Genomic DNA, 101016 nt, shown 5'->3' with positions numbered 1-101016 from the left:
AGGAAAGATTGTTCGTAAGTATTTAATTGTGAATTTTATAATATGATTGTACTAAGCTTACGCAAATGTAAATAATGATATTTAGTATTTTCATGATATCCAAAATAGTCACGCATAATGATAATTCGTAAAGAAGCACTTGGATAAATATTGACGGTTATAAAATTAAAAGCAGTATATATCTCATTATTTATGTTTGCCTTACAGTTATAGGATGGTGCAACATGGACTCGGAATGCCACCCAAATTGCGAATATGATAGACAGACGTTTGGTTATGTCACGCCACAATGTGTGAATCATCATTGTTACTGCAAACTTTACTAATAAAGATGATGAAATAAATACATAACTTACGCTTGTCACAAATTCCTGATCCTTTTCCAGATACATCTGTAGCACGAATTATTCTCTTTCACATGATACACATCTCTTGCAAACACTTCTATTGGATTTGCGAGTATACGCGCGAAAACGTACATCAAAATTGACATTTATATACACTAATACACTCGAAGAAGTAAAAAATAAAGCAAGTAAAGTAAAACAGTAAGTTATATACACATCGGATACAGATTTAATCATTATATTCACGGTTACATGTCACTAAATTCTCTGCAATATATTCGTGAACTAATTATATGGTCTTTACGGTCATCTTCCTTCATCCATCGCTGCAGTAGCACACTGTACACTGACTAAAAATTCCCTATAGCGTCAACGGTCAACTCGAGATCATCAATAATAGGTATATTCTTTGTGCAACAAAACGGACAAATTCTGAACTTGTAGGGCTGTACCGACTTAATCGCGTGGAAAGTGGCGCCACGGAGGCATTTTCACCGCGTAGAAAGTGGCGCCATTAATCTTCCTTTATGCACGACTACGCGAGTGGCAAATTCATACTAACTGATGCAGGTTGGCTCTCGTTTGTCTCGTTTCGCTGTTATTTGAAGAATATCAAATACAATCAACAAAAAAGTAAGCATTTTGCTATATTACAATTATTGTGAATACCTTTTTAGTACATTTTGACAATTTGTATATTAACAACAAGTATCGAATTTTTTATTAGGAAGATTGCAGAGCGTAACGTTATAGGCAGTTTATCTCCAGTAAATGTTGATAATCTTTGGACAATCAACAACTTCAGTAATCATCTTAATGCAGAAACAAATGAGTTCCTTAGATCTCCTTATTTTCATGTGGATAAGTATAAATGGAATATTCTATTATATATGAATGATGTTGGTATTGGACCACAAGATTTCATAACTGTTCTCATTAATGTTAAAATGGAGAGACCTTTCGAATTAAGAAGTCAAATTAAATTTTCCCTGATTAATTCACGAGATGAAGAAATTAACATTAAGAATTCAAGGCGTACTCTTTTATATGGTTTAAGTGAAACAGTTGTACTGAGAAAAGGTATCCTCGTGAATCCTTCTAATTTAGTTTATTATTAGATGACAAATTAGTTATACGCTGTAATTTGACTTTTTTGGATCAAACTGTGAATTTAGCCTCTGACAAGAGAACTTGGAGTCTTGGAATGATATTCGAGAATAAGAACTTATACATGCTCACAAAGCCATTTTAGCTGCTAACAGTCCAGTGTTTTATGCCATGTTTCAACATGACACAACAGAAAATCGAGAAAATGTAATTAAAATAGCAGACTGCGATTTTAATGTATTAACAAAATTAATTCGATTCATTTATACAGGAACGATAAGGAATCTTGAAAATATAGCACAAGATCTTTTAGTTACAGCAGATAAGTTTAACATGAATGAATTGAAACTTTTGTGTGAAAATTATCTTTCTCACAATAAGAATGTTGAAAACTGTGTTGGATTATATATTTATGCTAGACTGCACAACTTTAATGATTTAGAAAAGGAAGTGAGAAAATACATCCATAAAAATATAAAAGATGCTATTTATTCAACAGAGTTTATTTCCATGAAACAAGAATATCCAAACCTACTGTTAGATTTACTATGTTACTCAGTTGAAATGGATGATTAACTAAGATATTTTCTAAGAATAAACGTTTTTTAAAGCAAATATTGCATGTGATTAAAGTTTATATTTTCTCATCTAAAATAAAACAATCTTTTTACTAGTTATTTTATTTTTTATTCATTAGGTCTTGAAGTTTATTTTAAACTGTATTTTTTTGTAATAAAAGCTGTTCAAATAAATAAAGTTTCTTTATAAAAAATGTACAGATCTCTGAATGTATTCGTGTACTATAATTATGTACGTAAGTTTAATAACAGTTTCTTAAAATTTAATAAATCAAAAATTGTACAGTAAATTTTGTTTTGTTTCAACACAATAATTTATCTATAATCTAAAAAATATTTCTAAGATGATTTCAAAAATCGAAATAGACACCATGTTTACTTATGAATAATTTATACAATAAGTAAAATATATACAATTTAATCATTAAAAATTAATATTAGACATCATTATTAAAAAATTATGTAAGGCCAGCTAGCCTCTTTTCTAATAATTCAACGTCTAATTTGTGCTTGCAAAGATACTGTCCTTCTAAAAATAATACTGGTATTTCATACTGATACAATTTTTTCAAATGTTCGTTTCCAGGAGCTGTGATATTTACTATTTCTAATTGATATTGTCCATTGAACTTCAGTTTGAGCTCATCTTTAACAATGTCACACAATGGACATACATCCTTGGTATATAAAGTCAGTTTTGGTGGAGATGAATGCACATGAGACCTGGATGAGATGATTATAATAACTGGCAATGGTTCGTGAAGATAATAATATGTCTGATTCTTTTAACTATATACAAATTTTATTTTCAAATATAAAACGTGTAACATGTGAGTATAAAAATAACATTCAATATAATTAAAAAATATTAAAAACTTCAGTAGATATTATATATCACGAGTAAATGCATTGTTAAAATCATCTTGCTAACAAATCTCTGCCCAAACTTAGTGAATTTTGTCAACAGTTGAAAAATTAGCAGCTTTGATATAACTTACAGCTTTTCAATTAAAATCGATGATGCACCACCACCACCGTTACAGATAGATGCGACTCCCTTCTCTCCTGCTTTCAAAGCATGTACCAAATGGACAATAATTCGGGCTCCAGACATTCTATATAAAATATTATACAATGAACAATTTGATATAAAAGTTTAATTCAATAACAGAAACAGATTCCAATTTGATAAAATCATGAAAGTTTAGAAGAAAAGGTACTTAAGTATTTTATTTACCCAATAGGATGTCCTAATGAAACAGCTCCTCCATGAACATTTACTTTAGCTGGATCAATGTCCAGTAATTTTTGGTTGGCAACGACAACGACACTGAAAGCTTCGTTAATTTCCCACAAAGCAATGTCATTTTTGTTCAATCCTGCATTTTGCAACAACTGAAATCATTAGTTTGGAACTTTAGTATGACATAATAATTTTAGAAAACATTCTGAATAATATTCTTTATATTAGCCATGCTTACAGTGGGAATGGCTAAGGCAGGGGCAATTGGAAAATCAATTGGTTCCGTAGCAGCATCTTGGAAACCAACAACTCTTGCCAAAGGTTTAAGATTAAGCTTTTGTGCATTATCTGCAGTGGTGAGAATAAGAGCAGCAGATCCATCATTCAATGTCGATGCGTTTCCTGCTGTGACAGTTCCGTTTTCTCTCTAAGATGTTAAAAATTATTCTTATTATTTCTAGTCCAATGATGCAAAGTTAGATATCTTATTTCAAGTGTACTGTCTCACTTTCATACCTGGAATACCGTTAATAATTTTCCAAATTTCTCAAAGTTTACCCTCTTGTATTCTTCATCTGCACTGAATACTACATCTGGTTTACCCTTCTTTTGTGGTACATTAACGGGTACTAACTCGTCCTTGAACGCATTTTGTTCATAAGCTGCAGCACTTCGTTTGTAACTATTGATGGCAAATTCGTCTTGTTGCTCACGAGATATTCCTAGTTTTTTGGCTGTATTTTCAGCACAGTTGCCCATGTGGAACTTATTATATACATCTGTTAGTCCATCAAACACAATACCATCCTAAAATATGATTTTTTTGATTAGGAATAGCATTAAATTGTGCATATCTAACTATACTTTGTAATAGCACTTTAAATAGCTACAAAAAATAATATAATGCACCTCTAGTTTGACACCTCCATAAGTAGTTTCTCCACGCTTCAAGTAAAATGGAACATTGGACATAGATTCCATGCCACCAGCAAGAACAATATCTTGATGTCCACACTGTAGTGCTTGGGAAGCTAGCATGACACTCTTCATTCCACTTGCGCATACCTTATTTACAGTTGTACATATAGTAGATTTTGGCAGACCTAAGTAGTATGTGAATATATTAATTATATTGCAACACTATAATTATATTATCAGATTATAATTCTGATTGTCCTAATAGAATATGAGTTTATGGTATACCTGCAAATAACGTTGCTTGCCTGGCTGGTGCTTGTCCAAGGTAAGCTTGGCACACATTGCCCATGTAAACTTCTTTGACTTGCTCCTTAGCGATGCCAGCTCTTTCAATTGCAGCCTGTAAATTAATTCATAAATATTATTTTAAAAACTCATACGAAATTTACTCTTCATTGTGAAATAAAGTAGTACCTGTATGGCTACAGCTCCTAGTTTGGTGGCAGACATAGATGAAAGGGATCCAAGGAAGGATCCCATTGGAGTCCTTGCAGCACTAACAATAACAACATCGTTCAATTTTACTTTGGAACTGTAAAATCTCTTTTGAAGCAGAGATACCTGAAACATACATGAAATGTAAGCTTGTGGACAATTTATTTTTGAAGTTACATCTGACAAACAGATATGGTGAGGTAACCACCTGTTGATTTAAAATTTTAAGTTTGTAATATTTCAGAAATACTGAATTGAAATTTTGACTACGGTTTTAATGAAAGTTGTCTGGTGATAAAGTCCTTGAATTCAAGTGGAATATATGAATACATTTAAAAAAATTAACTTAGGTATTTGTATAACTGGACTGTGCTCTATTGATCGTAAGCACTAAATAATATCAAGTGTTTAATGTTTCAACACAGATATCAAATCCAAAAAAGCCTATTCATTTCAAGACCACTAAATTTTATAAGAAGAAAAAACTACTTTGAAAATAATCTCCAAATGTGTGTTATGATTTAGGTTATGTAAGCAAAAAAGCTGATCCGAAAATGGAAGATTAACATTATCGTATTTATTTTAAATCTCTCAAGTAATAAAGAAGCTTAAAAATTCTTCTCCGCAACTTACTCGACTTAGAGAAGACATTTTACTTGATCCACCTCAGCACAGCCTCCTTCCAAACAGCAAAGTCCCACACGAACTGAAGAAACAGGCGCTATCCGCAAATCACGAGCATCGGCCGATTCTTTTCTCATTTACATATGATACGTATATATAGGTATTCGCGCGTCATGGAAATGGGAGTGACTGCTTGGAGGCTTGTTTATCAGAAAAAGAAGTTATACTAATCAGGAATTTCGACTCGTGTACAATCTTTCCCTCTCCCGCGGCGATAACCTTTAGCACAGCAGAAAGAATAAAAAACATCAGCCGCGCGGTTTCTCGTGCTATAAAGTGGCGGCGCTGCTGATCCGAGAGACCTAACTTTAACTGGCAGACAGTCGCCTGTTGCGCGCGTAAATTTTCGCACGAGCCATTGTTGTTGTTGCACGTTTTTAGGAGGAGACGCTTTTACAGCTCACTTTGTTTACAATAAGGTAGTGTTTGACGAACGGCTTCATCGGAAAGCTGTAGGAGTTGTATTGATTTTCGTCGGGCAGATCTTGATATATCGGTGTCGAGAAGATGGTTCGAACAAAGGCCGATGCTGCTGTGAGAGGTAAATCTTTGATTGTTCGCGATCGAGAATATTGTGAGTTTTCTGACGTTGTCTGATAGGTACAGAGGAAATCAGAACACAAGCTTTTCGTTATTGCCTATCGAATTTAAATTTATCCTCTACTTTTTATTATATTTTGAATCACAATAACATGTCTTTCATTATTTATTCGCTGATTACAACTTACATAATTTCATTTCTTTTTGTACAGTTGCTGCTGGAGGTAAAGCACCGAAGAAAACTGCCAATCGCGCGCCACAAAGTCCAGCGCCGAGTTCTGACAAAGGTAAAAAGATAGATTCATTGTTTTTTATTTCAATTTTACATTTGCTAATGGAATATTATATTTCCATTATCCGATAGGAGGTAAAGACAATCTTCCTGGTAATCGATACTGTCCTCGAGAGACACCAGCTTGGCAGAAGAAGATAACGTTCTTTTATAATAAAAATGATGATGAAATGAATGAATCTAGTTCGTCACAAGCTAACGATGCAGATGAAAAACAAAATAGTAGTGGAGAAGAAATGAAAAAGAATAAGCCACTTGATGATTCTAATGAAATGGATGTAAAGGAATCAGACAGGTCTCCCAGTAAAACAAAAGTCATCAAAACAGAAGATTGCGATGATGATAATGTAAGATTTGGAATGTTCTTATATTTCATGTTTGATTCAAAAATATTTATATTTGTTAATTTTCAATTACAGGAAACTGAGGAGGATGAATGTATGGAAATGGATGAATAAGAGAAATGCTGTGCATTAATATGTTCAAGTTGTATTGTTACCGTATCATTTTTTACAAATCACAGACTGGTTCTAGTATATAAATATTGTTAACTAAATACTATTATAAGAGACAATTAGAACTTAAGTTTGTAGAGAAGAATGAAATTTTAGAATCCAGTAACTTAAATTTTATCAATAAAATAATAAGCTAATTTTTAACAGCATTTAAGTGTATATTATCTCTAAGTTTAGTCATTACAATATCAAATGTGTTACACTTTTTTACTAATATGTAACTTTTTGTAAAAGCTTCATGTAGTATAAGAGAACTGTGATTTACATTGAAATATAAATATAGTTTTTTCTTATACAAATGTTTATTTCAATGGTTTTTCATCCAAAAAAGATATGATTCAAAAAAACAATATTTAGCATTATAAATTACATTATTTCCACTTGCATTAAGTGTTTGTTTTATCAACACGCGTCCTTAACTAACTCTATTCATCTCCGCTACTACCTTCCAGGGTACCTAAGTATATAGCACTTCTTCCATCGATACAATTTGCTCAGCGCTGCTGGTGCACATAGAGACACACTCACCATGACAGCAGCCCACGCTACAGTAAGTGCATACACATCGGCGGTGAATGCACGACATATAAGCCGGGGCTCGGAGAAAGAAAGACCATCAGCGCGCAACTATAGTAAAAGCCGGTCCGAGAGAGAGAGAGAGAGGGAGAGAGCGTCGGCCGCCCGCCGCCGTTTTCTCGTTCTCCGTTGCTGCTGCTGCTGCTACGGCAGTCAGTGTTCCCGAGGCTCGGCTCGCACGCGCCGGCTTCTTCTTCTTATACTCCCGGTGCAGTGCGCGGTTTTTTCTCTCGCGCGCGGTGGTGCTTTTCTGGGCATGCACGTATCTACCATACATATATAGATATACATATATATATATATAGGCATATGCAGAGATCGACGAAACTAGAAGGAGAGAGCGCGCGCCGGGCATGTGGTACCGGTGATCGAGTGCTGTAACTGCGGCGGCGGCGAGGTAGTTTCGAAAGTGCGCTGCTGGAACGATACCTCTCGGGTGCAGTGTCTGTGTGTTTGTGAGTGTGGATTTTATACCTGCGTGGGTATCTGTATAGACGAGTCACTTTGGCTGCAGCTCGGAGGAGGAGAGAGATGCTCGAGACTGCTGCTGCTGTTGCTGGCCGGTAATCGCGAGGTTAGTTAGATTTTGCTGTTTTCGGCGAAACTGAATTTCCGGAGGTGTGCGTTTAAGTAGGTATAGTGGAGACGGGGGAGAGAGCATTGTGTTTTGATTAGAGGTTATTGACGTCGCCCGTTGAGATGCATGCGTTGTATGCGAGGTCTGTGTCGTCGATCGAAGAGTAATTGCGATAGAGACTCGTAGTAAGCGTATATACGTGTGTGTACTTGTACGCGAGTGGAAATGTTTAGATTTTGAATGACTCGGAGGGATCTGATTGAGACTTTGCAGACCTGCGGGTGTAAGTATACGTAAATATATAGTTATAGGCGGATTGGAATAGTGAGAGTCTACGCTGTTTTGCAACGTAACTTGCGAAAACATCCGTTGGCTGAAATATAAATATTGCTGTATTGATGATTACGGGTATTATCGGTGTTGGTAATCATAGATTTTCGCTTTATTTAGAAATAAGGGGCCTCGTTCGATGGTTTAATAACCTGTCGGTGTTTTATCAGTGAAATAGTGAATTACAGATCGTTGCCACGGTTACGCGACGGAGAGCCGCGCGACGATTTATAGGGAGAAAAAAAGAAACAAATGAATTTGGATCAACTATAGTCATTAAAGCGTTCAGTAACGAGCTCGAGCGTTCGTCGTTCGAACGTCGCATTGTAAATACAGTATATAATTCTCTACCCAGAGCTCATTACTATACGTAATTGCCGTCTAATTTGATAGCGCCTCTGCTTAATCGATCGTAAATATGCGTGTTTAATTGAAAGGCGTAGGGGGAAAAAAGGATAGCGATCAACCTGCTGACCGACTTGGGCGTGTGAAATTTTCAATGATAAACAAGGAAACGCTGCTCAGAGAGAAATGAGAATACGCGATGATGCGAAAGCTGTCGATTTATCGCGTTAATGTGCCCTGATGACTAAGAGAGAGAATGAGAGCCGGAATCGTTATAGACATTTTTCCGTTTATTCTTTCAACAATACACACGTGCCTGTATTAGATCCAAAGTTTTTCAATTAAAATGATCACCCTCGATCGCCCACACCGGAGCAGCATCAAAGAACTTACTCACTCGACGCCCTCGAACGAGACCTGCCTCACGAGTGCAGCCCTTCTCTATGGCAACTATATACATATGCATACCACTCTGGCACAGGGGGGTGACGTCAACGGCCATTTTCGCTGGTGGTGTGTATACACCCGGGGGACCGGCAAATCGCACCTACTGCTGTATACACACACACACACACACAATCGTATACCTGCGTTTATATCATTGAACCTCTCAGGGGGGCGTAAACGGCAGGTGTGTCACGCGGCGGCGGCGGAAGGTTTTATTGCGCGCACCCCTCGATGACCTGCGAATCGTGCGTGTATAAGCCCGGGCTTTGGAAATTTTTGCTGGTCGATTTCCTGGAGACACATTACTATACACTGTATGTGTGTATTATTTCCAGAAGATCGAGAGGCATCGGCCCCTTCCGCCTTTTGTAGGACTTCGTTAAAAATAGAGCATATCTCGCGGCTGCTTCTAAATTTCGATTTTATTATGAGAGACAGAGAGAGAGAGAGAGAGAGAGAGAGAGAGAGAGAGAGAGAGCTGAATACTCGTTAAGACGCAACGAGAGAGATCTTTTCTTTCTCTCTCTCTCTCTCTCTCTCTCTCTCTCTCTCTCTCTCTCTCTCTTTCGCTCTTTGACCCAAACTTTCCGAGCTATAAGCTGCTCTCTATTGTCGTATCGTCTATTTCGAGAGATAGAAGCTATTGCGCAAAGGCGACATTACTCGGTGCTGCTGCTGCAGCGCTTTTTCGGGAAGTAAAAACAAACAAAACGGGGATACCTACATATATATCTTTGTATGTGTGCGCGTGAAACGCTGCTTTGGGATGATAACGGATTCTATACGGTCGAGCCGTTCGTGTTGCCTTGTATAATGCGAGAGATATGTGCATCGCATAGTTATATGCTTATGTGTGTTTAGCTTGATGGGAATTCGACGAGAAGAAAGAGAGTGTGTACAGCGTAATGACGGAGTTATGAGCTGCGTTTAATGATACATGCGTTTGTGTGTATCATTTATCAAGCTGGTGAAGCGTTTTTTTCTTTTATTTTACTTGACAAGCGATGCGTAATTCCGATATCAATGCGGCTGTGATAGAAATGTTGACGTGGAACGCATGCGATCGGAAGTGTCGTTATCGCTGTGTGAATATTATATGTTTGTAACGCGTTAGTAAATGCATTACAAATCTTCACAACAATAATACAAGCTTATCGTCGCACCACCAATCGATCAAACCCTCAAAACCGAAAATCCTCTGTAGAAAACGTTTCTCTACAGTACCATGTACCACAGCTTTCACGACTCATCATCGACCTGTAACTAACGCCGCATCAGAACACAGAGCCTCGCGATAACGAGCGCAACTCCTGCATATAGCACGCGGCACAATGACGACGTCGACGTAATGCCTACGAAATTACGAAACTCGCTCGTCTAGCCGAAAATATATTGTACACTCGCTCGCGCGAGAGACTCGTCATCGCCCCTCGACGCACTGAGTCACCCCGCGTGTGCAAGCAAAGTGTGCGTCCTTTCGCCGCAGAGAAAAAAAAAGAACGCGAGCGTCGTTTTCGCGCGCTATATGCGTGTACTATGCTTGTATATGTATAATGGAGAGGAGAGAGAAAGGCGCGTTGTGATTCACCCGGAAGTTGTAGTACTGTGTGTGCGGGTTAGTCGTAGGGAAAACTCTACTTTTTGTGCGGAGCTCGAGCTAGGTGCGCTGAAAAAAATGCGAAACGTTTATTGCTGACGATTCGAACGATTTCGTTCGCTTCTAAGATCCTCCTGAATGAGAATAATACTTACAAAGTGTATACACAAAAGAAAATCAATTTTCTCCGTGCATATGACGAAATATTGCATGCGAAGCGAGTTGCGCAGCAAATAGTTCTGCTGCCTTATCCAAAGGTGCGCATAATACCACGACGATATTAAAATGAAATAACGCTTAGATCCTTGTAACATAAAAATATTCCAAGAAGATCGCCAAACAAAGAGCCGCGCACAACAATACCAATCCTGTCTCTGTTTGCGAACTTTTTTTCTCTGTACGCTTACTTACATATTTCGAAACATTCCACACGCTGCTTTATTAGAAAACTTCGCGCAATACTAGAATATATCTAACACGTACGTTCTTAAGCTCCCTCGAAAAAATTTAGCGGCTGCACAGCTTCTCTCCTATCCCAAAAGTTCACGCAATTAAGTTTCTCTCTCTGCTCTCGATTCTTTCGTGTCTTTTTTTACGATCGTGCAGCAGCTCGAAATGCAGTGCGATCGGTTTTTTCATTCTCTCTGTACACGCGAATGAGCCGGGGTTTTCTCATCGTAAAAATTCGAGATTTCACGAGTGTATGATCGCGGGTTTGGAGTATATAGGAGAGAGAGAAACTTTTATTTTTTGCGCTTGGAAGGAACGGTTTTACACCGACTGCGAAGGGGGTATTTAATTGTGTTTGCTTCTGGAGAGAAAGAGGAACGTTAGATTCGCTGTTAGGAATGTGGGTACAGTTCGTCTTTTATATACGGAGCAGAAGTTGGATATTTTTTAAGAAGACGTTTATCGAGGATATATCGGAGAGGGTACGTCGGCCAGAACCTGTTTTTTCTCTCCGGTCGCCCTCTTGGTGTAGCTTTCTCGAAAATTCGGGTGATTTTTAATGAACGTTACATCCTCGTGGCTTAATATTCCAAGTTATTCATCCGCGTATACATCAGCTTCCTCCAATTTTACAATCAACTCCTCCACCTAAATTATAATCATACCCGAATCGAAAGCACCTCATCTAATTTCCTCTCTCTCTCTCTCTCTCTCTCTCTCTCTCTCTCTCTCTCTCTCCCTCTCTCCGACTCGAGACACGCAAAATGTATCCCAACGACCTTGGACTGGTCAGCAGCAGCAGAATATAAGAGAGAAAGAGGCAGCCTCCCGCGGCCATTTTTAAATTGACGAGAACCACCGCCGCCGTACACGCGAAATAAAGAACACCATTCAGTTGCTAGGCAGACTGCTATATACAGCGCACACCTTTCGCGGCTTATTATACCTGTATATACGCACTCAGATGTCACGAGAGAGTAGGGAGAGAGAGAGAGAGAGAGAGAGAGAGAGAGAGAGAGAGAGAGAGAGAGAGAGAGAGAGCGAGGAGGCATACACCGGTATACGGGGAGAGACCCTCCGATGAACACAACAACTCGCAAGTGGATCTCAGACCTTCGCCGCTGCTGCTTTTCGACTCTTGCACACGAGGAGGGAGAGCCAGACACGCACAATATATACTCGGGCTCTGCATGTGTGAGGGTTTACTGCCGACGCTTGTACCTGCGCCCACGCGCTTCTCTCTCTCTCTCTCTCTCTCTCTCTCTCTCTCTCTCTCTCTCAGCTTGATATTTAAATTTTTTCTTCTTTTTATACATTCTATTAACCGTACGATCGTTATTGTTGATCAAACGCGGAGAAATTTCATTCGCACTAGAAATATTCTTCAAACGAATCTAGAGCCCGTAGCTCGCCTACTATCAAAAGCTGATCTCAAAAGGCACGTGCGCGATGAGTTCTGGCGCCTACTGCGTTTATACACTCGCTATTTCGAGATCGGAGTCAGGAGAAAAACGAACGCAGTAGAGCATCTCACCTCTGCAGCTGATGCTGCGCTCGAATAATCCAGCTATTTATGAGACCAATGTAATCTGCATCGAGCGATGCTGCCGCCTGCTGTTTACGTAGAGACGTTGAAAATGCCGCCGGAAAATTCGAGAGAGGGAGTTAGGGTCGGGAGTGTAATGGTGTGGAGTTTGGACGAGTGATTTAGTGCGTTGGGGATACCGTCGTTGCTGCATCGTTCCAGTCATTTCTTTCTAGTCCGAAGATATTTGTTTATTCTCTAAAAATTACTGGTGTGAAGCAATGCCTCCAAATAATTGCATCAATATTTTCGATGTCACATAATAATTTGCAAAAGTTATTCACTCTTACTTTCCATACATCTTTCACCTCGAAAATAAAGCTGCTCTAGTATACAAACAAACAAAAAACAAAAGTTTACGTCTATCGACTGTATAACGCGAGAGGCATGTTATGCCGTCCACCTCCGCAGCGGCCGTCGTCGCGTTAGCTTTGCGTAATATAAGTTGATACGATTATGCATGTTACGCCTCGCGCTGTGTATTCGTGCCTTTTGTAATGAAATAAGACGCTGTGCTGCAATTAAAATGTCGCGATCGTCCGATTTGTTTCATTGTTTTTCTATGGTATAATGCTCATACCTTTGCTTTTAGTGAGGAAAAGCATCGCGTTGTGAGTATAGAAAGGTATTTGGGATTTCAGAGAGGAGAAATGGTTCGCGTTGGTTTCAAAAATAAAAACTCGATGATTTATCGATAGAAAAGTCTATTTATATACACTTTATAAATATTTTCGATTAACTTATACAAGCTCGATACACTGTGTAATTTTTTTTTCTAAACAGCCGTTGAATAATCAATCGCTGCACCAACACCTTTCATGAAAATTCCAAACCGACCAACCAATTTGATTCACTCAAAACCACCGCACTACATTCGCCATCAAAATTTCCAACACACTCACCGCGCGCCAATATCCCGTTTTAAAAATTCACATTAGTCACACGTGAAAAGCCCCTAAAAATACTTCCTTACAATTCCACGCATCATCGCGAACACAAGGCGTTCACCTCACAATTTTTTGCTTAAAAACTGAGTAATACAGGTACAGAGCACCTGGTCGCACGACGACTTGCGCTCTGATTCACGGCCGAGCAATGCGTACATGTGTGCGAAGAGAGGTCCGGTTACCGGTTTACCCGCTGAGCCATGCCCTGCTCTCTGTGTGTATCTCCTTACTTATAGGCCTGTGCATGCGCGAAGCGTTTTCTGAAAATTCCTCGAGTGGTGAGGTATATTCTTATGAGCACACGTTGCGGCTGCTTCGGATTATGACCGGGACAGCGGAAATAATAACAGATCGCGAGGAGGATGGTTATGGTTGCTGTGCGTGGCTGCCGAGTTGTATTACAGGTGACTTCTTGTTGTCGGTATGGATCGTTGGAGTTTATTGCTTTGATGGTGAATTGAGATTGTATGGGTGGTTGAGAATTCAAATTGCGAAGAGTTTGTGTGATTTTTTTTTTTCGAGGAAAAATCGTTATTGTGCGATTTAGAGTTTTGCATAAAAATATAAGAGGTACAGGTGCGCGTGTGTGTCGGCGAGTATTGTTTTATAACAAAGGAACGTAAAGTCGAAGCTTTCACTTTTCTCGAGAAAAAACAGTGCATTCTTGTAGCGTATATGGTACTCTGGGTATATTTTGATTATACGGTTGTAAAATGTTTAAAACTTTGCTATAAAATAGTGTGTGCTTAACAATCAGTAACTTATACACAGCGTGAGAATAGAAAAATTAGAAAAAAATTCAAGGACTCGTTAAACTTGATCTTAAACGAAAAGAATAATCTTTGTCCAACTCAGCAGCCATTAAAAAAACGTTACGTCCTAGACAAATTCAAGCAAACAAAACTTTTCATTCTTTTAAACCAACTATACTGTCGCTTACATAATAAATCTTCCACACAGCTTCTTATTACGTGCCGATAATTAAACAATTCGAGCATTTGTCACTTCTAGCCATTATGACAAAACTAAACGCCAGTGACACACCCACAATGCCGAATAGAAACTAACAATAGATTCGGCTCTTATAGATTGCCGATTTCCTTACCGATAGCGAACAAAGTTTCAAAAGTTCCGACACTGACAGTCATCGAACTGACAATCCTTTCGTCCATTTTTCCCTTACATCCCACCCGCTATTTCAGCGTCTGTATTGAAATTACAAGCATTCAGAGCTTGGAAGACTCTTTTAGATGCAAATCATCGAGTGTCTACCACACCTCCAAGGCTCCAGGGTATTATTTACTGTATAATAATGTGACTTATATCGCGGCTTTGAGATCGTCGCGGCGAGCCTCGAGTTTTATTATTTTACGAGGACTGTGTTACCTCGAGGTTTCGGGAGTGCTTTATAGTTTTTTTTATTTGTGGGAAGCACAGTAGAGGCTTGTTGAGTTCCTAAATAAGAATATCTTATCTCATTAGCGTGAGCTCTGTATACAAATGAGATTAAAAATATTCGTCATTTTTATTAAGGCAGTTCTTTTTATTTGACAAAAAGTAATTTACTTTGATTAATATGTTCAGCGTTCTTTTCGCATGGATGTTTGGAACGATAATTCAAACCATAGAGATCAATTAAAAGGATGAGTCAGAGTGTATCATACAGTGTATTAAAAGGTATTGTCCCTCATGATTTAATCAAGCGTAATACTTGGAATAGAGGCTGAAGAGAAATACTACTTGGTTCATTCGTGCAGCAGTTGTAACGTTCCTCTTAATAAACAATATTTGCACATATGACTGCAAGATATAGAAAAAACTAGGAAGTTTCCTTCTCTCAGCTTATACATTCAACAAATTGCATAACAAACGATAAGCGCACATAAAGTTATCATTTTTTGCAAGCTCACAGACACGCGAGCAAAATCTCAACTTATCTAGCATAAAGAGCTCGCGTGACCTAGATACATGAACTGTCGATCATCAATATCGTCACCACCCATATCTTCCACAGCGACGATTAAGACGTTTTCCAACCTACGAATAGTCGCCCGTATACAATACACCCCGTGTCCTGACGAAAACAAATATTTTTCTTATCGCTCGTTTCGTCTGGGGAAATAAAGTTCTATTATCTTTGCACGAGAGGCTGTATACAGTGTAACGTCATACGGACAATAATCCCTAACTGTATACTATACGAGGCATTTTCCTCCTGTCGCCCGGGCTCTCGGCGGATTATAAAAAGAATATGTATATTGCCGCGGGTTCGTTATTAAATTTCCCGCTAAACCGTGGCACACTCAGCCTTCCGTTTTCTTTCTTGTTTATGATCCTTTCAGACTCGCTCTCTTTACGACCACAGCTGCTTTTATATGCTAAACGTCGCCGCTGTCCTAAGTATACCTACGGCGACCCTGTTTTAACATTTTTCCAGCCGGTTTATGTTCTGGTGTGAGCTCGGGACACGTTGTGCTTCTATTTGTGGTCATTCTAATTTCAGAAAATTAAAAATGCTGTTAGAGGGTGAAATTCATTTTATTCGTGTGTTTCTCTTTTCTAACCAATGTTGGTATATAATGGAATTCAAATTTATTTTCATAAATCATTTAGTCTTTCTAATTCTCGTAACATCACACTATGCCCAAATGAATGAAAACAAATAAGGCAACCGATCCGATCGGCAAAAAACTGGAAAACCCTGACCAAATCGCTTACAGACGCAGTGTCAGACAGATGGGAAGAAAAAACGGAGCGAGAGCTTCGCGGTAACACAAAGAAGCTCCCCGGAACGAGGTATAATTTTATTATCTCCACATCGTCGTGCGGCCGTCGTTGAATTTCAACTCGAGCCGAGTTCAACGGTCTTCATTGCGAAGGACGCGCGTCGACGTTTCCTCTATAACGCGCTTATCGGTCTTTAGCCGCGGCTTTTCCGGAAAAGAATTTCGGTTGAGGCTTTGTTCACCACTTCGACGCACGTGACAGGTGACGTGGATGTGGTTGAAACGTCGGATCAGGGTTTACCTTTTTTATTTGGTAGGCGACATTGATTTTTTGGGATGACTGCGTTATTTGATTGTGTGAGGTTTAAGGTTACTGGATTACGAATTTTATGAATCTTTTGATAGTGATTATCATAAAGTTTATAATGGTTCAGTTATGCGATCTTTTGCGCGTTGCTTAGAGCGTGTAATGCTCCGCATTAAAATCTGCGAACGTATTGTACAGAGTAGAAGTTAACAATTTTGTAATGTAATTCGCGGTACTTCAAAATTACGCCGGTTTCAAAATTACACCGTCATTACTTGGAAAGTCGAGAAATGGGCCAATTTCTCTCTAATTATCCGCAAGAAACGCGCAGGGTAATACCATTGACAAGCTGCACCGACAATTTGTGTACATCTATTTTTACTGTTAATACTAATAGTCATCGTCGAGCGTAGGACACTACGAAATTTGTAACGTGACTAGCATGCTACCAGTAGTCAAGACTAATGCAAAGTAAAATCAGAAAATATAAAACAATTTCGCACGACGATGCTTCCCACAGATATAATGTCCGAAGATACTCGAGTAATGCTAATAACGTCAGGAGCTGAGTAATTAATCATTCGATAATCTAATTACCATATACTAACCAATTTAATATTCGTCAGTGATTAAATTCACTTAATTTCCCCCAAAATATTCTATTTTCAATTATTCGATCACAATTACTATCTTCAATCTCTCACCTCCAAAGCACATACCGCCCGTCGACCAGTACACCTCCCTTTTTTCTCTTCCAACGCCACATCCTCCTTCAAAAAAGACACTCGTTCGCTACATAGAAAAAAAGATAGAGCACGAGCGAGGAATATATAGATAAGTGCCTCGAGGCTCGTAGAGCGCGCGCAACTACACGAGAATTGAGCAAGTCGTGTATATCCACACGCAACACAGAGTGCGCGCGAGCGAGCAAGAGAGAGAACGAAGAGTCGAGGTTCAACGAACCATCATTACGTCGCTCTCCGCGTGCCTTACTCGTCTCTCTCTCTCTCTCTCTCTCTCTCTCTCTCTCTCTCTCTCTCTCTCTCTCTCTCTCGATACGTTTTTATCGGCGTCTCTCATCGTCACTACTTTTTTCCGTTTCATTGTATTCGCGGCTTTTTATTTTCCATCTCTCCGATGTCGCTGAGATTCACTCCGCTGAGGCATGGGATTTATCACGCGAAGAGTTGAATTGTATTATGGTCTCTCGAATATAGCGTCATTGATGCACTTTCATTAGCCGCCGGTGCGCGTATTGTTTCTGTGCGTGCACCGGATGCCGATGCGATTTCGAGCTCTGCGTTAATTAAGCTCGATTTCGAGTGGTTCCGCGTTGCTATACTGCTGCTGGAGCGAGAGAGCTTGCTTTCCGGTGGGAATTAGTGAGCTGAGGCGCCTGTGGTTGACTCGACGGAAGGTTGTTATAGTTCTATAGTTTTCGTTTTTAATTTGCAGAGAGAAATCGCAATAATACTAATACACATGACGCAACAAGTGCACAAAATTGAAGTAAACATTGTATCAAATACGACGACGATAAGGATCAGTATTCATCACTGAAGATTATATTACGTCGACTAAGCAGTACATTCCAAGAGCAAAGGTTGCAGGCGCCTGTGGCACGCATTCTTCGGTTTTGGATTACCAACGGCGCTTATATCTTGGCCTCGGACACAGCCCCTTCTCCGTCCACACACATATGCAGTACACGTTAGGTGCACTTACATGCAATGACGGCAACGCCCAGCGTCTTTGACACTCGAACTTTGCGAATGAGACACCGACAGCCTTTCTCTTTTTATATATAAATATAAAATAATACACAGTACAGTAGTCGCGGTATACCAAGTAGCATCGTTGTTTGTGATAATACAATGCATACTTACGAGTTTGTCCGGATTTGCTTATCGGAATATTTTTTCGATTATGTTTACTAATCCGCGGAGCGGAATATTTTAATATTACTTTTATACAGTACGTCGAGGCTAGAAGAGATCTAATCAGCGCAATTATATCTGTCGCCTCGATGTTCCTATGAGACGCAATAATTATTTTGTTTTATCTCACTCCGCTTCTCATCTTCCCGATCGTCCCGAGCACACAAAGAGCCGCATCAAAATTCTCATCGACTCGCGCGTGTACATTGGCGCGTTTCTTGCATCTCAATCGGAAAAATAAGTCGTGTCAGCGTGTATAGCTGTGCGAATTGATAGGACTTGAAGTAGAAGTAGCGTAAAAGATCTGGTGATGACGACGAGCCTCCTGTATGCTGGGATGTATTTTCGTCTATTTTTAGAAGCTAACGAATTCGGGTCTCGAGGAAAGGATATGCCTTATCGGCTGGCGTGGCGTATGTACAGTTTTATCACGTAGAGAGAAGTATAAGTATTGTATGATTGGGACGTTAATTTTGCAGCTGTTGAGCTCTGGAGTTGATGGCACTGCATCGGGTTGTTGTTGGAACAACTGTATTCTTCGTTATACACAGACGTACGTGCGAGAGTCGCTCATGCGATCAAAACGTAAAATCTTATTTTTATTTTCGTTAGGTTTTACACGTTTGTATGTTTACACGTTTATCACTCGATCAATACGATATTTCCTCTTATTTATATATTCGATACGATTTTCAAGAACTTCTTATCAGGCTTAATTAAAATAATCTCGTTTCTTTCGTTTAATGAACACGTCAGCCTTGCGGTTCGAAACTTAATTTTTTCACAACAACATGTCAACAATGCCTCGATTCATCGTTTAAAAAAAAAAGGATCCTCTATGTATCCCATCGCGGAATAACAAAGCACAGTATTATCTCTCTCAAAACCGTCACCATGACTTCAACTTGACAGCGACTCTCCCCCATTGGGACCGGTGCGTGGGAGGGACTCTTTTATCATCGGTCCGCTAATCGATTCTAAACGTACACTTGACGCTCTCGCAGAGCAGTGACAAGTCGGTCTCCCTCGCAGACGTTTCTTCTCGAGCGTTGTATTCAGTTTTGCGCTCTGATATCGTTGCTTTAAAATATGTGCTTCTTTTAGTGTGAAATGTAGTTCAAGGACTCGTCAGAGTGTTGTGTCGTTTGTATGGATACCTGTTGCATTCGTTATGACATCGGTTTTGCGTGATATCCTGACGATGTTTCGTCGCAGAAGTGAGTTTTGTTATTGATATTTTGGTGTGCGATGCTGTTGGTAATTTTTTTAATGGAGGTGAGGAAAGGAAAGTTGCGATCTGGACTTTCCAGATATCGAGTAATTACTGCGAATGTTTTTAGAAATCAATGGACTGAAAGATGTGACAGATAATTTTTTATTGAAACATCGTTAATTTTCTGAATAAAGCAAGCATATGAATTTCGTATAGACGATAAAACTAGCGGTATTAAGTCGATTTGTTGCTATTAGTTATTTGACCAAAACATCGTACGGGTTTTGACAATTTAATTAAATCAGGCCTACTGTACATACACAATAAATTTCGAATCGTTTAATAATTCAGGTACTCGATCTATTTGAAAAACATTGCGTGACAAGTGATAAATTCGTTTTGACGTTCGACTTTGATACAGTTGAACAACTTCAAAATTACGATTACAAACAAATTTATCAAAAATAAAAAACACACGATATGGTATATATAGCTCAATAAACATTACGAAAAAGGAAAAGAAAGTTCTCCAGCGCACTATTTCGAAAAACTATAACAAGCCGCGCACAGACTAGGGTAGTAACCTATCATTAACTCGGGCATATCCACATACATATCCCTCCACCAAAACGTTACGTAGTCAATCATCATCAACTGGCCATTATGCAATTCGAGCATAGCATACACTCGAGCAAACATCTTTCTTCGCTTCGTGCTTTACCGATCGATCGCAGTGCCATTTCATCTTCTCAGTCACGGATCGACGAACATTTTCTTGCAGAGAGCGTCGTCGTGTTCGTCAAGGCCTTGGCGTCGACGAAGATCACGGCTCCCGGAAGAAAAAATCGATTTAATCGATATGGAGATCGCTTTTGTCGTCGCTATTATCGCCGCGCTTTACGACCAGTTTACAATAGGCGAGACGTAACGACAATTTTATTTTCACATGGCAGACGTTAAAGCCGTAATCTGTAGTTTGGTTATGTACTCTTTTATTTTCGCATAGATTGGTGACTCTTTTTTTTTGACGAATCGTGAGTGTACTGTGTAGGGCGAGATTTTAATGGGTTAGCTTTTATGAGGTGATGTAAAATTTGAAATGTACATCGCTCGGGGTTTTTATTGTTGGCGTGAACCGTGAAAAGTATTCTGTGAACTAGGAAAAATTAACTGGAGCTTCGGAATTATGAGTAATAAAATATTCATTGCGCGTAAAAGTGCTGATAATATAAATATCTTCATCAGCTTATCGATAAAGCTTCAAAATCTCAAGCCTTTACTTCAATACGATAATCAAAGCTCACCCAAACAACTCCGCAATACAGAGCCGCAGTGAATACCAAATATCACGCGACATCTGGTCTGAACATTGATACACAGGTATGCACTCAACGCTGCAACGCATCGATGAGCCACGACCGCAGCCTATCGTTTCTTATATACAGTACACACGCATATATATAGTACACGCAGGCCGCATCGACAATCACCGGCCGCATTTACGTAGCTCATAAAGCAGAACCCGTTCGCTGCAGCCAAAACCCCGTAACCGTTAAAACGAGCGCGAAATCTCCGCGGCGCCTTTTACGGTGCAGTTGCACTTGTGTGTGTAGCGATATATAGATATACGCGTGTGCATGTGCTCTGGTAACGTTGGTCGATCTATCGTGCAAACACGCCTCGTGTTCCGATTGTCACGTTGTGCGAATTGACGAGCCCGAGGGTATGATGGGTGGTCTGTATGTATGTGCAGCTGAGATATTTTCCAGATGAGAAATCGAAGTGGAATGGATGGGTAGAGAGAGAAAAGCAGTGTTGGGAGAGGCTGTGGAAGAGGAAAGTATAGTCGAAGGGAAGTGAGAAGGGTTATCGTTATTGTTGGCTCACGATTCGAAAATTGTTGCTGGAATGGTGAGAAAGTGTGTGGAGCCATAGCTGCTTTTGAGATTTTCTCATGATGTTTTTCGGTAATATATATCGATAATTTTGTTATTTATTTATTTACACATATCAATTCTCGGAATAAATTTTTTTCTTCTGATTGTCACATCTTCGCATCAGTACACCCAGAATCATTATTAGGATCGTTATATAGAAATACTCCAGAACAATAAAATTTTTTCGATACCCCACATCATCCCAGCAGCACAGATGATAGAGCGAAAGAGCCGCGCTTGGCATGAAACTAGCGGTAATACACAGCGGAGAGAGAGAGAGAGAGAGAGAGAGAGAGAGAGAGAGAGAGAGAGAGAGAGAGAATCATAGATAAGATTGAACGCAGAGAGAAAGAGAGGGACGTAGAGTGAAAAAGGCGTTTATTGCGCGAGGCGGTTATAGCTGCAGCCAGCGCACTCGGCGATTTCCGCGAGAGGTTAACTAGATGTGGGTCAGGTTCGAAGATACAGCTGGGAAGAAGAAGTGTATCGGCTGACTCTTGCTAGAAAGCGGCTCTCCTTTTGGTTACTGACCTCGCGTAGCGCATGCAGAAATCGCGATATGTTCGCCGAGAGCCTCATCATATTCTAGATTTTAGATTCGGCGTAATAATCCGCTCTTCTCTCTCCTAATTGGATTTAATTAAGGCGAAATTTCGAAAGATCGGTAATCGTTTCGTTCTGAATGCTATTGTGATCGGCATGCTAATGAACGCGGCAATTATATTCTATGCTAATACATTTAACTGAAGATTTTCTAAAATTTAAATTAATGATCCAAATTTGGTTTTTGTTGCAGAAGGTGCCAAAGGCTTGAAGCCATCAGCCAAGATGTCATCCGAGGCTGCGGTGGACGACGTCGACCTGATCGACCTGGAAAGTGGCGTGGCAGCGAGTTGCGTCCCCAGGGTCACAGTCCCCGACGCCACGCCCGAAGAGCAGGAGCATCTCCTAGACGTCTGTCCTCCCAAGCTCGAACAGAAGCTGTCTCTGACCCGTCGGAGTCACGATCAGCCGCGTAACGATAACCAGCGAGATGCGGCTGGTAACGTCCTGGTCACACTGGGTCACGACCAGGTCGTACCAGTTCGCAAACGCATCGACGTTGTCTCCTCGGATACCATCAAACGAGTCCGCGATATCACCAAGAACCTCGAGCCTGTCATCAGCATCCACACATCTGAGATACTCAAGGCTGACGGTGAAGACAAAGTGGACTTTGGTGCTACGAAGAAGACTGAAGACGACGAAGCTTCGTACGAAACCAGGGAGATCAACGACGCTTTCAACTTCCTTTCAGAACTGGACGACAACGAGGAACAGTACGAGCTCAGCGTCACCAACGACTACGAGAAGATCCTGAACAGTCCAAAGTCTAGCTCATTCAGTAAGGAGAACGTATCCTATCCTCTGGAACCAACCTGCTTCATCGAAGAGGCTAAGAGTGACGGCAGTGGTTTCGTCTTCGATAACGAAGCTTTCGAATCCTCTCCACCGTCGAAGATAAACGGCCAACTGGAGTCCAATAAAAGACCGGCCTCGTTGAACTTCGACTTTGACGGGCTTCGCGCAGCGAGGAACTCCTTCAAGCGCTTGCGATCGTTCACGTGCTCGGCTGTGGGCTTCGACGTCGAGCCATGGAAAAAGAAGTCCAAGAGCTGCCCGTATCGCAAGTCCTGGAGCGAAGGATCATCGGCGAGAAAATCAAGGTGTAGTGGGGATTTGGTGGGCAGGAGGAAAAGGACGTACAGTGAGAGACTCGACGATGAAAAAGTGACGAAGAAGGATCAGCTGTCGAGTAAAGGACAATCCGTTTCCTCAATTGGGTGAGTTGTTGACAGTTATTTTACTGGATCTTAAGAAAGCTCGGGCGTTTTATCTTTCACTCGTCATCTGAACCAATAGTTGAGCAGACTAATTTTAGACTCTATACGCAATAAAAAAAGTCGCGAAGTTTGTACTCGTTCTCTCTTCACGAGAATTAACAGAACAGACGACGTATACCCACAATCTTAATCTCAGCCCGTTGTACGAGTGAAATTGCCTCTCGAAGATAACATTGTGTGTCCTCTCGAGAAAAGAGCGAGCGAACGAAAATTTTTTCCCTCGCCGTTTACAAAAGATAATGCTGCGCCGACCTCATCGCCGACTAACAAAAAAATTTAGGCTCGGCATCGAAGAAAGTATCTTTATGTGTCGGAAGTGCTTATGACCGGCTGAGCTAATGAGAGACTCGTACAGCGTATACTTTGAAATTCTTCAAAATCGTCGCGGTCGCGGAGAGACGGTTTTAACAATGAAGAACGAGCGTGGACGATTTGCGCGGAATCTGGGCCGAACCCGCAGCTCGTTTCTATGGGGCTATTATCTTCGTCGCGATACATTATGTATTTTTCTTCTTTTTTTTACTCTGTCGCAGCAGGTCGTGGATTCTCTCGAGCTACATTTTTGTCCCGTAAATGTTTGATGTATACCATTACATTTCTATTTTGACGGTCCATTTCCTTTTTCGCGTGAATCAGTCTATAACGGTACATCCTCTTTCCCGTACGTTCAACAAAATCCAAATCCAAACGGCAGACACTTGCGCTCTTCTTCTCTTTTTTTGCAACCATTTCTTGCGAACGTGCCAATTTATATATGCCTATAAGGCTTTTGCCGGGCACGTGTCGGAGAAAGAAAAAGAGGGACATCGCGTTAGAAAAAAGCAACGGGTGGAACGAGGCGCAAAAAGATCCGGGTGTGCGGGCAGGTGTTATGACTCGTACCGTTTCTATTATAGTTTTATACGGAAAAGCGGGCCCTCTGGGAAGGTTCGTTGCTCTCCCCGCGTGTGGCACGAGCGCTTTCGTTTTTCTCGTTGTCATGCCGGTGCTGTTGTCTGGTCGTGTATCGATGAGCGTATGCTAATGATGATTCAAGCTAGAAAAATTTTTACTTTTTGTATCACATATTTTATTTTTTTATTTATTCATATACTTCCTATATCGTTAAAAATGTTGCAACCAAAAGTAATCAGCATTAAATATCACAGATTGATCTTTATTATTCTAACGATATAAATAAAAAAAACGATGAAAATCCCTCGCACACACAGCTCCTAAGCACGTTGCAAAAAAAGCAGTAAATTACCGTCACTCATTGCCCATATTAGGACACATTTGCTTGCATAAGCGTGCGCTCATTGCGCGTAAATAATAGGCGTGCACACGCGCACCGGTGAACCCCCAGATAGTGAGAGAAAAAAAGTGGCATACTACGAAGTGCACAGCTGCGAAACGCTCGGACGCGATTGACCGGAAGTATCCACAGGGGGTTGTTGCGAGTGCGGGTGCACCGAAGCGATACCGCGCGTGTGAGTGCTAGGAGAGCTGCTTTTTTGAAGGTAGATCGTGTGCGTTATAAGGAGCTGTTGTTATTGTTTCGAGAAATCTGAGATATTTTTTTTTGTCGATTCTGCTGGAACGATTAGATTCGTTGCGTGTTTGTGGGGGAGATGAATTTAAGTGATAGAGATGGTATTTGCATATTAAGCGTCGAGTTTGCTTATGGATAAAAGTCTTGAGAATAATAAAATATCTACAATCGTGAATACCTAAAAAAGAAAAAAACATTTGATTTTAGCACTTTAATTTTTTTGTAAAATAATTTAGAAAACAACTATTTATTCTCAAATAGTCTAAAAAAAATAACCATACGTAACCGGCTGATTCCTCCAGACAATCCTTCCAACTACACTCCTCTCGATAAAAGGCCTCGCTCGTGCTCACTTTCTCCGAAATAAACAGTACATCCACACAATAACAAAGGCCACACATCAGAGAAGCTCGGCACGAGAGACTCCGTTCTTTTTCACTTCCTCCGCTCGCGTTGAACTGCATAATTACAGAGGCCGGCGTTCGGCCGCGTGTGTTACACACTGCATCGCGAGTATACATATATATATATGTATATATACAGCGCACACGTAATACCTTCCGGACATCAGAGCGAGTTTCGGGTCCGTGACACGCGAAGTGGGCTCTTTTCCTCTTCCTTACGGCCGCGCCGCCGCCTTCCAGTTTTACTTTTACCGCTGCAGCTCGACCGCACCTGAAGTCTACAGTATGTATAGAGGCGCGAGCGGAAGCGAAACAGGGGATTCCCCCGGCGGTACTGCGCGCGCTCTCCTCTTCCCTGCATTATAGTCTTCGTGGCGATCTCTCTCTTTCTCTCTCTTTAGCTTCGGCGTTTGGATGCTTGCCATCGGTGTAGGGGTGGTTCGATATTTGCGGGATTCGGCTTATCATTGTTTTTGCTCGTTGATTCCGAAGTATTTTCAGAATCGTTTTAAAGAGCTGAGTTTATGTAGTGTTCGAGCGTTTGCTTTTAAATTATGGAGAAAAAGTTAATTGCAAAATTTTCGAGTAATTTTAGTTTTCATTTGGTTGACAGCCTATGGTGAAGAATCCAGGGTGGGTTTGAGTATCGATTTTTAAGTAAAGTTCGATCGAATCGTAGAGTAATAGGTGCGAAGCCTGATATTTTTTCAATTAAACGCTTGCGTGATTACGGAAGAGTTTCTTCCACTAAACATTATTTAAATATAGCAAACATCAAAATATTATTCATTAAATAAAAAAATAACAACAAAACTCCATCGCATTCTTTCAGAGTCTCGCTGACAGCCACAAGCCACAGCGGCAGCAGTTCCTCAGCCGCCTCCTCGTGTTCCGAGGTGGACTGGTCGTGGGTCGAGGAAGTCGAGCCGGAGTGCGGTCGGCGCTCGACTACCGCTGCCCATCAGCACCAACAATCGTCCAACGCCGAGGAACCATCAGCGGCGGCGGCGGCAGCAGCGATCGGCGGCAATTCCCCCACCTGTAGTACCGGTGGCGCGCGCATGCGCTCGAGGCAGTCGGCCAGCCGCGATCAGCAAGCCAGTGTCGCGATGTCCGTCGCCGCGGCGGGAAAGACGAGCGACGAGAGACGCGAGTTGCCGAGTGATAATCGTGCGGACAATGTGCACCACCAGTCGAGGATCACAGAGGCGCAGCTGCTGCGCTCTTCCACCGTCGAGGATCCCTGTGTCGTTGATCTTGCCAGGATTAACGCCGCACCGGCCAATGATAGGTAAGATTGTATTTTTAGATTGTTGTAACGAGTGTACGTATAGTGCAATGAATATAGTGTTGGTGGATTTGAAAATAAAAAAAGAGAAGGTTTTGGTTGTTTTTTTTTTTTTTTTGACGGGAGTTTTGAGGAAAAGAATCGCGTACGAACAACCGCGAGTGTAACAGTGTACAGTTAGATTTATACATTTATTCATGCCTTAACATGCCCGGCTGATTCTACTAGCGGCGCTACACGCTTCCTAGGATATTCCATCAAAACTAGCCGAACGCGTAGACTGCGTGTTAATAAGTAGGCGCGATTGTGCGATATGGAGATGTGATTTAAATTTCTTTTATTAAGCGTGAATATTATAAGCACGAAAAAAAATTCTTGTGATTCTGCACCTTTGAAAATTTCGACTTTGATTGTATTTGCATGCATGCAGCATTTCTCGTTGTCACGAAGAGGAGAGCCGTCTCCGCAATTCGCAATTGAGCGCAATCGCATTGTTGCAACTGACATTCGAAATATCCCTCTGCATCGATTCACAATAGCATCATAGATGAACAATAGCTTTTAATTAGATAGCTATTCGCTTGAATGGAACTTGATGATAACTCTGATAAGGAACGCAGCTGTGTCCTGCTTTTGCCGCAACGAATATCTAAATGTAGTTTGATTAAATTTTAAATTATTGACTCGATCGTTGAATTTTTCTTTTTAGAATTCGCAGTTTCAGGCGACAATTTTTGTAACTTTTACGTGCAAATGTAAACGATTTTATTCAGAAATATTCCAAAACAGTTTTATCAAGAAATATGAATCGTTATATTTACAGAACGCGTGAGTCAATCGTGCGAGTGTTAATTGCATATTCTAATTAGATCAATTAATGTTCAATATTTCATTTCATGCAGATATTGATTTTACCCAGATGAATTAGCGATTAATTTTAGTTCACATTTTCTTGCACCGTATTCTATGTCGCGTATAAGGTAACCGAAAATGAAAGCGACGGCCTCTTATAAAACGCATCGCAATTAAGTATCGATGAAACAATTGTTTCATTACGAACTTTCTATTCCGTAACGCTCGCTTCTCGAACTATCACTATTAACACTCGAAGTGAAGCCATTAAACCTCCTCTCTAAAAAGTTCTCTTAATTCAATTTTCGGTTTTGAGGCTGCATATAAATTATTCTACCTTATATTCCATCGTCGAAGTGCCAATAGTTCATGCTGCAGAACAACGTTCTTATCGCAGCGTATTGACGTTCTGCGAGTCTTCGTTTGCACGCCTCATTCTGCCTATGGCATGAACATGCCTTTTTCAAACGCAAACAGATACCTCAATTAATTAATTCCTTCATTAAACACTTCTCTGTCACCGGCTACATTCGACCTATTTATTTATTCGCCGTATTTCATACTGCCGACTTTTCTATTATGAAATGCAGTTTTTAACAAAAAAAACTATTTTCTTCCAGCACAAGCAACGGCGGCACACTGCCCTGGCTCCGAGCCTCGATGCGTCGTCTCCGTCAGCTCCGGCTTCCAGGTACCCAGGACACATCGCAGCCGAATTCGCTGCCGGACATCGCTCTCATCGCTCCGGAGATCCTGGCCGCTCAAACGAACGACACGACCGGCGGTCTTTTGAGGCCCTCGAGTGCCCCGGCGCCTGTTCGCAGTGGTACCGCTAGCGCGACAGCTGCAGCTGCGCCTCCGAGCAGCAACAATGCTCAGCTGGCGAGTAGTCCGAGACGCGGACGCAGGTGTCAACAGCAGAGGTCGACGAGTAGCAATACTAGGTCGGCCAGTAGTGGAGCCGAGTCGACCAGTACCTGTGCCAGCAGTGCGGGTAGCGGCGCAGGGATGAGCAGCAGTGCTAGCTCGGCTTCCAGTACCAATCCCAGTCCGCAGCATCAGGCTAATAGATCGACTTCTCCGAGAAGGTGAGTTTTTATGCAAAACGTAATAAATTCACGTATATACTAACATCTAATAAAAATAGCGGGGAAGGCAATTACTTTTCGTTTCTAAATTTGCAGTCTAATAAACGTAAAAACTCGGGCGTATAAAGTTGAAAATGAATTTGCGGTGAGAGAAATTCGACGCACGCTAACTGTATATATATGCTTCTGCGGTTAGCGGTTTATTCTATAATCCCCCCTGGGATTTGAAAATTGCCAGGAAAAAACAGACTCGTCGCATAGTATCGCCGCTGCGTTTCCGGTTCAGCTTGTACAGACTCCGATAGATTACGGCCTTCCTCGTAGAGCGATCGATCAAAACAATTCAGGAAAAAATCCACAGCTTCTCTCCCTCGTCAATCAAGCAGTCCAGCGCAGACATTAGCATGCGGCGAGACAAGCCCCGGGAAATCGCTGCAAGTGGGTGAGAGAGTGAGAGAGAGAGAGAGAGAGAGTCGCGAGCGTGGGACGTGTGTATGCGCTTATAATACGGAGTCGATCTTATCGAGGAGACGATTGTGCGCGTGAATTCACGGGCGCGTCCAGTGTCTCTGCTTTTTGAGTGTATGACGTGTAATGATAGTTTGTTTATCGTGCTTGACTTTTTCTTAAAATTGTGTAGAAGATCGCGAAATGCTGGTTTTAGGTTGACGGAATAATTAAAGTAAAGGCTTCTCGGAAACAGTGCATTGTGGAAGCCGCGCGCAGCTGATACCCGGACCCTTGTTAAAGTCAAAGTGTCAACGTAAGCCGCTAGATACAATCTGTACAAGCTCATATCCAAAGCTTCCTATTGTGTACTCGCTTTTCTGCTAATTTTAAATTCCAAAATCACAAACATTTTTATCCGATGTCAATACGAAACGCGTTATTAAATCCGTGATCCAAGTGGGCGTACGTGGGCTGCGATAGGTATATGCATCCATACCCGGGACTTCCGCGCGTTGGCGAACGCGTGTTTGTTTTGATTGATTCGCCAAGAGAGAGAAAGAGAGATTCGCTTTGTCTGTAAATCGTCTCTTCTTCTACGCTCTTATCGCCTCACGATTTGCATTCCATTTACGCGCGTCAGGTTTTATCTCGGCAATGAGACTTTTTCACGTTTCGCACTTATAAATACACTACATGCGCGAGCTTTAATCGAGATTACAGCCTCACGTGCTTTTATTTTCCGTCTTGGAGGAAGAGGAGGAGGGTATGAACCTCGTGACTTTTTTATTACTCTTTTTCGCTCTGTAATCGATCAGCGAGGCGCACAGGAAATTGTAATTTTATTTGATCAACTTGCCGGCTCTCCCGTGTTTGTTTTGGGATCAAGCGCTTGTTCGTACGTTATTTGTGTAGTGCTGTGAAGCGCGTATGGAGCTTGGACGTGAGTCACGAGTTTATTTCGATTTTTGTGTATTAAAGCTCGCCGGTATATTATATATAGATATAGAGGAGTTTTTCGTGTAATTTTTTCTAAAACTGTTTTTTTCGTTTGATGTGTATAGATGGTTCCCGATTATTCATCGAATGATATACAGTCTGCGTATCGAGAAAAATCGTTGCTTTCGCCTAATATTTACGACGCTATCGATCCCGATACATATTGGAAGCTTGATTTACATGCACAGCCGCGTATGAATTTTATTTTCTCTAGTTACGCCGCGGGTCCCTGAAAATCGCCCTGATTTTTACGGCTCCAGCTGTAATTTCGAATGTATATGTACACGGCCTCGTAAAAAATCTTCTCTCGCTTCGATACAGTTTTGGCCTGTGTCCCCGTTTTGGTTATTCGAAGAGCAGATATTTTTTTTCGAAAATTTTCATTTTCACAGCCTACTTGGCTCCGCATTGATTAATTACACAGCTAGTTCTAACAGCCAAAGGATCGTCACTTTACACGAAAGCAAAGCAAAGAAACACGTGTAGAACAACCAGCAGCAGCGTAGCTCGTTCTTCTCGAGCGACGATCGCCCTTTTCCTCGCCACATCCAGCGGAAGTCGGTGAGTCGGCGAGTTGTGTCGAGGTGTATAGGTGTATACCGCCGGGATCGTGTCCGGCTCTTTCTCGTTCGACTGCGATGTACCGTCGTGAAACGTTACTCCCTTCATTTCTCTCTCCAGCTCTCATTTATTTTGTGATTATTCCAGTCGGTATAACGATCGATTTTCCCCTACACATCCATTTGACAATTGACTCGAACGTTGTTCTCATTCGCATTTCAATAGAAAGTTTAAACTGCTAATTACAAACTTCTTCTCTAGCTCGACTATTTTTCAACTCCCCTTCTCGCACATTCCGCGCAAATAATCGCGCGCGTTATTAAGAAACTTTAATATCGCGGCAGGCGCCCCTCGCTATCCACCTGAACCCCTTCATGTATGCATGTATGTGTACCTCTGCACCGACGCCTCATGTGCGCACTTTGACGTCCCGCCGCGGATTACGATTCTGCGCACCTGATGCGTGTAAGTGGAAGGAAAAAGGGATCGGGTTTTAGTTGTGATTTACGCACACTCGAGAGCGGGATTGTGAGACGCTCTGGAATTCGAAGCTTTTGTAATATTTATCGTCAGAAGCAACAATGTTTACGGAAAGTATAGGCATTGCTATGATGAAAAATAACTCTAGAGAGGGATCTTCGTCCGTGACGCGTCTGGGATACTACTCCAAATAGCCTCCGGCTGAATTCGCGAGATTTCTCGGTACGTTGATCCTGGGACGCTGGCGCATAAACTCTCCTCGAGGCTTTAATACCCAAGGATTATTCTCGTCGAGCGAAAATTCTCTGTGATGCGTCAGCTCTTGGATAATTAAGAGGCGAGACGTTCGTTATCATCGTCTGTCTTATTCTCGAGAGGAGGTCGAAATTAGAGCGGAATGAAATTTTTTGCAAAATTTCATCATCTGCGAGTTTAAGAATTTTGAATGTTTAGAAGCGTATGTGTGCTTTTAGGTAACTTGATAAAGATTCAACAGGCTCTGATGTACAGCGCTGGTAATAATTCATCGAAGCACTTCACGCGCTTAATTAGCTTACAGAGCTGCAACGATGTTTGCGCTGAATCGAAAGCTTTGTATTACAAGCTTCGGTAGTTATGAGTAGAATTAACCATTCCAAATGAAAGTATGAAAAACTTTGTATAGTATATACATCACGCTCGAAAAGACAAGAGCACCTAACATTATACCTCATTTTATAAATAATAACCCGAATCAACTATGGAAAAATAACTAGCTACAGCATATACGATACAGACACTTCCGTGACACCGCGACATAAACTATCGCGTGCGAGCGATTGTAATGATCGAACTTATACGCGCGGCGAGAGGGAGAGACAGAGAGGAAAAACGGGTTCACTGTCAATGAACCAGCGGCGGCTATGCAAACAGCTGCACGTAAGGACTTGTGCCGTCGTCGACGAGAAAGTTTGTAAAAAACGAGTAGTCTCGTCCCTGACCGTATACATATACAGTGCGACTGCATATTAGTGGGTATATAGGGTCTCAGGATCAAGGAACTTCTTTATACGTATGTATATAAGCGCGAAGGATTTCGTGTGGACTGTGCACTTGTCGTCGCTTGTTCTTCGATCCTTGGGAGATAGTTGTAAGGGACGCGGTGATCTTGAGACTCGAGCTTTTTCTTTTGGCTGAGAGATATCGCTGTGAGTTAATACTCGTTTGGAGTGCAGATATAGGCGCGGCGACGTGCGTTATATTTGAGGTTTGGGTGGTGTGAGAGGAAGTGTGTTGTATGCTTTCGTAGATTGAGCATATTTGATAACAGAAATTGCGTCATTTTTTTGACGAAGTAAAAAATGATGTCGGTATTTTTGTTTTTTTAATTAAAACGATAATAATGTGTCGAAGGTATGACCGTGACACCTGATATGATCTATCACCGAAAAATCACTCGCGATTACTCAGGTCATTAATAAACATATTTCATTATCAACATATCCTTATCACGACCTTATTAGTCCCATACTCGTGACCGACGAACTGCCTGTCAACTGGTACTTCGCAACGATACGTAAACTTTTTATTCCACACACAGACACACGATATCGCACACCATCAGACTAGTATAATACACCCGACGTTTATATACACCTCTCACCGACGCTGCAGCTTATACTCACCGGCGTAAAAGGCGCGGGTCTTTTAACGGTACACGAAAGTCGCAGCGAGTCTCTCTCTCTCTCTCTCTCTCTCTCTCTCCACTCGCGGTCATCTTTTTCCAGGCGCGCTCGTTTGCCGCGCATTCACTCTAAGAATGTAGGACGCGAGCGAGGCTCTTTGTTAGCTCTTCTCCGTCTCTCATCCGCCCCCGTTCGCCTGCAGAGGACGATCGTGAAATTTTGTCAGTGCTCAGAATTTATACGATTATTTATTTTTTTCTTTTATCATTTCGATCGGTCAGCGAAAGTGTGTGAGGAATTCCATTTTTCTGTTTTTCATTGATTTATTAAAAAAAGCTGCTCGATGACGCGGTTTTTGCGGCGTTCGTGATATCGGCGTTCTATAGGAAGAAAAGGCGCGCGTAACACTTCACAATTGAGAACCGCAGAGAGTTTTACACGGTTAACTTTAATGACCGCTTCGTAATATTCGCAGGATGTTGTGAAAATGCAAATAAGCCGCGTCGTATAGGCATTATAATGCTTCTGCGAGGATCTGAACTATCTCGACTCGTATATCGTCCAGGAAACGTGTATTGTTGTTATATTAGATTCCTAAGGAAAAATGGGACGTCGAGTTTTTCAACATTTTGTGGGAAATATGTAACTAGCAGTTAGAATTACAATGATACAAATATATACGAATAATATGCACCTGCACGTTTACTCTCACGACGACGTCCTTGTCGAATCATTTTTTCTTCATTTCGCCCGACACAAGCTGCACACAGTGTCTGCCTCGTCTCTCTAAAAAACGAGAGGACTCGCCGCGGTTTGCAGTCGCTCCTCTCCGGAGGTCAACTGCGCGGAAAATTTAATTGTGAGACGGATCCGAGGGAAAGTCGTTAGTGTGCACTTGTACACTGAATTTGCAACATAGTACCTGTGCAAAAAGTCTTGGGCTGGCCTTTACCCCACCGCTAAAAATATTCAAGTCTCTGGCTAGCGACGATAGGTGGCGCATATGCAATTTTGTATAACCTCCATCGAAATCTGCCTGAGAAAAGTATATATAAGAAGGTGTCTTTATTTGGCCTGCTACTCGAACCGCCCATGCTATGACTGCTCGAGTTTTATAAACTAAGAGTTGTTTATACGCTCTGCATAATCTCGTGCAATAGAGATTGAACTAGTGGTGGGCTATATTTGCAAAAATATCGATATTTCGTATCGATAGTTATCAAAACCTCAAGTCTCGATAACCCTGATATATCGTTTACAAAATATCGTAATCGATATTTAAACTATATAAAATTTTTTACAAAAATTTACATTGGTACTTTTTGGAAGGCATAGCTAAAAATAGCATAAACTGAAAATTTGTTGGCGTAATTGTACTACATTTATTCAGTAAAAATGTTTTTGTATAAATGTAATTAGGTTCTACTGTACAGTTATTAGTAACCATTAGCACATTCCGACTCTTATCCATACAATTATACAATGACACAATACGAAAGTACATAGTGCGCATACGTATACCAAAATCAATATTTTATTTATACAACATTTATTATTTTAGCGATATTATCGGAAAAAATTGAAAAATATCGATTTAAGTGATATATCGTTCCGCACATATCGATAAAAATATCGAGACTATTTCTATCGATATTCTAAGTATCGATAAAATATCGCCCAGCACTAGATTGAACATTACTAGTCTTCATTGCTAAATAATTGCCAGCCAATTACGATCGATCATAAGTATAGTGAGAGGGATTTCGTAGCGCCGCCCGATGATACCGATAATATACAAGTTCACACTATACAATAATAAGCACACTCCGTCAGACCTTCGACCGTCAATTTTTTTCCACTCTGTAATCGACGCTATTGTATTCAATTAGAAAGTAAAAGTATATGTTCCTTTAATCAAACTACACCTCAAAAAAAGGAGGCAATACTCAACAATTTTCAATCTTATAAGACTCTCGAGTACACCTATATAGTATAACTCGGCGCAACGAGCAGCGCAAAGTGCGCAACCGGAAGCCCGGAATCTGGACTCGGAGTAGAAGTTCTCGGCGTTGCTTCCACTTTTTGCGCGGCTACCGCGAACTGCTCCGTTGTTTTTGCCCCGTCGTATCATCGCGTGTATATAAGGGCTCGAGAGACACGGCGACCACAGTTTTAACCTTCGCGGTTGTTATGCACCGCGACGATGCAGTTTACTGGATTTCGTTTCGTCTTTGTTCGCTTGTATAGTTTTTAGGTTTTATTATATTGGGTAAATGTTCGATGCTGTAATTTGAATAAAACGAAGCGATTCTCATAACAGCCGTGTTTTTTCCTCTCCGAAGTGCACTACACTCGCTGAGAGAAGCCACGAGAAAGCAACGTCGGCAGCGATGAGCTTGTGGGAAAAGGTCCAGCTCGCTTGGAGTGTTTTTTCAGCGCTCTCTCGTGTTTTACTGCCGAATCACCGCGTCGGTTTCTTCAAGGGGAAGAAAAATATTTCGGCCACGAGCCAGAAAATCTCTGAATTTATCCGTCGATTTTTCGAGAAAAGAATATTCTCAAAAGTGCTCTCTCTCTCTCTCTCTCTCTCTCTCTCTCTCTCTCTCTCTGTTTTATGGAGAAACAAAGAAATTGAAGCCGTCGGTCGCTCTCTATCAGAAAAGCGACGTCGTATACGCGTCGACTTGTATATATGCGTTGCACTCGTTCACGCTCGTAAAGCACGAAGGATTCGCCTCTTTTTTTTGTATCTCTTTCTCTCCGGCAGCTCTTTCTCCTTGATGTGGCCGACATCTCAAGAGGTAAGGGCTTGGAACAGACGGGCAAAAAGCACGTGGTACTGGACTCGAGTCGTTGAGCGCAATGCTTAGAGAGCTTTTTTTAACGGTATATGCGAATTGAGTATTACTTTAAAATCGTGATTTATGTGCACTCCACATGTGTCTTTGCTCGAAGGAAGTTGGTATTGAGTGTTACGATTTTGAACAGCTTATTTTAATTGTTCGTAAACGTACGATTATAAAATAGTTCGTCAAGGCGTAACGAACGTTTGTAAAACTACCGCTATATCCACTGATACAACGATTGTAGCTTTCCTTGCTGTCCAAGTTATTGTACAAACGTTTTCATATCCTGACAAACTCACTTTCGTACCGTCCAGTGATCGCTAACAACTTAATCACAGGGTTCGCCCTTAACGGTAAAAAAAAACTTTCCCAGCCCAATCGTCGCCTTGTACTTCCGGTGTAAGTATCACCGAGAGAGTACAAACTCGTTATTACGAAACAATAACGTAATTACCGGTGTACCTCCTACACATCTGCTGCATGACTGAGCGTCGTGGATTCGATTCTCACACGAGCCTCTGAGCTTATGCCATCACACTACGTATCTCTGATAAATACTTTGTTGCGCGAAGCTCTACGTATTTGGCTGGGTTAATTGGATTTCGTAATGATCTTCCTCCCCGAGAGTATACAACCAGGAGCTTGTTAGGTTAGAATCTAAATGGAGGCTTCGATGAGCATCGTTTGTATCGGAGTGTGCATTTGGAGCAGCGACGCTTTTCCTGAGTTAAAATTTACGCGGTAGCATTCATTTGTAAACTGGTTGTTTTATTTTAGCAGGATATCGCTTGAAATTCCAAAACTATGTTGAAGCATTTCGCGGTCACCCGTGATTACGTTCTTTTTTATAGCTCTCGCAGTTCGCGTCAAAGCCTTCCGCACAAGCACGAGTCGTTAAAATCCTTCACCTTCGAAATTATCGAATTATTTCGTAACGCGATTAAGCGTAAAAATGTTATTCTGTGATGAAAATTGAGCTGAAGTCCGAAAGCAATAGCTACGACCTTAGACTCACGTAGAGGCGAGTCCTTGAGTTTATTCCAAGTTTCTAATCTGCATCTGATTGCATCTAATCTTCATTACCATATACACCCCGAATCGGACCACGCTATATCCACCTCGTGCCAGCCTTGCGACCCTATGCTTGAAAAAATTCTATTAATACGTGCTGGGAGTCTGAGTAATAAACAGCGAAATATCGCTTCGGAGAGTATGCTTTATTGAATGCAATCGTAGTGGGGTTGCAATTTTTTTATTTATTCAATCATGCGTAGCACGCTTTAACTTAATTATTAACCTTTGCGTCAAACAAAGTGGTCCAACGAGTTTTTTTTTTCAATCTAAAACAAGTGACCCTTTCAACCGTTCGTAATTGAATTACTCCGCTTTGTAGATACAGGTTCGAACCCAATTCTGAAAAAAAAAAATTACAAAACCAATTTCTCAGAGCGATCGCAGAAAAAAAAGAAATTGAAACTGAACTCCAACCACGCTAGAAAATGGAAAAAGCGCGACCGCTAGCAACCAGGACGATCGTCGCGTGCGGCAGCAGAAACTGTAGCTTTCGTTCTTGCGGGGGGTGCAGGTTATCCGCTTCCCTCTTAGCCGCTGCTCTGCTATCGCTCTGGGCTGACCGCAAACGCGTTTCGTTCTTTATTGATTATTTCGCCAGGTGGAGGCTACTACTGGTATAGGCAGGACGTCGCCGGACGCGTATGTATGTATGCAAGCGACTCGATTTGCGTTTTGTGCGCTGTGTTATGCTCGGTGTTGTCTTGCGAGTTTTGGACATTGAAATCTTGTTAAATTTCAATCGGAGACGGTGGTTGGTGAAACGAGGAAAGTTTTAATTGGTTACATCAATATTTGAATAAAAATCGCTATTTTTTACGACTTCCTATACTACTTCGATGACTTTATGAATTTTGTTTGCGTATCGATCGTTTCAACAATTTCCCGCATCAATCGAAACGTTCCTTCCGTTAATTTGCATAGATCAAAGGATAACTATTGTGCTCCACAAGTAAATTACCACGAGGTAGTTAACAATTAAAATTCGCTTGTACAATCGCGTTCGCTCGGCTGATCGATATGAATTATGCTCGAAGGTCAGCCGAGCGTATTTTAATTTTATAGAACGTCTTTCCTCTCGCACCTGTTCGACGTAGGGTCAATCTGTTCCGTTCGCTGAAGGCATTCCAGACTCGGTAATAATAACAACAGCAGCAGGTGACGACTGCAGGCGCAGGAAGCCATAACAGATCCCTTTTTTCTGCCTGCAAAACCACGCGTTTCACGGTGTCTCAGTACACCATTAAATCAATCGGTTGTACTGAGAAAAATCAACTTTTCATCATAAATCCTTTATCTAAAAAATCGATACTATCAATCAGAAGATTTCCTTCTGCAAAATCTAATCAATCACTTCAGGAATATCGTTACTACCTTATTTGATTTCGTCGCAAGCTCCCCCGCGCAGATTCGTAATTTCATGCAACAGAGCAGATGCTCCAGCAGCACAGGTCTCTCGCGATTGAGTTACCGACAGTTTCTCTCGCTTCGCCACTTTTGCAAATCTCTTCGTCGCGAGGGACGACAGCGTCTGCCTATATAACAAGTGGACATCTTGCGGCGTCGAGAGATCCTGAGGGAAGCGACATTTGAATTGCGCATGTATTAACCGAATGGGATCGGAATAATGGACCTGTCAGTTTCATTTTGGACAGTATAGGCGAATTCATTTTCGAGATCTATATGCATTTCGGTAAAAATATTGTAGAAAGTGAAGAAATCTATTTCTCTTTCGAGACAGTAGATTAATTATCGTTCTCCTTTTCTGTTTCATCCATAAGAACTCCTCAAATATTTCCGTAATGCGTTTTGCAAACAAACAATATTCATCTCCATTACAGAGTAGAAGTATCTTACGACGGAGTGAAGTGGAATAATTTTTTCTTGGTTTAACCCTCTTTAGCGCGATAATTAGCTATACGAGTGTAGCTCATATATCGCTCGGTTGCAACGGTCGGTTTCTAGTGGCTCGTATTAAAGGGAAATTTTCCCTTTAATCCTGCGCCGCCCACGAAAATAACAAACAGTGATGACGCACCAAGTTTCAAGCTGCGCTTGTGTATACTCGTGAGTTTATGCGCTAGAATTTTCCCCTTAAGCGAAGCTTAATTTTCTAAAAATATATTCTTCGTTGATAACATTGAATGGCGTTTATTATTCGACGTCCATCAATTTTTATATCTAGTCTGCGCTCGATTGACTCGAAAAAGAAAAACTGATGAAAAAAGACTGGTTTGTTTGATCAAAAGTTCAAAAAAGAACAAACACTCATAAATAGCATACGGAATATTAGTCTTGATTTCTTTGATCTTCTCTTTTTACTCAATTTTCGTCATTTCTCCGAACTTGCCAGTTCTCAATCAAAACAAAGAGATCCGATGTTTTGTAAACGAAAACATATAGATCAATAGCGAGTAAAAGCTTTCAAAACAACACCCACTTTTTGCGTTGAATCGTACCTCATCTACAATTTAATAAAACTCCAATCACCTCTTCTCCCCCTCCAATCCCAGTTCCCACATCACAGCACTTACAAGCCTGCCGAAACTTCAGACAAGCTTCGACGGATTTTGGCAGCCGCACCACCACGACGTTGTTCTCGTGCTTCTCTTCTCGACACACCAGGATGTTCCGACTGTTACCCCCACACAGACACACACACATGTTGTAGATGGGCACGCCTAGAGACTGGCTGCATGTAGCGGCGAGCGGATCATTGACCCGGGCGATTACAGTCGCTACTATACACACCACTGCGATGCATGCAGTCGAGCAGCGCCAGGTGCGGAAGGAACTTTATGTGTGTGTGTGTGTGTGTGTGTGTGTGCCGGAGCCGATCCCTGATGTTTGTTTTGCTTTCGAAATGCGCAGCGGTTGTGGGTTAAGATAGCGGATGATATGGATGGCTCTTTGTTGATTGAACGATATATCTATACGCTGGAGGGTTTAATTGCTTTGTTCGGATGTAGGTGAGATTTTTGGGTCTTTGTTTCGCAGTATACCAAAATCGAAAGCAGCTGCGCTTCCGCGTTTGCGGAATCCAATGCATCCAGTATATCCGAGAAACTCTGGAGCCTCGAGGTCTCCAATGATTCAACTAACCTTGCGTCGATTGCCTGCGAAAATCGCGATAAGCTTCACTGGCTAAAAAATAACAAACGCATACAACCGGCTATTACGCGGTTCTTCTCCCCCACAACTACTGGTACGATGATGATGATGATGCGGCCGCCGCGCGGAAATCGAGTATTAGCTGTTTTCTGGCTACGTATACCTACATCCAGCTCGAAATGCGTTTAGAGCGTCATCTCTCCCATCATCATCGCGAGAGCGAGTCATAAGCTGCGCGAGTACAACCGGTCGCTGTGCTATAAGAATCTAGCGGTGTGGCAATGAAAGCTCTCCGCGCGGCGGAATTTATGGCTCGGAGAGATTGTCTTTGTCTGTCAGGTGGTACGAAGGATAGAGAATAGTGATTGTGCCTCCTCTCAATAATGTCCCTCACTCATTAGAGGTATCGCTTTGATTCATTGGCGCTGATGTCTTCCGCGATGCGCGCAAATATTGATGGGAATCCGTGAAATTGGAGTAACGGTGAGAAGTTTAATTGCAGCTGTTATTTTTTAATTAATAACATCCGCGAGAAATCGATAAACCAAAGCGCATCGCATCATTCTAAAAATCGTAAAAGAAGCCCATAGCCGATGCGTATAATTCGTTCTCCATATTATTTCCTCCTCTCATCCGGCTGCTCTCCTTTAATAGCCATCGGGGGCCGAGCGATTCTGCCAGTTTCTGCGAACGTAAACCAACAAAGCTAATAGCGAGCTGAGAGGAATATAACTGTTAAGCTGTAGGCAGCAAAGCATCGAAGAGTCATGGGAACCTCTCGGCTGTATACCTACTCTGAATATTTATGCGCGGCCTTGGCGAATGCTCCGCGCAGGTTTAATTACCCTGCGAAATGGACCTTCTCGGGGCGTGTAAAGTGTGCTATACACAACGTTGTTTGGTAAACGATGGTTTCACAAGGGATTCATTTTTGCTCGTTAGGAAAATTTTAGTGGTCCGCGAATGGGATTTCAAAATTTTAAGGGTAATCTACTCAGCACTGTAACACCCCTCGTATTCCAGCGGCTCGAAGCCTTATGCATTTGTCTTTCTTGGTGTCAATGAACTTGGGACCAAGCACCATCCATCAGAGCCCACGCACAAAGAAATTCGAGCCCTCGATAGAATTCCTCGCCTTTCCCAAATGCACCTCCTTGCGCAACGACACTTTCCCCTCGTCTTTTCTCTCTCCTCCCCCTATGTGTGTATACCCAGACGCGTGAAACGAGAGAAGTAGTCTATAGCGAATGGTGTCGTATGCAGGCGACCCTCTAACGGTTTCCATAATCTCGCGGATGGAACTAATGCACGATCCTTCTTCCCTTCTTCGCTTTTTTTTCATCGTCTTCTGTCCCATCATCGGAATTTTTATTTATACGAGCGGTAGGTACGACGTGCCATGGAATAACGCGTTAGGGTTGCGAGAAAGAGATGGAAAAGTCGGTAGTGAATCAGACTCGCGATAAAGGAAAGTTTTGGAGAATGAGTTGCGTGCACTCGGGGAACCGAGAGCTCTGTGATGTGAGGTGTGCGTTGTCGACGAGGATTTCGATGATTCAGCTCCTGCGCACGAGTGCAGGATCGGCTGCTGCTGCTATTATACTGGGACGCGACGCACGTGTGCGAGGTGAAAGGTTCGAGTGTGGTCCAGAAACTAATATGGACATACTTTTGTGCTGTTATTCATGAGATTCCATTGTTTGAAAGTTTGGGCTTGCGCGGGTGTAAAATCGATGTATGCCTATTCGGTGTGGGCTTGAAATTTAATTAGAATAGAATAAAATCGAAGAGATAAATTTTATCAGTTGATTCAGTTATGTCATCCTAATTATTTTTGTTTGATGAGGATTCGCATTCTAATACAGAACTGATTTATGCATAGCGAGCTTTAAATTGAATATCACTAATATCAAGTTTAATATTTTATAATACATTTATAAGTCTATTGTATAAACTTATCCAATTTAAGATACTGAAACTAGAAGTAGATGCAGATGTAAACGAGGTTATACACTATACATATTAGCACACATAATCTCGTTTAAATAACTGCACTACGATGAAATATGCGTGTATCCCACGTGGATTAAATACTTTTCTAATCCTAATGAAATTACGGCCTCAATGTATGCAAATTAGAACGTTCCGAGTGCTAATAAGACCTTGTTAATCTCCAATCCAGAACTAATGGTTGTACTGAATCATATCAATCGCATTATAATTAAAGTTTTTTATAAATAAAATGCAGTGTCAGCCAATGGATTAAATTCTTTTCAAAAACAAATAAATCCCTTCGTTACAAAATTCACCACCACTTTATTATCCCGGAAATTAACGCCAACTTACGCGCACATAAACGTCAATTTATACAACAAAACTCATAACGCTGGTACACGCAAGCTTACAAAATTTACATCACAGAGAAACTATGTACAACCGGCAACTCCTAAATCAGAAACGGTCCAAAAACCATTGTCTACGATCAGCCCACAGCTCGATAGTTCGGCAGTTTATCAATACTTCCATCGATCGCCATATAGCAGAGAGTCTAAGTTATTCACCCTTCGTAGAAAAAAAAATCCGTCGTCCGCGTCTATTACTCTCTCCTGCGCCGTATACAGCCGCATTCTTTTTTCATACCTGCGGGCCTTTCAGGTACGTTATACACACGAGGGAACGCCGTCCCGTAAATACGCTCGCCATCATATAATGCATGATTCATCCTGGCGAGTACATACGAGCCGGGTTCGTTCCGATTTTTCGTGCTCTCGAGACCAAGTTCCGCTTCGGGTTTGGTGATAAATTTGACATTCGATACACAAAAGGCTTGTGTATTACCCGAAGGGATGAATAATATATTGTATTCTATGATCATGTATTATAGTTAAAGCTATATCTAAACAAGATTTTTGAAAAGTGAAGTGATGATACGATAATCCTGCTAATCGAGGCCAAAAAAGTTTGCGCAACCCAGTTAGCCCCAGTTCAAATACCTCCGTACACAACGTAACCCAAAACTGTTCAATTCAATGTCAAAAATCAGACACAAGTAGGCGAACGAAAACACTTTCGGTGCTACACGGAATCGTCATCCACACACACACACACACACACAAAATGACGCAGACGCGATTTACCGTAAACACATCGCAACGCGATACTACTTTTCTTAACGGATTTCCATTCTTAGCTATATAATTCTGAGGTTAAGCGCGCGCGTACAATGAAACGCCGCGTTTTATAATTGCGCGCCTTTTTTCCTCGCGCGCTCGTTTTTTTCGTTCTGTTATTTTAAATTTAGCTTCCTGCGCGCGCGAGCACGGCAAGAAAGTGTCGTAACGGTGAAACATTCTTTTCGCGATATTCACGCGGGGCACAGAAAGAGAGAGAAAGAGTGCAAAATACCGTCTCTGTCTGCGCGATGTGTACCGAGGCATTAAGATCTTTTACATGACAATGAGGCCTGAAATTGGATCAGTGTAATTAGGTGCTTCCAGCTAATGAACATTGCTCATATATGTATACAAGCTTTTGTGGATATTTTTGAGTCACTCGGTCGATCTTTATTCAGACGTATATTTTCTTATTCAAATCAAATGTTGAACTAATTAATTAAATTGAATTTTCATTTCTTTGTTACAGGTGAGTTACGAATCCGAAACACCACGATGTGTAAAATACCATATAGAATACATAGCGTAAGTTTCAAAAACGCCAGATACATATTCCTACAACTATAAGCTCCCTAAGCGTGAAAAGCAGCCCAGATGAAACCGTAAAGATACGCACTTCTCTCTTTCCTCGAGTTTACTCACAACAGCACCTCTCGGCAACAAAGAGAGCAAGCGCGAGTCGAGTGCGCGCCTTTTTCCATCTCCGCAGCTCTCTGTGCACACCACTACTCTCTTTCCCTCTGTTTGTTGTCGGCGAGCTGCAGAAGTGTGGTCAGGATGCGTGGCTCCGGTTACCCTAAGTGCACTGCGCTGCTCTTTTTAGCCCGCGACAATGGGATTCGCTGACGCTACTGATGATGGTATAATGATGATGATGATCGCGGCTGCGAATCCGAATCGAGCGAGCCTACTGCGATTTGCATTTTCCCGCTGAGCAATTACGGCAACGGCACTTTCTTTATTTCGCGCGAACGAGTTGCGGTGTATGCGCTCTTTTTATATGGAAACACGTGGATGTGGTTTACGCTGTTTTAGTATATAGACAAGGTTTGTTTAGGCGGTCTGTTAATTAAGATTTAATTAATGAATCATTTTTTTATATCACATTTCTACCTTCAAACTTTTATCTCCAAAGCGGCTTATAAGAATACAAGTCATCCAATCTCTTTCAAACTCCAATACCATAACACACCGCGCGCAATTCCAATATCCTCTGCGCCAATTCAGAAGTCCGCTTTGCATATCCCTCGCAAACAACATACAGCAGCGCGCTAAAACAGAAGCTGAAACCGTGACTGATACCCGAGAGCGAGGAAACCGCTCAACTGTTCTCGCATCCCAGCGTCTGGGATTTGAAAGCGCTGGGAATGTATTAACTTTCTTCGCTGCGAAAAAATAACACCCATCTCGTGTACGTTACCCCAGTACTTTTAGGTGTTTCGTCGTAATTTCGGATGAAAACGGGTCGATCTGCAGGAAGCGCTGAATAATATATGCCGAATATCGATTGGCAAGTGGTGCTCGGTTATTCATGCGCTATTCAATCGCTACACCAATTAGCGCATTACGCGTTCATCAGGAATCGCTCTGCATCTAGTTCGCGCATTAATTTCTGAGAGTTTCCCGGATTGATGAAGCTTGCGCGAGGATGAATCGAAAATTGGTATGGTGGGTCACATTGTTGAACGTAGAAAGTTGCTAACTGCTTCCGTCAATTAATCAATTTTGACAAATTGCGTTTTTACCAATCAACGAAGAAAATTCCCTCATGAAATATCCGTGATCGCAAAGCATTATCGGTCGATTTGCATATCCAACAACCGTATAGAAAACCCACTCACCCACAGACCTCGAAGGACTCCGCCAAGAATAAGCTAAGCTGCAATTAAAAGGCCCATGGCTGTGCTGTCAAACAAGGAATTTCCTGTTCGAGGCTTCCGCCATTGAGCGATGTGCGTGAATTACAAGATCTTGACCCACTTGTCCTGGATCACGACGTGCGAATAACTGCAGCCTGAACCTACAACAAGGGCGACGGGTAGGTAGACGCGTGTGTGTACATCAAACAGGAATAGAGAGAAAGAGAGTTTATACTATAAGCGCTCTCCTTCTATTATCCGTTTACCGCGAGATTATGCGTGATTTACCTGCTGCGCCATGTGGAGTGCTTTGGCATGAGGGCTGGTATATGTCGCTGAGACCCACTGTTTTTTAATTCTTTTCCGTGATGGATGGCGAGTTGTTTAATCGAATATATGATGACCAAAAGTTTATGAAAGAAATAGGTCGATTTACACAGATATAAAGGACTAATCACGAGACCTAATCGAGTTTATACTTCCGCACTACATTGATTGAATGGGCATTCAAGCGCGATCGTGAGACGTTTACCATGTAATCATCGTTAACAACAGCGTACACCGATTCAATCGATGCATATTACTTGCATAGAATAGCCATAATGGTTATTGTCCTTCGACTTAGACCGTAATTACTGTTATTTCTCGTTCGTAACGTTAACCTTTCATGATCAACTATATCCATCATACAAACTTCTCAAAAAAAAACTTGCCAATGATAATCCTCCTCTAATCCTACAGAGCGGAGTCAAGCGTGCGTGAAATTTCCTCCTTCGCCCAACCTTAAGTCATATACGCATAAGAGCGAATTCCCAGCTACTGCAGCAGAGCGATAATCCTCGTGTGTGCGCTTAATCGCGTTCATATACACAGCCGACACCTATACCGCGACTTTATAATCGAATCAAACCGCCGACCAGCTTCGCGCGTCATAAATCCTATTAAACGCAGCCGCAACGGAAGAGATGAATGGTTATATCCAGTGGTAACCGCCCTAAGGCTGGGATCCCGCTTTACACGGGGAAAACGACGTAATTCGCTGTATTCGAAAATTAGATCGCTTACGGGACCGCGGAGTCGTTGGTTGAGATTTGATTGTCGAGCGTTTTCTGCGTAAGCGAAAATACTTCTCTGATGGGCTTTAAGGACAAATAAAGTCTTTCGGCGTCTTTGAATAATATTCAGTGTAACCTACTTTTTTCCATTAAAAGTTAAATAATCATATCGAGTGTCTCTTTTTAATCCACGAGTGATTCCGAACTTAAGCAAGCAGCTTTGCTCCTCCATTGAACAATGCAAAAACGGATTAAGTGATTAAGTACAGACTCGAATGCGGCGCAGGTGAAATATTCTCTCAAACTTTTCACCGGCGCAAATGGAAATTCCTCGAACCCGCATGGCTTGCGAGAGATGTGTACGTAAGCGAAATTTTCAATTAAATGCGACGTGGAATAACTCGTTAATCCGCTGCAAGAATGATATGAAAGTTGAAATGTTTGCCCGAAAGCTCCACTTTTCCTTCTATACTGCGACGTCGCTCATATATGGATGTGTTTGTTTACGCGGTATAGGATACCGAGCAAAGTAAAAGAATACCCACCGAAGGCGAAAGCTTTCCTGCGGCAAAAATAAACGACGACACAGCCGGCAAACGGCCTTCTTCTCCTCTGCCCCCATAAAATATACAGTCGACCGTGTGGGTGGACGTATAGGTGTGCACATTTATGCCCGCATCGTTCCGCTGTTTTTTTCAAAGAGATAATTAGGTTTTTCCAACCGCTTCTTTCCGAGAAGTCAATTATTTTTTGCAAGAGCGTCACCATCGATTCCATACAACATTAGCTATCGCAAAAATATTCAATCACTTAGCATCTTCCCGCGATGATAATAACGATCACCATCGATTTCCTCTCGCGCGCCGGCTCTTCACTGCCAAGATACGAAACGGCTCATCTTATTCCACAAGATATACACAAACGACCCAGTTTCCCCATCGTGAATTATTATATCGTCTCCGGCAATGCAGCAGCTCATCTAGAGAGTGAGAGCCTCGACCCTGAGGAGGAGGAGGTGGAATAGGCAAAGGAGGCTGCTCTCTTTGTCTTGGGAAATCTCCTTCGCGCGATGCAGGTTCTTCCGGCCTCGTTCAATTTTTCAAGTCGAGGCGCAGCTTCCTTTGTCTGCAGTACTATATACAGTATACCGCACCGCCAAGGATTGCTCGTACAGCGGAGCAGACCTTTGAAATTTTCTCGCGAGTTCTCCAGAAATTCAGTTAGAGTATAAGTACTTTCTTTTTTACAAAAGCAAGCAGAATTTGCAAAATAAAGAGTCTCACGCATCAGAAGTTGATTGTCACCGCGGAATAATTTATCCCGAGCTTTTTCAAGATAAAGTCCCGGATGAAAGGCGAGAGCGCGCCAAAAGAAACTAGTAACAAGTAGTACTACCACTGCTGCTGCTGCAGGTTCACATAGCCATGGGAAGTACCGCGGCTGGACTTGCCTCAGAGAAAGAGAGAAAGAGACGAGTCTTGAAACAAGCCGAGAGGGATTACACCGCTATTTTATAAGAACCGGGAGAACAGGTTATGGTTATGACGGCTAGACCGTTTTTGTGCTTGCAGGACTAATTACGAGCTGCGGATAAAGGGTCCGGCTGGCTATCTTTCTCCCGCGATTAACATTACAGATCCGCATCTGCGAAACGTTTTCAGTACCTTCGCCGAGAAATATGCGTAATGAGCCGAGCGTTATTTATTATACCGTGTGTAGTTTGTATGCGCGAGATAAAATTATGTTTTAATGAGGTAAATTCATATTTCCTGACGATGATGTTCGATAAATTAATTAAGAGAGATTATTACCTAAAAATCGCTAAGATAGAAGAACGAAAGCAATACGAGGTTCGAAGATTGGTTAACGGAATCTCGCGCGAGAGCCATTTCCAGCGACAATTAAACTGGACCAGGCGAGAAACTCCGCTGTTTTAACTCGATTTGCACGACGTTCAATTGGCGCGAATTGCGTCGTCGTCCTCCTCGAACTATTCCCTCCGACCATTAAATTGCTTTTCTCTCTGTATGGTACACCTACGTGTGTGAGGAGCAACACACAACACTTTCACGACTTTCATCCTCGTTATATTAGTGTCCTGCTGTGTGACTGTGAAACCGAGAATATAGTTTTTCAATAAAAATTGTGATTCATCGCCTAGTTACCGCACATGCAAAACAGAAAACTCTCCCATCCGTCGGTCACTCAAGCGTCACCCTCCGATAAAAAAAACACACGTCCGACTATATCTATCCGACGCAATCGAACGAATGGCTTCTCGCTCGAATCAACGAGACGGACTGCAAATGAATTTTTCATCCGAAGGCTGCTTGATCGATCGCTTCCTATCTCTCGTCTACGCAAGCTCATCGTATACATCCCATATCCTTCGTGAAAAAGCTCGAATTAACCGTTTCGCTGGGACTGCGCAGAAATCTGCATTAACGAACAAATTACACATCGAATCCGAGGCATTCCAGAGACAATAATAATCGGCTGAAAGATTTGTGCGTGTTCCGAGTTTCGACGAATTCCTTCGTAACTACTAGAGCGCAACTGGTATTTGGGCTTGATTAGGCAGTCCACAAGATTCCGAATGATTTGCATGATTACAGGTTATAACCACCTCGTGCGAGAGGGCATTTTTACTTCTGCGTGAGATCGACGTTGATGCAATTTTAAAATTCTTTCTTCGCTTCAGTCTGAGCTCGATGATAGATGGACAGAGAGACTTTAGCGATTCGAGAGCAACTGAAATATTTGCGGAATTCGCATTGACGCACATTATAAATCAAACGCAAACCTGTTAATTTTGACTAATGTTGCGCGGATAGTCGTAAGCTTCGCACGGCATTCCGGAAAACCGGCGTTAACGACGCTAGCGGCTTCCCAAATCGCATATGTTCGCGCGTCGATGTCCCCTGGTGCACATTTTCACAGAAGCTTCCCTCGAACAGAGACTAATGCTGTTGTCGCGCTGATTAATTCGGTTTTTATTATTAAATACAAATATGAACGTGCGGCCAACGGTATTTTAATGGGGACATCTGTCTTCGTTCAGCTTCTCGTGTTGGAAGTGAGAAGCGCTTGAGGAGAAAAGTGGAAAAGCTGCAGAAGCTGCTGTACATCGATCAATTTAGATGTTAAGATTTGTCGCTTATTTCGGTAGAATAATTTTTGAAACAATAGTTATATTTTTTCGGTATCGAGACTGCACTCAAAGAGAAAGTCAAAACCTATTCGCGAGTATCCGTATCACAAGGCACTTATACTCCAAAAAATAGATATACCTCCCCGCAAGTATATCCGAGAATTCAATCCATGCGTAGACCGTCCGGTTAGTCTAGTCTTGACCGCACGTTTTCCAGGAAAAAAAATGAAAAATTCACGGCGTCGAGAGGAGAGAGAAAGAGGCTATCCGATAGCCCCTCGCGTTATCCTAGACTCAAGAGACCTATTTTTCTCCTATAATAAGCGTCTGCGGACAACCGACTTAGAATGCAGAATGTGTACACTTCATCTCAAAGCGTCAACTCTCAAACACGGCCATTTAATTTCGCGCAAATCTCCCCTCACGCGTCCGTCTACGTTTGTACACACATCCACGCGTGTTTATGCGGTCATTATAATCCCGTTGCACTTGTAATCCCTCAGCCGCTGCTGCTATGGTATTCACGCGAACGCGTTGCCCGCGACCAATTAACTCGCTCCCACGGTGTGTTTTGCCCGCGTTTTTTCTTCGACTCGCTCGCGTGCTATACATACATGCATGTGCGGTTGTCGCAAGTGGGAAAAACGGAAAATTGATTGTGACCTACGCTCGTCGAGGCGATAGGTTTTGGTTTGGTTGTAGTAGTGTCGTTTTACAATTGAAATTTATATTTGAAAAAAAAACTAGTTTATTATTACTATCTATAAACGATAGCTCGAAGGAACTCTAATTACGTTTAAAAAAACAAGCTGATAACGCGATAGCCAGTATGTCTGAAAAAATATTCTGGAAAAATCAACTTTCTATACGCGAAACAAAACAGAGAGAGAGAGAGAGCCGTCCAACGCCAAGATCTATAAATAAACGTCATAGATTGAAGAATCAGCGGATCGTCTGCGGTCGTTTCGCGGCCGATGCCGCGGTCGGACGATTTTTTCTTAGCCTCGAATTTTCTATATACATCGAGCTCGTGGTCGACGAACTGGAAGCATAACGTATTAATCCCTTTTTATTATCGCGCTAAAACGAGGACGACGCGATGGACACAGCGCGGCTCATCAAGCGTGCAATTCTGCCTGTCCTGATAAGTTCGACCCGTGTGCGCCAGAGATTGATAAGAGTCCGGCTTTTTCGCGGAATTATGGTCGGTAATTTTTCGAGCTCGAGTTTTGGAACGATATAGCAGCAACTGGAACAACTGAATATTCCGGCTGTAGGTGACGGTTAACCTTATCATCCTTCCTTTATTATAAGCAGTCGCGGAATTTGTGCATGTACTCGCTCGTTACACACAGTTTCTGTTATCGGCAGAGCAGAGATTATCTCTCGCATTTGAATAACTTCGTCCCTATTCACATGCGTATAACACACAATCATTCGCTGACCCCATTCTCCCCTTATTTCGTCGTTCTTTTGTACACACACATAAGAAGAATGCACCGCCGAGTATATTTGGCAACCGTATTACCAACTTCGTATCAATCGAGCGCCACATTATAATTTCCATTTTTCACAAAAGACACGCAGTAATGCAAAAATTGCGACGAGATGATAGTCCCTTCGACGCACGATAAGCAATCAAGCGAGAGCGCGCGCTTCGTTAACTGAAATTACTTGCAATTATCGAGTCCCATCTCGAGCCTGACGCAGCACAATGTACTATCGCAAATCCGTCCTTACGAATATCCGTCAAACAAGACTAGAAGCATCTCGGAGAAGATAAACAGTAGGAGAGAGAAATATGAGGAAGAGTAGCCGCTCGCACAAACGATCCATAGCAATATAAGGGAGCATAGAAAGAGAGAAGGATACATCTGCCAACTGTTGGATGTATAAGCGCGCGTAACGGCTCTCCGCGATGCTGAGTGTACCGTTCCCGCGCGAGAGGGATCGTTATCCGTGTCATTACAGCTGAAGCAAAGATTTCCCTCTCCGCGACGAGGAGAGTCGTCTCTCTATTGTCGTCGGCGGTTTTACCGCTCATTTCATGCCCGACACCGAGTATTTGATTTATCGGGGAGATGACTCGGAGCCGATTGCGTCACTTATTTCGTTTTTCGTCAAGAACTGTGCGATAGTCGTAATTTTCGTGTCGATGCTCGAGTAAATGCCGATAACAATGTGAGGCCTTTCTAAAACGAGTTTTGCTAATTTACACGATATTTCTGGAGGAAAAGTTGTGACGGTATTGTAGTGTATGTTTACGAGGAGTCGGGCAAAGCGTTTCGCGAAGATTCTGGAGCACTTCTTTGTGGTGGATCAATCGAAATGTTATGAATAATAAGTTAGGGTCGATCGTTGGAATTTAAAAAGTACCCGAGATACATAACAGACATGCCGATGGTATTTAGTAACGGGCGATTTAATCGTGGATCACCTATGCGATCAAAGCCTTTGACTTGATGTGCTCCGAATGAATCAATCATCTGGAAACTGGTCTAAATGACTCAATATCATACTTGGAATGTAACTGTGAATTTGGTTCGAAGCGTTGCTCTTTTATGATAATAATCTTTTTTATTTCGTCAATATGCAAAACTATTATTCAAACGCCAAAAAATCCCTAAAGCTCGGAAAATCTCTCAAGAAAACTCCTAAAGAACAGCGTTTTTCAGCTTTCTCCATCAGCACAGTCTCTAGCGCCGGAAATGCTTTCTCGCGTATACTTTGTGGCCCATTGTCGTCGGCTCGGCGGCGCGGTTGTCGATGCGCGCGCCAAAGCGTAATAACAAGCAAATATATGATGCGTGTATAGTTATTAGCACTTTTACCTTCGCTTCACTCGCTCGTCTATTTTTATCGGACGAGGGAAACGATCTCGAGCGATAGTTTTGTTTCTTCTGACGCTTATGAAAGCCGACGCGCGCGCTTATTTCGCTAATTGCGCTCGCAGTGGAAAGTAAGAGGACATTTTTTTTATAACGATTTTATTTTCTCTAAAGCATGTTTGGTTGCTGCGACTTTTGCGCTAAGATATTTATGGACGATTGAATTTTTTTATTTTTACTTTTGACTAATGATTCTAAGTTTCTTTCTGTTGTAGGTATGTACTGTCAAAGTGTCTCGTTTGAATTTCATTATCGTACGTATGCGCGTAAGTAAAACAAGTTAAATAATATTATCAAGAGAATTATAGATATGATCGTGAAAATAAAAGTTTTTTTAAAATTATTAGGTATATACCGTCGAGAGCTGCCAAGCCTTGGTTAAACGTCAAGCCTACGCATTGTTTAAGTTTTTGCATTGCAAATTACGTATTTGTGTACATTAGCTTAAAAACGGCGTGACTTTACATTAGAGGGTTACATAATCTTCAAGTGATGTGTAAAAATAGGACAATCTGACCTTAACACAAATTCATAAATTTTAAGGAAATAATTTTGTTCGCTGAAATTTATAAAGAATTTAAACGTAAACGAAATAATAATCCAAGGGACTTCCTGGTCCCTGGAATATTTCGTTCTCAGAACTCTAAAACAGCGCACTTGAAAATTCATCCATCTTATGCAATATTCAAAAAAGTTCAACCCGTTTCGTAATGAACACAAGAGATTTTTAAAATGTTTAAACCCGTTTAGTTAATAAATCGATATAAAAGCGTTCGTAAAACATAAAAAAAACAGCTTCCTGAACACTAAAGTTTTAAAAAGCCAACTTTCGACTTCACCGTTTGCACCACACTGGCAACTTCTTCTTCAGCCGCATCTAATCTCTTTGTCTTCGGTATCATTCCTGCGGCAGTGCAGGACAAGACTGGCCTGGCCAAAAACCGGAATCCGATCGTTCGGCCGGCAAAGGTCGTCGCTCGTAAAATTGGGCGGACGTGTGCGCCGTGGGTATCTTTTATTCTCTTTCTCTCTCAGCAGCAGAGAGACTAAAAGCTTCGAGCAGGCGCCATTTGAATTTCGGTCACGTACGCTGCACTCGTGGTCCTGGTGCTAAGCTCGGTAATAGTTTTTCCAACCGTTTGCCTCGACCTTTCCCTTCGCTAGATGCGTTTTTTGTCTCTTTTCTCGAGTCGGATGCGTTTTACGCTGGCGACCGAATAAATTCAGTTATGGATTGGATTTTTCGTATTTATTTATTTATGAAGTCGACGAAGGAGTTTCGTTGCATCGGCTGATTACACGCCGATGTCGATGCTCTCTGACGACACTCGCTGATATAATAATTAAGCTTCGCCGAAATGACGGCCGTTGCGTCAGTCCGATTCTGCGAGGGCGGAGTTTCTAATTCGGCCACGACGCGGCGCGACTATAGGCCAGGAGAAAGTTCGGCGCGAAACCGAATGGCGAGATGTTGGCGATTGGAATTTCCGCGAGTGATGTGTCGGGGAACTTTATACAGATTTTCCCGAAGCTTTGTTGTTGTATGATATTTCTAAAATTTCTTCAACCGCAGATTCAGACGTTACTCAAAAATGCCACTGAACAATTTCATAAAATTGCAAGCCAGTAGTTTGAGATGCTCTTTATTATGTGCGAAAAATCGATGGGCGTGCTGTTTTGAAATGCAAAAAAAAAGAGAATATAATAGCAGAGTAACACAGAGCGAAACCCGTGGATGCAAGGTTAGAACCATTAATCAAATCGCTGCTTTCAATGCCACGTATGGAATTAGGCCACGAGTAGCAAAAATGTACTCGCGCTACGTCGCACAATCGAGGGACGACGGCCGGCCTCCTTACATTCAGCGGCGAATGAATTTCCGCTCATTTTTCAAATTCGAATTCAATAGTATAATACAAATGCCATTGCGAGCTCATCGTCGAACGTAAAAATGTTTAGCTGCATTGGGTTGGTAGAGACCCGTTTGATATCAGAGGTGATTTATGCAAAGTCAATGCAAAGTTGGCTAATATTATTTAAAGAAACTACGTATTGTTTTTATAAAATTTTATTGAACTCGACCGCTCGCTTAAAAGTATTCACACTATTAAAAAAAATCCACCATCAACTCCTCCCCCATAAAACCCCATCCAGCATCATCGCTGCAAACCTGCTGCCGGCAGCATGTGCACCAGCGCCGTCCCGTTGCACGTCGCACAAAGCGAGAGAGAGAGAGAGAGAGAGAGAGAGAGAGAGAGAGAGAGAGAGAGAGAGATAGAGAGAGAGAGAGAGAGAGAGAGAGAGAGAGCGGAAGAGCATCAAAAGAGAGAACGAAAACCCTCTCTCTCCAGCCGCAAAAACCAGATAAGCCTTACGAGTATGAAGACGAGGCGAAAGAGGGGAGCCGAGAGACACGATGATGCACGCGTGCATCGATGCACCGGCCGTGGAGAGGGGGTAGAAATGCATCGCACAGCCGCGCCTGCAGCTCCTGCTGCCCTGATACTCGAGCTGCGCCGCGACTGCAGCGCGCCTAACTCGTTCTCGAGAGGAGGGGGGATACGATCGAGCTGCTGTTCGAATTTTCTGCGGTTTAGAGTTTAGAGATCGACTCGGTGTAGGCGGTTGTTTTTTCTGGTGGGGATGAGGTTAAGTAGGCGATTTCAGAGAGTGGCTGGGAGAAACGGTACCGAGGAAATTTTGTTGTAATGATGAAGCGATTTTATTTCATTGGAGAGAGGAGGAACTGGGTTAAGTAATGGATGGGTAAATGACGATTATTTAACCGTAAAATTCAGCGGCTAAAAGTCGGCGATCAATTTATTGTAGCTTCGGTGCAGCAGTTTACGATGGAATATGCGATGCATCACTCAAGTGGACGTCAAATTTAGAGCAGCGCGTCACTCGCTCGAAGTTTAAATAAATATATCTCGCTATGAAAGTCCACGTTTTTACATCACGAAAAATTTTTTCTGACTCGTAATAAAAGACCCGCGCATGTGTGCGGATGCAACCCTGTGAGATGTCTACACTTTACGACCCCCTATATGCTGATATCTGCGAGCGGGGGACCTCGCACAGCTGCTGCTGCGTTTCGTCGTCGCTGCAGCGTAAAATGCGAGCAGCGCGTTGGGATATGCGTGTATAGAGTTGAGGAGCCTAGATGCGCCTGGATGATCGCAACACTTGTTTCAGACTTCATCATCTTAAGTTAGCTTTGTCTTCTTAATTAAAATTGTTCAGTATTCTTTTTAACTTATTCATTCACTTATATATCGTCTTTGAATTGCAATACAGTACATTATCCTATTCCAGTTTCACGTCACACAACCATAAGGGTATATTGCGTTTACGTCCTCCCACTAGAGACTATATGCGATATTTTACGGCCGCCTCCGGGGCATATGCCTCTGTACATCGGAAATTGTCAAAACCATGATTTAGTTCTCCGCATTTCGCGAGTAAAAATCGAGATTTATATAACCCGCGTTAGATCATTTTTAAAATCTTGATCTTACATAATTTTATTGTCTATTGCATCGTGCGAAAAACGCTCGCACGCTTTTACAGCAATTTTTCGCGTCCACTCTTTTTTCCAAACTACCAATGCATAAATAAAAAATCGCAGAGCAAAATACATACTCGAAACTTCCTCGATCCAGAAACAAAACAAAAAATCCCCGATAAATATGCAAGACCAACGTGACGTGACGTCGATTCCCTCCAATGGAGAACGAAAAACAAACAGGTTTCTCCGGCGCACTTCGATAACACAAAGCCGCGCGAAAACATTGACTTCGAGTCCGCAGCGTCGGTTTGTGTAATTTCGGCGACGACCTTTCGTCCGCCGAATTCCAGATTCGTGAATCTCTTGGATGCAGTCGTGCCTCCGCACTTTTTTCAGACTCGTATTATCAAGGTGACGACGAATGGCTCTGGTGCGTATACGTGCGATATTTCGATGGTCGTGCGGTTGGCCGATGATGACTCGGAGGTGCCTGAACTGTTAATGTAACGGGTGTAGCGCGGAAATCATGCGTATACGTGTGGAGAGAGAGATATGTTCTAGAAGTTTTGGCTGAGATGATCGAGTGCTGCCGCGGTTTTTTGCTATACTGAAAAATCGTCGTATAAAAATGCACAGCGTAAGAATCAGTAATGCATAATGAAAATGCTTATGTAGTGTCGGAGTGATTAACAAAGAAGAGAAATCTTCTGTTGCAAAATAGATAGACGAAGCGTGTGTATCTCTCTCTTATTAAACGATAATCCATACAGCAGGTTCCGTTAAAAGTGACGGTACTGTATACACGCTGCATCGAAATATCGATGAATCATTAATAGTTCGAGAGTCATTAATCTATTGTGTGTCGACACACATTGTATCCATGTATATTCAAGAAACACTGGGAAGCTCTTTTGTCTGTCTCTTATCAGTCACAATATTAAATACACTCGCGATTGTTTTCTCACTATTTATACTCGTTTCACCTGGCGTTAAGACAGCTGCTCTCTTTGTTAAAAAATACTTTCCATATCTTAACCACACCATTGTTTATATCGTTTCACGAAGAGAGACGCATCCAATTCTGTAACCAATCACTTTCCATATCTGTACTTCCCGGGCGACCACCACCAAAAAAAAATTACTCAAAAGTCACTCGCAAAATCCAAAGCTCGGACTTTTCCGCAGCTGTGTGGATAAACATGCATACCCGCACACCAACGAGAGCCTCTGCTCGGGTCACGTGAGCAGCGTGTACTGTTATACGCTCGCGTGTGTATAGAGTTGCCCGTCGGCTCTAGACTCTCCTCAGTGTGACGCTGCCGGGCGATCCTCAAGGTCCGCGCGCGCTAGTTGCGATCGTCAGTTCCGCGCACTGGTGTGTCAGTTCGTCTCGGACCGGCGTGCCGGACCCACTTTTCATACGGTTCGCTCCGCGATTTTTTTTTCTTCTTCTTCTTCTCTGGTATTTTGTTATTTGCTCCGTGATTTGGCTCTGGAATATTTCGGCGAGTGCAGAAATTTTGTGCGGAGTTGTGTATAGTGTAGGTTCCCCAAATTTTTAGTGTGCAGAAATTCGTGCAAACAACTGATATCAATGAACGCGCGAGCGCGTTATCTTTGTACGCTCGAATTTGTTTCGTGCGGTATATATAACGCTTTTGAGGAATATTTTTTTTTAAATATGTGCAATTTTTTTATATCAGAGGTTCGCGTGTGCTGCAGTGGAAAATCGCACGATAGGAGTGGTTGAAGAACACTGTGTTTATTTTCGACAGACGCTCGTGGGCAACGTTATTATTCGCGTAAATAAACGATAAAACAAGTGTCAAAGCCGCTGAAAAAATATTGAAAACCGTTCGATTCCTATACACAAACGATCTCGTTAAAAAGCTGTCTCGCGCTAAATATTTCATTCCGCCGCAATATATCGCGTGTATTTTTCCGGCGCGCGATTAAAATTCGCCGCACAGCCGCGAGCAGTTCCGTATATTGCAGTATACACAACGATGAAGCGAGAGGTGTATGTACAATACCGCCCGCTGTAAATATAAGTTATCTAACTTTCCGCGCGTTATTCATAAAAAATTAAGCGGCACGCGATCGATTCCGCCGCGAGACTTATACGCGGCGCGCGAAAAAAAACGACGGAGGAATCGATCGATTGTCGGTGGACTAGCCGACACCCAGTTTTGCCGGTGAAAACCCGAGTAGAGTTTTAAATTATTCTTGGTACTGTGGAGAATAAATATAGCCTCGGTTTGGTGACGAAGTGAGATTTCGAAGCAATGATAAGTGTGTGTGAGATAACAAGGTTAATCATTAAAATTCATCGATCAAACGTATAATTCAAATCCGAAAATCCGCATATTCATCAACGGCGCCAAGGCTGTATTCAACGAAAGCCTCGTCCTCTGCCGAAAAAAATGGAGCTTTATGACAATAACACGCCGTCGTATAACTTCGTAGTCTTTTTCGCTAAAAAAAGCGCCGCTCGACCTCGTGGGTTAAAAAACGCGGACGGAAAAAATTATGCGATCGCACGTGACGCATCCGCGCGTGACCCTCTCTCTCGCTCTCTCTCTCTCTCTCTCTCTCTCTCTCTCTCTCTCTCTCTCTCTCTCTCTCTCTCTCTCTCGATATGTAACGCGTGTGTAACGCAGGTGCAACGGTACAGCGCGAAACTGAGAGCGTCAACGCACTTTTGCAGAGCCGAGAGTTAATTTCGAGTTGTTTGCTTTGCTTCGTCATTTTACGCTCTCTCGCGAGTCTATTATTATCGTCGTCGCTCGAAATCGGATTTATAGTAGTTATTGTTGTTTATTTACCTACGTCTCTACATATCGTGCGATTATTCGCTCGGATAAGCAAACTTATCTTCCGTCACGTCACCGAGTGCACTTGATATTGAAAAAAGAAAAAAAAATTATTATTAATCGCCATCAGTGTTTTCCTCTATTTCATCAACTTCCTCGTACGATAGCAAAGTCCTCACGCGCCGAGACAACGGCAAAATCGTTCCATCGATCAATTAAGCGAGACCACGTTTCCAGCGCGCGATTAAACAATCGTAAAGCTTCGAGACTGCCGCGTAAATCAGCGGAGCGAGAAGAAAAAAAATTTTAACATTCGCGCTTTGCTCCATACGCACGTGTCGGTGTAGACGTGTATATAATTTTCTTGGATTTTCGCGGTCGATTCAAATTGTATAACGTGAGTTGCAGGGACGTTTGAATTCGTGAGGACTTATTGGGTAATAAGATCGTCCGGAGGCGTTGAAGGAGACGGATGGAGATCGTGTGGGGGACTATGTGCATTGGTCTTACTGTTTTCAACCTTGTGGAATAGGTTCTGCGCTATAATTCTCGCTCTCGTGGGACATGTTGTGGAGCAACGTGTATTTTTAGAGTTTTCTTTGTGCGAATCAATCGAAAATTTAAATGACGTATGTGAATAGATTAAAAATCTCGAGCGAAATACAATAATCACGCAAACGCGTATAGGTGTAACTGAAGACATTATATCGATCCGCTGTAAAAAGAATCGTAAACCTGATAATTGTGCATCTGTCGAAGCATAGTTCTGCGAAATCCTTAAAATAACTCCAAGGCAGCTGTCTCATTCGCTCCGTTAATATGCCTTAGCACCATAATCACGTGCAGATTATACACGTATTAATTGACTTGATTCGATGCATTTAATTATTCGAATTGGCAGATATATGTCAGTTTTAATTATAGATCCACGGCGTTGCCCACGCGCGGCGTCTATTATGTAAAATCAAGCATTTTTAGCACCTGATACGATATTGTGAACGTATTGCAGTGCATCATTAGTTGCACGCGTGAATGGAAGCGATGTTTTATTGATCTCGAATGATTGCTTTTATATACGACTGAGTGTAATTGGAGCATGATCGCGTTGTATTGAAATTTTTAATCGTAAAAATAAACACACGTACTTAGTCACACACGAATCAAACTTATCAGAGCGGAATCACGGGAGCAAACAAAAGTAAAAATACCGCATAATCGTCGAAATTTCCCTCTCAGATACCAACGACCGACGAAGCAGTATCTACCGAGTAAAGTGTGGCACATCCTCCGAAATCGAAGAAGAAAAATAAATTATTTAAAACAAGTGCGTTCGTGGGTGCGTTTCTCTCTCGTACATATATGTATCCTCTCGATCGAATCAGTGCGACAACGGCGACGAGGCGAAATCGAAAGGTTGTGGGTGACAGATGCGCGAGTCGAAGGTGATGAGAATCGTCGTGGTCGACGACAACAAAGCTGTTGCTCCTGTTGCGGGAAAATGCGGCTGTGATGATGAATCACGATCCGGCGATATGTCGGCAGTACTTCTACTGCAGCCAGAGGAGACAGCGCATTAGGTAAATTTGACGATCAACTGATTAATTCACCCTACTTTATAATTTCTCGTTTCACAAAATACACGAGAAACCTCCTATATAAGTATACACGCAGGGAAATTCCCAGTCAGCCTTGACTTTCGAAATGCACAACAGCATAAAACGTGTCCTGTTAAAATAAGCTTTCCCGCAAGGATACAGGCTTCTCTCGCTCGAAGAAACACTGCATATTTCTGCCATACTCTCGCTCTACAAAATACCGAGCCAATTCCTACGTATTTTATTCCCAAGAGTTTTCGTACACGGTACACTCAACGTATTCCGATAATTCAGCTCACCTCTCGAGTAAAAGCTGGAGAAAAAGCAAGACAATTGCGTAAGAATTTCTCCGTGACCCTATGTAACAGCGCGAAGGAAGGAAATGAAAAGTTTCGGTGCACGATAAGCGAATCTCCTTTGTAAAGCCGGTGTCACGCTCAGCTGGGAACGAGCTATGAGCTCCTTCCGGCTCTATTATAGCCATTCCGAACGCAGCTGTTCTTGACTCTTCTCTGCTTTGGCTTTCTTATTCGCTCTGTTTTTCATCGCGTTGTTCGTCTCTGAGGGAATTTGTTAAAGAGAAAAATCTGACATTTATCAGTTGCATTGTGATAGCACGAAATGGTTAAGAAAAAAAAAAACAACTTGGCATATAACTGCGGCTTGCGTTGATCGAGGATATGTATCGAAACGATCGTGGGTTTTCACTTTCGGCCGAGCCCACGTGATTATTCTTTTATGTACACACATCCGTTGATATTTCGTGATTTTTTTGTCATCGATCGATAACGATCAACTATGTTGTTCGAAGAGCAGGTGTGTCAAAGTTGCTTCTCACTTTTTCGGGATTAAATCCTCTGAATAACCATCATTTATAGATTCATCAAAAAAGCATACCGAGAAAACCGTCGCAACGATTGAAACGAGTCTCGATTAACAGCAAACAATGAGCCGGCGCAGCGAGAAAAAAGCCATTAGCGGTAAATAATTCATCACGTACATACGTTATTGTTACGTGAATCGCGCGCTATGCAAAAACGTCGCTTTACGTAAAGAAAAATACCGAGAGCGCCTCGGTGTATATTGAAAATGCAAAAAGATAAAGATACACACGCGTTGATAAGCCCCTCAAGGTTGATTCCTCTCATTACGCATAATCTCTATCGCGACGCAATTCAAAAAAATTTCAAAGTGCCGCACGTTCACCCGTACGTCAAAAATTTGAATCAAATTATTTCAAAACACACTCCACGAATCGATCAAATCGCTCACGTATCGTTAATTACACCGATATCGGATGCTGTGCGGCCTGTTCTGGAAATGCGGATCAAGGTCATCAGCTGCGCGGCAGCGCAATCGGCTCTCCTACAAAGTAGGTGGATATGCGCCAGTCGATTACGCGCGCACTCGTACGTACGTACGTACCTATAGATATATGTTATATGATGATGATCAACGGGTTTGCGTTAATTGATACCGCGTCTGTACGGCAATGTTTTAGCGAGTCCGGGTTTAACGGATTATCGACTTGGCTGCTGCGCGAGATTGGTGCACATGGGATTGCGCGATGAACGGAAATAAATTGGAATATCTTGCTTGGGGTTTTTTATTTTTGTAAGCCTACTGCAGGCTTACACTGTATTGGGAATACGAGTTGAAACTTTATTTGAAATGCTTTTAAATTTATGTATGCTACAGTTTAATCCTCACTAATTTTTTCTTTTTCTTTCTGTTACAGGTGAGTTGCCACGTTCAGCGTATACTTCGAGGTAACCCTTTCCCGACGCGTAAGTCAAATCGCGACGAAGGTATTGAATTACTCTATTTCCAAATCCAGACAGTCTTTCTCCAAGAAACAATTGGTGAACTCCATCTCGCCGAAAATAAAACCGTTACTCATCCTCGTAAACCATACGATCTCCTTAAAGCTTCATCCATCAAGTTTGATCAACAATAACCTACATCAACAAACTCTGCTGCTGCACAAAGCATCGAATCCAAAAATCCCTGCACAATACCACCTGCCTTACGCACAGCCTGGCTCTCGCGATTAACCCAGAAAATCGCTCCGTTGCGCAATAATAATCGCGTGGGCGGCTCACTCGCGGAAGCGATCCCGGAAGTTTGCGTTGTGCGCCGGGGTATATATGCAGTCGCGATCTGGAAACGCGAGCGATTTCCTCTGTTTGTTTCCGCTGCGATCGAACGAGGAAAAATGCGAGTGCGGCTCGTTTTTGTTGGTTCTTTTTTTCCGATGCGTTGTACCGGGACTTTCTGCTTTTGGGACGTGAGTTCGGTTTTTTTTTCGTTCGAGAGCGAGACTAGTTTTTGAATTTGGTTATGCGACAAATCATAAGTTTAATGACTGCTCCGTGTACAATAAAGCGTATATTTTAAGCAGTTAAAAAGTATAAACAATCGTCGAGCCCTCGTAATGAAAATTTATGTAAAAGATAAATTACTCGCTATCTGCAACTTCCTCTGCGTTTCATAAATCTCACAAGTACACGCAGCTACTAATTACATTGTACTACAAATCTCCTATCACATAACAAAATGCGTTCGCTATAATATCTTCAGATTCAAAATAATCCAGTTTTTGCCATACCCTCGTTTAAATGAAAAAAAATTCAATCGTCATGCCTGTTATAAAAAACAACGTAAACAAGCTTCCGAATCATAAATAAAACGCAGAGTTCCACACTAAAATACATCCCAGAGTTGAAAGTTCTCTTTATAAACTCGTCGCGAGGCCCATAAATTCGGAGGAAGTGGCGATAAAGCGGAAGTGAGCATCTAGCGCTCTATCGCTTTTTAATATCAGCCGCCGGGCAACTTCATTAAGGCGAAGGTTGTACGCAAGACGGCACTTGTCTTCGTAAATTCGTTAGACCAACGCGGCTCGTTCGGCTGTAACTATAAGGTATACCTGCGCGCGCACGACCTCGAGGAGTGTACAGATGTATATATTAAGATCTCGACTGTGTGTATCTCTCGGATTCGTTGGGTTTAATTGCCTCCGAGTTTGCTGCCGGATAGCTTCTGTGGATGGAATATTTAAAGAAACGTCTCGGAGCTTGTGCCTCTGCTTTATGGGCTCTAGTATAATCGATACGTTTTAAAGCGAATAATTTAAATTTTGCTTTTATTCCGCGTGTCATATGCGCAACTCATGAAATTAACGCGCAAAATTCAATCGATACACGCTAATCAGCCTGATTGAGCGGACAGCTGTCCGCAGATAGTATATACGAATAACAGCCGGAGATGTTCACGGCGTATTGTTCAGCCGAGTTAATCTTTCTTTTTATCGCTCATCGGAATGCCAGGACATTACGGAGAATAAATTTGAATAATTTCTATTGCCGCTTCTCGATTCGAATATTCAAAACACCCGCGCGCGCTAACAAGCGCATCTGAAGTTTTTCATTTATTTATAATTTAACGGAAGACCAGTTTTGCAAATAGCTCCGACGAATATTTCACGCGCATTGCGCAAATTCGCGAAATGGTTAAACAAGCTCTCGGCGCAGTTGCGAAAATTTAACTATGCACACCGCGTAACTCAAAATTGTTCAGTCCCCGTTAATAAAAAATCCGAACACATTAAAATTAACCGATCCGACGACAAATTCAGCGGCAAAGTTGCGAATAAGAAAAACACGCTCTCGGTACAATAAAATTCCTCCGGCGAAAAAAAGGCCAACCGTTAACCTCACAGTCAACAACAATCGCGCGCACGGCACTTTCACGAGGCTCAGCTCTGCAAGCGATTACTCTGCACTGTCGCCTCGTTGTCTCTCTCTCTCTCTCTCTCTCTCTCTCTCTCTCTCTCTCTCTCTCTCTCTCTCTCTCTCTCCTACACAATATCGGTCTCTTTCTCTCCTCTCGCGCGACTTTCCCACGATCCGAATTGGTTCTAGCCAGGTAGACACACACACACACTGTATGCAATAATGCAAGACCGGAGGCGGATCTGCTCAGTCGTGAGACTGCCATAGCCACTCATTCATGCGCCATTAAGGACCCGAACGCGTTAGTGTTATGGATGTAGCTTCGCGTGTTATATGCACTGGACACGTTGGGCCAGTTTGGTGCAATCGATCCGCCTGTGAATAAGGAGCGAGTATGGCTGATGGATTCACTTTTTACAATTACAAGTAGATATGATCGAAAGTGGTCAGGCGCGTACCAAAAACAGCCGAGATTTGTAATTCTTTTAAAAATGGATTCATCGAACAATGTGCTTCGGTGTATCAAATACGTGCTCACCATTCGCGAGCTTGACAATACAGGAAAAAGACTACGCGGAGGATAATTTATTATTCAAGTTCAAGGACGGGGTCTCTAAGCTTTTATACCGTTCGCCAAAGGAAAATCGTTACGTGCAGATCGTCGTCACATGTGTATATACTATAATACCGCAGACAGCTGTGTGTGTGTGTGTGTGTGTGTGTGTGTGAGAATGATAATAAAAGAATTATTTCTTCTTCCGCGCGTGGATGTTTTTATCGTCTCATTTGAATCAATGAAATCACTGTAATTTAGCGTCTCCGCTTTATGCAACAGTCTAGCGCTTTGTCATTCTATACAGAAGCTCAGGAGGATGTAACATTGTCGTAAAAATTGTCTTGGATATTATGCTACCACTCGTGCATTATATTCCAGTTTTTCAGTCGTTTCGTTTGCATCATCGAAACTAAACATAATTTTTTTTTTAAGTAACATACACACAAGTTCACTAAAAACTAAAAAAATCGCACGTGCGTCACACTTCCATCTTGAGATTACATTAAAAACTACGACCTCCGCGCGCGCATCTCGACATGGAGACAAAAGTTGACAAAAATAAAAAAGCTGAGTCTCCACTCGCAACCAACTCGATTTATCACATCTGCGGCATAATAAAACTTCCGCAAGTACAGTAGCGCAGAGCTCCGGCGTTCAATTAAAAAAAGGGATAATAAAAAGGCGGCGAATCAAAGGCCACAGAGAGCGAAATCGCATTTTTCCGAGCGTCGTCGCGCGATTAAACGCAATTTCCGGTGCCGATGAAATTCGATTAGCGTGACCAGTCGATTCTCTTATACGTATAGAGCTTGAAGTCTATATCCTTTTTTTCACTTTCTTCGCTCCACGTGATATCCACTCATGCGTCTAGGTATATGCGACTGAAGTTTTTCGAACTTGACATTTTAACTGGACCTTGCGAACTGTACACGAGATTGCAATTTCGCATCGTATAGTCGTCGCTGCTCAGTGAATTATTCATACACGCGTCGCAATTGTTTGTTTTGCGCAGTACGTTCCCGCGAAAAAAGGTCGAGCGAAATTTCGGCTGACCGCGTTGCGCGAGTCCACTTCTCTTTTATTATGCGATTTCTTATCGTTTTGGGATCAAATACAATTGATAACTCGTATAATTGCAGCAACCGACGGTATCGTACACACACACATCGCTTCCTCGTAACCTCGTAAGTGAGTGTATTATTATAATACACTTCCTGCATCTCTTACGAGGAAAAAAGGAAGCGTTCCCTCTTAAAAAAAAAAAGAATCATACAATTCCTCGGCAAACAAGACCTTATTCGCACTTATCAGAGCGCGTTCATCTTGGACACAGAGTTAGCCTGAAAGTGCAGCGTCGCGCGGAGAGTTTTTCTTGTGTGTGTAAGTGTGTATGAATATAAGAAGCCACTGCCGCGGCTGATGATGTTCTCTCGTTTCATTGAAATTCCGGCCGGAAAACGGGAACAAGATTACAGCCGACGTGAACGAGCTTGCAGAGTCGGCCGTGACCGTGAGCTGCGGAAGGAATATTTTCGCTACGATAGATATTTCGAATTTTTGTTTTTTATAAAAAAAAATTGTTTCGCAATCATCGCAGAAGAATGCGTCGTCTGCATCGTAATTACCATCATCCTCGTCACGCTACCAGATCTCATACCTATACCTGCAACATTATTAACCGATTATGTACATAATCCATCATCTTCCTAGTCTCGAATTCCTCTGTGCCCGTATCCTCATCGCGTGTGTGTTGTTATTGTCGCGTTTCTTATTGTGCATACCTGTTTTCCTCATTTTCACGCGTACACGTGGCTCTAATCGCCCGCTGCGCACGTCTTTCCGAGTTTCCTTCGGAATTTTTTTTTATCATCATTCTCGACGTCAGTGACGTTCTATAATTGATAGCGTTGTTGTCACACTGCGAAATCCGCGTCGTGAAAATATTTGTCGACACACCTTAGAAATGGTCATCCACCTGTAGTATCGATCGGTAAATAGTGTAAGTGACGAGAGAACGTTGATTTCAGGGTCTGCGACAACAGGCAACGTGATGCCGAGAGGGACGACGAGAGGGGAGAAGACGAGGACGAGGACGAGAACAACCCGTTGGGAAGGTGGCCGCACGCACTTAGTCCCGCCCTCGCGTGTCTCGGCTGCACCCTCGGGCTATTTAATATTAGTCGATTCGCCATACTCAGCATTCAGTTTGGAGGTGAGTCTCGTCTCTTTATTTTCTTCATCTTTGTTGCACATACTTCTCTTTGAAATTGATTAAATTTAATAAAATGTCGTTTGTCTGATTGCAGCGAATTTTATCGTACAGTTCCTGATCCTCTCCTTAGTCATAGGCATTCCTTTACTGACGCTGCAGGTATGTCTCGGTCAGAGGCTGGCAGCGGGGGCCGTCGACATGTGGAAGATATCGCCGCTCTTCCAGGGCGTCGGTATCGCCTTGCTCGCCGCCCAGGCTTTCATCGGAATTTACAGTATCGTCGGTGTCTCCTGGATGTTCGTCTACTTCAGGTATACACTATACAGACTCAGCCATTCGGCTCACGAAGATTCGATCGACTCAACGAACTTTTCGAATCCGCAGGGACTCCTTCATCACGAAGCAGGACAGGTACAGGTGGGCCGAGCCGTTCGCCCTGTACCGGGAGGACATAAGGCCGACGAACAGTCCGGGCGCTGCTGGTAGTGGGCCGAACGGCCCTGGCAACAACAACTCGAGCTACAAACTGTCCGAAACGGTGCCGGACTACTTTAATGGTGCGGTGCTGCAGAGGCACCACCTCAACGAACCCGATCCCGGCGTCGTCACGCTCAAGTTCCAGGTCGCCTTCAATCTCGCCGTCGTCTGGATGATCGTCTTCGTCTCGCTCAGCAAAGGTCGGCAATTTTATACGCTGTAATTAAAGAATTTTCTTTAAGCTCCGTGAAAACTAACGTCATTTTCGATTTTACGGCAAACAGGTCTGCGCTCCTACGGTAAGGTGGTGTACGTGTTCACACTGGTACCGATATTCGGCACCTTGGTGCTGTGCACGAAGCTGTTGGGTCTGACGCCGCCGGGTTCGTTGCACCAACTGTTCCCGGGCACGGTCTGGGCCGAGTTTTTCATCAACGGGAGATCCTGGGTCGCCGCTTCGTCCGAGGTCTTTCTCACCTGGGGATTACTCGGCGCCGCTGCTATGCAGGTAATTTTTGCTCGAGGAACTTATCGGAGTAATTCTCTGATGATAAAGGCGTATCGCGCCACACCTTGGACGTATGAAAATATTGTTGTCTTCGTGACTATAGAGCTTTGTTTATTTTTAGTGCTTATCGTCTACGATTGATAAGAGAACTTTTATTTCATTGAAAACAAATCGATGATTAATACAGACGTAAAAACCAATAACTTTATAGAATCAAAAAGTCTTGTTGAAAATAAAAATCAAGCAGGGTATAGCTTCTCACGGTGAATATATTTATTAATACAAAAAAAGAACAGGAAATTAATACGAGTATGACAGCGTATTCAGATGTCAGTGAAGCGTTCGCTCGCTTGCTCGATTCGGTTAGAACTAACTGCTATCCTCCGCTGAGGGTATTACAATACCTCGGTGACGCGGTCCTACGGCTGATCGCAGGAGGGACGCTGCCGATATCCGGATACGCGACGACGCGGTCGAAGCGTGAGCGGACGGACCCTTCTTAATAGCCCCCGCCGCTCACCTGGGTATCATAAAGAGCGCGCACTCAGCGAAGTGCGCGCTCCTTCTTAATCCCTAATTGCCGCGTTTGTCGCACGTATTTTTCGTAGGCAACAAACAGACCGCGTCTCCGAGAAGCTTATCGTTATAAAAGAGCAGATGCGCTGCCGAATTCGGCGACGAACTCGGTGTAGCGTCTGCGCTTAGGGGTTTCCCAGCTCTAATAAAATAAAACTATCCTAGAGCTACGCATATTTATAAATTAAAAACTATGTCAGATTTTAGCAAAAATCCAACAAGCCTTAATAAAAAGTTTCACCAGAAGAAAATAATCGCAAAACTCCACCTCGATTTTCCAGATTGCAGCGCACAACAAGCACAAGCATCTGCTGCAGAGGGACACGAGTCTCGTGGTCGTGCTGACATTCGTGGTTCTGCTGCTAGCCGCGTTTCTCGCCAATACCTGCGTGCAGATTCTCAAGTATCACGGTTACATCTACACGACCAGCTCGTTCGGTGAGTATACATTGGGATAGAGAGAGAAAAAAGTCACGGGTATAATGACTCGCTCGAACGAGTCCTTGAGTTTCGCACTCGCTATTGCTCGCGAGGTTTGTCCAATTTTGATTGGCCTCGCATTTACGTAAAGCGTTTACCCGTACCTACATGCACAGCGAAAACGTCGAATCATTCGAGAGTAATATTTTTCTTCCTTTCGCAGAGAGGATATCGAGCTACATGTTCCTGCGACCGATAAACCAGCCGTCGCCCTCGGGCTACAGTAGTACACCGGAACGTTTCATGGCACACGCGTCTTTCATCGTGGGTCAAAGAGTATCTCGGCCCGGCGCTGAGCTTACCTACGAGTCGGGATACCAGGTGCTCAGACTCTCGACCGAACTCGTACCTGCTACCCTGGCTGTTCTCGGCACCGAGCAGGTCTCGCCCTTCTGGGCTGTGCTGTTCTACTTCATCCTCATTCTGTTTGGCATCGCGCAACAGGTTTGTTTTACTTTATGTCAGAATCTAGCTGCTGAAATTTAAAAAATGGATACGAATAAAATTGTACACCCCTCGTTTTGCAGTTGGCAATCTGGCATTGCGTCATAACTGGTATAATGGCCATAAACACTAAGATGATGAAGCTCTGGGAAACTACTATCACCTTCTTCAGCTGCGCTTGCGCCTACATACTCGGGCTTCCAATGGCCACCGAGGTAATTATCAGCCCTCAATCACATAGAGCTTGGCGTCGATATAAATCAATAATTCACACTTCCCCGAAAAACCCGCACCTCCGGCCCCGAAAAAGTAAAAATCGATAAGCCTCGAATCAACACTTCCTATTCACCGAACCTTGTATATCATCGAGTATAATCTCTCGGGCGAAGCGCTAAGCAAACGCGAGAAATGTTTACCCGCGCTCCACTTGTCGCGTCGCACAGAGACACACATGCGTTACGCAAGCCGCCGCATCGCACCGTTAGGAAATACAAAAGGATAAAATTGACTCATCGCGCGCGTTAACTCGGCCACAGAGACACGCTCGCACACACCTCGAGCTTATCGATATGTGCACACGTATGTATAAGTATAGAGACACCTTATCGCTCTGTGAAATCCGGCGTTACGTCCCGATTAGAGTATACCTTATCTCGGTGCGCGCGCGCAAGTGAAAAATCGACTGTGGCTGTTCTCGTGACTCACGGTTTTAGCGCATTCCAGCTCGGATGCTCGCGAGGACAAGAGCTGCGGGCTGCTGAGGCGTGTTTGTGTGCATCCGCGAATTGAAGATTGATTACGATAACGCGCGCACTGCGTGGCTTTATGTAATCAACACGTTGCCGTGCGTAGACTCGTTTGGATCTTTTATACCGCATAGGGAGTTGCGAAGATGACTTCGTACCCGCACAAGTCGCCGCCGCACACGCCGGACTACTACAAACTACCTCCGACTCCTACCCACAACCACAACAACAATCAGCATCACCAGCAGTCCAGTGTCACTTCGTGCTACTTCTGCAATGACTCCATGGACTCCAAGTACCTGTCCGAGCACTTGGTACACTGCGGTGCAGTTCTAGAGGAGTGCCCGGAAAAGTGTGGCGCCTACGTCCCACGTGCCGAGCTTCAGGACCACTTGAACCAGTGCTTCCGAGGTCTGTCCAATAAGGTCCATCGCACGGGTGCCTCGATCGATGAGCAGATTCGCTCGCTGCGCGAGTCCGCCTGGAAGAACAAAGTCGTGTCGATCCTGAGTCTTCTGCGTAGCGCGGTGTCCGAAGGTGAGCAAGAGATCAAGGAGCTGCGCGACACTCTCGCCTCGAGTCTTCAATTAACGAACGAGGCGTTGCGCAAGGACATCCTCGACGAGCTGTTCGAGAGCCGTCGACGACTGGCCAACCTCGAGAAGGCTTGCGGGGAATTGAGGCTGGAAGAACGCGAGAAGAGCTGCGTGGTCATAGAGGAGCTGAGGGCTGGCTTCAGCGCTGAGAGTTCGTCTCTGAGGAAGCTGTGGCAGGAGCAGGCTCAGAACGTGCACGACATGCGGTTGGAGCTAGAGATGCGGTGTAAATTGTCTAAGGAGTTGGTAGAGAGATACGACGTACTGATCGAAAAGACCGAGACATTGGAGAGAAGGTTACAGAGCCAAGCTGATAGCATCGCTGAACAGGCGACTGGTTACAAGACCCTGAGGTTCCAGATGAAGGAGAACGTCGCCTACGTCGAGGAGCTCATCAGAGATTTGCTGAGCAAGTGTAATTCTGCACCAAGGTATTATCAGTGCGATTGTCAGAGGGAGAACCTACCCGTGGGCAGACTCGTCTGGAGAATCGACGGCTTCCATGAGAAGATGGACGAGGCTAAAAGAAGCGACGCTGTTCTCTACAGCCCGGCCTTCCACGACAAAGAATACGGCTATACCGTGAGGATGGAACTCTATCTGAACGGTCTAGGTCAGTGGAGGAACCGTCACGTCATTGGTTGCCTCAGAGTCATCGACGGCAAGTGGGACCCTCTGCTTGACTGGCCTTGCGTTCTCAGAGCCGACGTGACACTGAGGGATCAAGAGAACTCGGTCAACGACGTGGACAAGTTCGTCAAGACGGTGAAGAAGGGCAAGTCCAACGAAGAACTCGAACACAATGCCGATCTCTACATGTTCATACCCCACACGACACTCGCGAGGCACAAAGGATACACCTGCGACGACGTGATGTTTATGGAGATTCGCGTGCGGGATCAGAAGTTCAGCGGATCGACCATGTCTTTGGTTTAACAGTTTTCGGACTCGTTTCTCAAGACACTGCGAATGAACGATTGTGTTGTGAACTACGTGTCGTCCGACGTGTAATAGACGTTATCTACTTGAATCGAATTCTTGAGCCACGCGATGAACCGATTATTTCCGACCTCGTAAAGACTTTATCGTGCATTCCTGAATGAAAAAAATCTTCGAAATTACCAGGAAAAAAATTAAATCAATACTCATTAAACGTTTACATTCGATTGTTCATAGTTTGGTATATACGTGGTGTACTATCTGGACTACACGGTGGGCGGTGCCTGGTGGATTTTGGTGCTGTACCTGGTGCAGGTCGCGGCAGTTTTCGCCGTTCGCGGCAGACCGCATACCGGCGATGCGGTCGTCGCGGAGCTTTTCCCACCGACAGGCAGGTGCCTCAGATACTGGGCTGGTCCCTTACTCTCATTCACCTGGAACGTCGTCTTGCCCATTACACTAATGGTTTGTATACACTTGTACTAGATTACATTCATTCGTGAAGTAAGGTAAACATTACAAATGTTTTTTTTTAATCGCAGGTACTTAGCATCACTATATTCAAAAGCACAGGCTATCGGGAACTGTACACCTATCGACGCATGAACAAGGACTACTGGTCTATTTGGGCAAGGCAGCTCGGAGCTTCGATACAGCTGATACCGATTTTGATGATACCCGTCGTCGCGGTCATTCAAACGTGTCGCTATCTCAACAACGGACCACCCGATATATTCGACGTAAGTACGATCGTTATTGATCCATCGAAAAAATTAACGTTGATTAATACACGAGGATTCTAAAATAGCATATCAGTGTATTTGTATACCTGTGAGCATAGCGATAACATGACTAACCGTATGAAATTCTGTTTGTTGCGATAAAAATTAGAGCAATCAGGTGGAGGTGAATGTAAGTCACTGCAATCAGTGCAATGGCGTAAGTGCTTTTTGAGTGATTAACAAAATTGCAATGTAGACGCGCTGAACGAATTTTCATCGTTCAGCTTTCATCTCATGATATGGCCTTTCAGTAAACGCCTATAGCTATTCACCCGTCACTTGCGAATTTTGTTTACTCCATCACGTTGTGAATTGCACAATTTTATTGTTAGATTTGTTTTTTCAATTGATTGGCTTTATTTTACAATTATACATGAATACCGACACACGAAAACTAACTAAGTGAATTTAACTTGTCAGAAAAATCTGTTCAGTGCATAAACGAACATGATACGCAACAACATTCCAGCCAAACAAACACAATCTCTAATCAAAGCCGCTTGTCTATCACTCGAGCCTCCAAAAGTACTAATCATTAACCACCACCTTTCTCCTCGATTACAGAGAATCCAGCTGCTGTACCGGCCATCGCTGGAGCCGGATGACCAACGCAACGGACAAACGCAGCTAAACGGCGCCGCTGGTGGCAACCTTCACGGTAACGGTCTCGTCTCGAGTACGACGGAGCTGCCCTTCGAGGACCCACCACCCAAATACACACCTCCACCGAGTTACACCACCGCCACTGGGGCACGTATCGCCAAGATGCTGCGCCAGAGCTTCCGACGAAGCGTCAGACGTATCGCCAATGTCTTGGGAGAAGGTGGAAGTGCCGCTGCAGCGAGAAACAGGCCAGCTCTGCAGCAGCAACCACCACCGCCTGATTACGCAGCTGTACTCGTGGAGATGAATCAGAGCGTGTCGTCGCGGGACATCGCTATTCACATAGCTGAGGTTCGTATTGTTGCTGTAATAAGATTCGTAATTAAGCTTATAACATATTTAACACTCAAACCAATCCCTTCGTCCAGCAGATCCGACCGGACGTAGCAGATTCCCGCCGACCAACGTCCAACCATTCTGACCGACTGCATCCTCACCCCCACAATCAATACCGCTCGAACACCATCGACCGGTCGAGCTGTCGCGACATCATCTCCACGATCGAACGACCCCCGATGAACCATCGGGGCCACTACACTGTGGACCGTAACGCAGGCCGTCGTCCCTACAACAATAGCCACAACAACGCCTCGTCCAATCTGACCGCGGCCGAAGTGGCTAACCTGTTGCGCAGCAGTATCCGACGCAACGCTGTTCGGCGAAGCTTCCATCAACAGCAGCAACAACAGCAACCACAAAACGCCGTCTCGGTGGAGAACCTCGTGGAGGCCGCTGCGCCTATCGCCCGGCAGAACTCGCTCGTCAAGCCACCCGAGCAGCGCCGGCCAACTGCATCATCCGACAAGACTGCCGACGAAATGGAGAGCTCCGTTTCTGTGATATAGACTGCGGCTAAGCCTTCTTTCCTTCTTTAACGCGTTCCTTATTATACTTTTCTTTGCGATGTAATGTGACCTTCTTCTCGGTTGCTCGAACTGTCTCGTTATTTGTGACTTCGTCCCTGTATAGCCGCTCGCGTTGCTTTTGTGCGTACATAAGTTTCCGTGTTCGCGACGGGTGTGTACATATATGCTACTTTGTCTTTTTTTTTAATGGATGAACCTATGGAGCTCGGCACTGATAGTTTTTAATTGGCTTTTACGCGCCTTTTCTTTTTATGGAATCAGGTACGGTTTGAAGTTTAAAAGTGATTCGGAGCTACAAATCAATTATGAATTTTGGAATTTAGAGGACTACGTAGACAGATTGAATAAAAAATTAGTTTGAAAATGTGTAACTGTATAGTGACATTCCCTGTAGAGTTTCTCCATTTTGACTCGGTGCGAGTTTTGTCTGTTGCGAAGCCTTCATTTTTATTGTAAAAACTTTAGCCGAGTATTGCTAGCGTCGCGCTAACGCTACTATTCTGCAGGCATTTTTTTTGTGCGAATGCTTAACTGACATCAGACTCGTATTTCATTTTTTAATGAAGAAAAGTCAGTAATATTTAAGTGTTTTACGTTTGTACTGTCATCTATACTTATATTTGTAACATTTGAACTGTTGATATCAATAGCTAATGATTGTCTACGATCGTAAGCAATACTTTCTAGGAATATAAGAACTACTTATTATCAATGTACAGTTTTATTTTGAATGATGAGAAAGATGGCAAATAATTGAAAGAAATCATGCTTACTTGTATTGAAAAAAAAAATAGAATATTTCAGAGCACGATGAACGACAAAAAGTACGGAATCGTGCACAAGAATCATTAAAGATCTCTATTATACTTAATAAACTTTCATTATCAACGATTTTTTCTCTTGATGAATACTTATTGAAGGACTGTAACAAAAAAAAGTGATACTTGCTTAACTATACTTCGAAAAACGATTGCACATGTAAAATGTAACATTATGTACATTTTTTTCTAATAAATACAAACTGCAAACGGTAAATAAACGAGTCTCGTAATTTGAGTTTTGTACGCGTGTTTAGTGGCATTTACTAATACAATTGCGAACATTGTTTTTGGCGCAGTTGTTCTTTCGTCGCTCATCGAATCATACCAGCGACTATGTAATATAAAAGCTTCTTAATTATTGAACACACGTAAAATGTAAATATGTTTAGTATTCTTGGCGTTTACAATAGGATAAATTAGATGACTTATCTATTCGTTTCATTTTCATTACTGTGTATTTTATTTATGAACGTCATTTGCTCGTTTAATTCCACAAGTGCTTAGTCTGACTAATGTGTCAATGTTAAAAATAAAAGTAGACACTAGACTAATTATTTATAAGTTTTTGTATTTTGTTAGGTAGCGCAATGTACACTTTGAAATAACATTATTTAATAAATAATAATTAATTATAACGTAACGCATGTAATTCTTATTTATTACTTTGAAATTAAATATTTTTCAAAAAATTCGACTTTTAAATGTATTTTATAATTCAACCATATAGATGATTTTATTCAAACATGTCTCGTTCTCACAATAAAAATGAAAATTTATAAATAATTGTTAGTGTCGCTTGATCTTATACCAATGTTCTGATAAGCTAATTATGTATACTGTTTTGAAAGAATATTAAATCATTACAATGAATCAAATGTTACATTTAATATTATCCATGGACCATAATAAAATTTTTATGTTCTTTTATATATTCAATTTTTTTTATTAATTCCTAAAATCTATTCCTAGAAAATGTATTTATACACATATTTAAATCTATCTATGTTTGAAAAATGTTAATTTAAAATTACTTGCTTTGAACTATAGTTTTAGGTGTGATATTAAAAACTTGACTGGATGATTGAGTGGGAAACAGTAGAAATAATAATTCATTGTTTTGTAATAAAGATCTTGTATTTATTTATTTATGTACGTTCGCTCCTCTTAACTTCCTTAACCTGGAGACCTGTAGAAAAAAATATTTGCTTACTAATAGAATTCATAAATTAATAGTATCTAATATAGACTTTTAGAGCGTGATTTTACCTGGGGGAAGGGACTGCTTCAGCTTCTCAGCCTTCTCTTTGTCAGTGATGACAAGGGTGTACAGGAACCTGGAGCACCTGACCTTGAATTTGACATTCTCGGCATTCTTCTTTATCTTGACAGCTGTAAAGCACAAAAATATTTAAGAAAAGTCCTTAACACTGTGCTTTCTTCTACATACATATTCTATAAATAAAGCTTCAAAAGTTGTGTAGAAAGTTAAATGAAGTTTTGTAAGAAAATAAATATTGCTTTTATCAAGAAAATATCAATTTATCAATAAGTCATACAAATATTGATCAATATTCTTACTATTACATTGTTTTAACAGTTACAATTGATAATTTTTTTTTAAAATATCATTTTCTTAGAGAGTCGAGAGAGTGTTTAATGTACACTGCATACGGTTCTCAATAATTGATGGACAAAAAATAAAATCTTTGTACAGTATACTCACACTTAGCGTCCTTCCTGCGGGCCTTCAGGAGGAAGTCCTTGATTTCTTTGATTTCCCTGGGCTGCAAAAATAATCGTGCAGCATTAACAAATAGTTCATTTTAAATATCGATCAAAGAACTAACAATAAATTTCAATTTCAACGAATGTCACTGAATTGATTCCAATTTTATTTACAGATGATTGATTTGAGGTTATGTCTACTGACTATTCATCAGTAAATCAACTGCAGACACAAATATCGAGCAATTTTCAACTTTTAACCAAACAAATTTTCACGTTACTCGACGAATCACGCAAACGTTATTTTTAAATTAAAAATGAACAACAAATAAAACTCACCATCGTGGAATTGGAGCGTAGTACGTTGAGCCGTACCTGGAACACAACAAAAAATATACTGTTTACACTGTCAACAATGAAAAACGAAAAGCACAATAACGTCGACGAATAGTCGCGGAAACGCAATATTCGACGAAATTCACCAAAAAGCACAGGATTTCTTGGATAATTTTAGAATTAAAAATTATTTTTCGCGAAGCATACCTAACGTCACCACGTCAATCTTGAAGAAAAGAAAGATCGCCTCCTCGCGGTCGTGATCAGTACTCACACCGCCGAAGTCAAATCCAGTTACTGCGGGTAATTTTAAATTTAAATTCTTTATTTACGCAAACTGAAAAATTAACGGTTAAAAATGAAACTAGAACAGAACTTTATGTTAAAATTTGATAAACAATGCATGTGACACGATTCCTCATAGTTAAAATGCGAGAATCGGCTATTCAAAAGATGCAGGTCAGTTCACCTAAAGTAAAAGCAGTGCAGTATCTTTCCTCTCTTTTTAGCTCATTGAACGTACGGGTGCGTACGGGCGTGGATGCGGCAATCAACCCGGTGCGAGCGACAAGGAAGCCAATACGCGAACTCGGTGCATCTGACAAGGACAGCAGACATCGACTCGCGGTGGGAGGTACGAGGAACAGACTTGTATGAATCATGTATTTGTAGGTATATCTGCGCTTTATAACCTCGCGTCATCTTGCAATGTCGCTGAGTGTCGCAGATCCAGGCGATATTTATACGGATTTATAGTTGCAGTCGACTTTAGTGATACGGAGAGTCGATCGTCGTGCGACGCAGTGCCATCGTGAAGTATCATCGAACCGAGGAAAAATGACTGAGGTGTATAATTTGGGCGTTGATGCGGTCACTTGTCACGACTGGAATGAAGGACATAATGGAATTGCACTTTGTCCCAACAATAATGAACTTCATGTTTATAAGCAAGAGGCGTCGAATTGGAAGCTCTCAGAAGTGCTGCAAGAGCACGACCAAAGGATCATGGGCATCGACTGGGCACCAAAGACAAACAAAATTGTAACCTGCGCTGCTGATAAGACTGCTTACGTTTGGAGTCAGAACGAGGAGGGAAAGTGGACACCAGCCTGGGTACTGCTGAGGACGAATCGAGCAGCCACCTGTGTCAAATGGTCTCCCAAGGAGGACAAGCTGGCTGTTGGCTCTGGAGATCGAATTATCTCTGTGTGTTACTTTGCTTCAGAGAACAATTGGTGGGTGTCAAAACATATAAAGAAGCCTCTGCGATCAACAGTGACCGCAATAGACTGGCATCCCAACAATATGATCTTAGCTGCTGGATCCACAGATTATAAAGTAAGAGTTTTCAGTGCATTTGTCAAAGAAGTTGACAAAAACAATAGTGATAGTTCTTGGGGAAGTAGCTCCAACCTGGGAAACATGTTTGTTGATTTTTGTAATTCTCCAAATGGAGGTGGTTGGGTGCACGACGTAGCATTCAGTCCCTGTGGTACCAAAGTCTGTTGGGTTGGACACAACTCTTCCATCTGTGTCGCTGACTCCATGCAAGGGAATGCTGTCACCCGACTCTTGACGGAATATTTACCATTCCTTAGATGCGTTTGGCTTGATTCTAACTACATCATCACTGCTGGCCACGACTGCATGCCAATGGTCTACAAAGTGGATGAATCTGGAAAATTGAGTTTTGCAACTAAACTTGACAATACGCAAAAGAAGGAGGCAGCTGGACTTACAGCGATGAGGAAGTTCCAGTCGCTTGATAGACAAGCCAGAACTGAAATCAATGATAGTGCACTCGACAGCATACATCAAAATACCATCACCAGCATTCGTAAATTATCAAAATCAAGATTTAGCACAAGCAGTCTTGATGGTCTGTTAGTTGTTTGGGACATCAAGAGTCCTGAGTTAATGATGAATAACTTGAGGTTGAATTAACTGATTCTCTCTACTGCAATCTACTACAGAACTATCTCATGGTAGAATTATTTAATTATTACATATGAATAATGAAATGCATTTACTTAATTTAATAAACGAGACGATTATTGTTTAAAATTTTCATTTTTTGTTAAATTTCTCAACAAGAAATATTAACTCTCTATCTATTTTTTCTGTCTACAAACAATTATATTTACAGTATTCAAATATATATTATTTTGCAATTGTTACTATGCGCTGTTCTTATACTTTGTATTAATCTTTTGTAAAAAGGATTTGTCGTGAAAAATAAATTAAAACTTTAATAATTACTTTCTTCAATTGATTTTGCTTGACCAGCTTCAAAACTCTCTGTACACACATGATATCCACGAATTCTCCTCAAAACATTTTTATTTAATATTGTTAGTATAGTTTTATAATTTTAAATAAATACAACTTTAAAGATATTAATTATTACAAAAATTGTAAAATTCGTGCCATTTAAATATTTTGTTGGTAAAAATTCAAAAAAAATATTTTGTATCTTTATTGTTCGTAACGCCGCCTAGTTCTCGCAGCGGAATTTTCATAACTGTGAGAATGCATGTTCATTGTTAATCTTCTATTTCTATTTCTATCTTGATCGTTCTCCTCCTGCTCCGTTGACTTTTTCTCTTTTCTGAAACAATTTATAGTGACGTACAAGCGTAATATGAAAAATATGCTTTGATCGTAATTAATCTTTCATTACCGTTTTGCGTGCGATTTCCAAGCTAACAACAAAGCAACAATAATTCCTATCAGCAGTATTCCGATCACGATACCAATAATCATACCCACACTCATTTCCGCATCTGAAAATTTGGATGTGCTTTCTTTTCATTTACCACTCAAAAATAGTTTTAAAACATCCTTATCTAACAACGTACCGGTTTTCACTTTAAACGGTGCCGAATCAGCATATCCTCCGTATGTGAATGCCCTCATTCGTACTTCGTACCAAGTGTCGGGTTTAAGAGGCCCATTACAATACAATCTACCTTTCGTTGTCATCGATACATCCTTACAAGTGATGTCGTCACCTATGACGATTTTCACCGCTTGTATGCTTCCGTAATCGAGGATGTGATTCGCTATATATACACATAAATAATTGACGTTATTCGATACAAATTATTTTTTTCGTACTCCTTTGAAATTAAAAGCTATATAAAAAAAATTTGTGATTTCGTGTCCCACATACGTACAACGAAGGAGACTTACGATAAGGCGACCATCTCGGTTCCGAGGCCTGATAAGGCAGTTTGAAATCTCTTTCCATTGACTCTCTCCAGGACGCCACGTCTGGCCAATCCCCATTTTTCGAATCAAATCTCATATTGCGCTGTTCCTTGTTAAAACCTAACTGGGATACCAAGATAGCGTAGTATTGCACATTGCCGTTCTCGTGCGAAAACAGAGGTAACAAGATCTCGAAGGACGTTGGGGTGCGTTGAATTTTGTTTGGATTCAGAGTTATGGATTTTATGTAAGTCTTGTTCGGTTGAGGTGGAACTGAAAACAAAAATATCGTAGTTAAAAAATTTCATCTAAAATTTTACAATAATTTATAACATTATTCTTACTTCCGGCTGGATACTCGGTGTCAAATTTGGCGACTTCGCCCTTCTCATCTGTCCCGTGTATGGCGGCGGAAACGCTGAATATGTAAGAGTATTGAGGTCTCAACTCTCCGAAGTTATAGCTGAACTTTTTATTTTTTCTCAAACCGTCGATATCTTGGATTAATATAAGGCTGCTGATGACGTGATTTTCCGAATGGGGTCTCGAGCCAAATACCCTCAATTCGAATTGCTTCAGTCGTCCTTTCAGCGAGCAGGGCAAATTCCAAGACAGGATGGTCTCCAGAGCATTGGAGTCGTTCTTCCTAAGCCTGGTTTCGCAATCCAAATTCGTGACCTTATCGGGCACTGAAACGTACGATTTACGGTGATATTAATTTTTTCGCTCTCATAAATGTTGTGAAATTCAGACGTGCAAGACACCTCCTTTCTGGCCACTGAGAAACGTGATGCTTTCGCTCTTGGATCCCCAACCGGCATCTGTCCTTGCTTCTATGTTGGCCGTGTACTCGGAGTATCCCTCGCCACCTTTCCAGGTGTAGTTGTTGGCAGTAGGACGAATGTTCTCCATGACAGCTCTGCGGGTGACGTTACAGAAGTCGGGCACAGGATAGAGCGGTTTCCAGGAGGTCGTTAGCTTGTACTTCTGCAGCTGACCCGGCATCGACTTCGGGGCATCCCATGCGAATGTGAATTGGGTGTTCTCCAGGTGACGAAAGTTTTCCGGAGCCGAGGGCACTGTAAGCGACAACCGCTTGCATATAGTTTTAATCTATTCTTTTGGTGTTGTTTGTTTTTTAATTAAAATATCGTGTACCGTCTTCCTTGGTGAAAACCGGCACTGGCATCCCAAAACGACTCCAACCAGCAGAATTGATAGTCCAGCCCCAGCAGATGTATTTGGTAAACGGGCTGAGATCCTGGACCAGAAGTCTCACGATCCTAGGGTTCTGCCCATGGGTCGTCACGTTAGTAGTTCCTCTTTCCTTCACCTCGAATCCATATCCCTCCGTGTAGGAGTAATTACAGTCGGTCCACACCGAGTCGATGGAGCAGTTATTTTTTTGGTCCAAAACGTTCCAGTTCAAGGTGATCGTCGTTCTCGTGGATATGAACGGCGGCACGTTGATGCTGTTCACCAGTTTTGGTGCTATGGTAACTATATATAATACGAATATTTTAAAAGTCGTTTGAGACCTGATTGAAAGTTTTCGGTATTAATAAAATTCAAATGTTTCAATCGAACCTTTGTCCAATGTAGGTTTCGCCTGAATCGAGGATTCCAATCCTTTGCCGTCGTTTCGATCGATCGCTTTGACGATCACCTTGTACGAAGTACACGCATGGAGGTCCGGTAAAACTATACTCGTATTGGGGGTGTTTTGAGTCACGAAGTGTTTCAAATTGTGAATTTGCGCCTCGGCCCTGACCAAGTAGTGCTTGATGCAATACCTTCCGACTTTTGGCACTTTCCAGGACACGTTCAGCATAAGCGCGTCGTTGATTTTTCCAGGACTCGCGCTTTGTATCAGGGGCGCGTCTGGTTCTGTAAAGGATCGAAAATTTTTCGTTATTTAAAACTCGAATCGATCGCCGTTTACAGAAATTAAATTTGTGTTAATGTACTTACGTGTCGAGGCGGTTTTACCGATTACACTTTCACTTGCATCGTTATCGATGTCGAAGATCGTCTGAGGTGTAACCGTGATGTTGTAGATGATGCAAGCCTCCAACGACTCGATTGTGAATTCGATTTTATCTTGGAAGGAAAAGATCTTGCTCGCATTGCCCACGAATTCGTCGTCCTTGAACCATTGTATCAAATATGAAGTTAAATTTTCGTGATTCGCACTCCAGGATACGGTCAGCGAATCGGCGGAAGCTTTGACTATTTTTAAATCTTCAATGACTATCGACTCGTTATCTGTTCGAACATACACGAATGTGCTTGTAAAGAGGTATATTTTTAAGAAATTGATCAAGTTATTTTCAGAAGTGTATAGTAAAATATACCGAGTGAAGTATCCTCTGCCGACGTCTCGTTCAAATACAGATACTTGTTCGACAAATCGCCTCGACAAAATACACAGAAAAACTGCGAGATGCAGATGATTGCCCAAACTTTTCTTCTCAACATTATGAGAATAGTTGTATCGGAACCAAAACAGCTATGATGATAATTACGAGATATTTGACACCGCGTCACGATTACTTCAAGTACACAGTCAACGTTTTTCTATCAATTTATAATCTTCGATAAGTGATACGTATGAACGATCGATTTGAAATTTACGAAATTATTCATTTTTCTCCACCTGCACATCTACACCATAACGTTAGGTATTCTCTACTCTGCATGTTTCCTTACATATTTTACAAGATAAGAACCCTATCATCACTTAGCCGAGAATTTCTATTGAGTGCTGTGACGTTGCCATTGCCATCGTCGATAACGGCCTATCAAAGCTTTTAAACCCTAATCCAGTTAATCGAAGTAAAAACGATGATACACAAAACAATGATACGAGCTAAAACTTTTTTTAATTCAAATAAATCGTAACTAACATAATCGACAATAAATGAATAACGACGATTATGTAGAAACATTTGTTTTATTTACAATAATACAAATCGGAATATCAAAAGTACAAAATATTTTTGTAAAAGATTCTTGGTAAAAATGTGGTTCGATATATTTAGTTATAAAATCAGTTCCTTATCAGTTAAAAGTCGTTTTCATCATAACTGGTTTACACTGTTATGTGAACGCAATAATGAAAATTAAGAAAAAAAGTCATCACGCTCTTGAAAGAAATCGGATTTCTATACCCTTCAATTAGTAATAAAATAACTCTTTGAAAATACCTCTCATTATTGTTATGATTAATATTAACTTTAACTTTAATCAACTTTGGTCAGTTATACGTTAAGTTTACAGTAAAAAAATAAATTATACCTCTAAAACGAAAAAACAGTCTTATAGATAATTCAAAGCTTTTTCATAATATATGGCAAGATTAAGCAAGCTGTTAAAAAAAGGCATAAATATTATAAAAGATTACCATGTCATTATCTAATCTAATATTAATCATATCAGTACTCTAAAATGCGAACTAAACGCAAGAACAAAATGTAAAATTACAGCAAACTGCTTTTTGTACTTTTTTCATCTAAGATTGATAAAAAAAAAATTGTTTGGATATGTTTAAATAAATTTATTTCCTAATCATTACTGTAAAATAGATAAGCATGCCTCTTATTTTGATTATGATCAATTGTTCAAATTCAGAAATAGATGATCTGAAGTTATGTCAGGTCTTCAAGATTGGTCTTATGGAATGTAATCGACCAATGATTTTTTTATGGATTATTGTCCTCAAACTAAATAGTCAGGAAATTTTGTAAGCTAGTATTAAATTCGCCATTAAAACGCAACCAAACTTTTTCGAATTCATTGACATAAGCGCTTACAAGCTCTGATTGATTTGTTACAATAATATTTTCACAGTTGCCAAAAAAAGCTTGTATTGTCCAATTGGCACTGCCAGATATTAAAAGTTTCCTATCCACGAGAGCAAACTTATGGTGCATAAGGTAAGTGGAATTTTTAGTTCGTACTTTAATACCTGCAATCCGAAATTTCATGCTTATATGAATATTATGAATATTATTGTTTTGAAAGATATCAAAAAATTATAACGAAACAAACCTGCTTTCCTCAGAGTATATATTTGACTTGATTCATTTGAAGAAGATTCATCATCTGTAATCACTCTGATGATTATATTTTTGCGATGCATTTTGATGATTTCATTAACTATGGCATTACAAGTGAAAAAGTATACGCAGATGTCTATTGATCTTGTGGCAGAAGATAGGTATGCAATAAGTTTGCTGTAAAATTATAAATTAGTAACAGAAGCAAAATTTTATAATGGGCTGTGTGATTAGTTCAATATTCATTCAGCTTACTTGAGTGGAATCATTGGACAAGTTGGCATGTAGCAAGCAGTATTAGAGTTTATATGATTTCTGCAAATCATCGATTGTTCTGAGAAAAAAAGGACTTCATTGATTGGTCTGTTTGACTGAAGTTGACCTTTATTGTGAGACTTATTGTACTTTCTATAGATTCGCCAAGCTAGTTCCGTAGCACAAGCAAAGCCAAGCAGTAGTACGATACATCTTCTACCCGAGTTCACCAAGTTTGAGGGGACCATCTAGAAATTAATAAATATACATAACGATTCTTTTTCTTTTAAACGGATTACTTAATTGATTCTTTTGCTTTTATATTCAGCAATAGTATATGAAGACTTAGTTCAACAAAAATATTTTTTATTTCAAATTATACATTCGTTCTACAAAACTTAATTTTTGAACAAAATTGTAATGCAATTCATGTATAGTCAAAAAATCAAGGTCAAGTTTGTATAATTACAACTTACTTTCCACAAATTTTAATCGTCAGTTTATACCTGAATCGATAACTAATGCAGAGTTCAAAAATGAACTCTTTTTACGAGATGGCTGATGGAGAACCTGTTGAATAATAACTATTTTCAACTAAGTATAAAATTCCGGTACGAACAACCTTTTGTTTTCGAAGAGTGTATACAAGTCTGAAGGTCAGCGCTGAATACAAAGCGCCAAAAATAAGCGGTTCAAGAAAATCAAAAATCGAGCGGATCGAGTCTCGAGCGTTTCTCGGAATGTCTGCAGACTACTTCAGCTTGGTTGCTGATGCTTGGGCTTTCAAAACACACAATAGGTAGTTAGTTTGCGCCGGAAAAGAAGTAATAATTCTTGAATTTTTACATGAAGTAACTAGTCGACTGCCATATTTAAGATTTAGTTTATAAGTTATTATTAGCTGAATAATTTTACAATGGCATCCTTTGAAACATTACGCAAGGATTATAGTGTAAGTAAAATCAGTACTTTTAGGTTAGCTACCTGTTACAAATTAACAATCATCGACGTTTGACGTTGTTTCAAAAATATTAACATAATTTTCTTACAGAAATATGTACAGCAGTGCCTAAAGAGTTCAGACATAGCAACATTTCAAAAGAAAACTATCGAACAATGTGCCAATGATAAAGACAGGAAGCCTGCCATTGATCAGGCGCTGCGAGACACCTTAGTCATAATATTGTCAAATAATGCTACCAACAATACAAGAACATTGGAGTCTTACATTAAATTCTGCATTGAATTATGTCGGAAGGATTTGGCAACAACAAGTATGCCTGTTATGCTGCTTAGCGATATGTTTGACGCACTAACGCTGAATCTCTGTGAAGATTTGTTTACATACGTTGAAAATAATGTATCTACTTGGAAGGAAGACTTGTTCTTCGGAGCCTGTAAAAATAATTTGCTCCGCATGTGCAATGATCTTCTAAGGAGGCTTTCTCGTTCTCAGCAGACTGTGTTTTGTGGTAGAATTTTGCTTTTCTTGGCCAAGTTTTTTCCATTCTCCGAAAGATCAGGACTTAATATTGTGAGTGAATTTAATTTGGAAAATATTACTGAATTCGGATCAGAAAAGTCAGAAGAAGAGGTCATTCAGCAAATGGAAGTTGACGGTGAAAAATCAGAAACAAAAATTTCTATTGATTATAATTTGTACAGGAAATTTTGGGCTTTACAAGATTTCTTTAGGAATCCAAACCAATGCTACAACAAAATGCATTGGAAGTGTTTTTCGACCGTAAGTTGCCTTAATTCTTGAGTCAAGCATAATTAAATTATGATTACTGATTACAAATTTTGTTTCTTTTCACTTTTAGCACGCTACTAATGTGTTATCTACATTTGCTTCATTTAAATTGGAAGATCAAAAGGATTGCATAATAGATCATTTAAAAATTGAATCATTATTAGATGGACGTTACAAAGATAACCATTATTTTGCAAAGTATTTGACAAATGAAAAATTATTAGAACTGCAGTTGTCTGATTCCAATTTCCGACGATTTGTATTGCTCCAATTTTTAATTTTGTTTCAATATTTAAATAGTACAGTGAAATTCAAATCGTGAGTCGCAATATACGAAATTCTACATATCGTACAAATTTTGTCCACGTTGACATTGATTTTTTCTTTACTACTTTTGAATAGAGAAACACACGAGTTAAAACCTGATCAAGTGGAATGGGTCAACACAACTACTGAACAAGTTTATTTGTTACTGACTGAAACTCCACCTGATGGGGCTGCTTTTGCAGAAGCTGTTAAGCATATTTTGAAACGAGAAGAATATTGGAATTCTTGGAAAAATGAAGGATGTCCAGCTTTCAAAAGGCCAGCTCCAGAACCAATGACAGAAGCAGATGAAGCTAGAAAACCAAAAAGGCTCAGGAGAAAAATTGGGGATCTGATACGCGATGCACAAGCTGTAGGCAAATATTACATGGGAAAGTAAGTGATTCAGACCATAAAATTTGTTGCCTTTTGAAAACGAAAAGTAGTTATGGATGATTCTTTTTATTTATAGTCAAGAATTGACAAAATTGTGGAATCTATGTCCAAACAATCTGGAAGCCTGTAAATCTAAGGATAGGGATTTCTTACCTTCACTGGAAACCTACTTTGAAGAGGCAATCGAACAGTTAGATCCAGCTGCTGCTATAGAAGATGAATACAAGTTAGTTGAAAACTTAATGATTCTCATTTTCTAAGAAACGTTCTTGATGATGATAAATATGTTTTTATAGGAAAGTTAACGACGGTAATTTTGGCTGGAGAGCACTCAGGTTATTGGCAAGGCGAAGCCCACACTTCTTTGTTCATGGAAACTACCCCATTAATAAACTTCAGGAGTACCTAGAAATAATGATAAAAAAAATAGCTAAAGATAGACCAGTATGTATTACAAATGTAACTATGACTTTATTTTGAATATTAAAAGTTAATAATAAAAAGACTACATAAAAATTTTGACTAAAGCAGGTTCAAACTGATATAAAGCAAGAGGCAGGAGAAACACCACCTTCTGAACAAATTGAACAAGACTTTAATGAAGAAACGCTGAAACAAGAAACTGAGGCGATAGAATCCAAACCTAAAGTAATTAACAGGATAAGTCGCGAGTTAGTCGAAAAGTTGGCAGAAGTTATGAAAGATGACTGGGAAACATTAGCTGCTAAGTTAGGATATACAAACGACGAGGTAATCGCTAATGATTTTTTACACGTAAAGTGGACTTATCTTATTTTGACCTTGACAGCCACAGATTCATACGGCGTTTCATTTTTCAGATTGTTTTCTTTGGTAAAAAGCAAACACCTTATGAACAGTGTCAAGAAATGTTAGTAATATGGACGGAAGAAGATCCAGAAGCATCAATTGAGCATTTGAAATCTATTTTGCAAGAATTGAATTGTACTGAAGCCTTAGAAGTAGTTAATTCTAATACTGTAAAAACTGAATAATCTACATTTTTTATACTTAAATAAATATAAATGACAATGAACTTTAAAAAATGAAGTTTTATCATTTCCGAATAATTGAAAATCTGCCGATGATTTAATTATTTTTGTCCTCAGATTTAGATCAATATATTACTATATGTTTATAATGCGAACTATAGTACTATAATAGCGTTGGTTTATAAATAAAAAAGCGACCAAGTTGTCATGGATGGACAAAGCCTTGTTGCATTGTTGCATGCAATATATTGATCTTCAGCGTATTTTTAATAAAATAGGAACAGTTGCATGTAAGCTTGTAAACAGTACATTTATATTTTTCAAATGGTCGTACAATTTTTGACGGCTAATCACCAAATCCACTTGAATAGGACAATGGAACGAGACAATATTCTAGCCCAACTTGTATGTACATACATACTTTTTTTATTACTTTGGCGTTAAATCTACATTAAATTTCATAATTATTCTCATTGTCAGGACTTTTAATAAATTCTTGCTTCAAAATCGAAAAGCAGAATAACATTCTCCTTCTTGACACAAATGCAGATAACGATGTTATTTTGAATTCGTATTACAACGCGTATACTCCACTATATTTATTTAAAAATGACGATAAAACCGTTTTCAAAAACCATAGAAGATTTCGAAGAGTATAGAGGCTGAACGAAACTCATGTCAAACAAAGAAATAATCCTATCGTCAGCGCTATTATCATTACTTATGGGATTGTATTATTTACGGAAATGCTGGATGAATTTAGAAATTCTGTTTGGTGGAACAACAAAGCATACTTTCTGATTGTCGATAAGACTTCAGAAGCTAATTGCCAAATGGCACAAGTAGTTCTAAAAACTGCGTGGGACTTTAATATACTGTCCGTCATATATTTATGCATGAATTCAAATAATAATCAAACTTTAATGATGCATACGTACAATCCTTACACAAATCTGGCTCCAATCTTATGGAGCGAAGTACGTACACGCGAATCTATAAGCACACCTTGGACTTTATTTGTATGTCCGGTTAATGCACTATTAAAATTTGGTAAGTTGATTGAATAAAATAGATATTTAAATATACTGTAATTAAAAAACACGATGCTCATATAATTCGTAATGACTTTATTTGATTATTCATTTTTAAATTAACGTTTTCCATAAGGACAACGAGAAGATAACAAAGTGTGCAGCGCCTTATTTTTCGACAAGACAACGGATCTAAATGGTTACAATTTGAAAATAATATCGATGATAGACGAACGTTCGTTTCCTTACGATAAAACGAAAGAAAGATATAGCAGGTGCTACAGTATTCCCTGTCGTATATTATTTATAATTCTGAGCCATATTAACGCACCAATAACCTTCAAGATAGCCTCTGAACACGGCTATGTTGACGAGTACGGGCAGCCTCATGGTCCACTGAAAGATGTATTATCAGGTTTAGTTAACTGACATAACAGCAATACTATACTTTATACGTGATTATTGGTGGCTAGAAATAACTCATATTTATTCTGATGTAATAAAGATTACAACTCTAAACGAGCCAATCAACTATTACGACGAATTGGCAGCGAGTTTTCCATTCAATAATTTGATCTCGTTACTGATAATATTTATGCTTTTCATTTTAAATTTAAAACTGATTTTAAAAATCGCAATTCCTTTGGCAATGTTAGAATGTATTCGACTTAGCTCGAGCATGGCAGTTCTGAGTATTCCGCGAAATTATGCGAGAAGATATTTTTTTATTATTTGCTTATGCATTGCCGTTGCTGTTAGTTCATTTATTCAAAGCTACCTTAGTGCAACGCTCATTTTGGGAGATCGATTCAAAACAATAGAGACAGCTGATGATTTAATTAAGTCCGACCTGAAAATTTACGGTATTCCGTCTAATAAAGAATTGATACTGGAGAAGGAAATTCGGGAACGTTTTCTATCAACGAAGGCCATTAAAAATTGCTACTATCGCCTCGAAAAAGGCGAACGGATCGCATGTATACTTGCAGATTTGCTTCGAGAATATTACGTTCAAGAGAGCAAACGTTTTCATATATCGAATGGTAATATAATAGAAAAACTTGCAGCTTACGTATGCGCCGAGGATTGGCCTCTTCTAGGCAAAATACAGCACGACGTTTTGTTGATGAACGCGGCTGGGTTGATTAAATTTTGCCAAAGAATCGAGAAGCTTTACTTTGCAAAAACCGATTGTGTTATTGAGGAAACTATGATATCAGCTGATATTAAATTGAAAAATATGCGTATTATTTTTAACGGTTTGATTGTTATTTGGCTATTGGGATCGTTATCATTATTCTTGGAAGTAGTGATTTTTAAGTTGAAGAAATATGCAAGCTCAAGAAAGTATTCGTGCTTGAAATTAGATGACACAAAATATTCTTGGAAAATTTATTTTCGAAGACTTTTGAATAGAGTTAATTGTAATGCAGTACAAGAATGAAGATTTTCCTCGAGTAATCTTGTTGAAAAATCAATCACGTGTATAATTGAGTGTGAATATGTAATGGTGATGAATTTACCCATACTAGTTTGAATTGTTGTCACGTGTTTAAATTGTAGTTACATATTTACTTTATTAATTTAACAAATTGTAACAGTTAAAGATTTACATCATTAAAACTTCCATACATGCATGCTTTGAGGATTGCCTACACACAGGAGTCAGCTTTTTCATAAACGTAAGAATCTACCTTCCTTTCTGTCATTCCATTTGTTTTGAACTTTTTTTTTTGAAGTTTTTTCTCAGAAATCGATTTTTGCTATTTCCGAGAAGCAAATCTCAAACTCAAAGACAACACAAAGTTGTAAACTCAAAACACTCATTCCCGAAGTTTATCCTCGATTCACCTCCGGTACAGCTGCTACACGTCCCACTAAAAATCGAGTCTTTACACTCGCCTCGCTCGATACTCCGCGAAAGCGATTTACAATCCATAATCCTCGATCAATTTTGACGTTCTCTTGTATAATCATCGAATAAAAGGCTTACATATCTACGAGTCCCTCTTCGAAAAATAAAAGAAAGAAAACGGGCCAAGAAATTCCGGTAATAAAAGACGCATCGGTTCCATCTCTCACAGCGCAGCTTCAGCCTCGAAATGGCCACTCAAGCCTTTACGACTGTGAATTTCGTTGCATTATTTTACAACCGCGACGAAAAAGGATACTCATCCCATTCGCCTTTTTCCTTCTCTTCTCTATACATTCATTCGTTCGCACTTAACCGCTTATTTTTATTCCGAATCGCGATTGACGAGGAAAAACGCAGTACTCCTTTTGTTTATACCTCGTTACAGAGAACCTTAACCGTATCGCGCGTCATCCGACAAAAAAACGCAAAAATCCAGAATTTCCACGAACTTCAGAAGCGACGCCCATACCCTTCTCTCTCGCGTCTGACAAAAGCTGCGGCGGCGCATCTCCGATATCGTATTATAAACTCGCCGCGACGGCATTCCATCCGCCCACGATTATGCACGCGCGTATGCGCATCGGACTCGAGGCCCATAAACTTCGCTTCTCTCTTGCCTGTACCGCGACGAGAGGACACTTTCGCTGAATCTTGGGATGGTGGAGATTTTCTGTGATTCTTGGGAGGTCGTGTGTCCGTCGATTTTTCGTTTTGTACGACGGGGAAATGTTTATCGTGTTTTTACGTTCGGAGGAGTTTTCTAAACGATGGTTTTAGTCAATGAGTGACGTTGGAAGCTTTTGAAATGACGAACGACGCGTTTGAATAGAAAGAAGTTTTCGAGCGTCATGATCGGTATAAATTAAGCGTTACACCTGTTCTTGATGGGTTTTCGTGCCGCTGCATTAATTGAGAGAGTATCGCGAGGCTGTTCGAGGAGGCGATGATGCACAGGAAGCGCGGAATCTTTTGTTGTGAAAACGTACGCTGTTTGACTTATTTGACGTTGGATCGTCTAGTGGGGATCTTCTTGCAGAGCTTTGGGTATATAAGTGCATTTTGGTGTCGGTTTGCTTCGAATTTGGTTGGAAGCTCTACCACGACTGTCGTTTCACGTAAGCCTACAAGGTAAGCTGTGCACGATTCTTTCGCGAATTTTCACTTATTTCTTTCAAGTTTTTAGCAAACCTAACTTCACAAAATGAGGGCAATCATCGTTCTTGTCGTCGCTCTTCTCGCCGTAGCTTTGGCGGCGCCGGCCGAAGACAGCTCGGTTAATCAAGTTTCCGTAAGTTGTTGTCGCACACTTTTTATAGATCTAATGCTTATTATACATATTTATTTTATTCTTTGTATCATCGCAGGAAACCGGAACGCACAAATACGACGGCAACATCAACTTTGACCTGTTCGGCGAGTCATCGATAAAGCACACCCTCGAGGGTCTTATCGCTGCCGTTAAGGACACCCTCAAACTGTTCGGTTTGGAGAACAGCATCCAGAGCGAACATCAAGGTAGCGGAAAGCTCCAGGGCAACTTCAACTTCGCTGGTGAAGGCAGCAAGACCAAGGTTGACGGTGACGATCAAAAATGAAGTCTTTACAGTCGCTTATCATGAGCAGAGATTACGTCTGGAATTATTAGGATATAGTTAATCGCTTCGCAGCTTTATCGATCATGATGCTGTAGTGGAGCATGTGCTTCAGCCTAAGCTATTTTACGATGATTTATCGATCGCTTGATAGTAAAAAATGTTTTGAGATTATTTAATTTAAGCTCTTTTCATTTATCCGATCACTTGTAAAAGCATCACCAGAACAAAAAAAGTCAGAACTCCAATCGAATCGGTGTCGATGCATAGCGACTTCGCGAACCAATGAATCCGTTCTTTCGCCGACCGCAGCCGCTTCTTCGATGCATCGCAGAAAATCCTCTCTGACGTTATACTCCCCCGATACCGTGTGTTTTTCATCGTTTTATTTGACTTGTCGCTTCACGGCACTGAATTTCTTTCTTCAGGCTTGATAAATAATTCACTTGAGATTATACTTAGAAGAATCCGATGACGCGATTATCCACAAAAAGATCAATTCGCTGTGAAATTAATGATGAAACGACATTTCCCTTGCATCAGCCCGAGAAGAATCAAGAGACAGGCATGTATAGAGGTATCAGGTGAGGGAAAAGGGAAAACAGACCCGATGCATGTGGCATTTAAAGTCCCGCGTTATAAACGTACATTACCAGAGCGGAAAAATTGAAAAGCGCCACGAGCGATTATTATGCATATCGGAGAATGTCAGCGAACGTCGCCGTGTGTGTTACGTAAAATCGAGCGAAGGGGTGATTGAACCGTCAAGGGATACACGCGCCACACCTGATCGTTAAGATGTTTCCGAGATATACACCCAAAGGCTTTTTCGGAGTTTAGCTAAATTGCACGGACATTTCGGTGTAATGCCGAAGATAGAGATCTTTAGACAACGACGATGGATATACGATTTCACCAAAAGGAATTTGCATTGCGACGATTATGATGCAACAAAGGCGGCGGCGTTTTGTGTGTGTTCGAGGATATCTATAATAACGCTTATGGCGAATAAGTAATAAACAGTTTTTTTTTCTCTGGCGTTTCACAGAGGTGATGAAAGCACTTCTTTTTTTTCTCATTTGAAAAAGCGCGCGGGTCATTTAAGTCGCGGCCGTGGAAATGTATTCGCCGCCGCTTTTCTTTGTCTTCGAGAGCGCGAGCTGCGGGGTGAATTTGCATTTTCCATAAGCGGTAGATCATGAGCGTATAATAAAATCAATACACACATACACGTGAGTCGCGTGAAATATTATAAAGTGAAAGGTATGTACGAGTTCTAGTTCGAGAAGTGTATTTCGTCCTCTGCGAGTTTTTCGTTCGAATCGTATGTAGCAATGAGCGAAGTATCAATTCGTTTGGTATTGATTTATTGAAAAAGGAAATTGGTTCTATGTAGTCTTCTAGTATAGTTAATACACATACACTCTTGGACCAGCTATTGCATTTCCCCAACTGCGTCTAAGTTTCAACTCTATAGTACACAGTAGTCTCTGCCTAACGGAGATAGGTGGCGGGCAGACGCCTTTTCACTTCACGCATCTCAAGTGCACTCCCGGAATGCATAAATACGTAGACGACAGTACCTCCGTATGCTTATATAGAGGTGTTGCCACTAATGCCAAAACTGCTTTGTTAGGCCTGCTTATGCTGGTCTACCAATAATTGTCCGAGTCATACTATTAATAATAGTACGCCTGACATAAGCAGGAATTTTTGTGGGCTTCCTCGCAGCAGAGGAAGCTTTTTAATTGTACAAAGATAATTTTGTTTTTATAGGAAAAAATACACCCCCACTAGAACTGTACGGCACCTGCACTCACACCTACATGACGAAATCATCGCGCCATTGAACGAACATCGCGCGATTTTGCTCGCGTAAAACTTGCGCACAATTAGGCATCACCAGGGAGAAACTACACGCGACGACAGTTACGCGTTATTAGCTTTTATTATTCGTAGATCTTCGAGGCGATAAATCGAGCCTGTTAGGTACTTACACGCGCACCAAAGGAATGTAGCTGGTAATCTAATTAAACTTAATTTAACTCCTCGTTGGTTATATCCATACACTGTCGCTCACCTGTACCATCGACGATTTTACAAAAAATTCACGAGGTGACCGATCGAGCTTGTGCACATTACGTAAAACGCGTAGAAAATTCGGCCGGAGGAAGACGTCTCACCGGATAAAAGTACCTGGATTTATATCTTAGAAAGTTATATCCCTCGAACACCTCTATAGACGCGCGGGAAAATTCATGCGTGACATTTTCAAATGATCGAAAGAGTCGAGCTGCACGAGAGCTTTTACGGATACCCACAGCGGTTGTGCAATGTACGCGTATGGAATGAATGAAAAAAATCGAAAGTAAGTACCTGCTTAATCGCTTGCTTTCGGTTTGCATGTAATGGAAATATCATAATTTGCGAAAACGATTTACCAAGCCGGAGCATTGAGTAAGCGGACCTTTTTTTGGTCGAGAAAGCGATTTCGTCGACGTTTCGATGTACGATTTTGAAAACGATGACTATTATTCGTACAAAAGACACGTCGAATTAGCATAATTTATGACTCGTATTAGTCATCGTTGGTACGTCGTAAACGTAAGTTTGAGTAATTATCAGCAGTGATTGACCCTTGATTTGTTTATGAACATTGCCGTGAACTCACTCTACGTATTTTTTAGGTGCTTTTTCATCCAAGAAACACCCGAATTACAGCCTCCGGTTCGGGCCCGGATTTTGCTTCTCTTACGTATCTTTTAAGCTTACGTAGTTGAGAAAACATATGACTACTTAGCTTCTATAATCTTAGTTAGAAAATCCAAGCGTCACGACAAAGCCGATCTATATACTTACATGCGCTTAAGTATTTACCCCGGCACGGCAGCTCATAGTCATTCACGCCACTTACGATTTTGGCTCACGTGAGTTATTATTTCCCAAAGGCGCTGCGTGAAATCGTCGATGGTTATCTCTTTCTCCTATCCTATGGGAGTGGTTCTCCAATGCACACTACGTGCGACAATCCATTCGCCAGGGGCCGCCAGCGGCTAATTGTCCGCGAGCATTTAAAAATAATTCGCGGGATGATGTCGAGTCAGAAAGAAAGGTATAATTGTTTATCGAGTCGAGGTGCGAAAAATGAGCGGCGTTACGTCAGTAATTAGTGGATACGAGACGGGAAAGTTGAAGCTTCGTTGTGGAGCGTATTAAAGAGCGAATCGCGGAATTTACTTAATCCGATGTTGGAGTTATTAATCGTTCGATTAATTTTGCGATGTCTGCCCGAGAAGACAGCTTTCAAATGCAAGTTAAGCTATGGATACTCAAGCGAAGGAAAAATTGCCACGTGCGCTTAATTAACAAACCAAAACAGTCTATTTATTTACCAACGTTGTAGGCGATTGCGCGAATATCTTTCGTTCGAGCGAGATCCTATAATATTAATTCCATCGAAATGCCCGCTCAGACACGCGAAAGATTTATCAGATTTTATGCAACAGATACACAAGCTAACATAATCAGAAGATCGAATAATGTTTCCTCCTGGCGGTTTCGCACACGGTTATATCCACGATCCCGTGAAAATTTAATTACCGAACTATGCGCACACACGTCCTTTGCGTAATTTCGTGAGATACTTTATATACTATTTCAGTTCCAACTTTTTTCTCAACTCTCCAACGATCAAAAAATCTCGATCATTGTTATACGGTCAAAAGCGATATTACAAAAACAAATTCCCTGTGTGCGTCCATTTCGATCAATAATCGGCGCCTTCACGCAGGTGCTACCACAGTCACAGCTTATTATCTATCGCCTTGGGTGTATACGAAGCTGCGTCGGTTTGCCCAACAACCCACACACACAGCTTTCGCAAATCTTATTAAATCTTCGCGCGATTTATCTCTCTCGCTGATGAAATTCGCGCGCTCTCGCGAACAAAGTCCGCGCTAATGACTCGCCTTCGTTGAGTAACACGTATACACGTGTGTGTACGTGTGCACGTACGTATAGGAATACGTGTAGATCGAAATGATCGAAGCTGGACGTGGGTGGGGTTCGATGGCTGCGAAAAGGAAGTCCGTGTAGGGAGAATTAAATTTATGTTAATTACATTAAAAAACATTGAAAACACGAAAACTCTTCCTTGATGTGAACAATCCAGTCGGCAATACAGCCGCCGCAAAGCTGGACATAATACCCGAGTATAACAACAAGTGCAATGCATCATCTGTGTACACAGATACAAGCCTCGAGGCTTATAAATAACGATTTTTGCAGGCTTTTCCGAAAAACCGCGTGTACAGGCATTACAGCTCATACACGCTCTTTCATTCTCGTTCGCGCGCCGATCCGCGGGGGGAAAATAATAGAACGATAAATCATAAGCAAAGTACAGCCGGAGTTCGGAAACGGCTCTGAAACACGTGAAAAACGTCCTTACACACAGGGTCTGTAATATTACATAAAAGCTCGTGTTGTACACGAGGAATTTATCGGGCGATACAGCTCGTTACAGAACACCTTGACATTTGGGATTCCAGGGTGAAAGTACACCTTACCGATCGTGCGAACTCGGCAAGATCACAGGAATCCTGTCTACGCGCGTTTCTGTACATATGTATATTACAAGCTTGCGCACAGGTGAGCTGGTATTTTTCAAGATTGCGCAAGGGATCGATTAAAATTTAATGGAGATCGTGGGCCGATCTCGCGCTAATGATGATAAAGATTCATTCGACGTCCGACGTTGGAAAAGAAGAAACATTAGTACCGATTGGCTGTTGTACTAATATGGAATCGATCCGAAGACTTGATCGATAGTCCAATCGGTATCTCGAATGCAGAGCTCGATAGCTTGCGCAACGGGTGTGTAGATGCAAATTTTTCTTGGAAAAAATATGGGATAGAATAACGTACGTAAGAACCTAATGACCCGAGCAAACATCGATTGTTGTTATTACTCACACTTATTATATATACCTATATGTGGAACTCGAGGTGTGGCGCTAATTTAATAATCGTGAAATAGCTCATTTTTCGTTTCGCTACATGGAAATAATTGAATACATCGCGCTGCAACCGCGAGTCTAATGAAACTACGCTCCCGTATACCTGTATCCATGGAATACCGACAATAATAACGCAACGCATACACCGCGATGCATAATTCAGCGAGTCAATTACTCCATTTATAAATTCATATCCAACTGGTATGTGCGCCAGTGAGAGAAATAAAAAAAAAGTCGACGTTTCGAAAGCCGCGACGCTATCGTGCGACGACCTCGAGATAGCTCTCGACGTACGTTGTCGCGATCCGTGAAAAACGGCTGAAAGTAAAATCCAGTACGTGTCGAGTTTTTCCAAGCGTGTCTGCTGCAGAGTGTGTGTCTAGGAGAGGACTTTCCATAAAATAAAATTACGCTGAGAAGTTGTAGAGCAGCAGAGATCGGGGCTGGATTAATCAATCACGCGCTGCAGCTCGGATTTGCATAGAGAAATTATTGTGTCGGGATTAACGACACTTCGGTTATGCGAAAAATCGCAGCATCGAAAATAAAAATCCGAGGATATCTGTGATTAAAAGGACGTAGGATATTAGCATTTTCGGTGGGATCAGAGAGACGCGGCACCGGCTTCCGAATGAGAGAAAGAAAGATCGTGTGTAACGTATAGACTTGCGTAAGCAGAAGTTGTAGCGGCGGCGCATCCTTTTCGAGAGGCTCGAATGGTTTTTTAATGCGTGTACCGATTATGCTCGCAAAGTAATTTATCGAAGGCTTCTCGACTTATTTACATGCGTCACTCGTATAGAGTATATACAGCTGTGCTATGCCGCGATGTATTTATTACATCGAGTTAATTTATATTTTCACACAATGAGACTTTAGCTATCCTTAAATTCATGCATCGAATCTAAATTATCGACGTCTCTATTGAATTATCACACCATTATATCAACTCCCTAGACTCGAAAAAAACTCATCGCGATATGCGAATCTCCGCGATAAGCTCGGATAAGATCTCGATTTTGCATAATAGCCGACTTTCAAAATTCCCTTTTCATCGCCGCGATAATCCCCTCTGACAAGCGATTGTCGCCGAGCATATGAATTCGACAGCCTCGAAATTTATTCGCCGAGAGGAATTCCCGGGTTTCGCAAGAAAAAAACTCGTTGAAATTATTAATCACTACTCGACTATACCACCAAGTGTTTTTTAATCGACCGCGACGAATCCAATCTCATTGCCCAATATCCTTTTGTGCGCTGCATGTACCGCACATATAGCCGCGCAATTAACCTCGTCCTTTATTATTCCGCGGATTTATGGGTTCGGGCTGTACGACGGAAGGGATTTATCGCGGCGGATCCTGATTGCAAAGTATTGCGGCCTGTCCGCCGCGATTTTATTCATCCCTTTACCTGGAAGTAGAAGGATGAGATGCTGTGTGTGTGCGTGTGTGTGTGTGTGTGTGTGTGACCTTCGGGATATAAATTGACCTCGACGTGTGCAGCGGTGGACGACTGCAGGAGAGAAGCGACAAAGGGTCGTAAACAAAGTAGGAGGTGGATCGTGTACGGAGGACGTTTATTTGACGAGGGTGAGGAAAAGTCTCTTGGGTGTTTAATTGATTGTGATATGTTGAAGCATGGGTCTGCCGCTCATTGAATGTTATCCGATAAATCGTCGGAGGTGATGATAATTTTTTTAAAGGAATATTCTAAAGGACGGCTCTCCTCACTGTCACCGTAATCAGGACACATTTCCACCATTACGCAGTGACGCTCGCAATCGTTGTCGTTCCTCGAATAACTCCGCGAATATATTTCCAAACAACAGCTCTTCGTCTGAAAAACCTATCAGTCACCGAGAACACGCGGATATTTGTTTATACGAACGCGTAAGTATTCGACTGTCAAAGCATCGGTTCGTTGGAAAAACGCGAAAAGTGCGGTGCGTCCTTTCGATGAAATAAAGTGATAAATTGAGCGGCCCGTATGATTAATGTCCCCGATAAATCAGCCTGTCAACGCGTAAGCAAAGCTTTTACCCATTGCGCAATTCGCCGTATGGATATTCACTCTTTTAGAGGCGCAAAAATGCATTTTAATTCAGCCGCCGTTTCACTTGCTTCTCCTGCATCAGCTTGTATGATTTTCCGTGTGCGAAATCGATGTATTAGGAGGGAAGTATCCGTTTCAGCGTCGAGCGCGAGTGACACTTGTCGAAAAGACGCGAGCCGATCTAATGATCGGATTAACCATAGCAGAGATGAATCCGTCAGATTGATCGGCGCTGACGCGTCGGTTTTTCTTTGCTTCGCTGAGTTTCTGATATTTCGTAATGTTTTGAGACCGTCGTCATAGCTTTAGGGCCATGTCATTTAATCTCAGGCAGTTTATGCTACTTCCTTCATCACATATTTGCGCGTAAACTGCCTTTTTCCTGACGTGCTTATGATAACTTATGATATAGTTCAATCCGAATTTACGACCAAAGCATAATAATAATAATAGAATAAACCGTCAGAGTTAGAAAATAATTCATCCGGACCTAATGAAAACGATCCAACCGCAGCTGCACTTATATTTAACTAACGTTCATTCAATTACCTCACGTGAAAATTATTCAAACGCATCCCGCACCTCGGCTCTTTATACACACACATACAGCTATATCTATAGGATTGTCGGCCTCAGGGCCTTGTTTTACTCGTTTTCGATCGCCGAAGGACGAGCATAAACTTCTAGGATAAAAAACGAGGAGTCGCCGCCACGCGACATGTTAATATATACACACATACACACACACAAACGCAAATCCGATGACTCACGAGCGCGCACGCGACGAGCATATAGCGGTAAATTTTGCTCGGCGCGGCGGTCTGGCTTTTGGAGCGGGATGAGTTTTATTGCTGATTTTTTAAAGCTCGCTCTCGTACCTTGGGATGGAAATCGGTGTTTTTTTTTTAGGAGGAGGAGGAGAGACTCGATTTGTTTGTCTGCGCGCGTTGCTTTTTGGGATTTAATGGGCCTTTCATTTGGCCGAATTAGTCGTTCATTAGTGCGATTAATTCTGTATGCAAATTGTTTTGAGTAGTGCGTCTGATGTATCAAACTTGGTGGTATAATAAAAAAATTCAATTTATTCAACATCAAATGAATTCCCGCGACACCTGTTGAAAACTTCACACCCACGTGTGAATCGCATGTAGTGTCATTTAACAATAAGTACTTAACAGTTTTTGAAAATCCAATACGGCAAATCCACAATGACTCACTATAATACACGCATAAACACACACGCACGTCGTAAGACCCACCGAGAAAAACAAATTACGCGACTGTTATTAAATAAGAGCGATTTACGCTTTGCGCAACTGCCGTATGGCTCTAACGAACGTCGAGAGACGGGAATTATTAGGACGTGCGCTAGTATTAACGATCGAGGCGTGAAATAATAACGCGTATATTGTACACCAGCTTTGACGCGAAGATCGTTAGCGCGAGATTTTTCCCGGACTAATGTTTCTATTAATTTCGATGCGGTGCTTTGTGCAACGTATAATGGATATATTCCCGAGATTTTTACATCGGGATGCCATATCGAAGTTTACGTAAGAGCAGAACTGAATGGACGACATCGTAAAACGCTCAGCTTATGCGTCGAGAGCTCAATACACTGCAGAATTAATTACACAACGTAAACACAGCTTGTGTACAAGTGTCAGAAAACCTAACACTTGATTTCGCGGCAAAATGGAAAAAATTCACACGTTTCAACGCTTTCGGATGATTATATTCAGCGCATCGATAAAAAAAATCAACGCCACATCGGCTTTAATGAACTTTCTCCGGCAAATAAGCCAACTTCATCGATCAACAACGAGTATCGCCGCGAACTTCGGCGCAAGCGTCGCTTCGAAACAAGCTCGGAGTAAATATCCTCCAAAGCTCTCCGAGAATTAGGTCTCGATAGGGGGAAAAACGACGAGATTCGCGAAGGAGAAAGTAGCGCACGCAGGCAAATGCACACTTCATAAACGCCCTGGAGATTTTC

The 101016-nt window shown here is 41.5% G+C and overlaps 8 protein-coding genes and 1 long non-coding RNA gene across 20 annotated transcripts; 6 read left to right on the top strand and 3 right to left on the bottom strand.

The window, feature by feature from the left end:
- The first annotated feature begins 865 nt into the window (after positions 1–865).
- Positions 866–2029, top strand: LOC103317428. The gene is made up of 4 exons (XR_512871.3): positions 866–980; positions 1075–1427; positions 1523–1661; positions 1726–2029. It is a non-coding gene; the product is annotated as an uncharacterized LOC103317428 (long non-coding RNA).
- A 192-nt stretch (positions 2030–2221) lies between these two features.
- LOC100117970 (acetyl-CoA acetyltransferase, mitochondrial) lies at positions 2222–5620 on the bottom strand. Of its 2 annotated transcripts, XM_031926657.2 has the most exons (9): positions 5322–5617; positions 4668–4814; positions 4479–4593; positions 4185–4378; positions 3792–4082; positions 3514–3702; positions 3270–3427; positions 3031–3147; positions 2222–2755 (listed from the first exon to the last, which is right to left on the bottom strand). In XM_031926657.2, exons 1-9 carry the CDS (start codon positions 5337–5339, stop codon positions 2491–2493), a joined length of 1494 nt encoding a protein of 497 aa, XP_031782517.1. In that variant the 5' UTR covers positions 5340–5617; the 3' UTR covers positions 2222–2490. The 2 variants fall into 2 exon arrangements, with proteins under 2 accessions (XP_031782517.1, XP_016839753.1); XM_016984264.3 differs by lacking the exon at positions 2222–2755 and having other exon boundaries at positions 2815–3147; positions 5322–5620.
- A 69-nt stretch (positions 5621–5689) lies between these two features.
- On the top strand, positions 5690–7014 carry LOC100118008 (PCNA-associated factor). The gene is made up of 4 exons (XM_001607648.6): positions 5690–5913; positions 6125–6199; positions 6277–6551; positions 6624–7014. The coding sequence occupies exons 1-4, from the start codon at positions 5880–5882 to the stop codon at positions 6660–6662; spliced, it is 423 nt and encodes a 140-aa protein (XP_001607698.1). The 5' UTR covers positions 5690–5879; the 3' UTR covers positions 6663–7014.
- Positions 7015–19553: 12539 nt separating this feature from the next.
- LOC100123368 lies at positions 19554–74574 on the top strand. Of its 3 annotated transcripts, none has more exons than XM_016984262.3 (16): positions 19554–19760; positions 22490–23516; positions 26344–26802; positions 28272–28739; positions 66278–66462; positions 66557–66773; positions 66847–67139; positions 67224–67447; positions 68305–68461; positions 68667–68947; positions 69031–69162; positions 71466–71693; positions 71771–71968; positions 72120–72167; positions 72575–72964; positions 73045–74574. In XM_016984262.3, exons 1-16 carry the CDS (start codon positions 19715–19717, stop codon positions 73516–73518), a joined length of 4827 nt encoding a protein of 1608 aa, XP_016839751.3. In that variant the 5' UTR covers positions 19554–19714; the 3' UTR covers positions 73519–74574. The 3 variants fall into 3 exon arrangements, with proteins under 3 accessions (XP_016839751.3, XP_031782516.2, XP_016839752.3); XM_031926656.2 differs by having other exon boundaries at positions 73042–74574; XM_016984263.3 differs by lacking the exon at positions 72120–72167 and adding an exon at positions 69990–71219 and having other exon boundaries at positions 73042–74574.
- Positions 74575–75475: 901 nt separating this feature from the next.
- On the bottom strand, positions 75476–77111 carry LOC100118041 (60S ribosomal protein L38). Of its 4 annotated transcripts, XM_032597783.1 has the most exons (6): positions 76891–77072; positions 76629–76718; positions 76425–76460; positions 76084–76144; positions 75627–75749; positions 75476–75546 (listed from the first exon to the last, which is right to left on the bottom strand). In XM_032597783.1, exons 3-6 carry the CDS (start codon positions 76425–76427, stop codon positions 75506–75508), a joined length of 228 nt encoding a protein of 75 aa, XP_032453674.1. In that variant the 5' UTR covers positions 76428–76460; positions 76629–76718; positions 76891–77072; the 3' UTR covers positions 75476–75505. The 4 variants fall into 4 exon arrangements, with proteins under 4 accessions (XP_032453674.1, XP_008213688.1, XP_031782518.1 ...); XM_008215466.3 differs by lacking the exon at positions 76891–77072 and having other exon boundaries at positions 76629–76733; XM_031926658.2 differs by lacking the exon at positions 76891–77072 and having other exon boundaries at positions 76568–76692.
- LOC100118079 (actin-related protein 2/3 complex subunit 1A-B) lies at positions 77072–78679 on the top strand. The gene has a single exon (XM_016984265.2). It carries the CDS (start codon positions 77259–77261, stop codon positions 78363–78365), a length of 1107 nt encoding a protein of 368 aa, XP_016839754.1. The 5' UTR covers positions 77072–77258; the 3' UTR covers positions 78366–78679.
- LOC100679055 (phosphatidylinositol phosphatase PTPRQ-like) lies at positions 78677–84086 on the bottom strand. The gene is made up of 12 exons (XM_003424252.5): positions 83945–84086; positions 83682–83866; positions 81986–83598; positions 81603–81896; positions 81219–81518; positions 80790–81131; positions 80396–80710; positions 79976–80320; positions 79614–79904; positions 79280–79483; positions 79102–79204; positions 78677–79029 (listed from the first exon to the last, which is right to left on the bottom strand). Exons 3-12 carry the CDS (start codon positions 82107–82109, stop codon positions 78897–78899), a joined length of 2451 nt encoding a protein of 816 aa, XP_003424300.1. The 5' UTR covers positions 82110–83598; positions 83682–83866; positions 83945–84086; the 3' UTR covers positions 78677–78896.
- Positions 84087–84099: 13 nt separating this feature from the next.
- On the top strand, positions 84100–87463 carry LOC100123388 (THO complex subunit 1). 4 transcript variants are annotated; one of them, XM_008215480.3, is made up of 8 exons: positions 84100–84896; positions 84996–85688; positions 85768–86015; positions 86100–86399; positions 86476–86625; positions 86696–86843; positions 86931–87149; positions 87239–87463. In XM_008215480.3, exons 1-8 carry the CDS (start codon positions 84861–84863, stop codon positions 87410–87412), a joined length of 1968 nt encoding a protein of 655 aa, XP_008213702.1. In that variant the 5' UTR covers positions 84100–84860; the 3' UTR covers positions 87413–87463. The 4 variants fall into 4 exon arrangements, with proteins under 4 accessions (XP_008213702.1, XP_008213701.1, XP_008213700.1 ...); XM_008215479.2 differs by having other exon boundaries at positions 84685–84896; positions 86928–87149; XM_008215478.2 differs by having other exon boundaries at positions 84685–84896; positions 86696–86858.
- A 3503-nt stretch (positions 87464–90966) lies between these two features.
- Positions 90967–92126, top strand: LOC100678078. 3 transcript variants are annotated; one of them, XM_003424209.5, is made up of 3 exons: positions 90967–91483; positions 91539–91643; positions 91720–92126. In XM_003424209.5, the coding sequence occupies exons 2-3, from the start codon at positions 91557–91559 to the stop codon at positions 91948–91950; spliced, it is 318 nt and encodes a 105-aa protein (XP_003424257.1). In that variant the 5' UTR covers positions 90967–91483; positions 91539–91556; the 3' UTR covers positions 91951–92126. The 3 variants fall into 3 exon arrangements, with proteins under 3 accessions (XP_003424257.1, XP_008213697.1, XP_008213698.1); XM_008215475.3 differs by having other exon boundaries at positions 91350–91483; positions 91532–91643; XM_008215476.3 differs by having other exon boundaries at positions 91360–91470; positions 91532–91643.
- Positions 92127–101016: the final 8890 nt, after the last annotated feature.

The sequence above is a fragment of the Nasonia vitripennis genome, chromosome 3 (assembly GCF_009193385.2).
Source record: "Nasonia vitripennis strain AsymCx chromosome 3, Nvit_psr_1.1, whole genome shotgun sequence".
Taxonomy (NCBI): domain Eukaryota; kingdom Metazoa; phylum Arthropoda; class Insecta; order Hymenoptera; family Pteromalidae; genus Nasonia; species Nasonia vitripennis.
The sequence above is the reverse complement of the archived record's forward strand: the minus strand, read 5'-3'. Positions and strand labels throughout refer to the sequence as shown.

Coding starts and splice junctions, on each gene's coding strand:
- LOC100117970 (XM_031926657.2), bottom strand. Junction 4,379..4,478: donor GCAAGCAACGTTATTTGCAG/GTATACCATAAA, acceptor CATACTACTTAG/GTCTGCCAAAATCTACTATA. Junction 3,428..3,513: donor CTGCCTTAGCCATTCCCACT/GTAAGCATGGCT, acceptor TAATGATTTCAG/TTGTTGCAAAATGCAGGATT.
- LOC100118008 (XM_001607648.6), top strand. CDS start 5,880: ATGGTTCGAACAAAGGCCGATGCTGCTGTGAGAG. Junction 5,914..6,124: donor GGCCGATGCTGCTGTGAGAG/GTAAATCTTTGA, acceptor CTTTTTGTACAG/TTGCTGCTGGAGGTAAAGCA. Junction 6,552..6,623: donor AAGATTGCGATGATGATAAT/GTAAGATTTGGA, acceptor TTTCAATTACAG/GAAACTGAGGAGGATGAATG.
- LOC100123368 (XM_016984263.3), top strand. CDS start 19,715: ATGACATCGGTTTTGCGTGATATCCTGACGATGTTTCGTCGCAGAA. Junction 67,448..68,304: donor TCGGCGCCGCTGCTATGCAG/GTAATTTTTGCT, acceptor TCGATTTTCCAG/ATTGCAGCGCACAACAAGCA. Junction 68,462..68,666: donor CTACACGACCAGCTCGTTCG/GTGAGTATACAT, acceptor TTCCTTTCGCAG/AGAGGATATCGAGCTACATG.
- LOC100118041 (XM_016984267.2), bottom strand. CDS start 77,083: ATGATTCATACAAGTCTGTTCCTCGTACCTCCCACCGCGAGTCGATGT. Junction 76,719..76,890: donor CTGCACTGCTTTTACTTTAG/GTGAACTGACCT, acceptor AATTACCCGCAG/TAACTGGATTTGACTTCGGC. Junction 76,461..76,628: donor GATTGACGTGGTGACGTTAG/GTATGCTTCGCG, acceptor GTTGTGTTCCAG/GTACGGCTCAACGTACTACG.
- LOC100118079 (XM_016984265.2), top strand. CDS start 77,259: ATGACTGAGGTGTATAATTTGGGCGTTGATGCGGTCACTTGTCACGAC.
- LOC100679055 (XM_003424252.5), bottom strand. CDS start 82,109: ATGTTGAGAAGAAAAGTTTGGGCAATCATCTGCATCTCGCAGTTTTTC. Junction 81,132..81,218: donor GAAACCTACATTGGACAAAG/GTTCGATTGAAA, acceptor TATTATATATAG/TTACCATAGCACCAAAACTG. Junction 80,711..80,789: donor GGTTTTCACCAAGGAAGACG/GTACACGATATT, acceptor TGTCGCTTACAG/TGCCCTCGGCTCCGGAAAAC.
- LOC100123388 (XM_008215477.2), top strand. CDS start 84,861: ATGGCATCCTTTGAAACATTACGCAAGGATTATAGT. Junction 86,400..86,475: donor GGCAAATATTACATGGGAAA/GTAAGTGATTCA, acceptor TTTTATTTATAG/TCAAGAATTGACAAAATTGT. Junction 86,626..86,695: donor GCTATAGAAGATGAATACAA/GTTAGTTGAAAA, acceptor ATGTTTTTATAG/GAAAGTTAACGACGGTAATT.
- LOC100678078 (XM_003424209.5), top strand. CDS start 91,557: ATGAGGGCAATCATCGTTCTTGTCGTCGCTCTTCTCGCCGTAGCTTTG. Junction 91,644..91,719: donor GCTCGGTTAATCAAGTTTCC/GTAAGTTGTTGT, acceptor GTATCATCGCAG/GAAACCGGAACGCACAAATA.